The sequence below is a fragment of the Phoenix dactylifera genome, unplaced genomic scaffold (genome assembly GCF_009389715.1).
Source record: "Phoenix dactylifera cultivar Barhee BC4 unplaced genomic scaffold, palm_55x_up_171113_PBpolish2nd_filt_p 000813F, whole genome shotgun sequence".
NCBI lineage: Eukaryota > Viridiplantae > Streptophyta > Magnoliopsida > Arecales > Arecaceae > Phoenix > Phoenix dactylifera.
Window position 1 is genome coordinate 30142 of NW_024068180.1, and position 144179 is coordinate 174320.

The 144179-nt window shown below is 45.6% G+C and overlaps 2 protein-coding genes and 1 long non-coding RNA gene across 5 annotated transcripts; 2 read left to right on the forward strand and 1 right to left on the reverse strand.

Annotated features, from left to right (window-relative positions):
* The first annotated feature begins 14824 nt into the window (after positions 1 to 14824).
* LOC103723285 (GPI ethanolamine phosphate transferase 3-like) lies at positions 14825 to 47388 on the forward strand. Of its 2 annotated transcripts, XM_039120490.1 has the most exons (12): positions 14829 to 15318; positions 15785 to 15819; positions 15983 to 16104; positions 16625 to 16714; positions 16878 to 16997; positions 17154 to 17237; positions 44057 to 44134; positions 44362 to 44487; positions 44574 to 44663; positions 45703 to 45738; positions 45850 to 45905; positions 47196 to 47388. In XM_039120490.1, exons 1-12 carry the CDS (start codon positions 15074 to 15076, stop codon positions 47371 to 47373), a joined length of 1260 nt encoding a protein of 419 aa, XP_038976418.1. In that variant the 5' UTR covers positions 14829 to 15073; the 3' UTR covers positions 47374 to 47388. The 2 variants fall into 2 exon arrangements, with proteins under 2 accessions (XP_038976419.1, XP_038976418.1); XM_039120491.1 differs by lacking the exon at positions 16878 to 16997 and having other exon boundaries at positions 14825 to 15318.
* LOC120107278 lies at positions 33377 to 33711 on the reverse strand. 2 transcript variants are annotated; one of them, XR_005509156.1, is made up of 3 exons: positions 33670 to 33711; positions 33506 to 33581; positions 33377 to 33413 (listed from the first exon to the last, which is right to left on the reverse strand). It is a non-coding gene; the product is annotated as an uncharacterized LOC120107278 (long non-coding RNA). The 2 variants fall into 2 exon arrangements; XR_005509155.1 differs by lacking the exon at positions 33377 to 33413 and having other exon boundaries at positions 33490 to 33581.
* A 22406-nt stretch (positions 47389 to 69794) lies between the features above and the next one.
* Positions 69795 to 72995, forward strand: LOC120107277 (GPI ethanolamine phosphate transferase 3-like). The gene is made up of 6 exons (XM_039120489.1): positions 69795 to 69835; positions 70366 to 70407; positions 70716 to 70881; positions 71491 to 71574; positions 72112 to 72247; positions 72322 to 72995. The coding sequence occupies exons 1-5, from the start codon at positions 69795 to 69797 to the stop codon at positions 72205 to 72207; spliced, it is 429 nt and encodes a 142-aa protein (XP_038976417.1). The 3' UTR covers positions 72208 to 72247; positions 72322 to 72995.
* Positions 72996 to 144179: the final 71184 nt, after the last annotated feature.

The window sequence follows — 144179 nt, forward strand, 5'->3', positions numbered from 1 at the left end:
GACTTACTGGACTTTTTAGCTCACTTTTATTTTTTTTGCCTTCTTTTTCATATGTCAACATTTAGTGCGGATGGGATCTTGGGCCGTGAGCGGGAGGACTAGAAACAACATCTTTTCCTTTGTAAATTCATATGGAACTTGTTTGAAAAATAATGTTGGACCTTGAATTATGAATAATTATTATTCTTTGAAAGCTTAGTATTTAAGTTTACAAGTAACTTTTTCTTAGGCCTTGCTTGCCTTACGAGTCACACCTTGTAGGCGTGCGGCCCGTCTATGATGTGCCGCTCATACTAGTGGGCACGAGTTGTGATAGCTATCTCTTCACGTTCTACATAAACATGAACAATCTCCCTTCTATCCAATCAAGCTTTATCATCTTTTTAAGTTGACCGCCTTCATATACAAATCCTCATTCTCTGATCGTTATTCAGAATAGATACCCTAAAGAAAATGCCTTTAACTTTAGCCTCGCGCTACTTCTCCACGATATTCTGTAACTTGTCATAACACATGCTTCCTATGTCACCGATGTCATAAAAGGCCATACTTCCTCCAACATAGAAAACATGTCCACCCTTGTTGACAAACTTGCTGCCGTAATGCACAACTATAGTGACATTGTCCATTCTACATGATATATGAAATACTAATTATTTAGTCCCACTTAGAATAAATACATTACATTAAATAGGTTGGGTTACATTAAATAAATTGTAACAAACCAAATTATTTAATCCCACTTGGAGCAACAAGTGCATAGATTTGCCTAAAAAAAAGATTTTGGGACCACATTCTATTAAATAACAAAGCTTTGGAACCACATAGATACGGCAACAAGAAAATTGCCACCTGTTGCTGGTGGTCCAAACCGAAAACGATTGGCACAGCGGTGTGAACGGGATTCCGTCTGAGCTGCCTTGGTTGATGTTGATTGTGCTCCACCTTCCACCAGGAAACCTGCAAGCAAGCCTCGCACCACCACTGGGGTAGTGGGGGCCCTCCGACGATCAAGTCAGAGGAGATTGGAGGAGAAGGAGAGATAATTGCAGGTAGTAGGAGAATGCTCTGGAAGTTCTTGCTTACCTCCCCCCTTCTCCCCCCGCAGCATATATACCAGGCTGGGGGGTCCTTCGGGGGGGTTGGTCATCGTGTGGCACGATGGAGTTGCCACTGACATGGCCGTTACAGGGCGTCGTGGGGCAGCGCTGGGTACGACCGTGACAGGGTGTAGTGGAGCTCCGCCTTGTACGGCTGTTACAGGAGATCGTGGAGCAGCACCGGATACGACCGTTGCAGGGACAGAGGGTCGTGGCGTTCTTCAGGGGAACAGCCTGTCGTTGTCGAGAGGTTGCCGACTCGGGATCGGATTGCTGGATCAAGGGGCAGCCGACTCGGGGTCGGGCTGCGAAGCCGAAGATATCCGACTCGGGGTCGGATTGCTGGATCAAGGGGCAGTCGACTCGGGGTCGGGCTGCGAAGCCGAAGATATCCGACTCGGGGTCGGGTTACTGGATCAAGGGGCAGCCGACTCGGGGTCGGGCTGCGAAGCCGAAGATATCCGACTCGGGGTCGGGTTACTGGATCAAGGGGCAGCTGTAGTCTTCTTGGGCGCGCGTGTCGGTCACGTGGGGCATGGTGGCTGAGTTCCCCCGTAATAGTAGCCCCCCACTTCCGAGCCTGGAACCAGGAGGGGAACGGGTGAAGGAAGTGATGCTTCGAGATTGCCGCCATCCCTCGGAGAGGCGCGCGCGCTTCGAGCTCCCCGTCTTCTTTATGGCGTATGGCGGTTGTTGCTGACCTGGCAGTCTGAGGATTTCGGCGGACATCCTTCCTTAATGGCGTCGATTCGCCTTTGGGGCGCGAGCGACCCTTCGGCAGCCAGGCGTCCTCTGGCGTTACCGGGGCGTCACCCACCTTTCCGCCTATTTAACCGGGGGTCCTCCTCCGTCCGCCTTTCTCCTTACAGACATCTTCGAGTTTCTCCTTTGCGCTGCCGTCATCGCCGTCGGACTGTTCGCTTGCTCCTCCTTTGACGCTCTCGGAGCTGTTCTTCCTTCTCTTCCGGTGAGTTGCTCCATTCTTTAATTTAGGGCTCTCCATACTCTCCTTTTGTATTAGTGTACTCCAGTCGTTCCGGTCTTTTCCCCCTTTTCGACCCTGTCCTGACCGTAGATTCACTGGCCATTAGGGATGGGCGAAGTGAGAGCAGACCGCATTAAGTCGGAGTTGGCCGCCGAAGACCTAGATAGGTTCGTGGCTCGATACCACCTTCCCGAGGCCTGCAATGTTACACTCCCGGGGCCTGAGGAGAGGATGTCCCATCCTCCTCCAGGGAAGGTTGCCATCAATGAGGGCATTCTTCAGGCCGGGTTCCGCTTTCCCCCCTCGGACTTAGTCGTTCAGGTGCTTCGGGGTTTAAGAGTGGCGCCGACGCAGCTGGTGCCGAACTCATGGCGCGCCCTGACAGCCTTTCAGGTTCTTTGCCGCATGCACGAGGTTCCCGCCACCCTGAATGTCTTTTGGGAATGCTACGGCCTGAGTGGCCACCCCCAGGATAAAGGGTGGTGGTGCTTTGCGGCGCGGCGAGGGTGCGGCCTCGTCAAGGAGGCTCCCACCTCCATTCACGGCTGGAAGGAGCGCTTCTTTTTCGTTGACGCAGATCCCTCTTGGGGAATCAGGGCAACCTGGGAGACGCCGATGAAGTCCCCGATTGGCCTATCGAGGTTGTCGAGGGAGGAATCCGACGGCGTCGCCGTCTTGAAGGAGTTGGTTGCCGAGGGTCGGCTCCCCCCGGTGTGTCGCCTTATTTTCGAGGATACCTTAGTGAACGTCGGTCTGAGCTCGATCCCCACTGACCGTGAGCCCGCCACCATTTCTTTTTTAGCTCTTTTCTTCTCTTTCGTTTCGTTCTTTCCTTCAGTTTCTCAACCTCCGACCACCTCGTCCTTTTTGCAGAGATCGACGACGTCATGCGGTCGGACAAGGCAACGGCTGTTGGTAGGACGTCCCTACTGGAAGCAGTCCGGAGGAAGAAACGAGCTCCTCCGAGCGGGGCTCCACCGGCGAAGAAGTCCCGCCGGCAGGCGACTCCGACGCCGACAGACGGGTCCGGACCCATCGATCAGGGGGACGCCGCGGGCGCGGACCGGGAGTTGACGTTGTATCAGCCCTCCGATGCCGAGACTACCGTTTCTCCGGAGGCATCACCCGGGCGCGCCCAAGATGGACGGGTCGGACGTGATCGGTCCCCAGCCCAGCCTTCGACTCGGTCGGCTCCGGATGATACGAGGAGGGACGCGCCGAGGCCCCGGCCGAGCAGGACCCTGTCAATTCCAGGGGCGGCCCCCGCCCCGAGCGTGGCCAGCATGACTCTTCCCCAGGCGATGGGTAAGGGTAAGGCTGCGGAACCACCGTCCGACTCCGGGGAGAAGTCGGGGTCGGCCTTCACTTTCGCCGGCGCCCGAAACCTCATCGAGACGGTACTGCTGGAGAAGGACCGCAGGCAGGTCCGGGAGATGAGGGTCCCTGACGTTGGGGCTGCCAGCTGCGTCTGTCTCATGTCGGTGAGTGTTCTTTCGGTCGCTTTCATCATTTATAGGCTCTGTTGATCCCCGCCTGACGCCCTCATTTTTCCTATCTCTTAGCTCGCCCAGTACATGATCCGCCTGGAGGAGTGCTACGAGGAACAGGCGAGGCTTCTGGCGAGGGCCGAGAGGCAACTGAAGGCAACAGAAGAGGGAGGTCAGGCTGCGGTGGGGAGGACGACCAGGGACCTCGAGACGAGGCTCCAGGTAGCCGAAGAGCGGGCACTCGGCTTCGCCACCCTCGAGAAGCAACTGTTGGAGGCTCGGGAGCAACTCAAAGTTGCCTTAGGTCTCGAGGGCGAGATCAAGAAGGCGGAGGAGCGGGCCGAGAAGCAGTCCCGGAAGGCTGCCGACTACCGGGAGAGGTGGGAGAAGGCCCAGCGGTCAGCCGACAACGCCCGCAACCGGACTCGGTCTCTTGAAGCCAAGCTGGGCGAATTGGAGTCGGCTTTGGAGAAGTCCCGCGCGAGCGACCAGGAGCTTCATTCGCGCCTGGAGGAGGCTGAGGCTGCTCGCATCGCTGCCGAGGCGAAGCACAAGGAGGCCCAGGCTGATCTGTTGAGGGTCTCCTCCGAGGCGGATGACCGGATTGTGGCGAAGGTCTTGGAGGCAAAAGCTCAGATTATGGAGCGAGCAGAGGCGACGCTGGCCGAGAAGAGTGCGGAGATCGGGCGTCAGGCGGTACAGGCTTATCGTCAGTCCGCCGAGTTCACCCGTGATATGTCGGAGGCGGTACAGGCCTATCGTCAATCCGACGAGTTCGTCCGTGATATGTCGGACGCGGGGTCCGACTCCTTTGTCTTAGGCTTCGAGGAAGGCCTGGCAAGGGTGTCGGCTAAGTACCCCGAAATTGACCTGAGTGGGATCTCCCTTCTCGACTCCCCTCCGGCGCCATTGCCTGCTGCTTCTCCAACCGTCTCCCTACCCCCTACGGACGTGCCCGACGTTCTCGACCCGGGGGTTCCTCCAAGCTGACCTTCTGTATTTTGTTCTTTGCTTTGTGTGTTGGCGTTTTGCCAAGTTGTATGGGTCTCAGCCCCGAAACAATGAAAGTTAATGCAAATAGAGTTTCTTCATTTCACTTTCGTCCTTCTTTTTAACTCTTGGTAGCGTCTCGCTGACTCCCGACTCTTGAAATTCTTCCGGCGCTAGGCCAGGCATCCGAGGGTTAGGCCTCAGGAAATTCTTCCGGCGCTAAGCCAGGCATCCGAGGGTTAGGCCTCAGAAAATTCTTCCGGCGCTAAGCCAGGCATCCGAGGGTTAGGCCTCAGGAAATTCTTCCGGCGCTAAGCCAGGCATCCGAGGGTTAGGCCTCAGGAAATTCTTCCGGCGCTAAGCCAGGCATCCGAGGGTTAGGCCTCAGAAAATTCTTCCGGCGCTAAGCCAGGCATCCGAGGGTTAGGCCTCAGGAAATTCTTCCGGCGCTAAGCCAGGCATCCGAGGGTTAGGCCTCAGGAAATTCTTCCGGCGCTAAGCCAGGCATCCGAGGGTTAGGCCTCAGGAAATTCTTCCGGCGCTAAGCCAGGCATCCAAGGGTTAGGCCTCAGGAAATTCTTCCGGCGCTAAGCCAGGCATCCGAGGGTTAGGCCTCAGGAAATTCTTCCGGCGCTAAGCCAGGCATCCGAGGGTTAGGCCTCAGGAAATTCTTCCGGCGCTAAGCCAGGCATCCGAGGGTTAGGCATCAGGAAATTCTTCCGGCGCTAAGCCAGGCATCCGAGGGTTAGGCCTCAGGAAATTCCGCTCGTTGGTCGGCCGAGGCTGGCGCAAGCCGAGGCGACCGGTCGTGGCTTCAGGCTAGTCTGCTCCCGGGATGATCATCGGGTTAGCCTGGCATCCAAGGGCCGAGCCTCGGAAAATTCCGCTCGTTGGTCGGCCAAGGCTGGCGCAAGCCGAGGCGACCGGTCGGGGCTTCAGGCTAGTCTGCTCCCGGGATGATCATCGGGTTAGCCTGGCATCCAAGGGCCGAGCCTCGGGAAATTCTGCTCGTTGGTCGGCCAAGGCTGGCGCAAGCCGAGGCGACCGGTCGGGGCTTCAGGCTAGTCTGCTCCCGGGATGATCATCGGGTTAGCCTGGCATCCAAGGGCCGAGCCTCGGGAAATTCCGCTCGTTGGTCGGCCAAGGCTGGCGCAAGCCGAGGTGACCGGTCGGGGCTTCAGGCTAGTCTGCTCCCGGGATGATCATCGGATTAGCCTGGCATCCAAGGGCCGAGCCTCGAGAAATTCCGCTCGTTGGTCGGCCAAGGCTGGCGCAAGCCGAGGCGACCGGTCGGGGCTTCAGGCTAGTCTGCTCCCGGGATGATCATCGGGTTAGCCTGGCATCCAAGGGCCGAGCCTCGGGAAATTCCGCTCGTTGGTCGGCCAAGGCTGGCGCAAGCCGAGGCGACCGGTCGGGGCTTCAGGCTAGTCTGCTCCCGGGATGATCATCGGGTTAGCCTGGCATCCAAGGGCCGAGCCTCGGGAAATTCCGCTCGTTGGTCGGCCAAGGCTGGCGCAAGCCGAGGCGACCGGTCGGGGCTTCAGGCTAGTCTGCTCCCGGGATGATCATCGGGTTAGCCTGGCATCCAAGGGCCGAGCCTCGGGAAATTCCGCTCGCTGGTCGTGCGCCTGTCGCTCGCCGCCCGACGGGATTTTTCCATGGCCAGCTGCGATTGTATTTCTCCTCCTCTCCAAGCGTCGCCTGGGGAACACCAGATGGGCATTAAGTGCTAATTAAGGGGTTACCTGGGAAATCGGATCGCCAGTTGTTGCTCGCGAGGAGTGTCAGTTAAGCGGCCGCGATACGCGCGTTCTTCGAGGCGGATGCGGCTTGGGGCGCGAGCGGAGATACGTGGACCTAGGGGTACAGGCCACCCGGAGTGTCCTGCACAAAAAATGCGATTAAGGAGAATGACGCTTAGGAAATCACGGGAAGATACGCCTTGAGAGCCGGATCGGCTCCGGATTCAATGCGCCCGCATTTATTGGAGCCACCCGTATCGGAACGACCGGGGGGCCGCAGTTTGGCTATAAATATAGGTGCAGGTGCGATGGAGCCTGCCAAGCCGGAGCTGTTCAGGTTGCCATGGATCGTGGGCCTCCTCTCCGGCGCATGGTTGAGAGACCCCTGCCGAAGGAACGGGAGGCGCGCCCTTCGCGACTTCCGCCAACTAGCCGTTTCATCTGGGATCAACAAGGAGGTTCTCCCCGGCGGAACTCCGCTCTAGGCGTTTCATCCGGGATCACGTCTCCCCTCCTTGAAGTTCGGCCTCCCGATTGAGCTCCGCACCAGGTGCTTGATCCGGGACCGCGCCTCCATATGCTCTTCCCCCTTGTATTCCTTCTCTCCCCTAACACTGGGGAGGACCGGAATATCCCTTGAAGGTGGCGTTCCCCTGGAGGCAGCGGGAGCTTCGTCTGCGGCGGCTCCTCGTCCTCTTCGTGGGGCGGGGATGGCGCCTCCGGTTGGAGGCAGTGTGAACTTCTCCTTCGTCCACTTCTTCTTCATCCGCGCCGGCTCTTCGTCTCTTTCGTGAGACGCCGATGGCGCCTCCGGTTGGAAGCACCCACTTCCGACGGGATTGCAACCGCTTCAGATGGAGGTTTCGGGATCCCAGATCTTCAGTTCCTCGGAGTCTCCACCTCTTCTTTACTTTCTTTACACCCTAATTTCCCTCTGGGAATTCCTTGTAATCACACGAGCACGCCGTTGTAACCAGAAATTATTGAAATGCAAAGTGTTATACATTTTTGAACTGTCTTTCTGGCATCGTCGTTCTACTGGTAATACATCCGCAGGTTAGCGAAATTCCAGCTCCTTAGAATTTCTCGACCATCTAGGGCCTCCAACTGGTAGGAGCCAGGTCGGTTTACCCAGCGAACCTTATATGGGCCTTCCCAATTTGGCGCTAGCTTCCCACCTTCCGCAGGTCGAGATGCTTTAGCTCGCCTTAGCACCAGATTTCCGATTCTGAAAAGCTTCGGTCGGACCTTGGAGTTGTAATATCGGGCCACCCTCCGCTGATACATCGCCATCCGAACCTGCGCCATTTCCCTCGCTTCTTCCAAGAGATCCAGGTTCCCTCGGAGTTGTTCCGAATTGGCCTCGGGTCGGTGCGCGGCCACCCGAGGTGAGGGGAGTCCGAGCTCCACGGGGACAACGGCTTCCGTGCCATAGGTTAGGCTGAAAGGCGTCTCCCCGGTAGGGGTCCGATGCGTGGTCCGATACGCCCAAAGGACATTCTCGAGTTCTTCGACCCAAGCTTGCCCCGTCCGACCGATTCGCGCTTTGATTCCTTGGAGGATTGTCCGATTTGTGACCTCGGCCTCGCCGTTGGTTTGGGGATGCGACACAGATGTGAACCGATGCTCGATCCCGAACTCCTCGCAGAAGTCACAGAAATGCTTGTTGTCGAACTGTCGCCCATTATCCGAGATGAGGACCCGAGGTACCCCAAATCGGACAATGATGTTCTTCTTCACGAACTTTCGGACTTGCACCTCCGTGATAGTGGCCAGCGGCTCTGCCTCTACCCACTTGGTGAAGTAGTCGATTGCAACAATCAAAAATTTCCGCTGAGTTGAAGCGACGGGGAATGGTCCGAGGATATCCATTTCCCACTGGGCGAAGGGCCAGGGTGCAGTGATTGGTGCCAAGGGGACAGAAGGGACTCTCTGGACGTTGGCGTGGCGCTGGCAGGCGTCGCATTTCCGTACATGATCCTTTGAGTCCTCCAACAAGGTAGGCCAATAATAGCCTTGCCTCATGATCTTGTGCGCCAAGGACCTAGCCCCCAAGTGGGATCCGCAAACGCCTTCGTGGACTTCGCCGAGGACGTAGGCCGCTTCCGAGGGGCGGAGGCACTTTAAGAGGGGGGCGGTGAACGAGGTCCGATATAGCCTCCCTTCGTTGAGTACGTAGTGGGCGGACTTCATAACAAGTCGCCGAGCTTGATCTTCGTCTTCAGGGAGGATCCCTTCGGCGAGGTAGGCGACAAGCGGGTCCATCCAAGACGGCTCCGGGTCAATCGCCATCACCGCTCCAGCCTCGCCGATGCTCGGGGCATCCAGGGTCTCCAGGTAGATCGCCCTTGACAAGTTGTGCGCGTCTGCGCTCACTAAGCGGGACAGCCTGTCGGCCCTGGCATTTTCACTTCTTGGGACCTGCTGGATGTCGACATTGCCGAGGTCAGGAATGAGTGCTTGCACCTTCCGGACGTAATTCTGCATGGTCGGGTTCCGGGCTTCGAACTCCCCACGGACCTGCCCGACCACCAGCTGGGAGTCGGTGAAGACCTTCAGGCGCCGGATGCCGAGCTCCTTGGTGAGTTTGAGTCCCGTGACTAGGGCCTCATACTCCGCCTCGTTGTTGGTCATTGGAAATCCGAACCTCAAGGCATACTCGGCTATCACTCCATCAGGGCTGGTGAGGACCAGCCCGGCCCCTCCACCTTCGGGGTTCGACGACCCATCGGTGTGAAGCGTCCAAATCGGGAGGTCGAGGCTAGGTGTTTCCGGCGACCTAGGTTCCGCCTCCTGCACCGTGCACTCAGCGAGAAAATTCGCGAGCGCCTGGGCCTTGATAGCGGGTCGGGGCTGGTAGCGGATGTCGAACTCACCAAGTTCTACTGCCCACTTCACCAGCCGTCCTGCATTCTCAGGATTGCTGAGGATCTGCCGCAGCGGTTGATCGGTCAAGAGGGTGACAGAATGGGCTTGGAAATAGGGGCGAAGCCTCCTGGTCGCGGTCAGCAGCGCGAAGGCGATCTTTTCAGCCTTCGTATACCGCGTCTCGGCATCCCGTAAGACCCGGCTGATGTAGTACACAGGCTTCTGGAACTTTGCCTCTTCCCGAACCAGTACCGCACTGACTGCGGTTGGGGAGACCGCCAGATAAAGGTAGAGCATCTCCCCTTCTTGCGGCTTGGACAGCAGGGGAGGAGACGCCAAGTATTCCTTGAGCTGGTCGAATGCTGCTTGACATTCGGCCGTCCAGAGGAAGTCTTTCGGGTGTTTCAACACCTTGAAGAAAGGTTGGCAGCGTTCGGCCGACTTTGCCACAAATCGTCCGAGCGCGGCGACCCTCCCAGCGAGCTCCTGAACCTCCTTCACTTTGGTCGGAGGGGACATATCTTGGATGGCCTTGATTTTGTCAGGGTTGGCTTCGATCCCCCGCTGGTTGACAATGAAACCGAGGAACCTCCCGGCCGAAGCGCCAAAGGCGCACTTCGCTGGGTTCAGCTTCATGCGAAACTTCCGCAGGGTGGCAAAAGTCTCCTCCAGATCCGCGATGTGCTGGTCTGCATGGCGGCTCTTCACCAGCATATCGTCCACGTACACCTCCATGTTCCGGTCGATTTGCTCTTTGAAGATTTTGTTGACGAGGCGCTGGTAAGTGGCGCCAGCATTCTTCAGACCGAAGGGCATTACCTTGTAACAGTACAGCCCCCGGTCTGTTATAAAGGCAGTTTTCTCCTCGTCCTGTGGAGCCATCATTATCTGGTTGTAGCGGAAGAAGGCGTCCATGAAAGACAGCAGCTGATATCCGAAAGTCGCGTCGACCAGTTGGTCTATCCGTGGAAGCGGAAAGCTATCCTTGGGGCATGCCTTGTTCAGGTCGGTGTAGTCGACGCACATCCTCCACTTTCCGCTCGCCTTCCGGACAAGTACGACATTTGCCAGCCATTCGGAGTAGCTGACCTCCCTTATGAATCCTGCCTCCAAGAGCTTGTCTACCTCCTGGTCGACCACTCGGATCCGATCCGGGGCACAGTGTCTCTTCTTCTGCTTTACTGGTCGGTGGGTTGGGTCGACGTTGAGGGCATGAGAAATGACCTCCGGGTCGATCCCAGGTACATCGGCCGCCGACCAGGCAAATACATCGGCGTTGGCTCGGAGGAATTCCACCAACCGAGCCCGAGCTCCCGGGTCGAGATTGGTGCCGACCCGGACCGTCCGGTCCGGGCGACCTTCCTCGAGGGGAACTTCGATCACACCTTCGGCCGGCTCCCCGTGCCGCAAGGCCACCTTGTCTCTGGCGTCGAAGGACTCGACGCTTAAGGCTTCTACGGGCTTCTTCCCTTTGAGAGTTGCTAGGAAACATTGCCTTGCGGTCGGTTGGTCACCTCGGACCTCTCCAATCCCGGCCGCCGTGGGGAACCGCATGAGCAAGTGGTACGTTGAGACCACCGCGCGAAGGGCGTTCAGTCCGGGTCGTCCGAGGATAGCGTTGTAGGCCGAGGGAACACGGACGACCAAGAACCCGAGCCGCACCGTGGCTTCTGCGGGTGCAACGCCCGCAGTCACAGGCAGCTCAACGACACCTTCGGCCGAGACAGCGTCTCCAGTGAATCCTATGAGGGGGGTGGATGTTTTGTGCAACAATTGTCTGGACAAGCTCATCTTTTGGAAGGCCTCGTAAAACAAAATATCAGCTGAGCTTCCACTATCCACAAGAACACGCCTTACATCATAGTTTGCCATAGTGAGGGAGATCACCATGGCGTCGTCGTGGGGGGTCTGAACCCCCTTTACATCTTCATCACAAAAAGTGATTACATTACCGACCCTCTGCCTCTTTGCGACGGCTGCCCTTGATGCTTCAGTCGAGCCCCCCGCGTTCCTCTCGGGCCGGGGGCAGCCCCCAGTGATAGTATGGATCACGCCCGCGACGGGTCGATTCTGCTCCCGAGGCTCCGGAGGGGCCGGGTCGGCCGGACGCGAGTCTGCGGGGGGACGTCGGTCGTTCACATATCGACCGAGACGCCCTCGGCGGATGAGAGCCTCGATTTCGTCCCGAAGCTGGAAGCAGTCTTCGGTGTCGTGGCCGTGGTCCCGGTGGTACTCACAGTACGCCCGAGAGGGCCTCCTCCCAGGGATCTTCTTCATCTGTCTCGGGACCGGGAGGTCCTCCCGCCCCTTGATTTCCATGAGGATCTGGGCCCGGGGAGTCAGGAGAGGAGTGTACCGGTTGAAACGTCAGGGCGGAGAACGAGGGCGTAGGGCACCGTGGTTCCTCGCCGGCGACGGGCTTCTGCGCCGACGTTGAGGCGTCGGGCTCCTCCCCTGGCGTGCCTCTTTTCGCCTTTTCTTCCCGAGCTTTGGAGGGATCTCGGCGGCCTCCTTGCTCCGGTGGGCGGCCGCCTCCTCGGCGTCCGCATACTGGTTCGCCCGGGACAACAGCTCCGGGAAGCTCCGCGGCAGGCGTTTGTCCAGGGAGAAGGTGAGTCTGCCCTTTCGGAAGCCACGCTTCAGGGCTGAAAGAGCCACCTCCTGGCTCAGGTTCCGGACTTCCAACGTAGCCTTGTTGAAGCGGGTAAGATAATCCCGCAAGCTTTCTCCCTCGTTTTGCCGGACATCAAAGAGGGAGTCGGAGACCAGTCGCCGCCGGCTACTGACGGCGAAATGGGTGATGAAGAGGCGGGTAAATTGATCGAAGGACTGGATCGAGTTAGCCTCCAAGCCGGCGAACCACGCCCTTGCCGGGCCACGGAGGGTCGCCGGGAAAGCCTTGCAGAGGAGAGGACCTGATGCTCCGTGGAGGAGCATAAGGGTCCTGAAACTCTCGACGTGATCCCGCGGGTCCGCCGCCCCGTCATAGGGCTCGATCGCCGGCATTTTAAACCCCGGCGGATTCGGGGTCCGCAGGATCCTCGAGGCAAGCGCCGGTTGGGAGGAGATCTCCAAGTCGGCGAAGGGATCTTTAGAGTGGCCCTTCAGGACCTGGAGTTGTCGGTGGAGATCGTCCACCCGCCGGTCCAGGGAGCGCGACCGATGGGTGGGAGACAAGGAGCACCGAGAGGGGGACCGACTGGAGCGCGGGTTCCTTGAGGACTGGGGGGTCTGGGAACGCGCCCGGGCCCGCCTCTCGTACCCCGCGCAGCTCCGATGGGACGGTCCCGGCAGAATGGACCGTGCTCGAGAATCTTCCTCGCGCCGGCGCTCCTCCCCATGGGAGAGGAAGGAGCGCGGGTTAAGGAGGACAGGTGAGCGCTCAGGGAGAAGCGGCTCTTGGGCCCGCTGCGGCGCCCGAGACATCACACCCTGCAGGTTCTGCACCGCCTCCGCGAGGGTGCGAACCTGCTGGGCTAACTGGTCGAACTGAGCGGCTTCGACCATCTGAATGGGGGGTGGAACGGTGGAGTGTTGCTGAGAATGTGTTGGAGACGCAGCGGCCTCCCGGCCGGAGGCGCGAGAGGCCCCGCGACCGGAGGCATTGGAAGCTCCACGACCACCTCGCCGTGCCATTACGATCGCTCGGAGGTTCGGGCCCTTCCTCTAGCGCCAACTGTTGCTGGTGGTCCAAACCGAGAACGATTGGCACAGCGGTGTGAACGGGATTCCGTCTGAGCTGCCTTGGTTGATGTTGATTGTGCTCCACCTTCCACCGGAAAACCTGCAAGCAAGCCTCGCACCACCACTGGGGTAGTGGGGGCCCTCCGACGATCAAGTCAGAGGAGATTGGAGGAGAAGGAGAGATAATTGCAGGTAGTAGGAGAATGCTCTGGAAGTTCTTGCTTACCTTCCCCCTTCTCCCCCCCGCAGCATATATACCAGGCTGGGGGGTCCTTCGGGGGGGTTGGTCATCGTGTGGCACGATGGAGTTGCCACTGACATGGCCGTTACAGGGCGTCGTGGGGCAGCGCTGGGTACGGCTGTGACAGGGTGTAGTGGAGCTCCGCCTTGTACGGCTGTTACAGGAGATCGTGGAGCAGCGCCGGATACGACCGTTGCAGGGACAGAGGGTCGTGGCGTGCTTCAGGGGAACAGCCTGTCGTTGTCGAGAGGTTGCCGACTCGGGATCGGATTGCTGGATCAAGGGGCAGCCGACTCGGGGTCGGGCTGCGAAGCCGAAGATATCCGACTCGGGGTCGGATTGCTGGATCAAGGGGCAGCCGACTCGGGGTCGGGCTGCGAAGCCGAAGATATCCGACTCGGGGTCGGGTTACTGGATCAAGGGGCAGCCGACTCGGGGTCGGGCTGCGAAGCCGAAGATATCCGACTCGGGGTCGGGTTACTGGATCAAGGGGCAGCTGTAGTCTTCTTGGGCGCGCGTGTCGGTCACGTGGGGCATGGTGGCTGAGTTCCCCCGTAACACCACCAATCATTGATATTGCTCACAATCACCAGCAAAGTTTGAAGATAATCCAATATTTTCTTATTTTTCCAAGGGCGTGAAGGATATAGGATGAAAGGATAACCGAAACCTAACTGATACAAGATTAAAGGATAATAGGAAATCCTAAAGTAAGCCGATGATATTATCTTTATCACCAATGTAGAGAGGAATCTTGCCAATCATTGCCACTCATCGCTGAAAGAAAAAACCACCACTCGCTCTTGCGGCCATCGCCGGTTTCTAGTTGTTGATCGGAAAGGAGACGGGATTTGGATGGGATTGGGAAATAAAAACTCTACCCAAAAAGTGGCAAAAATGAGGGAGAAAATCTTGTATACATCAGCCACTTTTGTCACATCAGCAATGGATAACATGTGCTATCATGTGACTATCTTCCTCACGGCCATCTAATAGAAGTTAAGCTAGGGTATCAATTATAAAGTTTTGAAAGTTCAATGGCCTAATTGCACAAACTTGAAGATAAAATAAAAAACCGTACAACTTAGAATTTTTGGCATGATTAATCCAATAAAATTATAGTATAATATAAATTTAATCAGCATTGAGACTATTAATATCCAATATATGATACATTTGATACTAGAATAATGCTTGTCATAATAGATAGAATCAAGCCACATCTTATAACAGACAACTCATATAATCTTAAATTTATCCTTTTTTTGGCAGTAGAATCAATTGAGTTATACGATGGATTTCGATTGCCACAAAAATAATTTGAGACTCCTTTCTATTTGTAGCAGAGCTCTTTGCTTCATTAGATGCAGATTACAATTGTAAATTTGGTAAAAGTTTGTTGCAAAAGATTTCTTCCAATTAACTAGCAAGGTATTTGCGTCTATGCACGATGCTTCATAATTTATCCTCCTCCTTTGTATTTTTTATGTGAGTGCCACGTACAGAAGAATATGTATTTTTTTATTTTTTGTTGAAATAGATAGTTTATATAGATTTAGTACAGATACATCTAAAAAAAAGTCGAAATATAATGTATTTCAGAGTGTACTAGGCAGCTCCCTCTTTTCAAGCCAAAGAATGTCAATGGAGTAATTGGCCACGTATGAGATTTTTCAGTCTGTAGCCCTATAGATATACATAGCTCAAAAGACTATCTCACTGTATGACCCGGATGTCTCGAATAAGGGTGGCACTGACCCATGCCGCCAAATAATCCGCTGAACCCATCTGGATCTTCCTCGAGCAGTACCGCAGTGGCATGCAGCACTCGCAAGCGTTGCCTAGCCCGGCCCAGTGTACCCTTTGTTCCCGTTTCAACGGCAAGCTAACGCAAAGCGATCGAGCGATCCGATCGTCCTCGCGATTCCGTGTCTACCTTCTTCGTCTCTCCGTTTGTGTTTGTGTCGGTGGTTCCCATGGGATCGAAGTGGGCTCTGATCCGGCCCTTCTTCCTCATCCTCCTCTTCCACTCCGTGGCCATCTATCTCTTCACCCGCGGCTTCCTCCTCACCCGCACCGAGCTCTCCGCGTACAGCCGCTGCTCCGACCTCTCCCACTCCCCTTGCTCTGCACTTCACAACTCCTCCTCCCACGACGACCGCCGCTGCTGGACGAAGCCCGCCGTCGATCGCCTCGTCATCATCATCCTCGACGCCCTCAGGTGAACCTGCCCCTTCCTTCCCTCCCTCCCTCCTTTCGTCTCCAAAAAAAAGCTGCCCTAGCCCCTTCTTAGATTCCGCAATCTCGATTCAGACTTCCGACTGTTAAAGGCTTGGAATACATAGGGGACGGATGAATTCCCACCGCCGTTTTCCAAAAATTACTTGGCCTCTGGTTGGATTTTTACTCAAATCCAATTATGTGGGAATAAGCGCCTCCTTTACTTGCTTTCTTGTTTATTTTTTTGGGTTTCTTTTGTATCAAGAAGACCTAGAAGACGGATACGATAAGAATTCATGTGGAGTTATGCTCCGTTTTCTAAGAAAAGTTTGGCCCTGGATTGGATTCAAATCCCAAACCCCAAATTGATGGGCAAAGGCATCGTCTTCATTTTTTTTCCTTTTCATGTTTATTTTCATGGGGGGCTTTTCTCCAAGTTCTCAGACAAGTTGGTTATCGTGTTGCAGGTTTGATTTTCTTGCGCCCAGTTCATTCTTTGCAGGTCAGCATTCCCTCCATCTACTACATTTATTCTTTTTTTTCTTTTTGTGATGGGAGAGACCAAAACTCAGCAGCATCATGCATGTGAATAAAATTAGGTGATAGGTTGATCATTACTAGAACATTTGTATAGGATTGGAGATGATGCAGGCTTTTTGTTCCAGAGGCAAAGCCGTGGATGGACAAGTTACGGGTGCTGCAGAAGCTTGCCTCTGGAGAAGGATCATCTGCTAGGATTTTTAAGGCCATCGCAGACCCACCAACAACTAGCCTGCAGCGGTTGAAGGTCAACCTTTTTCCCTCTAAGATGTGGTTTATTATGATTTTCTTTCTTTCTTTCTTTCTTTTAAATCGAGTTGATTTCAAACATTGAATGGCTGGTAAACCGTATCACTATCGTCATTTTATTCATGAATAATCTAGCTCTTTTTCCCTTCCTCCCCACTAGATAAATCTTTAAGGGTCATCATCTTAGTAATCTCGGGGATACCAAACACCTTCTTTTTCATTGTAGATGATGATCATTTGAAGATTTTAAAAACAATATACATTATATTTTTAGATATGCATGATTCAACGTGTTCCAATTCTTCTGCTTTCTTATCTAGGTACAGAGATGGATGTATGTTGATATGAAGAATCATTACATATGTTCAAGTCCGTGTTTTAGTTATGATTCAGTTTTCATGCTTCTTTCATGTTTCGAGTTTGTTGTCTTGAAGAACCATTACATATGTTCAAGTATTCATTTAACATGTAATCAACTAATGCCTATAAATAACCTCAATTTTGTTGCAATTCTCTAGGGTCTAACAACGGGTGGACTTCCTACATTTATTGATGTTGGTAATAGTTTTGGAGCTCCAGCAATTGTTGAAGATAATTTAATATGTCAGGTTTGTTCTAATAATATGTCGCTATAGTTCATGTCTTTGGATTGGACAGAAAGGAATCGAGGCAGTATAATTTAATGTTCAATATAGAGTTGATTTTCCTGCTCATCTATTATTTCTTTCAATCTTATGGATGCTTCTCTTTATGTTGCTTATTTAAAAACAGTTGAATAAAAATGGAAAGAGAGTGCTGATGATGGGGGACGATACGTGGTTGCAATTATTTCCTGGTCAATTTAACAAGTCATATCCTTACCCTTCTTTTGATGTTAAAGATCTTGATACAGTATGTTTTCTTCAAATATAGGTTCTTTATTGCTTTAAATTATTATCTTTAAAAAAGAAGAATTTAACATGCATGCATGTATGTTTATTTACTTATTCATATTTACTAGTGACTTTATCTTTTCTGCATATGTTATGTGTGAATTCCATGTGGCAGGTAGATAATGGTGTCATGGAACATTTGCTGCCATCACTATATAAAGATGACTGGGATGTTCTTATTGCACATTTTCTTGGTGTGGTAAGTCTGGGTATCTCTTTTCAAGTTAGTTTTTTTCCAAGTACACAATACTGCTCACATTTCTATAAGCATGTCAGCAGCTATGCTTCTATTACCCATATTACACACACATATACACTCTTCTAGTTTTTGCACTATGGTATACTTGAATAAGTTCAATGAGTTTTGATGTGGTATATGTTCGTCATCCTGACCTCGACAATTGGCCGAAGCGATGATCTCGATATTAACCAAGCCGTTAGTCTTAGCAACAAATCGAGCCACCGGCCACGATAGTCAACTAAAATGTTAACTTCAGTATTGGCTGTGGTGTCGACTTGAACCATCAAGCCAATTAGAGCGAGTTGGGCGACCAGCGGAAATAAGCCAAATGTCTCTAATTCAAGTGCATTTAAAGCAATTAATTGCCATTAAAGGCACAATCACAGTCCTACCAATTGAGGGGCGGTTACAGCTCATCCCAAGCGGATCGACCATTATCGCATGATCAATGCGGTTAAGATTTGCCACGTGCACAATGTGGGGACCATTACTGAGTAGTTAAGGCTCACTTCCGCCTTACTCGGTAACGGATATCAACCATGGTATGCCGGCCGGTACGGGACGTACCGTACCGTATCAGTTTGGTATCAGTACTGGTATGGGTCACGTACCGAGTGTACGCTCAAAAAATTTCATACCGTACCATACTGACACTGTGCTAGTATGGCACTGGTATGGGGTCCGATACCGAGATGGCGAATCTTATTATCAACCTCTTTCTATATAAGGGGCTATAGGGAGCCCTCTAGATATGCTTTCTTAAGCTCTCGCACTCTCTCACACTTTGCAACTCTCAAATTTCTTCCGTTCCTTCTGATTTTGGCTGACTTAAACATCGGAGGGTCCTCCGCCGAACAAACTTTGGCTCGTGGACTTTCGTTTTTGTTTTTAGGTCGGATAGTTCATGCTAGACGACCTTTTCCATCCATGTTTAAGTTCAGTTGTTAACACCCTCCCTAGCCTAATTGTTCAGCTCGAAGCCCCAACAATTGACCTCACTGCTTCACTTCGGATTTTGTCCGACTTGGCGGTTCGGTTCAGATCTTAGTGGCAATAGAATTGGCGCTAAAAGGTGAGCCTTTGATCCTATTAGAGAAATTTGAGGAAGTTTGCCATGACAAAGTCACGGAGAGCTCAAGAAGCACCAATTACTAGTCAGCAGGAGGCGTAGTCAGATGCCTCTCATTGAAGCCTGCAGAGAGCATAGCTTCCCCAAAGCTCTTAGCTAGGAGTTGTCAATTTCGAGTGGTTCAATTTGCTTGTCCAGCAAGTCTAAGCACTTACTGCGGCCATTGACAACTTGTAGCAAGCGACAACTAACCTGTAGTAGGCCAATGAGCCGAGCCGTCATGAAGCCCCAGCATAGCCAAGTCATCATTCCCATCCCCAAAGTCTTGAAAGGGTGCGACAAAGTCACCACTCTTGTTCGTGGAGCTCGGGACGAGATAGGAGATGCCGATCTCTAAGCCTGCATTCCAAGGACTCCACTCCAGGCCGCTCCTCCCCTCATCTATCAAAAAGGGTCTTCTGGAGGGGGGCTGACCTCGACCAAAAGATCGAGGAAATGAACAACCATAATGAAGCTTTAAGGGGCAAAACCCTGAACTTGATTATCTAGAGTTCACCACCGAGCCCCCCTTCTCAAAGAAGATAATGGAGGAGCCTCTTCCATCTCAGTTCAAAATGCCCTAGTTGGAAACCTACAATGGCACCTCGGACCCTCTAGACCATCTAGAGATCTTCAAGGCTCTTTTGATGTTTTAGAGGGCCACTGACATAGTATTATGCCGAGCTTTCCCTGCAACGCTTTAGAGAGTAGCTTGACTTTGGTATACTGGTCTCCAACAGGGCTCAATTCATTCTTTTGAGAAGCTTGGCTGGCTGTTTGCAACCCACTTTATAGTAGTCGGAATCAGAGGAGGGGCTTGGAGAGCCTTCTTGCTGTGAAGCAGAGGCAAGGGGGATCCCTTAGAGATTATGTCAATCGTTTCAACATGGCGACCATGGAAATCTGTGACTTGAATCACTCTATTGTGATGATTGCACCGAAGAGCGGATTGAGACCTTCTTGGTTTCTCTTTTCTTTAGACTTTGTCGTGCTTCTTGCTTGAGTCGAGAGTATGTTAATGTTGAGAAGGCGATGGTAGCTCAGCGAGAGTTAGCAGGGGTAAGCATGGCAAGAAGAAAAATGAAAGAAGCCAAGAAGAAAAAGAAGAGCCGAAGAGGAGGCCTAGGAGAAATGAAGGAAGCTCTCGCTGCTCGAGGAGCCCACCATGGAAGTATGAGAGGTACACTCCTCTCAACACTTCAAGGGTTCAAATTCTTATGGAAATCAAGAACCGGGGTTACCTAAAGGGGCCTCAGAGGATGAAGGCGCTAATGGGCAAGAGAGATCGACATAAGTATTGTAAGTTCCATTGATACATGGGCACGACACTGAAAAGGGCTTGCAACTGAGGAACGAGGTTGAGACCCTTATCTGATGAGGAACCTCGATCTAACGACCAATGAGACCGAGCCGAAGCTGGTTGTTATCAACACACCCCTGAGCAACTGAACGATAATCTCCTGATAATACCATCTTTGGAGGACTAGCACCTGGAGGGACGAGCTCATCAGCTTGAAGGACTTACACCTAGGAAGCCCTAGCAGAAGATTTTTTTCCTGAAGAGACAGAGGACCAAGGAGGTTATCTCCTTCTTGGATGATGATTTAAAGCAAGGTACGCGGAACCGACCGAACTGACGTATCGGTAAAGACCAGTACCGGTTCGGAACCGGTACCGAACCGATTCTTAAAAAAAAACACGCGGACGCGTTATGCTGCAGAGTGGCACTGCCGCATTAAAAGCGGCCACGCGGGGCAGTGTGTGGGCTCGTTGCCCCGCATGGCGAGTCCGCGTGGCAAATCGCGCGCGCACGATTCCCCGCACGTGGACCGCGATACCCACTGCGTGGAACGCGCGCGGGCATGAGTCGGGGGATGCGTTTTCCCACTCGCGCCCACATCCTTGTGCGCAGGCGCGCTCCCGCGGCCTCTCTGTTTTTTTTTCTTTTCTTTTTTCCTCTTTTTTCCGAGCTCCTCTCTTCTTCCCTCTCTCCTCTCTTCTCCTTGCTTTCCCCCTTCTCCTGCGAGCAAAGGAGCTCTTCTTCCCCGCGAGGTACTCGGAAGTAAGAAAGAGGCCCGGTAGCGCGAGAGGTCTTCTTTCTCTCTCCTCCTCTCTTCTCCTCTCTTACCCCTTCTTTCCTGCGAGTACCGGTGCAAACCGGTGCAGTTCGCACCGGTACAAGCCCGAACTGGTGCGGTTCGACCGGTACCGGGCTTGTACCGGTGCGAACCGGTGCGGTTCGCACCAGTACGGGCAAGAAATCGTTCGGTTCCGACCTCTTTGGTGGAGGCCGGTACCGGTACTGGTACAGGCTGAGCAGACCATGATTTGGAGGAAGTACTACCCCCCACCCTCCATGGTGATGCAGTTGTAATCTTCCTCACAATTGCTAATTATGATGTTAGAAGAACTCTTGTAGATAATGGAAGCTCGACAGACATTTTATGATGCTTTCCGTAGAATGAGCTTACAGATCCGCTAAGAACTGATTCTTCTCTGATTTGATTCTCGGAAGATTCTGTTCCCGTGGAAGGCACCATTACCTTCATGGTTACTATTGGCCAGGAGCCTTGGTAGACGACCATAATGTTGAATTTCTTGGTGGTAAAGTTTCTCCTGGCATACAATGCCATCTTGGGTCGGCTCGGGTTGAATACAATGCGAGCTGTGGTATCGACCTATCATCTTGTAGTGTAGTTTTCTACCAAGCATGGAGTTGGAGAAGTTCGGGGTGATCATGCAATAGCTCGATAGTGTTATGTGGCCGCACTCTGAGGAAAGAAGCTGATCGAGATGCTCCTCGTTAAAGGCTTGGATACACGGAACAAGCTAAAGTAGCAACAAGGAGAGCCAGTTAAGGAGCTCATCCCCTTCCTTTTTGGCGACGAAGGGATAGGTTGAATTGTTCATGTCAGCTCCCAACTAGATGCAGCAACCTGAGCTCAGCTCATCATCTTTCTTTGTGCCAACGTAGGCATCTTTGCTTGGTTAGCCTCAGATATGCCAGGTATAGATTCTAGTGTTATTGTGCATAGGTTGAATATGGAATCGGTATACCGACCTATGCGGTAGAAAAAGAGAAGTCTCAAAGCGGCAATAGGCGATGGACGAGGAGGTGGACAAACTCCTAAATGTCGGCTTCATCTATGAAGTCAACTATCCTGATTGATGTTAGAAGTATGCCCTAAAAGCCAATTTGGTTGACACATTATTTTGTTCTGGGATATAAATTTGTACTTGACCTAACAATGAATTTATTAGGATGGACATTCTTTTCATTCATGTTCTTATGTGTCCATGAATCGTCCAAGGAATTAATAAGATGATGACGCATATTCTCAATAGTTGAGAATTTGAGGCATGTGTCATTGGTGATTAATTTCTGAATTGCTCCTGATCGATGGATCCATCACGAGGGATGGTGATCGATCTGTTGAGATTAGTGCACAGATTACTTAGTCAGATGGATGAGTCTTAAGTCCATAGTGTGGGGACACTGGAGTAATTGTGCAAGTGCTTGTCAGAGAACAAGGGTATTGAGTGTGACCAAAACAAGTAGTCACTTGGATATCTATTCACTCGTCAGTGATTTACTTCATGCTGCAGTTGTATGACTGGTCCTTTGACCTGCGATGCCTCGGCTATTCATAGTAAGGTTGCTGTAGTTTGACGAGCACATAAACATGGGCCCTATCCATTTGGATTCTTGTAGTGCAGATTGGCTGCAGTAGATTCATTGTAGGAGTAGGGGTGCATCTAGATGGAATCTATCGACCTTGATAGATTATGAGAGATCCTATGTGATTTATGAGACTGAGTTCGTAAATCCTTGGCCAAGGTAGTTTTTGGAAAAAGAGTTTTTCAATCTCGAACTGGAGTCGAATAAATTTTACATATAACAGATGATGGGGTTTGACAAGTTATCCATGATCTCCATCCTGTTGGAATCCACGATAGAGGAACTGTATCATACGTTAGCTACACCTAGAGGTTCATCATTTCATTCTGCTGGGTTGCCACTATATGCTGCTGGGTTGCCACTACATGCTGCTGGGTATCACTGGTGGATGATGAGACTCAAAGGCATTCACTTGGTGATCAGTGAATCCGAATGAGAAGAGTTGGAATCAAGGTCCGCCGTACCGGGTTCGGTAGGCATATCGGTTGCCTACCGAACCGGTGCGGTTTCGGTTCGTACCGAAATCGGGCGGTACGAACTGGAAAGCTCTTCCCCAACGGAGCCGGGGAAGAAGAAGAGAACCAGAGAGATCGCGGGGAATAGAGGGAGGGAGATCACCTTCGGCCACCATCGGAGAGCTGCCGAGGGGCGTCGGAGCCCGGCAGGGGGCGGCGGAGCCCGGCGGAGGAACCCGCACGGGCGCGGCGGAGGCCGAGGCCACGGCCGCGTCCACTGTTTTGAAAGAAACAGGGGATGCGACTGCGGTTTTAAATTTGGGGATTTTAAGTGAAGTCGGCAAATCGGTTGCCTCGACCTCCGCAGCGCCCCTGCGGGTTCCTCCGGCCCCCGCCGGGCTCCGCCGCCCCCTGCCGGCCTCCGACGCCCCTCCACGACTCTCCGATGGCGGTCGAAGGTGGTCTCCCTCCCTCTCTTCCCCGCGCTCTCTTTTTCTCTTCGTCTTCTTCGTCTCCGGCACGAAACCGGCCTATACCGGTTTCCACGGCTCCGGCGTACTGATTTGTACCGGCCCGTACCGGCCGGTACGGGCCGGTTCGGCATACCATGGTTAGAATTGTTCCAACCCGTTGAAAGGAGTTTCAATGATATTGTGATAGGGATCACAATATATCTCATTACCAGACAGAATAGAATCTATGGGGTCACACACAATAGAGGATCTGATTGATTTAATGGTTGGATTGTGATTTGAAATCACAATAGTTTGTAATTGTCAATTTGATTGATAATTAGTTTAACCCACTAAGAGTTAGTGAGTTGAAGAAGGAATTAATTGCAATTGGATTGCAATTTGATTGAATCAATTGGACTTAATTAATTGGGCTCGATCTTATATGATAAGGTTCAAGAGTCCTACTTAAAGTAGGACTCCTAGAGTTCTAATTGGATTAGCACTTCAAATTATTAGAGTCCTACTTAGGGTAGGATTCCTAAAATCCTAATTGGATTAGGACTAAAATTATATGAGTCCTAATTAATTATTGCTCTAATAGATGAAGATGACTCCTAATTGGATTAGGATTAAAGAGTTCAATTAAGTCATGATCCAATTGGATCCTAATTAGATTAGGACTAATATGTATAAGGATTGGATTCACCTAATCCTCCTTAGAGGAGGATTTCAACATCCAATCAAAGGAGGCCCCACGCCCACTTGATTTGATCAAGTGGGGCGTGCTCCCGGGATCCACGTCCCGGATGGCCGGGACGCACGTCCCGGGTGTTCGGGACGCGAGACTCGGTTGGGGCGTGGCTCCTAATTTTAAGGAGGCGGCCACGCCTAGGGCATCTAGATGAAAAGAAATAAAAAGGGGGCCGACCCCCTTTGGGATTAAAACTCTTCTTTTCATGATGGCGGCCGCCTTCCCTCTCCTCTTCTTCTTCCATCCGCAAGGCACAAAGAGGGGCAGCAAGCATGGAGTCTTCTTCCTTCTCTTGGTCAGCTACATGGAAGAAAATAAAGAGAGAAAGGTGTTCCTCTCTTCCCTCCTTCATCCATGGTAAAGGAAAGGCAAGAAAGTGTTTCTTCCTTCTCCTTCTTCCTCCTCTTGGAAGCAATCAAGAGTTGATTGCTTAGAGAAGTTCCAACCATCAAAAGGGATCTCTGCAAGGGAGCTAACACCCCGGTGAGTTCGTAACCTCGATCAATCTAGATCTTCGTGTGGATACCCGTAGAGGTTGGACACTTGTGCGGCTTCAAGCGAACCTGATTTCCACGATCATCAAATAGCGGTGAAGATCTATCCGCTCAAAGGTAAAGATTTGATCTTTATATTTTTTAATTGTAGATCTGAAATTAATCAAGTAATTAATTTTAATCTTTTTCTTCAGATTTCATGATCTTCTGAGTTAGAGAACTCAGAATTTTTTTGAAATCTACGTTCCTCGGGATGTTCATGAGATGAACGACCCCGCTCGCGTCTTTCCGTTGCGATCGTCGCAACGCGTGCGGAGGTAACCCGACAATTGACTGGTCGACATTGTCTTGGTGAAGAAGGCTAATAAGAAATGGAGTGTTTGCATCGACCATACCGACCTCAACAAAGCCTGCTTTGATGATTGGCTAACTTGTAAATATGATTTTAGGACATCGGATGCTGAGCTTCATAGATGCATTCTCGGATTATGATGGACCCTGCGGATGAGAAGACCTTTTTTATCATTGACGATGGTCTTTGTTGCTACAGGGTCATGCCGTTGGTCTAAAGAACACCGGTGTAGCAAATTAGATATTGGTCAATCGTATATTCCAAAGAGTAGATCGGCCGTAACATGGAAGTCTATGTTAATGACATTTTATTAAAGAGTAAAGAAGTCGAGCAGCATGTGATTTATTTGGAGGAGGCATTCGCGATCCTAAGAAAGTACCGCATGAAGTTCACTCCGAGCAAGTGCGCGTTTGGGATCACCTTGGAAAAGTTTCTGGGGTTCATGGTAACACAGCGCGGGATCGAGGCCAACCCTGAGGAGATCCAAGCTATGCTGGAGATGTCACTACCGAGAACAATAAAGGAGGTGCCATGCTTTATGGGTTGCATTGCGACGCCGAACAGGTTTCTTTCAAGATTGGTGGAGAGATGCCTTCCCTTCTTCAAGATCCTAAAGCAAATAAAGGACTTTCAGTAGATAGAAGAGTGCCAAACCATCTTCAATCAACTCAAGAAGTACCTTGCATCACCACCTTTCCTTACCAAACTGAGCTTGGGAGAGATGCTGTACCTTTACCTTGCTATTTCTCCTTGAGCCTTGAGTTCGATCCTAGTCCTGAGGAGTTCAGAAGCTGATCTACTACACAAGCAAAGTTCTCTGAGATGCTGAGACGAGGTCACTAAGGTGGAAAAAGATGGTCTATGCTCTCCTCGTCTCAGCTTGGAGATTGCGACCTTATTTCCAAGCTCACTACTATATTAACCAACCAATAGATGATGCAAATATTGCAGAAGCTGGACACATCGGGGCTGTTGATCAAATGGGCAGTCAAGCTCGAGGAGTTCGACGTCCATTTTTGACCTTGGCTCGCCATCAAGGCTCAAGTGTTAGCAGATTTTTTTGTGGAATACCTATTAAAGCTCAAGTGTTAGCATATTTTCTTATGGAATGTACCATCTCCGATGATGTAGAGGCCAGAGACAGATGAGAAATACAAACTGGAGAATTTCTGGATTTTTCATGTCGACTGGTCCTTTAGTTCGGGCGGAATCGGAACCTGGTTGATACTCAGTAGCCTAGAAGGAGTCATCTCAGAGTATGCCTTTCGGCTCGATTTCAAAGGCTCCAACAACAAAGCTGAGTACGAGGCCCTCATTATTGGTCTCAAGCTCGCCAAGGAGGAGTATGCCACCTTAAGGCCTTTAGTGACTCTTAGCTCGTTGTTGGCTAGGTCTGAGGAGAATATGAGGCGTGAGGTCCCGCAATGGCCAAATATCTACAAAAGGTGAAAGATGTCTCCTTGGCCTTCAGTAGATTTGAGGTCCAATAGATCCCAAGGTCGGAGAAAACTAGAGCCGATGTTCTCTCTAGTTTAGCAACTTCGGAATGCATCGACCTAAAGAAGACCGCCTACTTTGACGTGCTAGAGAAGCCTAGCATTGATGAAAAGCCAAGTTCGGTGCTACAAGCTAACTATGAACCGAGCTGGATGGATCCACTTGTTGAGTACCTCAAGGCAACCTGAGTACAAAAAAGAAGCTTAAAGACTGAGGTACCAAGTAGTGAATTGTATCTCAGTGGATAGAGGGCTCTATAAGAGGTCATTTAGTCTACCTCTTCTTAGATGCCTCCGACCCTCCAATGCAGAATATGCTCTTCGGGAAGTTTATGAAGGCATCTGTGGTAACCACCTAGGAGGCATAATGCTAGCTTACAAAGTTATGAGGTAACGTTATTACTGGCTGACCTTGCAGAATGTAGTTGAGTTTGTGAAGAAATGCGACAAATGCCAAAGGCACGCCACCATCCAACATCAGCCAATGGTGTAGTTAACACTATTCAGCGCCCCTTGGCCATTTGCCCAGTGGGGAATGGATATTCTCAGATCTTTTCCTCCATCAGCTGAGTAGACAAAATTTTTAATCATAGCCATTGACTATTTCACGAAGTAGGTCAAGGTCGAGCTCTTAGCTCGGATAATAGAAAGAAATGCTTGGGATTTCATCTAGAAATCAAACATTTGTAGGTTTGGCGTTCCTCAGACGATCATCACCGATGATGGTCGGGCGCCCCTTGAAGACTACCGACCTTCAAAAAAAGGGACAATCCAAAAATGTTTGGGACCCCTGACCTACGAGCCTATAAGGCTAGGGAGTTAAAACCTGTAGAGCCGAACTCTGGGAATTCCCATGGAGACACTCCAAGATCGATTGGCACCTCCATTCAATAGGCCTACGAGGCTATGGAGAATCTGATGAAAGAACTAGTTCATTCTGCGGAGGCAACTTGGAAATAACTAGGACCTCTATCCTACTGACTTATGAGTCAATGAAATGACCTAGCAAGGAGCTAGGCTCAAATGGGAAGGAACATGCTCGCTCTGATCACTTGAGCATAAGCTATCTAAAAACCCAACCAATTAAAGATCGGAGGACATCCAAATTGACCTCTTCAGGTCCGAAACACTGAGGTAACACTCAACGAGTGGGGAAAAAAAGCCTAGCAGACTAGAGACGCTCATGAATACCTCGACTAGTCTCTACCAACGCAACTGATTTTGCTACGATCTTGCGATCAAAGATGTATTGACCAACCTACAAGCTATGTGTATTGTCCGAAGTAAAACACTCGGCAGAGAATAAAAGGAAAAGACCAGCTATTAGAGCTCGAGGGAGCAGCGTCGTCATTGTTGTTGCCTACTGCTGGTCGGAGGCTGCTGAGATTGGTTTCCAGGAGAAGTTTTTCCACTTAAGCTTGGTAGTCCTGGAAACCTTGCATGAAAGAATCTGCAGCTCCTTCGGCGATCTTATGCTTGAACTCTGCCTAGGTGAGGTAAGTCTCTATGGCTCAAGCGGCTTTTTCTTCAGCTTGAGCTGCATTTTCCTCACCTTCAGTTGCTTGCTGCTCAGTCGTCCGAATCCTCTTCTTGGCCATGGTTAAATAGAGTTCTGCTGTATCAACCATGGACTCCGCCGCTGTAGCCCATGCCTTCACCGCCTCTAGCTTCTCCGCCGCCATCTTCAGTTTCTCCTTTGGCTCCTGCTGGCCGGCCTTCAGTGTCGCCTCGGTTTCGGCCAACCTATGCTCAGCATCTTTAAGTTTCTCCTCCTCCGATATGAGGCTCCTTAACGCCTTAGTGCATCATGCAAAAGTAAATGGTGTCAGCATGCTCTAAGAGAAGAAAATAGTTAGTTTGAGCAAAAGACATGGAATTTGAATTAATGATATGTTAGTTCGGTACTCATCCAGATGACCGACTTGTAGGTGTCCTCAAAGGGCTCATCGACTGGGACTTTCTGAATGATTTTTTATCCTCGGGAAGCACACCATGGCTCGAGTTAATTCCTTGGCCACCCGGGTGTTGTTCAAGCTCGAGTTGGTAGTCTTGATCAACCACCTTGGGAATGTATATCTTCGGCTCGGGTGCGGGGGAAGCTGGAATAGATGACGTGGGCTGAGGAGAGGTGGTGATGGGCGGCAACGACTGAGAAGTGGTGTCTGGCGGAGGCAGGACCGGATTGGCGAAGTAATTTCCTCCAGCCTGGAGGAGGCAGGAGCACATTGGCGAAATAATTTCCATTTTAGGTTGGATCTTAGCCCGAGGAGCATCTTTTGAGCTTGGCCTTCTGATAGGGCCGAGGTGACTCTGGTCGGAGGCTTTGGAGGAGCCAAAGTCGGAATTGTTTGAGCCTCTTTGTTGGGGGCTTGCCTTTAGTGGCCGCCCTCTTCCAGACAACCTTCCTTAATAGCACAAGGCCTTCATTCCTGCAATACTGAGAAGAAAGTGATCAAAAACTATCACCATTAATGCATGAAATCGAGAGAAGGCAGATTTTCACCTTGGGGGTTAGCCGAGCTCAGGTCAATGTTAATCAGAGTCTGCTCGGCCAGTAGCTCCTGCACGGGGGGAACCTTGGATCCGAGCAGAAGATTGAGCGACTTCTGGTCTTCCTCTAACAGCTTTGGAGCTCGATTCAATGGCCTTTGATGTTGTTAGAAGTATGCCCTAGAAGTCAATGTGGCTGACGCATATTTGTAATCTGGAGCATGAATTTGTAATTTGACTCTTATTAATAAATAAGATTGGGCAATTTATTTTTCATTCATGTTTGTATGTGTCCATGAATCGTCCAAGAAATTAATAGACGATGACACATATTCTCAAGAAGTTGAGAATTTGAGGCATGTGTCATTAGGGATTAATTTCTAAATGCTCCTGATCGATGGATCCATCACGAGGGATGGTGATCGATCCGCTGAGATTAGTGCACATCACTTAGTCAGATGGACGAGTATCGAGTCCACGGTGTAGAGACACTGGAGTGATTATGCAAATACTTGTTAAAGAACAAGGTACTGAGCGTGACCAAAAAAAGTAGTCACATGGATGTCTATCCACTTGTCAGTGACTACTTATGCTGCAGTTGTATGATTGGTCCTTTGACCTGCGATGCTTCAGCTATTCACTGTGAGGTTGCTGTAGTTTGACGAGCATGTGAACTTGGGCCCTAGCCATTCGGGTCCTCATGGTGCGGATTGGCTGCAGTAGGTTCATTTTGGAATAGGGTTGCATTTAGATGGGATCTATCAATCTTGATAGATTAGGAGTGATCCTATGTGATTTATGAGACTGAGTTCGATAAATTTCTGATCAGGTATTTTGGAAAAAGAGTTTTCCATAACTCAAACTGGAAGTCGAATAAATTATACATATGACGGACGAAAGGGTTTGACGAGTTATCCATAATCTCCGTCCTATCGGGATCCATGATAGAGGGACTATATCATACGCTTATTGCCTCTAGATGTTCAGATATTCCATTCTGCTGGGTTGCCACCACATACTGCTAGGTGTCATTAATGGATTGTGATACTCGAAGGCATTTATTTGGTGATCAGTGAATCCTAAGAGTAGAACTGAAATTGTTTCAGTCCACTGAAAGGAGTTTCAGTGATATTGAGATGGAGATCTCAATATGTCTCACTACCAGTCAAAATAGAACCTACGGGGTCACACACAGAGGATTTAATTAGTCAGACTATCATAATTGTGATTTGGAATAGATTAGGAGTGATCCTATGTGATTTATGAGACTGAGTTCGATAAATTTCTGATCAGGTATTTTGAAAAAAGAGTTTTCCATAACTCGAACTGGAAGTCGAATAAATTATACACATGACGGACGAAAGGGTTTGACGAGTTATCCATAATCTCCATCTTGTCGGGATCCATGATAGAGGGACTGTATCATAAGCTAATTGCATCTAGAGGTACAGATATTTCATTCTGCTGGGTTGCCACCACATACTGCTAGGTGTCACTAGTGGATTGTGAGACTCGAAGATATTCATTTGGTGATCAGTGAACCCTAAGAGTAGAACTGAAATTGTTTCAGTCCACTGAAAAGAGTTTCAGTGATATTGAGATCGAGATCTCAATATGTCTCACTACCAGTCAGAATAGAACCTACGGGGTCCCACACATAGAGGATTTAATTAGTCAGACTATCATAATTTGAGCAAAAGACATGGAATTTGAATTAATGATATGTTAGTTCGGTACTCATCCAGATGATCGACTTGTGGGTGTCCTCAAAGGGCTCATCGACTGGGACTTTCTGAATAATTTTTTATCCTCGGAAGCACACCATGGCTCGAGTTAATTCCTTGGCCACCCGGGTGTTGTTCAAGCTCGAGTTGGTATTCTTGATCAACCACCTTGGGAATGTATATCTTCGGCTCGGGTGCAGGGGAAGCTGGAATAGGTGACGTGGGCTGAGGAGAGGTGGTGATGGGCGGCAACGACTGAGAAGTGGTGTCTGGCGGAGGCAGGACCGGATTGGCGAAGTAATTTTCTCTAGCCTGGAGGAGGCAGGAGCACATTGGCGAAATAATTTTCTTTTTAGGCTGGATCTCAGCCCGGGGAGCATCTTTTGAGCTTGGCCCTCTGATAGGGCCGAGGTGACTCTGGTCGGAGGCTTTGGAGGAGCCAAAGTTGGAATTGTTTGAGCCTCTTTGCTGGGTGCTTGCCTCCAGTGGCCGCCCTCTTCCAGACAACCTTCCTTAATAGCACAAGGCCTTCATTCATGCAATACTGAGAAGAAAGTGATCAAAAACTATCACCATTAATGCATGAAATCGAGAGAAGGCAAATTTTCACCTTGGGGGTTAGCCGAGCTCAGGTCGATGTTAATCAGAGTCTGCTCGGCCAATAGCTCCTGCACGGGGGGCACCTTGGATCCGAGCAGAAGATTGAGCGACTTCTGGTCTTCCTCTAATAGCTTTGGAGCTCGGTTCAATGGCCTTCGATGTTGTTAGAAGTATGCCCTATAAGTCAATGTGGCTGACGCATATTTGTAATCTGGGGCATGAATTTGTAATTTGACTCTTATTAATAAATAAGATTGGGCAATTTATTTTTCATTCATGTTTATATGTGTCCATGAATCGTCCAAGAAATTAATATAGACGATGACACATATTCTTAAGGAGTTGAAAATTTGAGGCATGTGTCATTAGGGATTAATTTCTAAATGCTCCTGATCGATGGATCCATCACGAGGGATGGTGATCGATCCGCTGAGATTAGTGCACACATCACTTATTCAGATGGACGAGTCTCGAGTCCACGGTGTAGAGACTCTGGAGTAATTATGCAAGTACTTGTTAGAGAACAAGGTACTGAGCATGACCAAAGAATGTAGTGACATGGATGTCTATCCACTTGTCAGTGACTACTTATGCTGCAGTTGTATGACTGGTCCTTTGACCTGCGATGCTTCAGCTATTCACTGTGAGGTTGCTGTAGTTTGACGAGCATGTGAACTTGGGCCCTAGCCATTCGGGTCCTCGTGGTGCGGATTGGCTGCAGTAGTTTAATTTTGGAATAGAGTTGCATCTAGATGGGATCTATCAATCTTGATAGTTTAGGAGTGATCCTATGTGATTTATGAGATTGAGTTTGATAAATTTCTGATCAGGTATTTTGAAAAAAGAGTTTTTCATTACTCGAACTGGAAGTCGAATAAATTATACATATGACGGACGAAAGGGTTTGACGAGTTATCCATAATCTCCGTCCTGTCGGGATCCATGATAGAGGGACTGTATCATACGCTAATTGCACCTAGAGGTTCAGATATTCCATTCTGCTGGGTTGCCATCACATACTGCTAGGTGTCACTAGTGGATTGTGAGACTCGAAGGCATTCATTTGGTGATCAGTGAACCCTAAGAGTAGAACTGAAATTGTTTCAGTCCACTGAAAGGAGTTTCAGTGATATTGAGATGGAGATCTCAATATGTCTCACTACTAGTCAGAATAGAACCTACGGCAAGGTCCGCCATACCGGTCCGGCTCGGCGTACCGGTGGCCGGCCGGACCGGTACGGTACCGGCCGGGCTCCACGAGCCAGACTTTTTTTTTTTAATGTTGTCTGTTGGATCTTAAATTAAGTGAAAATTAATGTTTTTTTATTACTTTTTTCATGATTTTTGATATTTTCATATTTAAATTTAGGGTTGAAATTTGAAACATATATGATGCATGATTGCATGTTATGTTTTCCTCCCGTTCCAAATGATAAAATCATACACATAAAATATCTTCAAATTAAGATACAATCATTTACATACATTTAAAGTACTCTAGGATATCCAAAATCGGGACGAGTGCCGATGGCTCTCGTAGATATCTGGATCATAAGTATAATCAGGAGGAGGCAAATCAACCCAATCAGAAGGAACGCGCGCCAGGTTATAAGAACTGTCGGATCTCTCGCTCACGCTCTGGCTCTGAGAGGTGTCCTCTGATTATGTAGGGGCCCATCCAAATATGGCGGAAGCAAAATCCAATGCACCATATCCGTATTCGTCAGGCTGAGGCTGTGGATAATAGAATCCGTATCCGTATGTTGTCGGATCTGCAGTCGTATCCTGTCTTCCTGAACGACCTCGAGGAGCCCGTCTTCTATATCCAATAATATCCTCACGATCTCTATCAGGTGGTCGACCGTGGTCCGTATCCTGTGTAGCACCCATAAATTGGGACTCACCGGTGAAATAAAGACTACCCTCCGGCTGTGTCTCATGAGTACCATACTGTCCTCCGCTCCCTCTATGGCTAGAAGATCCATCACCACCAGAACCTTCATCGCTGCTAGTCCAAGTCTCTTCCTCGACACTCTCCATTGGGATTCTTTGTTTTCCTTTCCTGGCCCTCTCTGTCTGGCTCCCCTGTGCCTGCAGCTGATCAGCTCTGGGAGTGCGTGGAATATTGCGCTCAGCCCATTGCTCTGGATCGACCCCAGCTTCGGTGGCTATGAAGGTAGCTGGTCGTGGAGGCGATCCTGGCTCGTCAAGCTCGGGCTCCTGCTGCTGGCCTACAAGCCAGCCGAGTAGTGGATCATCGTCATCAGCGGTGAAGGACCCGTAAATCGGATCTGTATACTTGAGCTCCACTTCCTCCTGGATGCACTTTAGCCTCAACCGCAAATTGTAATGCACATAAACAAGGTCGTTGAGGCGCTTTTGCGTCAAACTGTTTCTTTGTTTGCTGTGGATAAGGGCGAAGGTGGACCAATTGCGCTCACATCCACTAGAGGAGACGTTTGGGAGAGGATCCGGATAGCTATCCGCTTTAGATTTCTCGCGGATCCGCCAAAATGCACCCACCATTCAGCTGCAAAAATATTTATGAAAATTACATATATGATAGTTCCATAATAGTAACTAAGTAACACCAGGTGAATGTTTTGCTGATGTGTCACGTACCTGGATTCATATTGTGTTTGCTGACGACAGCCGCTCGTTGGCCAAAACTGTAGCTGCCCTCTCTAAATAATTTGCTCTGTGAAAAATAAGCATAAGAAAACTATGTTAATAATTGAAGATGCTGATATACTTACACATGCTAGTAATTACTAAATCATAATTACCTCTTCAAGACATAGGGCCGCTTTTTCTGGATCTGCCTCCATCTTGTAAATCACATTACGCAAAGCATCCAGAAGTGTTTCATCCATACCAATTCCATCTATGCTGTACTGAAACCGGGGGTTTAGGTAGTATGCTGCACATATACGAGACTATCTTAGCATAATTATATAATTATATCCATCACTATAATTGTCACTATAATTATATCTTAGTTTACCTGCTAGATGTAATTCCGTACCCATTTGCGCTCCCCACCGTTGCTCAATGATGTTGATGTATGACCGGCCATGTGCTGGATCTGCCTCCATAATCTGATCCTTTGTCTTGACCATCATGTGATACAAAAACCCCATCTGGGGGTAGATCTCGCTATCTACGGCCCGCAGCACTTCATATAATGGTTTGATAGCCTTGACTATTGTAGTAGCCCACTGCCAGAATGGCTGTCTCGTCACCAAGTCTTCTATCTTGCTCCCTTCAGTGCCGGCATAAGAATATCTACTATCATACCACTCGGGACTGGCAAACATCTGACGTAGGGCTCCTCTCTTCTCGAGTATGCTATCAAGTGCGATGAAGTTGGTAGCAAACCGTGTGACTCCTGGTCTCAGAATCTCTCCCCCTGCATACTTTCTCATCAATGAAAGAACCCAGTTATGGTTATAAATATACCTCGTAATGCGTTGGGCTGTCTCCACCGTTTGTTGCACCCTACGGATCTTTCCAATGTCCATCAACATAAGATCGATACAATGTGCAGCACATGGGGTCCAGAAAATATGTGGCCGCCGCTCCATCAAGACCTGCCCGACAGCCTTATATTGCGGCCCATTATCAGTGACGACCTGCACGACATTCTCCTCTCCTACCAGATCAATCACATCCTCCATAAGTTTCAGCATGTACGAGGTGTTGTGCACATAAGCCGAAGCATCAATCGACTTGTGGAAGAAGGTCTTAGCATCACAGTATGTCAGGAAGTTGATGATGCTCCGCCTGGTCGGACCGGTCCAACCATCGCACATGATGGTTAGTCCATATATGGGCCACTTGCTCTTGTAGGAGTCAATCCAATTCTCCAGCTCCTCCTTATTGTTGTCAAGAAGCTCACCGTATATATCCTTCGGGCCTGGAGGAGCTACACCGGGACCGGCAGCTTGTATGGCGGCAATGGCAGACCTGTAGTATGTATTGTCTGCCACATTCGCTGGGATGTGGCTGAAGTGAAACCAGGATCCAATAGCTCGCCACATAGTTTTCTTCTTATCCTTCATCCACATTGTGTCTACCCTCTGCTGCCTTGAATCTCTACTGGGGAGAGCATGCGGATCTACATCATGAATTGTCGCTCCTTCTGGAACTCCTCTAGATGACTTCTTTCGGCTACCAAAACCACCCAGCATAGATGCAATCCGGCCACGTTCTTTGCCGACGCCCTCCCTTACTGAAGTTGTCCTCAAGAACTCTAGATCTTGTCTAGTGCTTCGAGAACCGCCGCCCGACTTGTATGCAGAGGGCCCAAATCGAGCCCTATGCCTGGCCACCTCCTCCTGCTGCCACTGATCATCCAGGCTTGCATGCATGGCCGCCTGAATATTTGCCTCCTCCTCATCTAGATCCTCGACCTCCTCTGGCTCCCTAGAGTGATAAGAAGGTGGCTCTGCCGCTTGGCGATCGACCTCCGCCCTCTTCTTGGAAGCCATCTCCTTCGCTTCTTTGGCCTCAGCAAGATTCTGCCTCATCTGCACACGAATCTCGTTAGGACAATTTCGGCACGTAGCAACCTCACCGGAATTTCCGGCTAAGTGTTGCTTCAACCTGGTTACCCCTCCTCCCTTGAAAACCTTGTCGCAAAACTTGCATTGAAACTGGTGTCGTTGCCCCTCACTTCCAAGTCTTCGCCCATAAGACCAGCCAATATCACGCTTTGCAGGGTTCGTTTTTCTTGATGGCTCCATTTCTATCATAAAAGGACAACTTATCAAAAAATTAAGCTAATAAAGTAAATTTTTGCATTATCTTATTATTTAAGTAATTTATAAACTATTTTTTTTAAGTAAATTATTAACAAAATTAATGAAATAATATAGGATAAAAAAACCGCACCTTAAATAGTCTCCGCTGGATTTTTTGGGCAGGACCTCCTCCTCGCTATCTCTCAAATCTTTCCGTCTCCGCACCTTAAATAGAACCTCTCAACCTCAAATTGTTTGGGAAAGAAGTGAGTCTCGTTCGGTTTTTATAACCGAACGAGAGGCTTAAGATCGTGCTGTTAATCCCAGATTAACAGAAAATCCCAGCTTAAGATCGTTGATTCGGTACGGAAAGAAGTGGCCGGCCGGCCACTTTCTTGTTTTTTAATGGGAAGGAGTGGCCGGAGGCCACTCCCTTTCCCATTAAAAAAGAAAAAAAGCTGTGGCCTGTCGGCCACAGCAATTTTTTTTTTTTTGAAAGAAGTGGCCCGTTGGCCACTTCCTTCTTAAAACCACGCGCGGCGCGTGGTTTTTGAAACCACGCGGTGGTTTTAGGAACCACAGCGCCTCGCTGTGGTTCCCAAAAAAACAAAAAAAAACTTTTTTTTTTGAAAGAAGTGGCCCGTGGGCCACTTCTCCCTTAAAACCACGCGCGGCGCGTGGTTTTTGAAACCACAGCGCGAAGCGCTGTGGTTTCTTAAAAAAAAAAAACACCCGTACCGGTGCGAACCGGCCGGTTCGCACCGGTACGAGGCCCGTACCGGCCGGTACGGGGTCCGTACCGGGGTCTGTCTCCGGTACCGGTCAAGCACCGGACCGGTTTGTACCGGCCCGTACCGGCCGGGACGGACTGGTACGGCTTTCCTTGACCTACGGGGTCACACACATAGAGGATTTAATTAGTCAGACTATCATAATTGTGATTTGGAATAGATTAGGAGTGGTCCTATATGATTTATGAGACTGAGTTCGATAAATTCCTGATCAGGTATTTTGGAAAAAGAGTTTTTCAAAACTCGAACTGGAAATCGAATAAATTATACATATGACGGACGAAAGGGTTTGACGAGTTATCCATAATCTCCGTCCTGTCGGGATCCATGATAGAGGGACTGTATCATACGCTAATTGCACCTAGAGGTTCAGATATTCCATTCTGCTGGGTTGCCACCACATACTGCTAGGTGTCACTAGTGGATTGTGAGACTCGAAGGCATTCATTTGGTGATCAGTGAACCCTAAGAGTAGAACTGAAATTGTTTCAGTCCACTGAAAGGAGTTTCAGTGATATTGAGATGGAGATCTCAATATGTCTCACTACTAGTCAGAATAGAACCTACGGGGTCACACATATAGAGGATTTAATTAGTTAGACTATCATAATTTGAGCAAAAGACATGGAATTTGAATTAATGATATGTTAGTTCGGTACTCATATAGATGACCGACTTGTAGGTGTCCTCAAAGGGCTCATCGACTGGGACTTTCTGAATGATTTTTTATCCTCGGGAAGCACACCATGGCTCGAGTTAATTCCTTGGCCACCTGGGTGTTGTTCAAGCTCAAGTTGGTAGTCTTGATCAACCACCTTGGGAATGTATATCTTCGGCTCGGGTGCAGGGGAAGCTGGAATAGGTGACATGGGCTGAGGAGAGGTGGTGATGGGCGGCAACGACTGAGAAGTGGTGTCTGGCGGAGGCAGGACCGGATTGGTGAAGTAATTTCCTCCAGCCTGGAGGAGGCAGGAGCACATTGGCGAAATAATTTTCTTTTTAGGCTGGATCTCAGCCCGGGGAGCATCTTTTGAGCTTGGCCCTCTGATAGGGCTGAGGTGACTCTAGTCGGAGGCTTTGGAGGAGCCAAAGTCGGAATTGTTTGAGCCTCTTTACTGGGGGCTTGCCTCCAATGGCCGCTCTTTTCCAGACAACCTTCCTTTATAGCACAAGGCCTTCATTCCTGCAATACTGAGAAGAAAGTGATCAATAACTATCACCATTAATGCATGAAATCGAGAGAAGGCAGATTTTCACTTTGGGGGTTAGCCGAGCTCAGGTCGATGTTAATCAGAGTCTGCTCGGCCAGTAGCTCCTGCACAGGGGGCACCTTGGATCCGAGCAGAAGATTGAGCGACTTCTGGTCTTCCTCTAACAGCTTTGAAGCTCGGTTCAATGGCCTTCGACTTTGTTAGAAGTATGCTCTAGAAGTCAATGTGGCTGACGCATATTTATAATCTGGGGCATGAATTTGTAATTTGACTCTTATTAATAAATAAGATTGGGCAATTTATTTTTCATTCATGTTTGTATGTGTCCATGAATCGTCCAAGAAATTAATAGACGATGACACATATTCTCAAGGAGTTGAGAATTTAAGTCATGTGTCATTAGGGATTAATTTCTTAATGTTCCTGATCGATGGATCCATCACGAGGGATGGTGATCGATCCGCTGAGATTAGTGCACACATCACTTAGTCAGATGGACGAGTCTCGAGTCCACGGTGTAAAGATACTGGAGTGATTATGCAAGTACTTGTTAGAGAACAAGGTACTGAGAGTGACCAAAGAAAGTAGTGACATGGATGTCTATCCACTTGTCAGTGACTACTTATGCTGCAGTTGTATGACTGGTCCTTTGACCAGTGATGCTTCAGCTATTCACTGTGAGTTTGCTGTAGTTTGATGAGCATGTGAACTTGGGCCCTAGCCATTCGGGTCCTCGTGGTGCGGATTGGCTGTAGTAGGTTCATTTTGGAATAGGGTTGCATCTAGATGGGATCTATCAATCTTGATAGATTAGAAGTGATCCTATGTGATTTATGAGACTGAATTCGATAAATTTCTGATCAGATATTTTGGAAAAAGAGTTTTTCATAACTTGAACTGGAAGTCGAATAAATTATACATATGACAGACGAAAGGGTTTGACGAGTTATCCATAATCTCCATCCTATCGGGATCAATGATAGAGGGACTGTATCATATGCTAATTGCACCTAGAGGTTCAGATATTCCATTCTGCTGGGTTGCCACCACATACTGCTATGTGTCACTAGTGGATTGTGAGACTCGAAGGCATTCATTTGGTGATCAGTGAACCCTAAGAGTAGAACTGAAATTGTTTCAGTCCACTGAAAGGAGTTTCAGTGATATTGAGATGGAGATCTCAATATGTCTCACTACCAGTCAGAATAGAACCTACGGGATCACACACATAGAGAATTTAATTAGTCAGACTATCATAATTGTGATTTGGAATCACAATAGAGGTCAATCATCAATATGATTGGTGATTGAATTAACCCACTAAGTGTTAGTGAGTTAATGGAAGAAAAATTAAGTGGAATTGATTGCAATTGGATTGCAATTGGGCTGTTTAAATGAGCCAAATTAAATTGGATTCAACCCAAATTGATTTGGGTTCATGATTGGGTCAGTTGGATTAAACCAGGATTTGTGCGGATTTTAAAGTCCACATGTCGTTGTAGGATGAATGTGACTTAAGTCGTGTTCACATTATGCGAACTTTAAAGTCCACATGGCATCGTTGGATGCATGCTCTAATTCTCATAATGTGATTAGGAGTTAGCCTAGGTCCTATAATGTGATTAGGAATTGGGCTTGTAATTGGAATTGATCAAGGCCTAATTGGATTAGGACTTGATCATGGCGCCATAGGGATTAAACCTAATTAGATTAGGCTCTAATCAATTGATTAAGTGGATACATGTCATGCATTTATTTGATGGCGCCATGAGCACAAGGATTGGACACTTGGCAATAATCCAAGGGTGGGTTATTATCCCATACTTCTAATAAGATTAGGAGAAGCTCTAAACCCAATCTATAAAAGGGTAGCAAAGGAGGCATCATAAAGTAATTCTCTCCTCTTCTCTCCATGCCTTCCTTTCTCTTTTCTTCTCCCTTCCCACGGCAGCAAGAGGCTTCTCCTCTTCCTCCCACGACAGCAAGGGTTAATCCTCTTCCTTCTCCAAAGTGTTGAAAGAAAGAAGAAAAAGCAAGGGAAGAGAAGAGATCAACTCGCCAAGGAAGAAGGGTTCTTCCTTCACGCCTCAAGCCCTCCCTTCTTCCTTCCTTCTCCATGGCAGCAAGGGGACCTCGTCTTCCTCTTCATCCACCGGAGCAAGGCAAGGAAGATCCACGCTTAAAGCTTCATCCCTCATCTTCCTCCATTGCGAGCAAGGTTGAAGAAGAAAGGGTTCTTCTTTAAAGAGGTATGTTGCTGATTTTTCTTCCAATATCATGATAGTCATGTGAGGTCTTTGCAAGGAGCTAGCACTTCGGTAAGACCCTATCTCAGATGATTAGATACTTGTGTGGATATCTGTAGAGGTCGGACACATGTGCGGCTTAACCAGGAACCTAGAAAGATCATCAGGCTGCGGTGTTCTACACCTGCAGAATTTTTGAAGATGAGATCTTCAAATTTATAACCTCTGATTTTTGTTCAGTTTTATAAATCTTAATCAACCCTCCTCAGATCGTAATCTCCCCTCCCTAATGAGTTCAAAGATCTTCTGGATTTGGATCCAGAAATTTTTTTGAATTTTACGATCCAAGACACGTTCATCCGATGAACGACGTCCCATGCGAATTCCGCTGCGAATGTCACATCGCACGGGGTGTATCTCAGCAGATGTAAACCCCAGAAGGTGTTGAAGGCCCAACCTTGCTCAGAGGTAATAAAAAAAAACTTTCTTTCCACCTGTGAATGGAGAAAGACGTACCTCGAATCAACTGGCGGCCTTTTCAAGGTGAAAATTATCATTAGTTTCTTTTCTGAGGATGCTTTTGCAAATTAAAGCATCTTTAGAAAAGTTTGATAGTGGGCCAAACTTCGAGAAGACGACAAATGGAAAGAAATCCCACTATAATCTGCCAGGAGTTGGGGACCAAGTGGGTTGGGACTAATGAATAGCAAATTAGGAGATGGTTGATGAAAGGGTGAAGAGGAAGCCTCAACCTGACTTTGAGACTCTTTTCGTATAAACCGAGCTGTCAGTGGAAGTGTTGGTTACCTGGCTATCAGGGCCAGACAATTCCAAAGAAAATTCAGGAGGAATATAGCATAAAACCCTAATTTAGTCTAGGTCCTCCTAGACCAAGACTAGTTCCTTATCCTCGGGTCTAAAGAAAACTTCAAACCCTCCCTTTGAGCTATCGGAAGGCGAACGAGGAGGAGCCTAAAGAGAGGGAGGATCGGTCGACTAGCTCATGAAGAGATCAATCATTTTTGAGCGTATCTAATCTAAGAAGATCGAAAAAAGAAGGAAAAAAGAAGAAGACAAGGAAGCAGAACAAGGAGAAAGAACAAGAAGAGGAATAGGAAGAAGGAATGCCTACTCTAATAGACTAGGAGGAATTGAAGGGAGAAATCCCCGAGTTGTTGGCCAGATCGGCAAGATGACGATCATCGGAAGCAGAGTGCATGGAAATCTTCTCGTAGCGCTTGTTGGAGAAGATTAAGGTGCAGACGCAACGGGGAAGAGCTCTCAACCGCCTCAGACTCAAATGAGAGGAGAAGGGGTAAACCCTTTATATAAAGGGATGGACGACCTAGATCAAAGCGACTATTCAACTACCTGAATTGATCGCAGCCACATGTTAGCTTGGTATTCACCATCTAATGGTTATCCAATTGCCACTTCAAATCCTCTTGAAGAGTCTAATTGTCATCTAGGGAATCCCGCCAAAATGATGATGCTTTGAGGATGTCAATAGATGCTGCCAAACATTTAGTGCTACCTCCCAAACCTTCCGAGAAGTTCCAGAAATGACAAGGGTGTAATCTTGGCTAAGCTTAATGAGTTAGCTCGGTGAAGTTGGCGCAACTACTTCCTTCATCCGAGTTGAGAAATAGCTTGGACTCAGATGTGGGGGGCAATTGATATGGCATGTATTCATTAACTTGACCTTGGCAATTGATCAAAGCGATGATCTCGACATCAACCAAGCTGCTAGTCTTAGCAGCCAACCGAGCTAGCAGCCACGATGGTCAACCAAATTATTAACTTTGGTATTGGCTGAGGTGTTGACTTGAACTAGCAAGCCAGTTAGAGTGGGCTGACCGACCAACGGTAATAAGCCACGTGTCTCCAATTCAAGTATATTTAAAGCAATTAACAACCATTAAAGGAACAATCACAATCCCGTAATTGAGGGGCGGTTACATCTTATCTCGAGCAAATAAGCCATTACTGTATGATCAATGAGATTAAGATTCCCCATGTGCACAACATGGGGACTGTTACCAAGTAGTTAAGACCCACTTCTGCCTTACTCAGTAACAGACATCAACCTCTTTCTATATAAGGGGTTATATGGGGACCTCTAGGTATGTTTTCGTAAGCTCTCGCACTCTCTCACAATCTGCAACTCTCTCAAAATTTTTCTATTCCTCCAGAATCCGGCTGACTTAAACATTGGAGGGTCCCCTGCCGGACAAACTCTGGCAAGTGGACTTCCCTTTCTAGTTTTAGGTTGGATAGTTCATGCTAGGCGAGCTTTTTCATCCAAGTTCAAGTTCAATCATTGTCCTAGCCTCTAATTGTTCAGCTCGGAGCTCTATCTACCGACCTCACTGCTTCATTTTGGATTTTGTCTGACCTCAGCGGTTCAGTTTGGATTCTTGGTAGGTTTCTGAATTAAATGCAATTAGTGACACTATATGCATGTACCATAATGTAGCATTTTGTCGTCAAACTTTATTTTTCTGGTTTCTTTGCCTGTTTTATGATGAGAAAATTGTTTTTGGTCAGAGAATCTCCAACTCTGTGCATTTAGATCCTAGGTTTTCATCTTGTGTGTTCATCCAATTGAAATCCCATGTTTTTTGACTTCAAGTCTCCTTTCTGCCTCCAAGCATGGACAAAAGAGGGGTGTTGCAAATATCGAAAACATGAAATTTTGACACTTTGACTTCAGCAGAATGAAATTCTGAATATCTTAAAATTCTGAAATTTTGACACTTTGACTCAGATGTGGGGGGCAATTGATATGGCATGTATTCATCAACTTGACTTTGGCAATTGACCGAAGTGATGATCTCGACATCAACGAAGCTGCTAGTCTTAGCAGCCAACCGAGCTAGCAGCCACGACAGTCAACCAAATTATTATCTTCGGTATTGGCTGAGGTGCTGACTTGAACCAGCAAGCCAATTAGAGTGGGCTGACCGACCAACGGCAATAAGCCACGTGTCTCCAATTCAAGTATATTTAAAGCAATTAATAACCATTAAAGGAACAATCACAATCCCGCAATTGAGGGGTGGTTACATCTTATCCCGAGCAAATAAGCCATTACTGTACGATCAATGAGATTAAGATTCCCCATGTGCACAACATGGGACTATTATCAAGTAGTTAAGGCCCACTTCTGCCTTACTCGGTAACAGACATCAACCTCTTTCTATATAAGGGGTTATATGGGGACCTCTAGGTACGCTTTCGTAAGCTCTCGCACTCTCCCATAGTCTGCAACTCTCTCAAATTTCTTCTATTCCTCCAGAATCCGGCTGACTTAAACATTGGAGGGTCCCCCGCTGGACAAACTCTGGCAAGTGGACTTCCCTTTCTAGTTTTAGGTTGGATAGTTCATGCTAGGTGAGCTTTTTCATCCAAGTTCAAGTTCAATCATTGTCCTAGCCTCTAATTGTTCAGCTTGGAGCTCTATCTACCGACCTCACTGCTTCACTAAGGATTTTGTCTGACCTCAGCGGTTCAATTTGGATTCTTGGTAGGTTTCTAAATTAAGTGCAATTAGTGACACTATATGCATGTACCATAATGTAGCCTTTTGTTGTCAAACTTTATTTTGCTGGTTTCTTTGCCTGTTTTATGATGAGAAAATTGTTTCTTGGTCCGAGAAGCTACCAACTCCGTGCATTTAGATCCTAGGTTTTCATCTTGTGTGTTCATCCAATTGAAATCCCATGTTTTTTTGACTTCAAGTCTCCTTTTTGCCTCCAAGCATGGACGGAAGAGGGGTGTTGCAAATATCGGAAACATGAAATTTTGACACTTTGACTTCAGCAGAATGAAATTCTGAATATCTCAAAAAAAAAGAGGGGCTAGTGTCAATCTGCTATCCCAGTTTCTAAAGATTTTTTTTATTAAAAAAATAAATTCTCTGAAGTTCTCTTGACAACATAGTTCAATGCATCTAAAATAAAATGACATGCATTCTGGCAAGATTTCTAATAATTTTGTTTTATGCTTGTCCAAAACCATAAGAAATCATTCTTTTTTAAAGACATTGCACTCATTTATAGTTCATAAATATTACATCTTATTGCTCTCAGTAATTAAACAATTCCCTGTCAGTTGCTTTTCATACAATCTTTGTTTATATTTTCAATAATGTTGCAATTCTTGTGCCTCCAACTGGTGTTAGGATCATGCAGGGCACATATTTGGTGTTGATTCTACTCCAATGATACAAAAGTTGGAACAATATAATAGTATCTTGGAGGTAAATTTTCTTGAAATTCAACTATTTAAATATTAATTGCAGTAAAAGCACTCTTGCCTAGCTTCTTTTTCTTGCTTTGACTTAGAAGCAAATTATGTTGCCACTAGGGAAGAATAGTATTTCTCGAATGTACTTAGATTATGGAAGTTATTCTAGTGTGTAACTATCCTTATGCACTTCATAACGCTTTGGTCTCAGCTTTTGAATATTTAACTGCCATTTTGCAGAAAGTTGTTGATGTGCTGAAGAGCCAGTCTGGACCTGGTGGTCCTCATGAGAACACTTTTCTTGTTGTGATGGGGGATCATGGCCAAACCTTAAATGGTGATCATGGTGGAGGCACTCCTGAGGAGGTTTATCCATCTTTTCATTTTTTTCAAAAATATTAATTCATGCTCATATTTTACCTTCTTGCTGATTATTACCATATCCTGTGCAGGTCGAAACATCGCTATTTGCGATGAGTTTGAGAAGCCCTCCAGCTTCTATTTTGTCCATTCTTGATTTGAATTCCTGCAAACTTGATTTGGTATTTTTATGACCTGTGTGAAGTGTATTCATGTAACTGATTGAACTGTTTTATATTCAGATTGCATACCTTGTTGTAAATGGAATCTTCAGACCAAATTCTTAAGCAATGCCTATTTGAACTCATATTTTTCAGATCATTTGGCTATGCTGATTTTTACCAGTGCCCCTTGGTGTATAAAAAAAATAATATTGCACTTTGGCATGAGAAAGAAATTTATACAAAATATAGATAGATAAATGCATAATTGCATACTTGTAGATAAGCGGATAACACATAGCTACTCAGCAGTTCTTGTGACTCTGATTTGCTAAAAAAATAGTTTTCTATATCATGCAATGGAAAATAACCTATCTTATCACATGGTCTTTATATAGTTTTAAAATATTATTAAAATTTTGATGGGCATTGCCTGTACGTATTAATTTTTTGAAGATTAAAACAATATATCCACATTGCTTATAGTGGTAAAATAGAAACATTTGCATTTAAATAATAAAAGTGCATCTTGCTTCTCTAAATTCTCATGAAAAGCAGAGGAAAAATAAATAAATAAAGAGCTACAAATGATTTTCAATTTTGCCTGCGGATTGGTTTGTTCCTCCAACATAGGTGGCATTTTAAATGCCCACCTAAACACTTCCATGGGAATTATCAGCTAATGGGATATATAGCCTGTTTTACTGTTGTAATTTTTGTTACCAACTGGCCCTGTATTGTTCGTATCACTATCATATCATCTTTGAATTCTTGGACATCTGATGTTTACCTGCACCCACAAATTTTGGACCTAGTCAAACAACTGATGTGTGTTCATTGAACTAATTGAAGCAATCACTTAAATAATGAAACAAAACAACCTTTAATAATCGAAGTGCAGCTATTGACTCTTCTGCACTTTATCTAATTTTATTCCTCTTGCTGCTCAAATTTTTTCCTTGTTTTATTATATCTGAGAAAAATATTATGCGGTCGGCATCAGTAAGCTTTGACATAAACTACTTATATGTTTTTGTTTGTTAATGTTTCAAATTCTTAGGATGGAGAAAAGATATGCATTGGCACCATCCAACAGGTCAGATGCAATCATATGTTCTCTAGACTGTTGATTTATCAATACCATCTATCCTCTTCTAACTCATTTTAGTTCATGGTTTATTTTTTTGTTGTCATTTGTTTGTTGCAGCTTGATTTTGCAGCAACCATGGCAGCACTTCTTGGTATTCCTACTCCTTTTGGAAGGTGCATAATAAATATGGGAATTTATGCCAGAGCTATAATACTATATCAAAATTTTTGTTTACCTGGAAATTTATCTATAGATGTATAATATTTTGTTAAATATTGAATAGTCTTACCTCCAGTGAGGTGCTCTTATATGAGCACTTATTTCCTAGGCTTTAGGGCTTTATAATGCTAAATTTTTCTTATTTCTCATGCTTATGTTTGTGCTTGTGGGAACTGTTTACTTTATAACAAGTCTTTACCTCCCAAATTTGCAATTGCATTTTCTTGGTGCCATTGACCTATCCATTTTGTTGATTTCCTCTTTTGTTGACAATAAGCAATCTGTTACTTGACATACAAATACAAAGACTGAAATGCTGTGTGCTGAACCACGCGACTGCTGGGCATGAACTGGCATGGCTTGGTAGTATGCCGTATTATGCCATGCCGTGTTGGTTATGCTCCAAAGCTTATAGCAAACCATGAACAGGGGTAAATGTGGGTCCCTGTCAGTTTGTGTCAATGGACACTGGCACAGATGAATACACATAATATATAGGTACTTATCACCTATATCATGCCCCTACTTGTTTGGTGCAATCCATGATGTATGGTATATACTGGTACTTACTGCACCTAAATATTTAATAATACTTACACCTATAAGGTAGTCGACCAACAGTGTATATTGGCATTTCCTTCCAAGGAACTATCGACAACTGGACCTATACTGCTGTCAGAGTTTGCAACATAAATATATGACTTTCACGTAAGTTATATCTTCTGGATGCAATATGTATGTTCCCTATGTGGACTGATAATATAAATTGACAACCTACTCGAAGTCTTCTTTATTTGGACCATAATAGCTCACCATGAAAAGAATTCATACCATGTATGTACTCATATACCAAATCATCTAGTAGGAACCTTCTGATTTTTAATGTACTTGAATGATGTAATGTTTTCATCTTCACCAAATGCCTACAAATTTATTTGCAAAGAATATCCCACAAACCACAAATAAGAGTCTGTAAAATGAGAAACCTCTAATTTCTCATAAAAAATAGAGAATTTCTTCCATCCTCCCTGTTTGTATTATAAGCGTGTGAATCCTTCAAACAGACAAACATAGACACGTGCACATATTCACACACACACCCACACAACAAACTCCTTGACATGTCTTCACAAATTATGTTCTATATGTTGGTTATTTTTTTTGTAACCTGCTCCAAAATTTCCGTAGTAAACATATATGAATTTTGCTGTCTCATTGAAACATTTTTGTTATTCTGTTTCTAGCATCGGGCATGTAAATCCTGAATTATATGCTTTAAGTGCTTCTACATGGGATGGGCAAAAGATGGGTACTAATAATTGCAAATCTTGGTCAAATTTGGAAGCTTGGATGCAAAATTATGCCAACACTCTCTGCATAAATTGCTGGCAGGTAATGTTTATGCCCACTTGTTTATGCTAGGATAACATCATTCTCAGTGTAAATGGGAGGAACAGGGCTACGTAATTGAATGAAAATATTTATGATTTGATCTTTTATTCTTTTCTACTTAGGAAAATATATTTCAATAGCAAGAAAGTAAGCCTCCCAGTGGCCTTTCATGTGGTCGATTGTACAGTGCATATCAATTTCCTGCTTGGGAAAGATGTTCAAATAAGTATATTATGTACTTCATTGTCTCTCCATCATTGTCACCTATAGGGAGTGTTTTGATCTTTCAATATCTACTCCAGTACGTAACAAAGCCCTAGCTGTGGACAAGGCAAAATTCTAGCAACATTAAGAGGAGTGCTATGTAACAGTTCTCTCAAGGCTTTTTGGTTGAAGGAATTTCTTGTAAGATATCATTTCTATGCAAGGATCAAGGGATCCATTAAACATAGAAAGCATGTCAGAATTACTTGATAATTTTTCAGAAGTTGGGGTTTGGGTGCGTTAGACAACTGATTGGTGGAAAAGTAGCCACCAAGGTGTACCTGACCTTTATTTTATTTTTATTTATTGCTATGCTTTTTGTTACATTCTGAAACTGAGGAACCAGAGCGGAGAGAGAGAGAGGGAGCGAGCGGAGAGAGAGAGAGAAGCTGCTTCAAGGATCGTGCGGTGAAGGGGCATTCTGTCGAGCACTGGGTGGGCGGACCGATGGGAGATCCCGGGCTTGGCAAGCCGATGGGTGTCGATCGGCTCCAGCGGCCGGCTCCGATGCAAGGGATTGCAGTGTCGGCTCCGGCGTGGTCTGCGGTGGCTCAGGGGAGACCAGTGCAGCCGGAAATATCCTATTTCCGGCCTAGTGTGGAGTTGGTGGACCTGGAACGACGGTTCCCTCGGGTGGTAGTGGTTCCATCGGAGCGACTGGAGCAGGCCCGGACGGAGTGGGAGGGAAGGGCCGTCATCGTGAGGAGTCTGGGGCGATGCGTCCAGGCGGAGCTGGTTGCGCGAGATCTTCAAACCCGGAGCAAGTTAAAGGCTCCGATCGAAGCTTTCTCCATGGCAAACGGGCTCATGACCCTCCGGTTCGGATCGGAGGATGATCGGGAGGTTGCGATGGGGACTGGCCCGTGGTTGGTGGCGGGCCAGCTTATGGCAATGGAGAAGTGGTTGCCCGATTTCAACTCGGGCACCCACATTGTCAGCCGGACGGTGGTCTGGGTCCGGCTGCCGGAGCTACCTGTGGAATACTGGGACAAGACAACTATTATGTCGATACTGGCGGAGGCAGGGCGACCACTGGATCTCGACGCCTCTACTAGTGAACGCCGGCGCATCGGCTATGTCACGCCCCGGACCCGGATCCGTGACACGGCCGTGCTATTGCCGACTATCGCCTACAGTAGCACGCAGCCTCATACAGGGGTAACAGGTAGCCAAAAGGATTCAAACTTATATATATATTAAAAGTTTTGCAGTACAACCTTCAAGTTTGAAACCAAAAATACAGAACTTCTATGCTATTCAAATGTACAAAAGTATATAAGCTTCTCCAAAAATACGAAGCTCTGTAACAAAATAAAAAACATATCTGGTGGCGATCACTGATGAGGATCTGAAAGAAAACGAAGCATAAACAGATGTGAGCTACACGGCTCAGTAAGTAATCCTGCATAATCCTACCGGATCAACCAGTAGGCTAAACATGTAAATCAGGGTTTGAGAAGCTGACATGCATGTTTATCTAATAATCATCATGGTATAATATGTATGCAATTTAAACAAGGTAGTAGTGCAAATCACAAAATTTTCATAATATATGCATATAAAACCGTGCCCCCGGCATGCCGTGGTCCATTCTCTCGGATGCTACTGCGAAGTCAGACTCGACCACTGGCGGGGCAGGCTCAGTTACTATTCAGCCACTGGCGGGGCAGGCTCAGTTACTATTCAGCCACTGGCGGGGCAGGCTCAGTTACTATTCAGCCACTGGCGGGGCAGGCTCAGTTACTATTCAGCCAATGGCAGCTCAGTCATTCTCAGTAGCATCTTTGAGCCCATTATAGTGCCTCTGGGCTAGCTAAGACTTTATAAACTTACATGCATGATTAAAATATCAGTATCATCATGTTGCATACATAGCCATAGCTTCTGGGATCATGCAAGTTACTTATGCATTGTAACATATCATGCATGAAACATATATACTTAAAATAAATGCTTAGAAAAACATTAATAACATGACATGATCCACAACAGGATTAGGACAGGTTACTTACATTCTTCACTAATCATGCATACAATTCAAATTATATGAAAAACACTGGTTCATCTTATAAAACGTAATACAAGATCTACGATAGGATTAAGACAGATTACTTACCTCAATTCGCTTTCCAAATTTCTCAAGTCCAGGTGACAAATCCTTAATCACCTAAAACAACACCATAGGGATCACATTATTCCCCATTTATTTATTATAAAATTTCTTAGTTCATCATACTATGAACTTACTTGCTTGGATCCCATCCAAGGATCTAGCCCAAGTCCAATTTACCCAATTTAGAGCCTTTGGGGCTTGATTTTTAGACTTAGCCTAGTCTAATTGGGCTTGGGTTAGCCAAATTTGGCTAACCCATTTCATTTTTTTTTTCTTTTCTTTTTTCTTTTTTTTTTCCTTCTTTTCTTCTCCTTTCTTTCTCTTTTCTTTTTCTTCTTTTCTTCTCCTTCCCAAAGCTTCTCCCGACTCCTCTCTTCCTTCCGCCGCGAAGAGAGGAGGGTGAGCTCGAAAGGGGTTGAGCCACGGACAGCCGGCTCCCGCGACCGGCTCTCGCGGCCGTCACCCACGACCGAAGCCCGCGACGCCCTCAACCGCGCTCGCGGCCGACGCTCGACGCCCGCATCCCCGGCCGGCCTGCGGCCGAGGCTCGTGCCGGCGACGCTCGCAGCCGAAGCCGGTGGCCGCCGCACGTGACAATAAACCGATGAGTCCCTGTTCCCTCTCTCTTTTTTTTTTTGTGTGTGTGTGGGAGCCGCGCCGCCACCTCTTCGCCGGCGGAGAGGCGGGGGGGGGGGGCTCGGAGGAGGCTGGTGGCCTCGGGGCCGCGCCGGTCGCCGGTACGGCCAGACCCGGCGATCCCTTGGCTGCCCCTCTGCCCGAGGGCGGCCCTAGCCGGGGTCGGTCATCCGCAGGCCGAGTCCGGTTGGGCTCGGCCCGGGTGGCGTTGGGCTCGGGTTCGGGCCGTTCTCAGGCCGGCCCGCGGCCTGTAGGTCCGGCCTGCAGTCCTCCTCCTGTCTCTCTCTCCCGTGCCGGTCTCCTCACTGTGCCGGTCTCCTCCCCTCTGTTTCATCAGTGAACAGAGGGGAGAATACCCCACAGAGGGGTACCTTCACCCTGTCCTTGCCCAGAGATCTATTTACAGAGCCTTACCTTTTGTGGTCGGTTGAAGCTGTGGGGGATCACCTCGGTTCACAGTCCCTCCTTCCTCCCCTGGGGCTGCAGGGTCCCTTCCGCCTCCAACTCCAAGGCTTGGCTCTCTTGGTTCAGTAGATCCAGAGGGTTAGAGGTTTAGGGAGGGTACATTCCATTCGGGGTTAGCAAGTCTTAGGGGTTTTAGATATAGGGCTTATGACTTGACCCCACAGGAGAGGTGGCGTTCTCTCCTTTCTCACTGCTCCGGGAGCCACCAGCTGCCCCTCCTCCTCAGGCCAGCTCACAGCTCCGTTGCCCGAGGGGGAGGAGGTGGCGGGCTCCTATTTTGCATGCCGGTGGGGGTTTCTCCGTTAGCCATCTGGTGGTCTTGTCTTTTCAGCCCTCTGGCGGGAGATTATGGCCATCTTGGGCCAGCTAACCCCTCCCTGGCCCAATACTATTCAACTGGGCCCTACAGTATTGGGCCCGGTCTGTATTGGGCCCGGACATTACATCCTTCCCCCCTTAAATAAATTTCGTCCTCGAAATTAAGCATACCTTGGTTCTTGAAGAGCTGAGGGTAGCATTGTCGCATCTCTTCCTCCAATTCCCAGGTAGCTTCCCTTTCAGTGTGGTTGGTCCACTGGACTTTAACATAGGGAATGGTGCGCCTTCGGAGGATTTGCTCTTTTCTGTCTATGATGCGCAGGGGAGCCTCCTCATAGGTTAAATCTTCATTTAATTGCAGAGGCTCATGTGGCACCACATGGCTGGGATCCGGAACATACCTCCGTAACAAGGAGATGTGGAAGACGTTGTGTACGCCTGATAGCTCCGGGGGTAGGGCCAATTTGTAGGCAACCTTGCCTATCCTGGCAAGAATCTCGAATGGGCCGATGTAGCGAGGACTTAGCTTGCCGTGTCTTCCGAATCGGGTAATGCCCTTCGATGGAGAAATTTTCAGGAAGACAAAGTTCCCCTCCAAAATTTCCAAAGCCCTTCTTCCTCTGTCAGCCCATCTTTTCTGTCTATCCTGAGCAGCCTGAAGCCTTTGCTTAATCAGTAGTACCTTGTCCCTGGTGTGCTGGACCAATTCGGGGCCTAGCATTTTCCGCTCCCCGACATCATCCCAGTGTAAGGGGGATCGGCATTTTCTCCCATAGAGAGCTTCGTATGGGGCCATCTGGATACTGGAATGGTAACTATTGTTATAAGCAAATTCCACCAGTGGTATATGACTATCCCAATTTCCACCTAGGTCCACAGTGCAAGCCCTCAACATGTCTTCCAGAGTTTGGATTGTCCGCTCTGACTGGCCGTCAGTCTGGGGGTGGTATGCTGTACTGAGCCTCAGTCCGGTACCCATGGCCTTCTGAAAGCTTCCCCAGAATCTGGACACGAATCGGGGGTCACGATCAGAAATGATACTCACTGGTACTCCGTGCAGGCGTACAATCTCGTCGATGTATAATTGGGCCAGCTTGTCTAAGGGAGTACCAATTCTGAATGGTAGAAAGTGGGCCGATTTTGTGAGACGGTCAACTATCACCCATACCGCATCATTCTTCCTTACTGTTCTAGGAAGTCCTGTAACAAAATCCATCGTGATGTGCTCCCACTTCCATTCAGAAATTTCTATTGGTTCTAGCAACCCTGCCGGCCTCTGGTGCTCTGCTTTTACCAGCTGACAGGTCAAACATCGGGCCACAAACTCAGCTATCTCTCTCTTCATCCCCTTCCACCAGTAATGTTCCCGAAGGTCCCGGTACATCTTAGTACTGCCTGGGTGAATAGAGAAACGGGATTGGTGGGCCTCTTCCATGATTTCCCTTCTTAGGTCAACATTTGCCGGTACACACAGTCGGTGGCCAAACCTTAGAGTGCCATCGGGGTGCATTTGGAGCTCGGGTCGCAACCCTTTCTCCACTTCATCCTTGAGCTGGCAGATGTGCTCATCAGACTGCTGGGCAATCTTTATTCTGTCGATCAAGGTTGGTTGTATACTCAAGGCGGCCAGCAAACTTTTCGTAGTTCGGGTAACTACCTCAACCTGCAGTTTATCGAGATCCTTCTGAATCTGTGGTTGAGTGGTGAGTAATGCGGCGGAGCTCATTACTGACTTTCTGCTTAGGGCATCAGCCACCACGTTGGCCTTTCCTGGGTGGTACTTAATACTCAGGTCATAATCCTTCAGGAGTTCCAACCACCTTCTTTGCCTCATATTCAATTCCTTCTGGGTGAATATATACTTTAGGCTCTTGTGGTCGGTGTACACTTCACAGTGTTCGCCATATAAATAATGTCTCCAAAGTTTCAAAGCGAACACTACTGCGGCCAACTCTAGGTCATGTGTCGGGTAGTTCTGTTCATAGGGTTTCAGCTGTCTCGAGGCATAGGCTACCACCTTGCCATCTTGCATCAGCACACAGCCTAGCCCGTTCTTGGAAGCATCACTGTAGATGGTAAATTCTCCAGTTAAGGACGGCAATGTTAAAATTGGGGCAGAAACTAACCTTTGTTTAAGCTCCTGGAAGCTCCTCTCACACTTGCCGTCCCAGATAAACTTGGCCCGTTTCTTAGTCAACTGGGTCAAGGGGGTAGCTATTTTGGAGAACCCTTCCACAAATCGCCGGTAATACCCGGCTAATCCCAAAAAGCTTCTTATTTCCTTGGCGTTGGTAGGACGAGGCCAATCCACCACCGCTTCTATCTTCTTGGGGTCCACTGACACTCCTTCCTTGGAGATTATATGGCCGAGAAACGCCACACTGTCCAGCCAGAACTCACATTTGTTCAGCTTGGCATACAGCCTTTTCTCTCGAAGGATTTAAAGCACCACCCTCAAATGGTCCTCATGTTCCTTCCGGCTCTTTGAGTATATCAAAATGTCATCGATGAAAACTATCACGAACTGATCCAAATATAGTTTAAAGACTCTGTTCATTAAGTCCATAAATGCAGCCGGGGCATTGGTCAATCCAAAAGGCATAACCAGAAATTCATAATGCCCATACCTGGTTCGAAATGCAGTTTTTGGCACATCCTCAGATTTGATCTTTAGCTGATGGTAACCCGACCTCAAATCTATCTTGGAGAAGACTTGGGCGCCTTGCAGCTGATCAAACAGGTCATCGATCCGGGGTAGGGGATATTTGTTCTTTATGGTTATCTTGTTCAATTCCCGGTAATCGATGCATAGCCGCATACTCCCGTCTTTCTTTTTCACAAACAGGACAGGAGCTCCCCATGGCGACGCACTGGGCTGAATGAACTTTTTATCTAGGAGTTCTTGTAGTTGTACCTTCAATTCCCTTAACTCAGCAGGGGCCATCCGATAAGGAGCCTTGGAGACTGGCCCCTCTCCTGGTGCGAGGTCGATAGTGAATTCGATCTCTCGATCTGGGGGTAATCCTGGTAGTTCCTCCGGGAAGACATCCGAATATTCTCTGACTACTGGAATATCTTCCAGTTTGGTCTCTTTCTGGGTATCCACTACACAGGCCAGATAGGCCATACACCCTTTTCTCAAAGCCTTTCCAGCTTTCAAGGCAGAAATAAAGTGTAGTGTAGGAGCATCTTGAAGGGGTATATCGCCCTGAAAGAAAAATTCTTGTTCCCCAGGTATCCGAAATACCACCCTCTTGTGGTAACAATCAATGTGGGCGTGATACTGTGACATCCAGTCCATGCCCAAGATAATATCAAAGTCTTGCATGTCAAGCTGTAAAAGATTTGTCTCTAATTCTTTTTCCCCTATCTGAATTATGCAATCTCTATATTTAATGTCAACAATTACGGTTTTCTGAAGGGGTGTAGCAACATGCCATGGTTCCACTAATTTCTCAGATGTGCTATGTAGTTGTCTGGAAAAGCTAACTGACACGAAAGAATGCGTAGAACCAGAATCAAATAGAATGAGGGCAGGAACCGAGTTGACCAGAAGTGTACCTGTCACCACCTGATCGCTAGCACTGGCATCCTGTCGAGTCAGTGCGAAAACTCGAGGGTTACCCCTCGATCTCTGGTCCTCTGGTGCAGTTTGTCTAGGCTCGTCCTTCCTTCGGCTAGGGCAGTTGCGGGCGATGTGTCCTGTCTGCCCGCAAGAATAACAAGCTCCAGTCTTCTTCATGCAGGTACCCTTGTGGTTTCCGCCACAGGTGGGGCAGCCTCTGCTCTGTCTCTTCTTGGGCACAGATCCCTTGCTGCCTCCAGACCCACTACTCTGAGCTCCCGACGATCGGGTCCTCTTCATGTCTTCTCTCTCCCTCCCGGACCGTATCAGGTCAGCCTCAACCTTCAAGGCTCGGTCCAGTACATCCTTGTAGCTTGAGAACAGATGGGAGGATATTCGGGATCGAATCCCGTACCTCAATCCCTGTTCAAACCGGTTTACCTTACTTCTCTCCTCCTCCATGAACTGGGGGCAAAATCGTCCCAGCTCGTTGAATTTATTGGCATACTCCAGAACAGACATCCGGTCGGTCTGGGTCAGCGCCAAGAATTCATTCTGCTTAGACTGGTTGACTGAATTCGGAAAATATTGGTTGTAAAACAACCTCTTGAAGTCCCTCCATGTAAGTCCGTCGACGGCATAGGCTGTCTCCATGGCCGTCCACCAGAACTCGGCGTTTCCTGTCAGCATAGAGGTCGCCATCTGGACCTTCACCTCATCGGGGAAAAGAAGAGCTCGGAACATCTTCTCTATTTCCCGGATCCATGCTTCTGCTGCCATAGGGTCAGGCCCACCCTCAAAGGTCGGAGGGTTTAGTCGGCGAAACCTCTCATAGCAGGTGCCTGCCGGTGGCATAGCGGCCAGCTGCATCATCTGCTGCTGTTGCAGCACTTGTGCCATAAGCTGGTACACTCCGGCTAGGCCTGCCTGACCTGCTGCAGATCGTGGAGTATCTGGGGGAACCGACTGCTCACTAGGCTCCGGGGAGGGTGGTCTCCGGTCGTCGTCCATATCTTCCTAATGATCGCCTAGCAGTCAAAAATTTTTAAAGTGAGGTTATGATAAACTAGCATATTATAACATTTTCTATGACGGTGGCATTCTTAACTACCCCTTTCCTTAGGCATTTTATGGTTATCCTATTGTTTAACCTGGCTCTGATACCACTAGATGTCACGCCCCGGACCCGGATCCGTGACACGGCCGTGCTATTGCCGACTATCGCCTACAGTAGCACGCAGCCTCATACAGGGGTAACAGGTAGCCAAAAGGATTCAAACTTATATATATATTAAAAGTTTTGCAGTACAACCTTCAAGTTTGAAACCAAAAATACAGAACTTCTATGCTATTCAAATATACAAAAGTATATAAGCTTCTCCAAAAATACGAAGCTCTGTAACAAAATAAAAAACATATCTGGTGGCGATCACTGATGAGGATCTGAAAGAAAACGAAGCATAAACAGATGTGAGCTACACGGCTCAGTAAGTAATCCTGCATAATCCTACCGGATCAACCAGTAGGCTAAACATGTAAATCAGGGTTTGAGAAGCTGACATGCATGTTTATCTAATAATCATCATGGTATAATATGTATGCAATTTAAACAAGGTAGTAGTGCAAATCACAAAATTTTCATAATATATGCATATAAAACCGTGCCCCCGGCATGCCGTGGTCCATTCTCTCGGATGCTACTGCGAAGTCAGACTCGACCACTGGCGGGGCCAGCTCAGTTACTATTCAGCCACTGGCGGGGCAGGCTCAGTTACTATTCAGCCACTGGCGGGGCACGCTCAGTTACTATTCAGCCACTGGCGGGGCAGGCCCAATTCCAACTCAGCCACTGGCGGGGTAGGCTCAGTTACTATTCAGCCACTGGCGGGGCAGCTCAGTTACTATTCAGCCACTGGCGGGGCAGCTCAGTTACTATTCAGCCAATGGCAGCTCAGTCATTCTCAGTAGCATCTTTGAGCCCATTATAGTGCCTCTGGGCTAGCTAAGACTTTATAAACTTACATGCATGATTAAAATATCAGTATCATCATGTTGCATACATAGCCATAGCTTCTGGGATCATGCAAGTTACTTATGCATTGTAACATATCATGCATGAAACATATATACTTAAAATAAATGCTTAGGAAAACATTAATAACATGACATGATCCACAACAGGATTAGGACAGGTTACTTACATTCTTCACTAATCATGCATACAATTCAAATTATATGAAAAACACTGGTTCATCTTATAAAACGTAATACAAGATCTACGATAGGATTAAGACAGATTACTTACCTCAATTCGCTTTCCAAATTTTTCAAGTCCAGGTGACAAATCCTTAATCACCTAAAACAACACCATAGGGATCACATTATTCTCCATTTATTTATTATAAAATTTCTTAGTTCATCATACTATGAACTTACTTGCTTGGATCCCATCCAAGGATCTAGCCCAAGTCCAATTTACCCAATTTAGAGCCTTTGGGGCTTGATTTTTAGACTTAGCCTAGTCTAATTGGGCTTGGGTTAGCCAAATTTGGCTAACCCATTTCATTTTTTTTTTCTTTTCTTTTTTCTTTTTTTTTTCCTTCTTTTCTTCTCCTTTCTTTCTCTTTTCTTTTTCTTCTTTTCTTCTCCTTCCCAAAGCTTCTCCCGACTCCTCTCTTCCTTCCGCCGCGAAGAGAGGAGGGTGAGCTCGAAAGGGGTTGAGCCACGGACGGCCGGCTCCCGCGACCGGCTCTCGCGGCCGTCACCCACGACCGAAGCCCGCGACGCCCTCAACCGCGCTCGCGGCCGACGCTCGACGCCCGCATCCCCGGCCGGCCTGCGGCCGAGGCTCGTGCCGGCGACGCTCGCAGCCGAAGCCGGTGGCCGCCGCACGTGACAATAAACCGATGAGTCCCTGTTCCCTCTCTCTTTTTTTTTTTGTGTGTGTGTGGGAGCCGCGCCGCCACCTCTTCGCCGGCGAAGAGGCGGGGGGGGGGGGGGCTCGGAGGAGGCTGGTGGCCTCGGGGCCGCGCCGGTCGCCGGTACGGCCAGACCCGGCGATCCCTTGGCTGCCCCTCTGCCCGAGGGCGGCCCTAGCCGGGGTCGGTCATCCGCAGGCCGAGTCCGGTTGGGCTCGGCCCGGGTGGCGTTGGGCTCGGGTTCGGGCCGTTCTCAGGCCGGCCCGCGGCCTGTAGGTCCGGCCTGCAGTCCTCCTCCTGTCTCTCTCTCCCGTGCCGGTCTCCTCACTGTGCCGGTCTCCTCCCCTCTGTTTCATCAGTGAACAGAGGGGAGAATACCCCACAGAGGGGTACCTCCACCCTGTCCTTGCCCAGAGATCTATTTACAGAGCCTTACCTTTTGTGGTCGGTTGAAGCTGTGGGGGATCACCTCGGTTCACAGTCCCTCCTTCCTCCCCTGGGGCTGCAGGGTCCCTTCCGCCTCCAGCTCCAAGGCTTGGCTCTCTTGGTTCAGTAGATCCAGAGGGTTAGAGGTTTAGGGAGGGTACATTCCATTCGGGGTTAGCAAGTCTTAGGGGTTTTAAATATAGGGCTTATGACTTGACCCCACAGGAGAGGTGGCGTTCTCTCCTTCCTCACTGCTCCGGGAGCCACCAGCTGCCCCTCCTCCTCAGGCCAGCTCACAGCTCCGTTGCCCGAGGGGGAGGAGGTGGCGGGCTCCTATTTTGCATGCCGGTGGGGGTTTCTCCGTTAGCCATCTGGTGGTCTTGTCTTTTCAGCCCTCTGGCGGGAGATTATGGCCATCTTGGGCCAGCTAACCCCTCCCTGGCCCAATACTATTCAACTGGGCCCTACAGTATTGGGCCCGGACATTACAGGCTATGCCCGGGCGAAGGTGGAGATCAATGCCTTCCTCCCCTTGGTACCTGGTGCTTTTGTCTTCGGAGGGAAGCAGAAGTTCTGGCAGGGGCTATGCTTTCGGTGCGCTCGCATGGGGCATCAAGACGGCGATTGCCAGCTTCACCGGGAGAAGGGCCAGGCGGCTACAACGATGACTGACCAGGGAGACAAGCGTACGGAGGGGGGCTCTTTCGTGGAGCCAGCAGTTGGGGCGCGGGGCGAAGGCCCCTGGATGCTCGCGTCCCGGGCTCGGTGGCAGAGGGGTGGAGCTTTCAAAGGGGGTGCGGGGAGGAAGACGGTGTCTGAGCCTGCTTCCGAGTCAACCCAAGAGGCGAGTTAGAAGGAAGCGGAGCCAATCCTAGGTGCCGCCGATCCGAGATCGCCTGCGTCTTCTCCGGACACTGGGGGTTGGCAGAAGCCCAAGAAGATTGCCCGGCGTATCTCGCCAGCGAAGAAGGGAGGGGAGGGCAGCTCCGGGCTACATGCGGAGACGAAGACGAGTCAGTCGGGCGGGTTGGCCCCGAGTCAGAATCGGCCAGTGGGCCCCCAAGGCCGGGGTGTCAAAGCGAGGCCCAAGTCCACCGAGGGCCCCAACCCGGGCCAGCGGCCCAGGCCCAGCCAGTGTTGCGCCAGATGTTGCTGGGCCGTCTATTGGGAGCCCGGCCCAGGCCCAAGAGCGATCGGTGGACCCGACCCAGGCGACTGAGCTTGGTGGACCCGGCCCGCTGAAACGAGCTAGGAGTCCAACGAGGCACCGGAAGGGGGAGCCGCTGGTTGCTCGCCCGCCTGTAGGGAGGGTCCCGGCGATACACGGTGACTGGCGCTGCTTCCGGAGTCGGAGCCTGTTGCCGGCCATCATGGAGGGTGCACGTACCCAGGGAGCAGGCGGACGAGGCGGAGCGGGTGATGGAGAACGCCAGCGAGTTTCGGTGGGGATGGATCACCTGCGATGGGTCGACCGTCTCAGGCTCATCGACGGCCGCGGCGAATTGGCTTGGCGGTGCTCCGGAGGTATCTGCGGTTGCCTATGGTCCAGGTACGGCAGAGGGGGGTAGCGAGAAGTTGGTTGATAGCCGGAATCCTGGGTGTCAACCGTCGTCCGGGGCGCAGGGGAAACAGGAAGCTATCCACGATTCTATGGACTGGGAGGCGCAATCGGAACGGTTGGGGGCTCTGACATGGGGTGGACCGGCACGCTCTGAGGGGTCTTCGGTGTTCAGTGGACCGGCACGCCCTCAGGCTCCTGTTGTGGCACGGGATGCTGGGCATAGTGGGGAGAATGGTGCTCTTGTGAGCTCTAATGGGTCGGCACATGATAAGGTAGTGATTCAAATGAAGGAGATCATGGCACCATAGGGGAATGGGAAGGAAGTGAATCCAACTGTTGAAGGCGGGTCACAAGAGACTATGACCCGGTCGGCAGCCCCTCCACCTTCTCAATGAAAGTTCTACTTTGGAATTGCCGGGGGACGGGAAAACCGTCCTTTAGGCCGGCTTTTCGAAGGCTAGTTAGCCTTCATGACCCTGATATTTGTATTCTACTTGAGACGAGTTGTCGGGTGCCGGTCTGGAGCGAGCTAGGCGAGGTATTCCGATATCGTGGGGGACATATGCGGTAGAGTCGCAGGGTATGTCCGGAGGCATTATGGTCATGTGGAGGTTGGGGTCGTGCATCATCGATGTGTTCACAAGTGTAGCCAGCAGGTGGCTTTAGTGATTACAGAGAATTGTGGGGCTCCATGGGTGCTATTAGCTGTCTATGCGAGCACAGAGTACAGGGAGAGGAGGGTGTTATGGGAGGAAGCCACCTCACTTCTTCAATTGGGGCATCCGGTATTGATTGCGGGGGATTTCAAACTGTATCGATGGTCCGGAGGAGAAGCATGGTGAATTGCCCTTCACCAACAAAATTGAGGTTAGGGAATTTCAGGATTTCCTTCTGTCCAATAGGCTTGCTGACCTTGGCTTCACCGGTCCGAGGTTTACCTGGTGCAACAACCAATTGGGGCGGGCACGTGTCTGGGAGCGGATCGATCGTGTCTTCGCCTCGACTGGGTGGATTCGGCGGTTTCCAGATTATTGGGTACGACATTTGCCCAGGATTGCCTCAGACCATAGCCCTGTTCTGGTGAGTACCTCGCACTCCTTTCAGTCTGATAGTCCATTTCGTTTGAGAAGGTTTGGTTGTCCTACCCGCGGTCGTGGGATGTGGTGAGAGAAGCATGGCGCTCGCCAGTTCGGGGGAATGTGATGTACAGGGTGACACGAAAGTTGGAGTTGACCGGATGCCGACTGATCAGGTGGAACAAAGAGGAGGTGGGGGATCTTGTCAGGAAAGTAGAGGAAGTCGAAGCATCCATCACCAGACTACAGGCCCTAGAGGATAGTGAGGGGGGATTAGCAGAGGGTGACTAGGGTGAGCTCAGAGGGCTTCTGGCTATGCATCATTCTCTTCTGAGTCAGCAGGAGGTGTTCTGGAGGCAGAAGTCGAGAGTTCAGTGGATCAGAGAGGGTGATCGGAACACGAAGTTTTTCCACCAATCGACCATCATTAGGAGACAGCAGTACATAATCCGCAGGATACGGAGGGGTAGTGGACAAGTGTTAGAGGACATGGATGTTGTGAGGGTTTTGGAGCAGTTCTTCCGTGCCAGATGGACCGAGTCGGGGAGCACGAGTGGTAGTTCATGGGGGCCGGCCCCTGAGGAGCAGGTATCTAGGGATGAGAATGAGGCCTTGATTAGACCTGTGTCGAATATAGAGATTCGGGAAGCTCTCGGTCCTTGGGTGAGGATAAAGCTCCGGGGCCAGATGGCTTTTTTCTACTTTTTTTCGGAAGGTATTGGCACATTGTCAGACAGGAGGTGCTTGCGGCGGTTCAGCAGTTCTTTGCATCTGCGTCGATGCCTGAGGAGTGGAGGCGAACCTTCATCACATGATCCCGAAGAGACTAGACCCAGTGGAGCCGAGCCATTACCGACCGTCAGTCTATGCACTACATTGTATAAGGTGGTGGCGAAGGTATTGGTTCAGAGAGAGAGAGACGGTCTATTTCTGATAATGTCCTCATTGCTCACGAATTCATGACAAAACTGCAAGGGGCACCTCGGTGTAGGAGTCTGATGGGGGTCAAACTAGATAGTGGAGCGGGCTTACGACAACATGAGATGGGATTTTGTGGAGATAGTCCTTGGAGTTGCTTGGGCTTTCACCCTCAGTGGATCAAGTGGATTCAGGGTTGTATTTTGTTCCCATCCTTTGCCCTCATAATTAATGGTTCCTTGTCGAGCTTTTTCGAGTCTTCGGTGGGTCTGAGGCAGGGTTGTCCCCTTTTTCCACTATTGTTCATCATTTGTTCAGACTCTATGTCGCGGGCACTTCGACTGGGCAACTTTGACTCAGGAGGTAGAGGCCTACAGACCAGCGACAGGAGCGACCTATATTTCACATCTGCTCTTTGCGGATGATTGTTTACTTCTGGCACGTGCGAGAGATCAGCACAGTCCATCAGGAGGATCCTAGAGTGCCTACTATGGTGCGTCAGGTCAGCTGGTTAATCTGACGAAGTTGACCATTTGCTTTAGCCCGAAGGTTGACCAGAGGGCGAAGGCCTCCATTCTGAGCAGTCTGGGGATTGGTGAGCAGGAGGGTATGCTTAGATACCTCGAGGTTCCGATTACGGGGAGGCGACTGTGGAGGGGAGAGTGCACATCTATGGAGGCGAGCATTAGGCGTAGGTTGGAGAGTTGGCAGACTAGCGCCTTGTCGATGATGGGCAGGGTCACCCTTGTGAGGTCAGTGTTGAGTTCTATCCCAGTTTACTTAAATGACTAACACACTGGTACCTATTGCTGTACTTCGTGATTTGGAGAGGATGTTCAGGAGTTTTATCTGGGGGAGGTGTCGGGACAGAGGGGGCGTCCACCCTTCTGGCCTGGGAGGCTGTGTGTCAGCGATTAGTCAGGGGGGCCTGGGATCCATTCTCTACTACAGCGCAATGAGTTATTGGCCACCAGGTTGGCAGTCAAGTATAGTTCTGGAGACCGTGGAGCCTCTGGGTCTCCATTACTGCGGGCGAAGTATGGGGACCCAGTCACCTCGGATGTATTTCGTGTGGGTCGAGCTTCGTCATTTATCTGGAGGGAGATTTGTGCTCGTGCCCCGGGGGTGCTCTGGCGATTAGATGGGAGGTTGGGGGACGGGCGGACTAGCAGCACTTGGAGGATAGGTGGCTGGCGGAGGATACATTGCGGGGCTGGCCCACCCCGGATTGACCATGGATGGTTAGAGGGTCGCACAGTCAGTGACTTGTTTGCTCGAGGGGGAGCGGAGATGGCATGTGGATCTTGTCAGGAGAGTCTTTGGTGAGCAGCTTCGGACGAGTCCTTTCTATGCTGATCCCAGTGGAGGAGGTGGAGGATAGGAGGGTATGGAGACTGACTGGTTAGACGATAGTAGTGGTTCAGATATACTGAGGATGAGTGGGGGATCGGCGGCTCGGCAGTTGGAGGGAGGTTGGATCTGGAGGCTACGGGTTCATCCTTGCGTCACACTTTTTCTGTGGAAGGTAGCCTGGGGCTGCTACCCACGAGGAGCGTCTGGGTGCGGCGGGGGGGTGAGGGTTTCCTCAGCATGCGGAGCTTGTCGGAGGTGGAGACCATATACCATGTGCTTGATTGAGTGTCCACGGGCCAGTGCGGGTATGGAGGAGTACAGGGGTTCAGTTTTGATCCAGGGGGCAAGAGTGTCGTCCATTGGGGATTCCTGCTCTTTTTGGAGGAGTCGACATCTGGTCCCGGACTGGAGGAGAGAGGCTCTTGGGCGGCCTACCTAGCCTACCACGTGTGGTTGAACAAGAACGCCCGAGTTTTGATAGCAGTACGCTCCCGAGAGTGGTGGCAGTCAGAGCTTTATTGCATGCTTCAGAGTTCACCAGTGCTGCTGAGATTTCACCTCTGGCCTGGCCAGGGACATCTGGGGCCCTTCTGCTCTTGTAGCGCCGGTTTGTGTGCGTATCTTGGGTGCCCCACCCCTGACTTCCTGAAAGTGAATTTTGATGGCAGTGTGGCGGACGATGGGAGATGTGGAGTGCAGCTTTTGTCATCAGAGATCATGAGTCCAGACTAGTGGCGGCAGGAGGTCAGCGGATTTTCGATGCCTCGGTGGTGTGTGCTGAGCTCAGAGCGGCCTGGGAGGGCATTCCTTTGCCCATCGGACTTGGGTGCAGATCGGCTTATTTCGAGGGGACTTGGCTACGATGATCGACTGGATCCGGGGTTGGGGGCGTGCGGGGAGGGTAGACCATGCTCCTCGTATTCACAGACTGCTGCAGGTGTGTGTTGCCCATCAGGCCACAATACTACAGAGAAGCGAATGGAGCAGCTGATTGGGTTGCCTCCTATGTAGCCCACCACTCTGGTGGTTTTGTGTGGTTGGGGGGTGACAGATTGCCGGTTTCTTTTTCTGCCTTGTTGTTTTCTGATTTTCTTGGTCATGTCCAGACCGTAGGGTGTGAACTGCCGTTGTATCAAAAAAAAAAAAAACTGATTTTGGAGTCTTTTATGAAACCTAGGATGATTGGGATTCTGGCATCTACAAAGAAAAGAAGCTCCCATTTTTGGAATTGCGCAAGTAACTCTTTTCTATGCTGTTATGATCTCTTGCGACATGCCACATTCTATATTTCTCATGTCAATCTAATTAACTCATGAAACGCTTGCAATTTTTTGTTAAATGGCACAGCTAAATGCACAATTTTCTTTAGTTGCTATTATTATTAGTTTGGTGATGTTTCTATGGCCATTAGGATTCAATTAAAGTTGCTTTAATACTAAATTACTTATCTGGTGGTATGTCATGCATTTGTATCTCCATTGGGGCTGTGGTAGTTGCTCATCTGTGGTACATCAATGAATAATATTCAGCAATGCGCATTAAATCTAAAACATATATATTATGTACAGTATATCATGAACTGACGTCAGCATTTCTATCCTCATTGAAGGATCATCTTGATTTCATTCAACAAGATTATTCGATTTAGCTTGAGCTACTCTAAATTGTTGACATTTTTATCGTATCATCCTTATTTTGCATGGTTGTTTGCATATTATTATGGTCTTTTTATCTTGCAGGTGAAAGATCATTGATCTCTATGCTGCAACATCAGTTATTGGATTACCTTCAGAAGACTTGCACATGTAGCAGAATTATATGCACAACAGACAAGTGTCAATACAAAAGTCCACTTGCTTATTGAAAATGGCATCTCTAATGAAACTCAAGATAGTTCAGCATCCGTTCTTCAGTTGCAAATCGATGCATATTCTATTTTTTAAGAATGTTGCCAAGCTTGCTCGCTCAGATGGACTGAATTTGACTTAATTTGATGGCATTGGTATCTGCTTTATGCTAGTATCCTTTCATACATCTTTTTGCTATTGGAAGGGTAATATTGTATGTGGGTATTTTATGCTGTATCAGGCATTTTGCTATCCTTTTAGTCTCTTTATGTTTTCTTTTGGTTGTATTACGTGCAGCCAGTTTCTATCGACAGTTACATATGTAGTTCTCAATTGCTTTTGATACTCTGATGTCGCTTTCGTCATTCTAATTTGTTCATTCATTTCTATATTTCTTTCTTTTTGCATTATGAAAATTAGTATGGAAGGAGAGTGGCAAACTTTTTTTGGCTACAATGGTATTCTCAACTTACGATATTCAGTCAGGAATGGGAAGTTTTCAAAAGACGTGAGTATTAGTAGTAGTAGTGAGACTCAAATATTTCATGTGTTCAGTTTCTATAATGTTATTGCTGAATTGTACATTGTGGATATGCGAGTTTCATGATGTGTGCATTTCTGGGTTTGATTATACTGTCAATTTGCAGGAGTTTGTCTTTCTTCTTATAAATATTATTATTAGATTTGGCATTGGATTTGGGATGTCAAGCAGACTGTCGGTTCAACGTCTTTGATGCACAGTATTTGAATATACTCGGTATCTATGAGGGTCACCCTTTTGGATGATGCTGTTGGGATATTACCAGTGATTATGTTATCTTATTGGCTATTTTCTATATAAGTGCACTTTAGGGATATCTGTTGGGGATACTTGAATATCTTCTTATAATGGGTCCATTTTTAGCTATATGCTCATCTCAGTCATTGGGTGTCAGAAAGCAAATTAATCGCTATGTCCACGGTGATTCAAGATATTGGAAGGAATTTGACACCCCGAATGTTTATGCTGTTGGATTAGGGCTCCTAGTTCATCATTGCTTTCTCGGATTCTTGGCCTGAAAGTAGGGATTTAAATCCAATTGCAAGTTTACCATTTCAACTGTTTCTATGCTTTCTTCATGGAGCCCACCATCTTGATTCTACTTGGAAGGCAAGGTCCATTTGTTGGTTTGATTTGCATATTGGAGGGTATTTGTTTGGAAGTTTTATGTTTATTGCTTATAATAGTTCTTTTCAGCACTTGAATTCTTAAATAACTGTTTATATTGGGATGGTTTTTGTATGACGTGTTATTGTAAGGGCAGGAGGAACAACAGATAAAATCAAAGTGGGATTTGGGAGGTTTGCATTAGTCCTGTTCATGTAACAATGGACTCCTAGCAGTCTGTCTATTTTTTTTACTGGTCATTGGTAAGGTACTTTCCATTTGGATGATTTTGGGTATATCATACATTTCTGATAAAATTAAATCAGATCTGTCTTACTTTTGTGATTGTAAGCTTTTATTGATGTTCAGCCATTCAATTTATTTTCTTCAGCATTTGCTTTCAATGCTTAGTTAAGTTGTTTAAAGGACTGAAATATTATTTAATTTATTTGCGGTCTTTTTAGTGCATCATAGATGATTTATGCCTGAAATTGTTGTGCTCTCTTCTCTCTTCCAGTGTTTAGGCACATGCTGAGATGTACACAGTAACTCATAATCAGAGTTATTGGTGTCTTACATGATTGTTGAAAGAATGACTTTTTCCTGAAGACATTACTACTCATTGTTGTTGTTGTGCAACAAATGCGCTGCAAAGTTGATGGCGCCTTTGCATTGTATACATGACTGATAAATCTATGTTAAATGGTGTTATGTTCATCTTTGAAGACTGACACCTGAGTTCATGCTCCACGTATTGCATTGTTTTCTGTTTAATACATATGGAATGGGTTTTCTACAAGTGGGCTAATGCATTCAATAGATATGCAACCATTGACACATGCATCAGTTAAAAGTCAGAATACTCTCATTTTTCAAACATTTGCTAGAAGCCTAGAATGAAATGCGAGGAATTGCTTTGGTCATCCTGCATGGATTAATACCTACGTGCATAATGTATAACTACTGTATGCATGTGTATATTCTAGTATGATATGTTGTCCATGTGCTGAGAATTGAGCCTACATATGAAAATATAGAGGGGCAATTTTTCAAGAAGAGATATGTTGCATCATGAACATGTCCTTATGTGTTGATGACTGATGGTGATCGACCATTAGGTTTGGTGGGGTCAAATACAGAAGAAGAAAGAGATAGAGAGAAGAAGAAGAAGAAGAAGAAGAAGAAGAAGAAGAAAAGGGAAAAGAAGAAGAGGAGGAGAAGAAGGCAGAGGGAGTGGGCAACTCAATGTTCTTTGTATTCTTAATGATGCAATCTTTGTGTTCTCAATTCAATAGCAATGGATTTATATGGACAACTCAAAACCCTAATAAAAGTCCGTACAAAAATAAAATTCCCACGTTAAAATAAAACTTATGACCCCCCCAAAAATAAAATTTCCTAATTTTCAAATAAAATAAAATTTTCTAAATTCTATATTTGCGCCAAACATAAGTGCGCCCAGATTTTTTATTAGTGGATGGTCCATACTCTCCTAGTTGGAAAGAACTTGGCTCTAGAGAGTCTAATTGTAAGTACCACTTTAGAAGCTTAGAACCTAAGGTGTGAACTCATCTTTGTTATCCAAAAAGCATTAGATGAAGGGTGACCTTTCCATTGGATAAGATAACAATGGAAACCATCATTAAAAGAAGTAACAATCTCATTTTAGTCTCATTTGGTTGCTGAGAAAAATGTGGCGCCTTAGGAATTGAAGTATCTGCAAGATCACTAGATGGCAAAGTAGGATGCTTAAAGGTGCCTCAGTATGATAATAATTCCTCCATAATGAAAATAGGACTAATATTCATACGATCAGGTAAATCAAGTAAATATTCATTAAGTCCAAGTTTTCTAATGATGGGGAATGAGTTAATTGCTCGGGCATGCAATTTCTTGAAGGAATATTTTGGCAAGCATTTTGGATATATGTGAACCATGACAATATTCTGGGTTATAGTGTGATACGATCAAGTATAGGGACAATGAAAGTATGCAGATGTAGACTTAAAATTGCAATAATATGAATCCTAAACAACTACAATACACATAAGCAAGACTAGTAACTTTAATGCAAATGATATGCCAAAGTACAGAAATTAGACTAGATGCAGCAAATAAGAAGGCTAGATGCAAATAAAGGTTAGGTGCAAACAAACTAGAATCTAGTTTTTTTTTTTTTTTTTGAAGAACAAGAATAAGGTTAAACTTGGAACTAAAGCAACTTACCAATGAGCCAATCAAATAATATATCAATCAAGCTTCCAATGGAAAAATCTTATCTCAAAAAGAACACATTAAACCACTATTTCACCTTCTAACACAAAAAGAAACTCATTGCAGAGGTAGAATCTGCAGAAATAGATACCAAAAATGAATCAATGCATTGAAATGTTATGGATGAAGATGTTTGAGAAATTTTGCAGATGCTGATGTGTGCTTAAATGTGAGCAGGTGCTGTAAGAGCGCTGCCGCTGATGTGGCAAGGAGGATGCTGATGCGTGGCAATGTTGACTGGATACTATTTGGTGTTGTGAATGGCAAACTGAGCTGAAGTTGCTGACGTGACAGTATATGACTGGAGGGGATAAAAAAATGGAAAGGTAGTGATCTTGGATTAGATTTGGATCTACAGGGCTTCCTTGCGAGGCCTCAAATCTGAAGCCCTAGTGTTGGGCCATGTGTGAGGCCAATCTAGTGATGATGAGGGTGAGAACGATTTGTGGAGGTTTGAGAGTTGGAGACATGGTCGGCGAACCATCCCGAACATCCCAATTCGGGGTGTTTTGAGCCGTACCGGCGCGGACCGGATGGTTTCGGCAACCAAACCGAACACCGTCGTCGGAGGGGTTGAAGGAACGGAAAAAGAGGAAAAGAGAGAGAGAGTGGAGGAGGGAGAGAGAGAGGAAAGAAGAGAGGTCGGCCTAGGGCGATCGACGGAGGCCGGGGAGCCTGCGCGCAAAGGAGGTGGAGGCCGGGGAGATGCAGAGGCGGGGCTCTCGCCTTCGGTCCTCAGGGGCCCTTTTTATTTTTGAATTAAGTTGAAGTCGGCAAACTCATTATCGACTTCACTTAATTTTTCTTAAATAATATTTTTTATTTTTGTGATATTTAAGTATAGTCGGCAAACGATTTGCCGACTTCACTTAAAAAATTCCAAATTTATTAGCGGCCGACCTTGTTTCTAATAAAACAGGAACCCGACTGTGGCCTCCACCTCCTGCCTGAGCGCCGGCCTCCTCTCTTCCTCCCTCTCCTCTCTCTCTCTGTTTCATAGTTGGAGAGTGCGTGTGTTGGAGATTGGAGTGTTGGCAATTGATCGAGGATGGATGGAGTGCAAGAGGGTCCAATGAGGGTTTTGTGGGGTTCTGTGAGGCGGTGGAAGGAGTTGGGAAAGGGCATCGACAGTGAGCGAGGGCTCGAATGGCAGAGAGGAGAGATGGTGAGAGATCGGAGAGGGAGAGCGGCAAGAGGCAGAAGGAAGGTTGGGGTGGCGATCAGGGACTGGACGGTAATGGGGAAGGGGGCATGACCTCTTGATGGCCCTTGGAGGTCGAGGGTGTAGATAAAGGTTGACAATGCTCGAGAGTGGAGACGATATGGAAGAGGATGGTGTTTAGTAGATATTTTTCGGAGATCTGCTGTGGATGAGCTCGTGATGGTGGTGAGGGTGAGGCGAGTCTGATGGAGAAGAATAGGATGAGGATGGTGGCGATTAGAAAATAGGGGATTGTTTTGTGTTTTTTTATTTTTTTTTTCTTGGTGTTGGTGTGGTGGGGCGTGGATGGTGGTGGTGGTGGCAGCAGATCTGGGGAGGGTGGTGCATTGAGTTGCTAGGGCTGTGGTGATGGTGCAGCGAAGGGGCTATGGTAGTGAGGGTGGATCGAAGTTAGCTTCGATACCAATTGATGGACAACAAAAGAAGAAAAGAGATAGAGAGAAGAAGAAGATGAGGAGAAGAGAAGGCAGAGGGAGAGGGCAACTCAGTCTTCCTTGTATTCTCAATAATGTAATCTGTGTTTTCAATTAACATAGCAATGTGTTTACATAGACACCTCAAAACCCTAATAAGAGTCCACAAAAAAATAAAATTCGAAGTCCAAATAAATTCTAGAATCCAAATAAAATAAAAAAATTTATTTTTTATATAGATAAAATTCTCTATTTCTATATTTGCACGTAACACAAGTGCGCCTAGATTCCTTATTGGTGGATGGTCGTTTGTCACTACTTTCGAATGATAAATGACGTTCATTCACATAAACACTGTAGTATGCACATATATAAGACGTGTCTAATTTATGTGTCTGTGGTTCATTCTTATTTACATGCATATTCTTTCGTGCTATATGCATGCATGAAATGGCTGTTCTTTTTACATGTATAAGAATGTTTGTAATGTGAATTAAATTTTGCAGGTGTACTTTTGATGGCCTTCGGTATAGCGCAGCATTTATTGGGTGAGCTAGGAACTTTTTTTTTTCAAATTTTTTCTTGAACATATACCATGGTAATGTGCCACCATCATGGTTTGAATGCTGGACCTCCCTAAGGGCAAACCCTCATGAGAGGGGGATCATCCAGCTGAGCTAACTGCTGTTAGCTATATTTTTATTTATTTGATGTTAAACTGTCAAACTGTTAGTTCTGTTCTTATTTTTTTCAAGTGTATGATGTCTTTATTCATCTAACCAGTGTACACCTTTGTCTGGATGCGAAGTTGTCCATCGACTTCGATAATCAGTTTCATTACTGTCTTCTTATTCAGGTTTGATCATTTCAATATCATTCGCCAAGGTATTCTACTGGCAATTGATACTTTCGGTGTCTCTCACATTGTTCCCATTCTTAGCCTTCCATTTCTTGTCACGCTCCATCCTCAGAACTCTGAGGAAAACAAGGCAAAGGGTATCATTTTTGTTAAATTAACTCAGGTAATGACCTATCGATCTTGAATATTATTTAATTTGCCTTCTTTCAAGATATTTGTCTATTTTCACCTCTCTTAGTCTCATTGCTTCGATAAACATTCTTGACGTCATATATGTGTAAAGAAATACCTGTTCTTCTTTACATTTTAACGGTTTGGATGAGAGAGAGAGAGAGCATCTGGACGATTGGCTGTCAGAAGTGTATACCATAGGCTGTTAATGAATGCGCAGATATTTTAATTTATCAGTTGATGGCATACAGTAATGACCTTCTGTTATGACCACATATCTGCTTGAGCTCTGAGCCATGCTTTGTAAAGTACAATTACTTAGATTTCTTCACATTATTTCTTGCTCTTGTTGTCATCATCTCCTATCAATTGGAAGATCCTGACAGCCAAAAGAATTTTGTATCTTTCTGCCTCACTCATAATGGATGATCAGGTGCTTTTTTTTCAAAATAAATGGAATTAATTCAATTTCAGTTCAAATTGTCAATAAAAAGTACACTGTATAAGTAGTAAAATAACTCTCCCTCAATTGCTCATTCTTGTAAATTATATGAGTTGATATGATGTTTTGTTTCCATGTTTTTTAATTCTGTCATTTCAGGTATTCTTAATTTATGGGCTTATAACATCAGTGACAACTATGTTCGCGATTATATGTGTTACAATTCACAGACGACATTTGATGGTAAGTTTGTTTTCCAAGTTCCCATCTTTCTCTGCATTACTAGGTTTTATGGATCACCACAGCAAGATTTTAGGATCCATAATTTGATAGATGTGCTTTGGGACACCAATTTCATAGTTGGAAATTTCATAGAGTTGCATGGGAAGTTCAGACATTCAAAGATTTTTGGAAAAATATTAATAGGTACATTATGAGGTTAACAACACTAATGCAACAAATGATCAGGTGATTAACACAGGTTGAATTGCAACTTCTAAGAATTACTAGTTTGGCTTTCCACTAAGAGGAATAGATTGAAGGGAACTCATTTATACCTGCAATTCATGTGACCAATGTCCAACCTGATCGTTTAATCAGTCTCACCTTCAAGTGGAGGGAACCAAATGGTTTTGAATGTTTTAAGTCAGATCAGATCCAATCAGACAATTTTCAGATTAAGTCAGGTTGCCTGCTTGCAACCTAATTTTTCAGGCGCTGTTGATTTTTTGTATCTTGTAGTCGCACTTACATATCTTGTATTTCATTTTTATCTTACAGGTATGGGGATTATTTGCGCCAAAATATGTTTTCGAAGCGATGGGCCTTCTTCTAACAGATGTCGTAATTTGCTTGGCATCTCTCTACTATTATTGACAAGGCAGTAACCTGTGTCAAGAAAGCTGCCAAAAGTCAGGTGCAGCATTTTTCTTGTTGATACTCTTTTCAGAAAATTTTGGCTGGTGATCATTTTAAACAAATTCTTTTCAGGAGCTATTCATTCAAATTCTGGTGATAGTGGTTGTCGCTGATAGCGAAATGCATTTACTGAAAATTTAAGGTTATCATGGTTGATCGGAAAAATCAAATCCAGCTGACATCCATAGACTTGGAATGAATGCAGGCATCTTCTTTGACAAGTTTCTAAATGGATCATTATTTTCTGATAAATACAAAGTGCATATTCACCATGAAGTCTCCAGAAAGTTGAATTACTGTTTTGAGTCTATTCCAAGCTTTGTTGAAGCGTCTTACATTTTGTTGATTTGTTCTTGAATATTTGTTTTCAAATTGTCATACGAAGCATTAGATGGTTGGGTGGATTGCTCCTTCTCAAACAGCGGACCTGAGCTCAAGTGTTGTCATTAGCACCGAGGCTTTCTTAAATTTTCCATCGAGGAAACAATTTTTTTGGAGTTCTTTTACAGCAATCGATGGTAAGCTTGTCGTTGCCATGGAAATCTCTTTCTCATCACCCTCACTTGTCATTATGTTCAACTCTGTAACAAAGATACGGCTAGACAAAATCATTTGAATCTAGGCCAAAACTTCATCAGGATCCTCATTTTCCTTTTTTTTCCCTTTTTTGACTTTTGTCTATACTCTGCATATACATGTTTCAGGCTATGCCTCCGTCAGTATAGAAAGATGATCGAAACTGCCTGTACATCCTTCCAAATGGATTGGTCTGTTTTGGCTGCTCTAAGCTTGCAAAATTTCTGGTGGAATAACATCCAGTGTATGATAATTTCTGGTAGAATAAGGTTGCATAATTAGCAGTTAGAATAATGACTAAATATAAAGGAGAGAAAAGTTGAGGAGACATATATAAGATTTATCATATTTTTTTCTCCGCTTAAATCTCTTCTCCTTATATTTTTTTTCACTTCATTTGGATGTGTAATCCAAGATTCCCTTATTTGAGTACTTTGTTTTCATTTACTAAGCTATGTAATTGATGAGTGAACCCTAAAGCTTTCAGTCTCTATAAAAATAAATGGGTTGGGTATAGGTTTATTACTTTTGTGCAATTGCAAATGAGTTGGATATAAATTAAAGGGTCTTTGACTCAAATCTAACCTATCTAGCTTGATTCCACCCTTAGCTTTTGAAGCATCTCAAGATCTATACTCTTAAGAGAATTCCAGACTTGATGTTTCTATTCATAGTTCTACTTGCATTACGAGTTCTTCAATTGGGAGTTTCTTCCATCTCTTGCTGCACTTGCCAAGTATGTGCGGTGCGGGTTTATTTTTTTCTCTCTTTTAGGCTAAACTTTTTTCAATTGGGCCGGTCAAATCATCAGGCCACTAAAAGGGCCGGGTATTACAGGCATAATAAATTTGTCTTGCCAAAAGACATTTGTACACAGTCCAATAATCATTTGATAGTTTGTACTTTGTAGAGCTTGACTGGAGATAGAAGCAAAACCAAAGTCCAAATTAATTAGAGGAATTCCGGTGCCTCGCCTTGCTTTTTTCTGGTGATAAAAATACTGGTATCCCTTTGCTAGTATCGTCCTCGTCAGAGAGGAGAGGGGTTTTGAGGTTGCACCACGGGGGCCATAAGATCATAGCTACAGGCAGCATCATGTACTTAATCAGAAGATTTGTTACTAAGGCTGCAAATGGGTTGGGTTGACCTGTGCCTTGATCCGACCCGATCCGCTTAGATGCGACCCAACCCATTTTGGAGTACCATGGGGCCGGGCCGGGTCTGGTTCTAAATTGGATCTATTCTATTTTCCGAGCTGGGTCTGGTTTATTGAATTCAGACCCGACCCGATCTGACCCAATTGAAATTGGATACTTTTGAGTTTTCAATCCTACGACCCGACTTGACACGATCCGATTCTGTAAAATTGTTTGGGGCTGCGAGCTGCAGCCCGCGCGGTATAAACACAAGTTCTAAAGCATGGATGGGTTGATTCGGATCGGATCCGAATCGGATCTGAATTTTTGGGTCGGGTTTGGGTTATATATGGACCAATCGACCCAATGACTCGTTGGGTAAAAATTATAGCGGTGGATTCGACTCGACTCGACTCGATTTTCTATCGGGTCGGGTCTAGATCCAAAATTAGAACCCGACAAAAAATCTGGTTGGGTCAGGGTCACTATGATCTATCCGGCTCATTTGCACCCCTACTTGTCATCAAGATCTTTTCAAGACCAGTTTTTTAAAGATCATATTAAGTAGGGTAGAGTGAACGAGCTGGTTAGTAACCAAAAATTGGCAAGCGAGATTAGGGGTTTGAATGATAAGAGCGCGAAGTTTTTGCAGAAAGAAGAAATTGGGCATATTGTTTGATCATGCTCAACCTAAAATTACATGCCGAGTGACGAGGCAACCCGCTGCATACATCACGGAGGACTGAGCCTCATGAGCATGCAAGACGATAACCTGTCAAAGAAATAAACATAATCAAACTAATAATAATCCAATCAAACATGTAGGGTAGCATTTCGAACACTGATTTTTTTCAAATTTAATTGACTGTACATTCCCACTATATGCACAGTTAAATATCTAGGTAAAAGTACAATTTAATTGACATAACCACTGCACAAAATTTTTATGAGGTCTAAATAGTTCTACAAAACTACCATCAAGGAGGATTTCAAATAGATTATAAACGTTGGATAGGCCCAATAAAGTCTTGGACCTCGCTCTAAGCTCACCATTCAACCTCTACCCATCCCTCTATGCTTGAAAATTGAGTCCAAAGCAACACACAAATCCATTATGTTATCATTTCATATTATTTTCAAATATACAAGATGGCTGAAACAGTTTCTAACCCTATAGAAAAAGTGAAAATTCAACGGAATTTGCCACGTAGAAAGAGCGTTGTTAAAAGAAAACCTGCCAATTTTGCCGACGCAGCTAATTAGCGTTATTTTGTTATTGGCTTCTGATTACGTTTTAAACGTCGGAAGTTAGACTGGATTTTTCCGATTATGATGCTTAAAAGCATCGTCAGAAGCCAATAACAAGACGACGTTAATTATAAGCGTCATTGGGTTCGATATATTTTTCAAATTTCTAGCCCGACCATCTCCTTTCTCTCCCTCCAACCATCTCCACTGCTCTTTGTTGGTTTTCTCTCTGCTCTCCGCAACCTTCTCCTCCTTTACCAGTTTCCTCCTCCTTACCAGTTTCTCCTCCACTAACTCACTCCTCATACTCACTTGCTGCATACCTCCAACCTCCTCCTCGAACCCCTCCCACGGCCTTACCTCTTTTGCAGTAGGCAGCCCGGCCTCGACCATCGCTCCTCTAAGAAGCCTGTTGCCCAGATAGACAACCAAGAGGGGGGGGGGGTGAATTGGGTTTTAAATTAACTTAGCTAATTAAAACTTTGTGGATGATTAACGAAATACTATAGCCAGTTATTTAATTAAAGCTAAGTGCTGTGAGTAATGTGTGGGGAAGAAGATGAGAGACAATGCACTACAACACAAGTTTTATAGTGGTTCGGAGCTAACCCTTGCTCCTACGTCCACTCTCCAAGTCTCACTTGGGAATTTCACTATAACCCCCTTGGATTACAGCCGGTTGTTTTGCAAGCTCACAACCGAACTTGTTGTTTTACGAGCTCACAACGAACTCGGTCGGTTTTCCCAGGCTCACCGACTAGAACCAACCCCGATTGTTTTTCCGGGCTCACAATCAACCCTTACACTCGTTGGTTTTAAACCGGCTCACCAACCAACCTTAATCCCCTTGATTCAATCCCCGATTGAATCAAGTAAATACACGAGATAGAGAAAACAGAAATAGCTTCTCAAAAAGCAGATTTAACATATATCGTAAAGGAGTTAGAAGCCTCAACGCTTTTAAGATGGTGAAGAGGTGTGGCTTCTGGAACTCCGGTCTCCTCTTGAAAGAGTGATCGACTTGAAGCAGGAGGAGAAAGCTTTGAATGCTGGGAAGATGTTGGTGGAGCAGTAATGCAGATCTTCCCTTTTTTCTCGTTGAAGAGCACTTAGAGAGCTTGAAGACTTGAATGCTAGGAGTGGAATGTGTGTTCTCTACCTTGCTACAGTCTTCTGTGGCTATTTAAGCCAATCCCACGGAAACTAGCCGTTACTCTGCTTTTTCTGGCCGTTCTGCACACTCTGCGCAGCTGACAATGTGACCGTTAGTGGGTTGGAGTCGACTCGCGCGATCAGGAGTCGACTCGGCTGTAGCAGGAGTCGACTCGAGCTTTTCCGGAGTCGACTCGGCAACTGTTCCCAGTTTGAATTAAAGTTGCCGTCTTGACTGGGAGTCGACTCGTCTTGACCCGGAGTCGACTCGCCAACTTCTGGCGCTGACCTGGCAATTTTGGAGTCGGCTCATCCTCTGTAGTCCGTGGATCAAATTTGAATTTTGTCCACTCGAGTCGACTCGACTGTCCTGGGAGTCGACTCGAATCTCAGAGCCCGAACTCCCGATTCTCTGTCTTTTGGCTTATCCAGTCTTGGAGTCGACTCGAACTTCCTTGGAGTCGACTCGGCTCTCAGTTTCCGAAAGTTGGTCTTCTGCCTTTTGACGTGAAGCTTGTCTTGGAGTCGACTCGAGCTGTCTGGGAGTCGACTCGAATCTCAGAGGCAGTAACATGGTCTTCTGTCTGTCGATGGTCGCACAGTCTCGGAGTCGACTCGCGTACTGCGGGAGTCGACTCGAATCTCAGAGTCCATAAAACGCTCTCTGACTTTTTCTTTGTGTACCGCTGGGAGTCGACTCGCGTTCCACTGGAGTCGACTCGAATCTCAGAGTCCATAAACGCTCTCTGACTTTTTCTGTGTGTACCGCTGGGAGTCGACTCGCATTCCACTGGAGTCGACTCGAATCTCAGACCTGAAAAACTGCTCTTCTGTCCTTCTGTCTGTTTTCAGTCGGAGTCGACTCGTACTGATCAGGAGTCGACTCGAGCTCGTGCCAGTGACCTTGATACGCTTGGAGTCGACTCGTGAAACTCGGGAGTCGACTCGTATCTCAGACATTGGTTCATGCAGACTTCTTAACTTATCCAAAATGCTATGAACCAAGTCTAGAGACACTTGGACAGGATTTTCACTGAAACACTCAATTGAATTCATTAGTAATCACAAGATATACTCAATGCTTTGAGCTCATCAAAATCAAACGGGGTTTTAATCGATCTCCCAATCTCCCCTTTTGATGATGACAAAACTTTGAGTATATGTAAAATGAGTTGCTCAGTAAATAATGAAATAAACTCCATAAATGAATTCAAATATCTTGATAATTTAATTTATCCAAGTTTGAAAGGAGTGAAACATTAAATTTCGGAGTTAAAGTTCTCCCTTTCATTTGGAATTGTATAAGCCTTCATATTCTGCAATCAATTGTTTGGCTTATATGACATTAATGATTTAGCTTGATTAAAATTCAGATTCTCCCCCTCAACATATGCATTCAACTATGTTTTTGATTTTCTGAATTTCCTTTTAATGCTTTGAAATTTTTGAACTAAATTTTTGTTTTTAGAGGGAAAATCTGTCAATTTGTTCTTGAGTAGGATTCAGCTAATCTCCGAATATCCCTTGAATAGATTCTGGAGATTACTCCATTAGGAGCCCCAAAAGAGAGATAATGAGCCTCGAGGTACCGAATCCACTTAGAACAAATTTATGTGTGTTTTAAGAGTTTATCGTTTTATTTATTTCCATTGATTTTTTTACATATTTTTTTAATATTTCTCCCCTTTTACATATTTTATACTTACACATTTCTCTCCTTTTTGTCATCATACCAAAAAGGAGGTAATCACACACATCAATGGCACAAATGGCACAGTCAATCATCAAATGGCACAGAAATGAAGATAAGATGTCTACTCATTGTATTGATATGAAGGTGAATACATTTGAGCATACAATAGGTAAAGCAAGAACAATACAAAAGAAGACAAACACAACTCAAAATCATCTATGACCTCCTCGAGGATGTGGCTCCCCCTCTCGAGGATACATCTCCTCCTCTGGAGGATGTAGCTCCCCCTCTCGAGGATACATCTCCTCCTCTGGAGGATGTAGCTCCTCCTCTCGAGGATGTGACTCCTCCTCTCAATCGGCTCTGCTCCATGAGGAGGGCGACTGCCTCTGTAACATGGCCCAGCTGCGTGATAATAGACGTGGTGGCTCTGCTATGTGTAGTGGAGAGCTCAGTCACCGACGTCTGAAGCCCAGTTACCGAGGTCTGAAGTGCGTCCAGCTTGTCGATGAGCACATTCGACAAGCGCTCGGCCCCCTCGGTGGTGGTGTGCATGTCACGGCGGATGTCATCCCGCATCCTCCTCGTGGTGCTCGTGACCTCGCTCATGCTGTGGAACTGGGCCTGCACCAGGGTCCTAATGTTGTAGATCTCCTGCCGCACCTCAGCCGTCATGTCTGTCACGGCTGTCAAGGATGGGACCAATGCTGAGGATGGAGTGGGTGCAGGAGTGGGAGCTGGCACGGAACCTCGGAGCTCCCGGAGCAGCTCGTCCCTCAAATCTCGGACGATCTCCTGCCGCAGCTCCCGGAGCTGCTCTGGATCAATACGGACCTCCATAGATGGTGGAGCTGAGGAGGAAGGTCCGGCAGAGGTGGTAGGAGCAGGAGGAGTGGATGGAAGGTCTGGATGGTCTGGGAACTCTGGGTAGTCAGAATCTGGCTCAGGACTGGGTGATGGTCTGGTGGTCTGAGCGGTGAGAGTGGACTTCCTAACCCAGATCCCTTTTCTCTTCCGAAATCCCATCCTGTGCATGGTCCCCGTACCCAAGCGATCAGTCCATCGCAAGGCACGAGAGGGTTCCGTCTCAGGAATGGAAATTTCGTACTGCCTAAAGAGAAGAGTGAATAACATTCCGTATGGGAGGGAGAGCCTAGGTCTATCCAGGGGCTCACACATATACCTATAAATGAGCTTGGGGAAGTTGACCGGGGTGTCCTGAAGAATGTAAGACATAATAGCTAGGTCCTCTCATTCACAAATCAAATCTCCCTGTCTTAGGAAGATGGACCTGGACAAAATGCTCAAAGGATTCTCACTTCAATAGGAAGTGAGCTAGCAGATACCTCATCTAGGGGAGACTGAGGTGGATGCCCTAAGACGATCGTAAGGGCCTCAAATCTATCCTCAGGATGTGCAGGAGCCACCCCTACTAATGGAAGGTGGAGGATATGGGCAATGAGGTCCTCTGTGACACGCAATGGGACACCTAATACCGTGCCCTCAATACCTCCATCTCCCCGATGGACGGTACTGTAGAACTCTTGAACTAGGCCAGGATAGGTGGGAAGGTCCAAGGTGAGGAAGTACTCTAGACCCTGGGCTCTAAGCCTATCGCCTATGGTGAATCCTTCCCGGGAGAGATAGTCGAAAGTGACATACCTCCCGGAGGTGACGGCCTTCCCGGCCAACGGCCTAACATGAACCACCCTAGGCGGGGAACGATCCGGAGGAGGTTGCCTCGCGGGATCGTGCCGCGCCTTGGAGCGCCGCTCGGGACCGGCCACGGGACGGGACCTCTTTCTAACAACTCCCTTGCGAGGCATCTTGACCTAAACGAGATGAAAACCTAGAGAACGAAGAAGGATCGATAGAGGAAGCTCGGGACTGACCTGAAAAGACCTAGGAACGGACGGAAACTCAATGTCCGGCGAAGAATCGACGGGAAAAGGGCTTGGAGACGATCGAGGATGACCTAGGAGTCGGCTCTAGGGCTTTGTGAACAGTGGCGGCTTGAGAAAAAGTGTTTGCGAAACGACAAACCTAGGGTTAAAAGTCGGATCCCGACTGCGAGTCGACTCCCCTGAGTCGCGAGTCGACTCGACCTCGAGTCGACTCCAGAAAATGCGCGAGTCGACTCTCCTTATGCGCCTGTAGACTTCGAGTCGACTCCCGACAATGTGCGAGTCGACTCCCCCTCAGCTGTCAACTTTGCGAGTCGACTCCCTCAAATGCGCGAGTCGACTCTCCCTTAGGAGCCGGCTCTGAAACTTACTCGAGTCGTCTCTAACCTTGGCACGCACTTAAAAATCATGCTATAACCGGGCCAAATGAGGGAAAATCACCTAGTTGGGATCTGATTTGATGATCATTGAATAGAAACTCTATTTTAACCTCATTTTAACCATCAAAATCAATTAATCTAGTGGAAACTCCCACTAGGATGGGTCAATCACTCCTAATCCCCTCCTAAGTACACTGAACCTCTCTTCACTTAGGGGTTTTGTGAAAATATCTGCTAATTGATTATCAGTACAAACAAATTGGAGAGTCACATCACCATTCAATACATGATCTCTTATGAAGTGATGTCTTATCTCAATGTGTTTAGTTCTTGAGTGTTGAATTGGATTTTTAGTTAGGTTTATGGCACTTGTATTATCACAATTAATGGAGATTTTATCTTGTTTAATGCCATAATCTTCTAATTGTTGTTTAATCCACAAGATTTGAGCACAACAACTCCCGGCTGCAACATATTCAGCTTCTGCAGTGGATAATGCAACCGAGTTTTGTTTCTTGCTAAACCATGAGATTAGGTTTTCTCCTAGAAATTGACAAGACCCGCTGGTAGTTTTTCTATCAAGCTTACATCCAGCGAAGTCTGAATCTGTGTACCCTATTAAGTTTAGGCTAGATTCTTTAGAGTACCACAGCCCTATGTTCTTAGTTCCTATTAAGTATTTAAAGATTCTCTTAACTGCAGCTAGGTGTGATTCTTTAGGATTAGCCTGATATCTAACACACATGCACACACTAAACATAATATCAGGCCTACTTGCAGTAAGATACAGTAAAGAACCTATCATACCTCTATAAAGTTTTTGATCTACAGATTTACCTGATTCATCTTGGTCTAACTTACATGATGAGCTCATGGGGGTGCTGATTGACTTGTTTCCCTCCATATCGAACTTCTTGAGCATCTCCTTGATATATTTGGCTTGATTGATGAAGATGCCTCCTTCAGATTGTTTGATTTGAAGCCCGAGGAAGTAGTTCAGCTCTCCCATCATGCTCATCTCAAACTCACTCTGCATCAAATCAGCAAATTCCTCGCAGAGGCGATTGTTAGTAGCACCGAAAATGATATCATCAACATAAATCTGTACTAATAACATATCCTTATTTTTCTTTTTCAGAAATAATGTTGTATCTACATTTCCCCTAGAGAATTCATGTTCTAATAGAAATTTACTAAGTCTCTCATACCATGCTCTAGGTGCTTGTTTTAGACCATAAAGTGCTTTGTTCAGTTTTTACACATGATTGGGGTATTGATGATTTTCAAAACCAGGAGGTTGTTCCACATATACCTCCTCATTAATAAACCCATTTAGAAAAGCACTTTTTACATCCATTTGATATAGCTTGAAGTTCTTAGAGCATGCATATGCTAATAATAGTTTAATAGCCTCAAGTCTAGCTACGGGAGCAAAGGTTTCATCAAAGTCTATACCTTCTTCTTGATTATAACCCTTTGCTACTAGTCTAGCCTTATTCCTTATAACAATTCCATTTTCATCTAGCTTATTTTTATATATCCATTTTGTACCTATAATTGGATATTCAGAAGGTCTCTCTACTAGATCCCACACTTTGTTTCTAGTAAATTGGTTTAGTTCTTCTTGCATTGCATTTATCCAATTTACATCATTTTCGGCTTCTTCTATATGTTTGGGCTCAAAGTGTGAAACAAAAGCTAGATGGTTATTCAAATTTCTAAGGGATGCTCTAGTCCTAACGGGTTGGGATGGATCATCTAGAATTAGTTCCTTAGGATGCCCATGAGCATACCTCCAAGCTTTAGTTAGCCCATGATCCACTATAGGCTCTTGGTTTGATGATTCTCCTTCAATCAACTTTTGATTATCATCTTGTAATCCCATCTCATCTATCTTTTCTTCAAGTATTTCAATATCATCATCAAAATTAACCTTCTTACTAGATGAGATGTCACTAGAGTCATCAAAAACAACATGTATAGATTCTTCTATAACTAGGGTTCTTTTATTAAAGATTCTATAGGCTTTACTAGTTGTAGAATAACCTAGGAATATTCCTTCATCAGATTTTGGATCAAATTTCCCTAGATTATCTTTCCCATTATTATGTACAAAACACCTACATCCGAAAACATGAAAATAGTTAACCTTTGGTTTTCTGTTTTTCCACAGTTCATATGGTGTTTTCTTTATGATGGGTCTTAATAGAACTCTATTTAATACATGGCAAGAAGTATTAATGGCTTCTCCCCAAAAGTACTTAGGGAGGTTACTTTCACATAACATCGTTCTAGCCATTTCCTCTAGGGTTCTATTTTTCCTTTCCACAACTCCATTTTGTTGTGGTGTCCTTGGTGCTGAGAAATTATGGGTTATCCCCTTTTTACTACAAAATTCATCAAATAATTGATTTTCGAATTCGGTACCATGGTCACTTCTAATAGCTATAACTGAGGACTCTCTAGCATTTGTTACTTCCTTATGGAACTTCTTAAACATAGAAAATGCTTGATCCTTATGCGCTAGAAACATGACCCATGTGTACCTAGAGTAATCATCTACTATAACTAGACCATATTTATTTCCACCTAGGCTTGTTGTTCTAGTTGGACCAAATAGGTCCATGTGTAGTAATTCTAGAGGCCTAGAAGTAGAGATACATTTTATGGATTTAAAAGAGTTTCTAGATTGTTTGCCAAATTGACATGCTTCACATATTTTGTTCTTTTCAAATTTTAATTTTGGCAAACCTATCACGGAGTCTCTTTTAACTAGTTTAGTTATTGTGTCCATGCTTGCATGACCTAACTTACGGTGCCATAACCAACTAGCATCATTTTCTTTAGTTTCATTAACAACTAAACATTGGTTATGTTTTGTAAGGTCTTCTAGATCTACCACATATACATTTCCACGTCTCATCCCTTTAAAAACTAAACTATTATCATTAGGATTTGTTATAATACATAGTGATGGTTTAAACATAACATCATATCCTTTATCACATAATTGACTAATGCTTAACAAGTTATGCTTAAGACCATCAACATATCTAACATTATCTATAAAGGTAGAAGGGGTGATTTGAACTTTACCAATACCAATGATGTGACCTGGTTGTTGTCTCCAAAAGTCACAGCACCTCCCTTCTTAGCTTCAAGGGTGAAAAATTGATCTTTATCACCCGTCATGTGCCTTGAACAGCCACTATCCAAATACCAGCAGTTTTTGTTGACCTTGGCTGCAAGACACTCCTACACAAGCAAATCATGTCATCTTAGGTACCCAAGTTTTCTTGGGTCCTTCATAGTTAGTCAAGTTGGTTCCTTTTGGAACCCATACCCTTTTATTTTTTCTTTTAGTTTTACTTTTCCTAAAATTACATGCATTTGCTTTATGTCCTACTATTCCACAACAAAAGCAAGTTATTTTCTTAATTTTAGTTTCCCCAGCTTTAACAAAGAAGTTACTAAGAAGTTTTTGCTTATTCCTTGGTTTATACCCTAAACCCGCTTTATTAAATACGGCTCGTTGATTATTAAGTATCATGTTTAACTTTTCAGAACTATATGTGAATTTTTCAACTAAGGGTTTGTATTTGTTTAGTTCTTTAGTTAATGTCTGATTTTCGGTTTTTAGATCATTTAGCTCTTTAGTTAGATCCTTGTTTAAGACTTGTTTATGGTTTTTGAGATCTGAAAATTTCTTTGTTAGTTTCTCAATATCTTTCGTTAAGGTGTTAGTCTTCTTAATTAGGAGTTGTTGCTTGTCTTAAGTTCTAGATTTTCTTTGGTGAGATTATCTTTATCCTTAATTAATGAATCATGCTTATGAATATAACTTTGGTTAGTTACTTTTAGTTCTCTGTTTTTAACATTTATATTCTTATACTCAATCATTAATTCATTGAACGCATCATAAAGTTCATCAAATGTAAAATCAAAATGCGTATCGAAAATTACCTCATTTTCGTTGGCCATGAAACAGAAATTGGCCTTCTCTTCTTGTTCTTCATCCGATGATGAAGATGATGCGTCGGAGTCCGATAGGGTGGTGACAAGTGCCTTCTTCTTCTTGTACTTACTCCCCTTCTTCAATAAGGGGCACTCTGCTCTTATGTGTCCCGGCTTCTTGCACTCGTAACACCCAATCCCCTCATTTTCCCTTTCCTTACCTTTGTCTCTGCGGTAGGAATTTGAGGGACCTCTCCTTTGATGATACGTCTTCTTGTGGTTGATAAACTTCTTGAACTTGCGCACAAGAAGTGCCTCACCACCATCTTCCTCATCTTCTTCCTCTTCACTGCTGCTGCTGCAAGACAGGTCCTTGTTAGAAGAAGTAGATTTTAAAGCTATTACCTTTTTCTTATGGGAGGACTCTTCCTCGTTGTGTTGTTTCATGGTAAGCTCATGCGTCATCAGGGATCCAAGGAGCTCTTCAAGTTGAAGCTTGTTCAAGTCTTTAGCTTCTTGGATTGCCGTCACCTTGGCTTCCCACAACCTTGGTAGACACCGAAGGATTTTCCTGACAAGTTCACTGTTAGTATAGTTCTTGCCAAGGCTTTTTAGGCCATTGACAATATCAGTAAACCTAGTGAACATGCTTGTGATTGTTTCATTTGAATCCATTTTAAATAGTTCATATTTATGAACCAAGATGTTTATTTTGGATTCCTTGACTTGATTCGTGCCCTCATGGGTCACTTCAAGTCTGTCCCAAATTTCTTTTGCAGAATTACAAGTTGAAACTCTATTGAATTCATTACGGTCTAAGGCACAATAAAACACATTCATTGCTTTAGAGTTTAGTTGTGCCTTCCTCATGTCATGTTCATCCCAATCCGTTTCTAGTTTGGGTACCTTAACACCCTCTACATATGTGGATGGGATGTATGGGCCATTCACTACAATGGTCCACATCTCATAGTCTTGGGCTTGGATGAATATTCTCATCCTAGCCTTCCAGTATGAGTAGTCGGATCCATTGAAGAAAGGAGGTCTTTGGGTGGACTGACCCTCAATGTGAGAAGATCCAAATGGGGTTGTCATTTTGATCTTTTAACTCTTGAGTGGAAGAGTTTTTGGCTCTGATACCACTTGTTGCCCAGATAGACAACCCAAGAGGGGGGGTGAATTGGGTTTTTAAATTAACTTAGCTAATTAAAACTTTGTGGATGATTAACGAAATACTATAGCCAGTTATTTAATTAAAGCTAAGTGCTGTGAGTAATGTGTGGGGAAGAAGATGAGAGACAATGCACTACAAACACAAAGTTTTATAGTGGTTCGGAGCTAACCCTTGCTCCTACGTCCACTCCCCAAGTCTCACTTAGGAATTTCACTATAACCCCCTTGGATTACAGCCGGTTGTTTTGCAAGCTCACAACCGAACTTGTTGTTTTACGAGCTCACAACGAACTCGGTCGGTTTTCCCAGGCTCACCGACTAGAACCAACCCCGATTGTTTTCCCGGGCTCACAATCAAACCCTTACACTCGTTGGTTTTAAACCGGCTCACCAACCAACCTTAATCCCCTTGATTCAATCCCCCGATTGAATCAAGTAAATACACGAGATAGAAGAAAATAGAAAATAGCTTCTCAAAAAGCAGATTTAAAATAATATAATCGTAAAGGAGTTAGAAGCCCTCAAACGCTTTTAAGATGGTGAAGAGGTGTGGCTTCTGGAACTCCGGTCTCCTCTTGAAAGAGTGATCGACTTGAAAGCAGGAGGAGGAAGCTTTGAATGCTGGGAAGATGTTGGTGGAGCAGTAAATGCAGATCTTCCCTTTTTCTCGTTGAAGAGCACTTAGAGAGCTTGAAGACTTGAATGCTAGGAGTGGAATGTGTGTTCTCTACCTTGCTACAGTCTTCTGTGGCTATTTAAGCCAACCCCCACGGAAACTAGCTGTTACTCTGCTTTTTCTGGCCGTTCTGCACACTCTGCGCAGCCTGACAATGTGACCGTTGGTGGGTTGGAGTCGACTCGCGCGATCAGGAGTCGACTCAGCTGTAGCAGGAGTCGACTCGAGCTTTTCCGGAGTCGACTCGGCAACTGTTCCCAGTTTGAATTAAAGTTGCCGTCTTGACTGGGAGTCGATTCGTCTTGACCCGGAGTCGACTCGCCAACTTCTGGCGCTGACCTGGCAATTTTGGAGTCGGCTCATCCTCTGTAGTCCGTGGATCCAAATTTGAATTTTGTCCACTCGAGTCGACTCGACTGTCCTGGGAGTCGACTCGAATCTCAGAGCCCGAACTCCCGATTCTCTGTCTTTTGGCTCATCCAGTCTTGGAGTCGACTCGAACTTCCTTGGAGTCGACTCGGCTCTCAGTTTCCGAAAGTTGGTCTTCTGCCTTTTGACGTGAAGCTTGTCTTGGAGTCGACTCGAGCTGTCTGGGAGTCGACTCGAATCTCAGAGGCAGTAACATGGTCTTCTGTCTGTCGATGGTCGCACAGTCTCGGAGTCGACTCGCGTACTGCGGGAGTCGACTCGAATCTCAGAGTCCATAAAATGCTCTCTGACTTTTTCTTTGTGTACCGCTGGGAGTCGACTCGCGTTCCACTGGAGTCGACTCGAATCTCAGAGTCCATAAAATGCTCTCTGACTTTTTCTGTGTGTACCGCTGGGAGTCGACTCGCATTCCACTGAAGTCGACTCGAATCTCAGACCTGAAAAACTGCTCTTCTGTCCTTATGTCTGTTTTCAGTCGGAGTCGACTCGTACTGATCAGGAGTTGACTCGAGCTCGTGCCAGTGACCTTGATATGCTTGGAGTCGACTCGTGAAACTCGGGAGTCGACTCGTATCTCAGACATTGGTTCATGCAGACTTCTTAACTTATCCAAAATGCTATGAACCAAGTCTAGAGACACTTGGACAGGATTTTCACCGAAACACTCAATTGAATTCATTAGTAATCACAAGATATACTCAAATGCTTTGAGCTCATCAAAATCAAACGGGGTTTTAATCGATCACTCCACAAAGCCTCTCCCTTCCGATGCCACTGCTAGAAGCCATCGACGGATCCTTAGTGATAACCTTCTTGGTACGCCCCTTCCTCCAATGAATTACGATTTCATCTTCATATTGATCCGTAGAAATTAGGATTTCAAAATTTATTTAGATGGATGTCATGACTAGGTGATACTTATAACAAGATCTGCTGCTATTGTTGCATAGACTATGTTGCTTGAGACAAATTCCCGCATCTGCGTTTCACTTCTTAAGTAAAAACATGTGCTCTTTTATGCAGAAGAGAACGGGGATCATGTGACTCCCAAGTAAAATTGCCTTCCCCTATGCTTATTGGCTCTGGAGTGTAGGGTTCTAGCATGCTATAATGGACAGCGGAAGCTAGGAATTTTAAAAATTTCTTGATAAAGTTCCTTAATATAAAACTTTTATAAGCCAAGATCACTTTAATGGAAGCAATCAAATAATATAATAGAAATGCAGAAATAGAAGAATACCTCTAACGCTAATCCAATGTGTAGAATTTTCACTAGGTGCCCAAGTGTTCACCCTCCAACGTTGATCCACACGAAAACTTGATTCAAGTCTTAAGCTCCAAAGACTTTGATCCTTAATGCAGAATTCTTCTAAAGAACTCTAATGGCTTGCTTTCCTTCCTTTCTATTTTTTTTAACTTTCTAAAATCACTTCTAATCTTTTTGTCCTAAAGAAGACCACCTTGTCTTGGCTTAGGACACACTAGAAGCAATGCTAGAAAGAAAGAAACTAATGTAAGAAAGAAAGAAAAGAGGAGTGGGGTGGAGTTGGAATGATGAAACCCATGGAGTGCTAGCCTATTTATAATAGGTGTAGGGATGCATCTCCAAGGGATGCTGATAAGTGCTAAATAATGCATAAATTAATATCTTATTCATAGCACTTATCATTATTTTAATTCACATATTTTATAAATTTAACCAAAAAAAGTGTTACCTTCATAATTGCATTTTAATAAATTATTAAAAATAATTCAAGTTTGCCTGATTTTATTGATCGATTCTAATGTGTGCAGGTCAAGTCGAACTAATTGGGATAATGTCTGAACTAATGTGTGCAGGTCGCGTTTGCAGATGAACCCGTGTCCACGTCACCTTTTTTTAGTGCTTAGAGATCAAGCTTCCATGTCCTCCCCTGCTCCGTGTCCTAGCCAGAACCAAGTCGTTCACCATATCCAATTTCCTCCCAGCATCCCATCTTTCATGATTCCTCCCGAGCTTCCCAGCCACATGAACCTCTTCCCAGCCAAATAGTCTCGAATGGATATGTTCCCAGTCGAGTGGACATGTTCCCAGCCAACCGCAAATCAAAGCCTCTCTATTCCCTTCTTTTGGAACAAATCCCAGCATTCCATCATCCGCGATTCATCTTCACCTCATGTCAAAGCTCCTTCCAATCTCTTGCGTTCCACGATATTCACCCAGCACAAAGTCGAGATCAACTTCTAAAACAAATCCCCCTGTTTCACGCGTCTTCATCTCAACCAAATCCAACATTCCCAAACCTCCCGGCCATCAAATCTTATCTCCCAGATTAGATCACCTCCCAAGGATTGCATCTCAAACCTTATCCCATCACCTACAGATTCTCAAATCTCCCAACGTCCCAGCTATTCCGCTCCACGAGTTCATGCGTGCAACCCGAGTCGGCCACGTCCTGCATCTTCCCCTGTTCCAGACTCCACGGAAAGTAGCTCCCAGCATTGCATCCGAATCCAGCATCCTCATCCTCTTCCCATCGGCATCTTCAACCGTGAACAGCATCCCCTGCTCCCAGCTCACCTTATCTTCATCCTCTTGCGATTCATCATCCCTTGTTTCCAGCCAACCATATACATCATCCCCGTGTCCAGCTGCTCAACTCCAAGTATCTCCCTGCATCCACGTCCGCCCGTTCGCATGAGATCCTCCCAACGTCCACGGTCTTCCATTGCTTCGGAATAGCCGGGATCTTCTCAACCATCTCCGCGTGCATCCCATCATCCCTTCATCTCGGGTCAAGCCAACAAATGCATCCTTACCCCATGGCCAGCCGTTCCCAAGCTTCCAAGCAAGCTTCATCTAAACTGCCAGCCGAATCCAAGCTTATCCCCTGTTTCCAGTGTTCATTCCCAACCAAGCCCAAAGCATCCGCGGATCAGCAGCAACGGCTCATCTCATTTCTTCTCAGCCTTCATCCCGTTAGTAATCGTCCTTATCCCATTCCCAGCCACGTGCGGATTAGACCCATGCATTGATCTAGCTTCCCAGCCTTAAAACAGAGCAACCCATCTTCCCTACAAACTAGAAGCCGTCCGCGATTCAAGGCCCTTCCGGATCAGCTCCCAGCCGTCCCAAATCCCGTTCAGAATCCAAACTCCCACGTCTCCATATTCATCCTCATCCTCCCGAATCATTTGATCGAGCTTCATCTCCCAGCTCAGCCTCTTTCAAACGCCCGGATCAGCTCATGCCTTATCCGCCCATTCAGAACAGCTACAAGCAAGAGAGAGAGAGAGATGGGCTGCCTATATAAGGGAGGACTTCTGATCAGAGTGAGCATTCCTCCTTCCCCACCGGGGGGGCATTCCCTCTTCCCCACCGGGGGCTGCTCCCAACTTCTCTTCGGCAAGCTCTTCTCAGGAGAAATCCCACAGAAATAAGAGGAGGGAGAGACGTTTGGGTATTGTGGGAAGACTTCCCTCGGAAAGAAAAGAATGAAATGGGGAGAATGAGGGGAGGGGAAACAGAGCTTTTTCTACCATTGCATCATCACACTTCGGTAGGATCGTGCGTCCATCACACTTCGGTAGGACAGTGCAATGATGGCTGGGAGGTTTGGGATGTTGGATTTGGTTGAGATGAAGACGCGTGAAACAGGGGATTTGTTTAGAAGTTGATCTCGACTTTGTGCTGGGTGAATGTCGTGGAACGCAAGAGATTTGGAAGGAGCTTTGACATGAGGTGAAGATGAATCGCGGATGATGGAATGCTGGGATTTGTTCCAAAGAAGGGATAAGAGAGGCTTTGATTTGCGGTTGGCTGGGAACATGTCCACTCGACTTGGAACATATCTATTCGAGACTATTTGGCTGGGAAGAGGTTCATGTGGCTGGGAAGCTCGGGAGGAATCATGAAAGGTGGGATGCTGGGAGGAAATTGGATATGGTGAACGACTTGGTTCTGGCTAGGACACGGAGCAGGGGAGGACATGGAAGCTTGATCTCTAAGCACTAAAAGAAGGTGACGTGGACACGGGTTCATCTGCAAACGCGACTTGCACACATTAGTTCAGACATTATCCCAATTTGTTTGACTTGACCTGCACACATTAGACTCGATCAATAAAATCAGGCAAAGTCAAATTATTTTTAATAATTTATTAAAATGCAATTATGAAGGTCATACTTTTTTTTTGGTTAAATTTATAAAATATGTGAATTAAAATAATGATAAGTGCTATGAATAAGATATTAATTTATGCATTATTAGCACTTATCAGATGCATCCCATCCACACATCCTCTCATGAAAGGGCATCATCTAAAGGGCTATATCAAATAAGAGGAGGCGTAGATCAAGTGAGGAGGTGTATCAAATGATATGTCCTTTCATGTGGTGCCATATTTTGACCAAGTCAACATCACATGCCAATCACATGTCCATCACGCCTCACCTCTTGATCTTTCATGATGATGATCCAAGGGCTCCAATGCAAGGTGCCATTTACTTCACCCATTATGTCTTCATCCAATGGTGGGATTAAGATCCAATGGTCATTATAATAGCCATCCTCTAACCTAATCCAATTGGGTTAAACCAACTCTCCATTATGTCTTCATCCAACGGTAGATCAAGATCTAACGGTCTAGATTGAATGATTTATTAAATCTAATCCAATTAGACTCAAATCAAGCCAATTAGATGCCAATCTTGGCTAACCCATATTAGAACATGATCTAATCAAATTAGATCAATTAAGAATCAGATTCGAATTCAATTCGAATCAGGAGCTAAGGGTTTGCAACACCTGCTAGGATGTCTATCTTGCAAACATGATCTAATCCAATTAGACCCTTGATAAGTTTTCTTGTGTGTGACCCATTGAGTTCCATACTTAGCCAGCAATAGGTGTGAGTGCGAGTTGACCCAACATGATTAGAACTCTTCTAATCGATTTAAGTCCAAACTGCGCGAACTCGAACTTAACAATTAGAATCCTTTCTAATTGGTGATCGAATTAAACTCTTTAATTCGATCAAACCTATAATACAAGATTGATGCCTAGAAACGTGTCATGTCTACCCAGAAAATATGAAATTTGGTGGAAATACCAAAAATATCCTTCAGTGGCAAGTTACCGTGCAATTCAATCCGTTAATCAAACTGCATCCCGAATATGTATATGAGTATGAATATATATCAAACTCAATTTCATATTCATATATTTCTCAATCTTCTAATGATAATTCGAATAATGAAACATTAGAAATTCTTTCTAATTTTCATTGTGCTTTGATCAAAGGCTCCCTAAATTATCATATGATTAGAATAAATAGGATGCGATCTTCTCTTACTAGAAGTGATTAATTCCTTGTTGACCTACTCATAACCTTCGTACACAATCCACCATATCAGAAGACCTCGTACACAACTATTGTCATGATGAGTGGAAACCAAAATATAGATTTATGTGCACAAATACTATGGTGATCTCAGGTCAAAGGATCAGTTGCAACAACTTCCACTAAAAGAATCATCTTTTGACATGTAAGTAAGATTTTATAAGATTTCTCTTTTTAGGTCAATACAGTGAACTCATTCCTCTAATGAGCACCCACATCTTTGTATTAGTGTCTCACACAATGATGTGAGATCAATCACTCTCTACATCAAGCATACATAGAATGTGCCAGTTTTTCGGTAATATTGATCCCCGACTCATTGTACCAACGACTGAAAATATTTAAGATTAGGGTTTTAGGATTTAGGCTCACTAGTATGATCTCATCATACCTCAAAACTATTGCCCTAATCTAAGGAATTTAATCACAAATATAATCAACAGCATATGATAAAACACAATGCCTTTATTCATATTTAAATGTCATGTACATGATTTGGAAAATCAAAAGAAAATCCTTCACAATTCATATTGCGATAGGCTTGTAGGGCATCTATTCTTTCAATCTTCCACTTGCACTAAGCCAATCGCCCTTATATTCATCCCCATACAATCGAGGTGGCGATCGACATTGCCTGTTGTGGTAGGCTTTAGTTGAACGGATCTGCTAGGTTGTTCTTTTGTGTCTACTCGTTCAATCACTATGTCTTGTCTCTCGACGATCTCTCGAACGAGGTGGAAACGTCTTAGAATGTGCTTGGATTTGTGATGAGATCTTGGTTCCTTCGCTTGAGCACAGCTCCAGTGTTATCACAATAAACTGAAAACTGGTCCAGCAATCTCAGGAACTACTCCTAACTCAGAGATGAACTTCTTCATCCAGACAGCTTTCTTAGCGGCTTCACTTACAGCAATGTATTCTGCCTCAGTAGTTGAGTCAGCTACAGTTTGCTGCTTGGAATTCTTCCAGCTCACTGCACCACCATTTTAGGGTTAAAGACATATCCTGAATGGACTTGCTATCATTGGATCTGACTGAAAACTAGAATCTGAAAATTCTTCTAGTTTCAACTCAGATCCTTCATAAACTAGAAAATATCTTTTGTCCTTCTCAAGTACTTAAGAATATTGTTAACAGTTATCCAATGATCCTCTCCTGTATCAGCCTAGAATCTGCTTGTTATGCCTAAGGCATAAGTAACATCAGGTCTGGTACATAGCATAGCATACATTATTGATTCTACTGCCGGAAGCATAGGGAATAGAATTCATTCTATTCCTCTCTTCAGATATCTTAGGAGACATCTTCTTAGAGAGACGTATGCCATTACTCATAGGCAAGTAACCTCTTTTACTTCCTTCCATGCTGAATCTTTTCAGAATATGATCTATGTACCTAGACTGGGACAAGCCTAGCATCCTTTTTAGATCTATCCCTATAGATCTTATATACCAAGTATATAGGATGCTTCTCCCAAGTCTTTCATGAAAAAAATTTTGATAGCCAAGTCTTGACCGATTGTAACATTGGAATATCATTTCCAATGATTAGTATATCATCTACATACAATATTAAGAAGGACAATGGCACTCCCACTAGTCTTCTTGTACACACATGGTTCATCCACATTTTTGAATAAAACCAAACTCTTTGATTGTTGTATCAAAATGGATGTTCCAACTCCTTGATGCTTGCTTTAATACATAAATGGATCTCTTAAGCTTGCATACTTGATTTGCTCTCCCACTTGAGACAAATCCTTCTGGCTGTGTCATGTATCCTCAAGATAACTATTAAGGAAGGAAGTTTTGACATCCATCTGCCAAATTCATAATCATAGTATGCAGCTATTGCAAGCAAAATCCGAATAGATTTAAGCATGGCAACTGGTGAAAAAGTTCATCATAGTCAATTCCTTGCTTTTGCCTGAAACCTTTTGCCACCAATCTAGCCTTGTAGGTTCTACTTGGACATCTGCTCCAATCTTCTTCTTATAGACCCATTTGCAACCTATAGGGTTTACACCTTCTGGTGCATCAACCGAAGTCCATACTTGGTTGGTATATATAGAGTCTATTTCGGATTCATAGCTTCTAACCATTTGTTAGAGTCATTACTCATGATACCTTCCCGAATAGGTCAGAGGATCATCATTTTCAACGATGTGGCTTCATCATTCTCAATGATAAACCCATACCTCTTAGGTGCATTTCGCACTCTATCTGACCTTTGGAGAGAGTGTGTTGTGGTTGTACTTCATCAATGGGTACATCTGGTTGAGGAATATCTTGTGTTTCCATTTGTAGGTCTTGAACTTCTTCAAGTTCAATTCTCCTATCCTTGCCTTTTTCTAAGATAAACTCTTCTCTAAGAAAGTGACATATCTACCTACAAAGACCTTTTGTTCGGTTAGATGATAGAAGATGTATCCTATACTATCTTTAGGATAACCTACAAAAATACATTTATCTGATCTAGCACTTAGCTTATGTCCAAAATTTCTTTTGACATAAGCTTTACAGCCCCATATCTTAAGATACTTAAGATTAAGCTTCTTTCCTCTCCATATCTCATATGGAGTACTAGATACAGATTTTGATGGTACCCTATTTAATACAAGTGCAGCAGTTTCTAGGGCAAAATCCCAAAAGAAAATAGGAAGATCTGTAAAGCATATCATGGATCGTACCATATCTAATAGAGTATGATTCCTCCGTTCGGCTACACCATTTAATTGTGGCGTATACGGAGGTGTCCATTCAGAGAGAATGCCCTTTTCTTTAAGATGATTTAAAAACTCACTAGAAAGATAGTCACCTCCTCGATCAGATCGAAAGATTTTAATACACTTTTCAGTTTGTTTTTCAACCATACTTTAATACTCTTTAAATTTATCAATGGCTTCGGATTTATGTTTCATAAGATATACATATCCGAACCTTGATAAATCATCAGTAAATGCCATTGGAATCTTCGCAGAAGGATAGGCTTAAGGTGAGTGGTTACCGGTAGGGGAGCGTTAATGAAATAAGAGTATCCACCTCTAGCAGGAGTTGTCATAGGACCACATACATCTGTATGCACAAGTCCTAATAACTCTCTTGCCCTTTCTCCATGTCCAATGAATGGAGACTTAGTCATTTTACCCATAAGACAAGATTCACAAGTTCCTAATGATTCATAATCATAAGGATCAAAGAACTCTTCTTTGTACAACTTGTTGATTCTTGATTCGCTTATGTGACCAAGTCGGCAATGCCAAAAAAGGGTGTTATTTACTTCTTCTCTCTTTCTTTTATTGCTTTTATCAATATAAAAGACATTGTCATTAAGTAATAGAACAAGAAGGCTATTTTGCATAATGCCATTGCAATAGACTTTATTAGAAAAAGAAATTGAGCAACCATTGCTCTTTACATTAATTTCATATCCTTTCTTTAACAACAAAGGAATGAAAATTACATTTCTAATAATTTTGGGCATATAATAACAATCTTCTAATTCCAGGAGCTCTTCCGAAGGCAACTCCAAATGGTAGGTTCCAACAGCTTCAACCTGAATGGACTCTCCTCCAGCGCCATACAGCTCGAAGTCACCTTTCTTCAAAATTCTAATTTTCTGTAGTCCATTCAAAGATTTGCAAATGTGAGAACCACAGCCGGTATCCAATACCTATGAATTTGAATTTGAAGAACTTAATGATAAGTTGGCATGTAACATAAATATACCTTTCGATGCAACTCTTGCATCGGTCTTCATACTTGCAAGAAAACTCTTGCAATTTCTCTTCCAGTGGCCTTCCTTGCCGCAGTGGAAACAGATACTGGGTTTGGAGTTTTTCTTTTCTTTCTTCTTCTTGATCTTGCTACTATTAGGGTTCAACCTTTTCTTAAAATCCTTATTGCCTGATTTCTTCCTTGAGCTCCTATCAACAAGAAGGATCGGACCCTTTTCATTTTGATATGGGTTTCAGCTGTCTTTAACATATTTAATGGCTCAGGCAGTGAGATATTCAGCTTGTTCATGTGAAAATTCACAACAAACTGAGAGAATGATTCAGGTAGTGATTGCAGGATCAAATTCTGACTGAGCTCACTGTCCATAGCAAAACCTAATTGACTTAATCTGGTGATCAAGTCTATAACCATAAGACAATGGTTTTGCATGGACGTTCCTTCATTCATTCTAGCACGGAAACAATTGCTTAGATATCTCATATCTAGCAGTTCTACTCTGGCTCTCCATACAACTCCTTTAAATTAAGAAGTATGGATTGAATGTCCATGTTCTCATGTTGTCTCTGTAGCTCATTGCTCATGGAGGCAAGAATGATACATTTGACAGGTTAAACTGTCATTCTTCCACATCTATATATGGCTACCTCCTCTTCTGTAGCATCATCCCCTAGATCTCCAAGATCAGGGGTTTCAAGAATATAGAAAATTTTTTCCTGAGTGAAGTACAATCTTAAGATTCCTCAACCAGTCTATATAGTTTGGACCGGTTAACTTGTTGGCATCCAAGATGCCTTTTAGTCATAGTGAAGATGCCATTTAATTCAGAATTAATTCTACATAAGCAAAGAACAAAACTATCATAAACAAACCAATCATGATGACATATATATAATTAGACAAGGACTTTATCTAATTGTTACTCCTACTATTTTATCGAATATCATAGCCCTCTCCTATGATAAACGAGAAAATCTAATTTTTCTTAGTAGGGTTGAGATCCTAATTCATCATAAAAGTCTCGTGGTTGCCACAACAAACCTTTATGAGTTCAAAGGTTGGAAACTCTTTCCAATTGCATCTCAAGCAATTCTCAACTTTATCCTATCCTCTTAAAACACTTATAGCCTTGTGGTTGCACAACAAACTATAATGTTTAGTTAAGTCAAACCCTTCATTTCCATATAGTCATATTCAAATAATATTGCCCTTATGGTTGCACAACAAAACAACATATTAAAATATGCCATAAGCATCTCTATACACCAAGACAGTATAACATCAGTCCCCATTGCAAGTCTTGTGGTTGCACAACAAACTAGCATGGATCTTGACATAATAATGTCGAGGCATGAAGGAAGGATTGATAGTCAACTTTAAAGACCACGCAATAGCACGTATCTGGTAGGATAGTGATTACGGGTATCGATCCACAGGGATTGGGGTACAATTATTTTTCTTTTAAAAAAAATAAAATATTTAAAAAGAAAGAGTTGGTGAAGAAAATTAAACTAAGAAATTTAATAAAAGAAAATGCAATTAAAAAGATATCAGTTTGGGAAAAACCTAGGGCAAGGAATTCACCACTAACATCGAGACAAGGGTTATTTATATTTCAATTTATTCTTGGATAAACATGCAAATTGGCTACAAGCCTAATAAGCATTTAAATAAAAATTACAAAAGTAATTTAGGCATAATCCATCTTAGTTAGCATGAAATGTCTACCCTAATCTAAGGTGGCAGCACATCGCATCTTCCTTTAGCATGGACTATCTTATATTTACTTTAGTGATCATGAAGAGCAATTGTATAAACATCATATTTAAAATCACAGAATTCAAATATGGAATTAAAGAAATATTCATTAAGATCAAAGAAGTTTATACAATTCCAAGAACATAAATCAAAAATATAAAACCCTTGGCCCTTTGTTAGGGCTACATCCGGCCCTGGAGAAGAGATCAGCCTTTCATGGAGTGGTGGACGGCAGCAGCAGCACAGCAGCGGGCTCCCATCCCTTCCTTCTCTTTCTCCTTTGAAATATTCCCAAAATAGCCAAACCTCTCTCCCTCCTCTGCTTTTTTTTAATTTCTTGTGGGAACTCCCTGAGAAGAGCCAAGCTCTTCTTCTCCCGGTGGAGAACTTGGCCTTTGAGGAGAGATGGGTTTCAAGGGGTCCGTCTCCTCCCCTTTTATAGCCTTCACCGGCCTTCTTCTCTCCCCTATTTTGAGTGCAGATAAGGATGAAGACGCGGTGGGATAAGGCAGATGAATCTGCTCCTTGATCCTTGGACGCGGTGGGATAAGGATGCAAGGCTGGTTCGGATGGAGCTGATAGGTTGGGAACGTGGGAAATATGTGGATTGGCTCACGGAAAGCTGGAGACGGAGATGTTGTGAAGATACGATGGGAAGAGGATGAGGATGCTGTTTTGTTGCTGGGAGGTTTAGGATGAAGTTGTTCTGAAACAGGGGAGCTAGGACGCAATCAATCCGAACGGATATGAAATTGTTGGAGTTTGAAGCTTATCCGGGTCGGAATGCAGGGGATTGGAAGGAGCTCTTGGACGTTGGGATGAATCGTGGATAAGGGGAATTCCAAGCCGGAAGAGGAGGATTGAGATGAAGGTGGATCACGGAAAGAATGGGCCTTTGATACTTCTGTTTCGAAACAGAGGAAACTTGTTTGGATGCCGTGAAATCCGGAATGGATGTGCATGGCTGAGAGGAGATCTGTGGAGAATCAATGTGGAGCTGTTAGCTTCCAGACGCGGAGAGAAATGGGATTTGAAGATGTTGGATTTGGTGAAGATAAGGATGAACTGGAAGATGTTGGAATCTCGGCTGAAATCAATCCCAAAACAGAGGAAGGCGTGGGTGGATCTCGGATGAGATGGGTTGCTGGGATCTAGCGGAAGAAATGCTGAGAATGGGGAGGATCTAAGAGATGGGTCGAACGAGGACGTGGAAGTTGAAACAGGGGATTCCATTTGTAGATGTGATCCGGAGAAGAGGATGAAGTGGACGTTGGATACTCGGGATTCGGTGGGAGGTGGAGATTTGAATGGATGAAAATACGATGGCTGGGAACAGGGTGAAGACGTTGAAGATAAACACGGCCGCGAGGGTGAGTTTGGATGTGAGCGTGGGGAGGATGAGAATGGGTTGGTTGAAGACGCTTTGGAGATGAAGATACGGGATAAACTCGGAACAAGATGAGAGCTGGGGCGTTATTATTTCCTTTTCTTCTCTGGAACACGGAAGGGAGGAATGATTCGAGAACTAGAGTTTGAATAAGATGTGAGGAGTGGATGGAGCTTTGGGATCCGTGCAACTACGATGGTATGCTTTGAGATCTGAGAGACAAATAATTGAAAGGATTTTATTAAAATAGGAGAATTGGATCATATGGAAAAAGAGTTGGAACGAGTGGAAAGAAATTTAGGTGAACTTGTGAAGAGTCGGAAATTAATGGGAAGCACTAGGTTCTGGAGAAGAATTCTTGGAGTCGACTCTGGAGATGTAAAATTGTGAAATGATGCAGTGTTAGTTTAGGCTTTACCTAATTAAGCTTGACTTGACCTGCATACATTAAGCTCAATCAGTAAATAAATAAGTAAAACTCGAATTACCTTTAATTAATTTATTAAAATGCAATGATGAAGGTAACACATATTTTATGGTTAAATTTACGAAATATGCAAATTAAAATAATGGTAAGTGCTATGAATAAAAGGTTAATTTATGCATTATTTAGTACTTATCACACCCCCCAACCTGAATTTTGCTAGTCCTCGAGCAAAATAAAAATTAACTCATTTTCGCAGGAATCGCGATTGCATTTACCGTATACAATAAGGCTTTAAACCCCTAGGTGGCCCTAGTGGACGAGTTTTGTCTCGTGATGGTTTTCGGTTCAGATACCCACAAACTGCTGTCGAAAGAATTTATTTTATTATTTTATAAAATCTAATTTCAAATGCATTAAGGCCAAGAATTTCAAAAGCACACAAAGTTTTAATTACTAAGTCAGCCCAAATCCAAGGTCAGTATGCAACTTAAGTTGAAGTCATTAAGTTTCTGTTAGAGAGTTGTAAGGCTAATTTATACTTGGGTGCCCGGTGATATTTGGACCATACACAAGCTAAGGCTTTAGATTCTCCAGAATACTGCTAAAACTAGTAGTTTCCAAGAATTGGTCAGATAAGACCTAATCACTGATTCAAAATCATCCTACCTTGCAGGATTTCGAGAGTTGTGGATGTTTACTTTAATACCTCATGGGCTTTATCTGTAATATTCCAGTTTACTCGAATTTTTACAACGACGGCTTTCACACTATCCTCTTTTTCAAGGTCAATATTATTTTCTCTTTTTCTCCTTTTTTTTATATTTTTTTTATTATTATTTTATTTTATATTTATTACGCACTTTTACTCTTGTAATGATTCCTCCATGTAACGAGCATTCAGTCAACACTCCCACACCAGATGGGCATAAGGTGTTAGGCATCAAGACTCCCCTACGGACCTATGCTCGGATTTATCATTGCAAGCCCGCTGACCTTTGACAATAGGTAGCCCTTTTCGATGTACCTGACTAAATTCGCTTCTTTTTTTTTTTTTAATAGCAAATTAGATAGGTATGATTCATCAGGACTCAAGGTGCTACCAGACTTAACAACATCATGTTTAAACCTAACCCTTAGAAGTGCAGGCCATACGTGTTGTGAAATTTCAAAGTAAAATTATCTTACAACTCGCTAAAAGAATTTTTAATGAAAGAACTCAAATTGACTTATTCCTGACTAATCATTGGGCTTTTTAGATTTTATATACTTTGTGTGATTATCATTTCAGCACTAAGGCATAGAAATTAGGTTTTTTTTTTAAAATTCACTTTTTTTTTGAAATTCACTTAAAAATGTGAAAATGCGAAAAATTCCTTTAAAAATTCGAATCCTATACCCCCCAACCTAGATCAGACATTGTCCTCAATGTTTTTTTTTTGAATATTATGTTATTATTTTTATTGTTTAATATATTTTTTATTTTAGATGAAAATATGATGCATATGGAGGATAGAAGCATTTTACCGTAGTTGCATCAGTAATATGAGGGATCCTGTTAAAAAAATGCGACAAGAAAATATGCGAAAATAACCTACGAGAATTGGGTTGCCTCCCAACAAGCGCTAAGTTTAACGTCTTCAGCCAGACGCAGTGCATCCTTATCAAATCATACCGGGTTCATGCGGGTTCTCCAAGGAAGAAAATTTATGGAAGATTGATTGTTAAGCAGGAAGTTGACTGCTTCTATGGCCTTGTCGATATCAAAGTCAAAATGGGCCAAGTATGTTTTCAGAGGGTTATCTGCCAAAATATAGGGAAGGGTTTTCTTCTACAAGATCGTCCATTTTGTCTATTAGGAAGCACTCAACTTTCTTTGCAGGTTGATCAGAGGCACAAAATATATTTAACTTGACCTTCATATTCCCAAAGGATATATTCATCACCCCAGTTCTACAATTTATACTCGCATTGGCTGTAGCTAAAAGGGGCGCCCAAGGATCACGGGGATTTGTTTCTTAGGATTAGGCTCATGTTCCATATCAAGGACGATAAAATCTACTGAAAAATAGAATTTATCTACCTTGACAAGAACATCTTCAATTATTCCTCGTGGTATTTTTACAGATCGATCAGCCAACTGAAGGGATACCGAGGTTGGTTTTAACTCACCTAACCCAAGTTTCTCATAAACTGAGTAAGGTAAAAGATTGACACTTGCCCCTAGATCTAAGAGTGCTCGATCAATGAAATTATTTCCTAAGACACAGGAGATGGTGGGAGCACCAGGATCTTTAAATTTCGGAGGGGTGTTGTGTTGGAGAATAAAACTCACTTGCTCAGTTAGGAAGACCTTTTTAGGCACATGTGTCCTAGATTTTCGCTTTTGAGTAGAAAGGTCTTTGAGAAATTTGGCATAGGAGGGAACTTGTCTAATAGCATCAAGAAGCGGGAGATTGATTTTGACTTATTTGAAAACCTCCATCATCTCCTCTAGTGAAGTTCCTTTTTTGCCAAAGAAAGAGGGTGAATTGAGAGCATCAGAAATGGGACCTTTGGAATGTGAGTTGTGGCAGATGGTGGACTAGCTGAAGAAGAAGAAGGTTTTGGATTTTCATGTGATACATTCCTCTCTTCTTCTTTACCTTCCTTATGTTACCCTCCTCAATCGTATTGTCTACTACACGTCCACTCCTTAGGGTAGTCAAAGCATTGGCTTGTTCATGATGAATTGTATTTGGTTGATTTTCTTGAGCCATGTATTGTCCCCTAGGATTACTCACTGGTTGGCTTGGAAGCTTTCCTTCCTCTCGCTTATTCAGTGCATTAGCTAGTTGCCTCATTTGGGATTCTAGCTTGGCGATAGATTGCATGTGAGAGTGCACCAATTGTGTAATGGTTTCCAAACCTTGAAGGGAGGTCAACACTTTCTCCTCAAAGGCTATGTTTCTTTGGGGTGCTGGAGAAGTGTGTTGAAATTGAGTCAAAGGATGGTAGGGATGAACATTCTGGAATGGTTGAAAGTTTTGGGAATAAGGTTGGGAAGTATTGGAAGTCTGCTGCTTCCAAGAGAAATTTGGATGGTTGCGCCACCCCGGATTATAAGTGTTAGAATATGGATCATTACTCGGTCGGGATTGCGTTTGGGCAGCATTTACTTGCTCTTGCACAAATTCAGGAAATTGTGCTGCCGAAGGGCATTCATGAATAGGATGAGACGGGCTAGAACAAAGAGCACCGACTTGTGCTTGGGAAAAATTTGGAAGCTGTTCTCTAGACATTAGCTGGTCCAACTTGCGGGACAGTGCATCTACTTTGTCAGATAGACCTATGGACTGGCTAACTTCATATATGGTCCCTTTTCTTTGAGAACTCGGGGGTGCTTGACAAGCGGAGGAGGCATGGTGGAGAGAATTTTTCATTAAGGTTTTCAAAACATCTGCCATGCCTCATGCTCACTCTTAAGCATGAAAGTACCCCCGCATGCGGCATCGATCATCTGACGATTTCGTTCAGTCAATCCGTCATTGAAACATTGCACTAATTGCCATTTGGGTATTTGATGATGCGGGCATTTTCGGAGTAAGTCTCTAAATTTTTTCCAAGTTTCATGAAATTCTTTCCCGTCAGATTGGGAGAAGCTCGTGATAGCACGCCGAAATTGGTTTGTTCTTCCTATGAAAAATATTTTTTAGAAATTCATATTGCATTTGAGCCCATGAAAGAATGGAATTGGCTTCTAATGAATGAAGCCACTGCTTAGCTCTATCTTTAAGAGAAAAAGGGAATAGCCTAAGTTTCAGAGCATCATCAGTGAAGTTCTGAATTTTGACAGTGGTACAAATCTCAAGGAACTCATCTAAATGTTTGTATGGGTCTTCATTATTGAGTCCATAAAAAGAGGAAAGCATTTGGATGACACTAGACTTAATTTCAAAATGTGCAGCAGCGGTGGTATCAGGTAGTCGAATACAAGATGGAGAGGTATAAATGGAAGGAGTGAAGTACTCCTTTAGGAGTTTGGGTTGTTCTTCAGCCATCTCTATAAGTGGAGCAGATCCTATGGTTCTATAGGTGCGGATTTCAGCTCGAAGGGCCCTAATAGAACGCTCTATTTCAGAGTCAAAAGGTACTAATTCAGGAGATTTGGAACGACACCCTAGCATACACTAAGACTCCTCGGATCAGTACAGTCAAGCATGCACTAAAAAGAAAAACACAATTCCTTATGTTCACCCTAAAATTACTAGACAGCTCCTAACTAGTTTGAAGAGTGCACCTAAGCCTCCAATCCGGTCTAATGACTGAGCTGACCAGGTAAGCTCCCAGGTAAGTGGGGGGTCACGATGCGTTGCAAAGGTTCCACTTAAAAACCACTTGCCTCGAACAGATGAACTGTCTCCCTTAAAGGGACAAAGCTTGCCTCGACATCAACTGAGCCACAGAGCGAAATTGGTGCAACTTTCGGTGATCTTCGTCCTATTGAGCTCGAATGTCCCTAGGGGCCAACGTCTAATTGATTTTAATTAACGTGATGGCTATGTGAGAATTGATTCACCTAACTTGGGCAAGAATCTGGTGATGAAATCCAGTTCTTATCTTGTTGGGGTGATCGCCTTTACTATGTGCGGATTAATTGGTGTATGTGTATCAAGCATGCATTCACACTTTTACTGAAATTAAAATCAAACAATCACCACAAAATTTTAAGCAAACTGGGAATCAATTTAAATAAGAAAGGTTTAGAGATTACCAAAGGGAATTTCCCCAGCAATTTTTAAAGCAAACCTTTACCGTATTCTTTTTTCAATAGTTCCTTTTTTGATCGCCCCAGATTTTCTCTTCGATTCCTGATCAAATCATACTAAAAGAAAAACCCAAAAATTAGTAAGAGAAAAAAGAGATAAGGAAAGTAACAAAAATAGAAAATATTTTTATTTTATTTTAAATATATATATATTTTTTTTGAAAGTTTTTTTTTTTATGAAAAGGAAAACAACTATGCTAGCAATCTCCGGCAACGGCGCCAAAAATTGATAGTCAACTTTAAAGACCACGCAATAGCACGTATCTGGTAGGATAGTGATTACGGGTATCGATCCACAGGGATTGGGGTACAGTTGTTTTTCTTTTAAAAAAATAAAATAAAGGAAGAGTTGGTGAAGAAAATTAAACTAAGAAATTTAATAAAAGAAAATGCAATTAAAAAGATATCAGTTTGGGGGAAACCTAGGGCAAGGAATTCACCACTAACATCGAGACAAGGGTTATTTATATTTCAATTTATTCTTGGATAAACATGCAAATTGGCTACAAGCCTAATAAGCATTTAAATAAAAATTCACAAAAGTAATTTAGGCATAATCCATCTTTAGTTAGCATGAAATGTCTACCCTAATCTAAGGTGGCAGCACATCGCATCTTCCTTTAGCATGGACTATCTTATATTTACTTTAGTGATCATGAAGAGCAATTGTATAAACATCATATTTAAAATCACAGAATTCAAATATGGAATTAAAGAAATATTCATTAAGATCAAAGAAGTTTATACAATTCCAAGAACATAAATCAAAAATATAAAACCCTTGGCCCTTTGTTAGGGCTACATCCGGCCCTGGAGAAGAGATCAGCCTTTCATGGAGTGGTGGACGGCAGCAGCAGCACAACAGCGGGCTCCCATCCCTTCCTTCTCTTTCTCCTTTGAAATATTCCCAAAATAGCCAAACCTCTCTCCCTCCTCTGCTTTTTTTTTAATTTCTTGTGGGAACTCCCTGAGAAGAGCCAAGCTCTTCTTCTCCCGGTGGAGAACTTGGCCTCTGAGGAGAGATGGGTTTCAAGGGGTCCGTCTCCTCCCCTTTTATAGCCTTCACCGGCCTTCTCCTCTCCCCTGTTTTGAGTGCAGATAAGGATGAAGACGCGGTGGGATAAGGCAGATGAATCTGCTCCTTGATCCTTGGACGCGGTGGGATAAGGATGCAAGGCTGGTTCGGATGGAGCTGATAGGTTGGGAACGTGGGATATATGTGGATTGGCTCACGGAAAGCTGGAGACGGAGACGTTGTGAAGATACGATGGGAAGAGGATGAGGATGCTGTTTTGTTGCTGGGAGGTTTAGGATGAAGTTGTTCTGAAACAGGGGAGCTGGGACGCAATCAATCCGAACGGGATATGAAATTGTTGGAGTTTGAAGCTTATCCGGGTCGGAATGCAGGGGATTTGGAAGGAGCTCTTGGACGTTGGGATGAATCGTGGATAAGGGGAATTCCAAGCCGGAAGAGGAGGATTGAGATGAAGGTGGATCACGGAAAGAATGGGCCTTTGATACTTCTGTTTCGAAACAGAGGAAACTTGTTTGGATGCCGTGAAATCCGGAATGGATGTGCATGGCTGAGAGGAGATCTGTGGAGAATCAATGTGGAGCTGTTAGCTTCCAGACGCGGAGAGAAATGGGATTTGAAGATGCTGGATTTGGTGAAGATAAGGATGAACCGGAAGATGTTGGAATCTCGGCTGAAATCAATCCCAAAACAGAGGAAGGCGTGGGTGGATCTCGGATGAGATGGGTTGCTGGGATCTAGCGGAAGAAATGCTGAGAATGGGGAGGATCTAAGAGATGGGTCGAACGAGGACGTGGAAGTTGAAACAGGGGATTCCATTTGTAGATGTGATCCGGAGAAGAGGATGAAGTGGACGTTGGATACTCGGGATTCGGTGGGAGGTGGAGATTTGAATGGGATGAAAATACGATGGCTGGGAACAGGGTGAAGACGTTGAAGATAAACACGGCCGCGAGGGGGAGTTTGGATGTGAGCGTGGGGAGGATGAGAATGGGTTGGTTGAAGACGCTTTGGAGATGAAGACACGGGATAAACTCGGAACAAGATGAGAGCTGGGGCGTTATTATTTCCTTTTCTTCTCTGGAACACGGAAGGGAGGAATGATTCGAGAACTAGGAGTTTGAATAAGATCTGAGGAGTGGATGGAGCTTTGGGATCCATGCAACTACGATGGTATGCTTTGAGATCTGAGAGACAAATAATTGAAAGGATTTTATTAAAATAGGAGAATTGGATCATATGGAAAAAGAGTTGGAACGAGTGGAAAGAAATTTAGGTGAACTTGTGAAGAGTCGGGAATTAATGGGAAGCACTAGGTTCTGGAGAAGAATTCTTGGAGTCGACTTTGGAGGATGTAAAATTGTGAAATGATGCAGTGTTAGTTTAGGCTTTACCTAATTAAGCTTGACTTGACCTGCATACATTAAGCTCAATCAGTAAATAAATAAGTAAAACTCGAATTACCTTTAATAATTTATTAAAATACAATGATGAAGGTAACACATATTTTATGGTTAAATTTACGAAATATGCAAATTAAAATAATGATAAGTGCTATGAATAAAAGGTTAATTTATGCATTATTTAGTACTTATCAAGGATATCAGTAGTGTTTTATCAACATTAAGCTTATCCATAATAGGCAATCAAACAATTGGCCAGATAAGCAGGTGAGAGGCTCCTCTTACTCAGAGAGTAAAGTCCTAATTAAGTAACCACCTTTAGTGCTTTTTTTAGACACCAATTAGATTAATTGTTCTAGAATAGGTCAGCTCAAAGTTTTTCAACACTATGACTTAATATAATTTTATTGAGGGCTTACTGGTCTCATGCACATTCTATAATTATAATATATTGAACATATGTCTTTGTATATGCTACAACAAATTATATATTTATCTCATAGCATATATAAATCATAACCAACTATCATGCATCATAGCTATCTCATAGCATGTATAAATTATTACCAATTAACTAAATCAATTAACATATCTTCATATGAAAATTCATATCATGAAATTTATAACATAATACTATCTCATAGCATATATACATCATGGCTATCTCATAGCATGTACAAATTATTACCAATTGATTGGATCAATTAATATGCTTCAACATATCTTCTTATAAAAATTCATATCATGACATTTTATTATATATCATATCATATATGAATCATATAATTCAGCATTCTTCTAAACATATGACATTACTATCTCATAGTAATTTAACAATCATACATCATGCATAATCACCTGATTGAACCAATTAAGGGTGGCTCTGATACCACTGTAGGGTTCTAGCATGCTATAATGGGCAGCGGAAGCTAGAAATTTTAAAAATTTCTTGATATAGTTCCTTAACATAAAATCCTTGTAAGCCAAGATCACCTTAATGGAAGCAATCAAATAATATAATATAAATGCAGAATAGAAGAATACCTCTAATGCTAATCCAATGTACAGAATTTTCACTAGGTGCCCAAGTGTTCACCCTTCAACGTTGATCCACACGAAAACTTGATTCAAGTCTTAAGCTCCAAAGACTTTGATCCTTAATGCAGAATTTTTCTAAAGAACTCTAATGACTTGCTTTCCTTCCTTTCTATTTTTCTTTAACTTTCTAAAATCACTTCTAATCCTTTTGTCCTAAAGAAGACCATCTTGTTTTGGCTTAGGACACACTAGAAGCAATGCTAGAAAGAAAGAAACTAATATAAGAAAGAAAGAAGAGAGGAGTGGGGTGGAGTTGGAATGATGAAACCCATGGAGTGCTAGCCTATTTATAATAGGTGTAGGGATGCATCACCCATGGAGTGCTAGCCTATTTATAATAGGTGTAGGGATGCATCTCCAAGGGATGCATCCCATCCACACATCCTCTCATGAAAGGGCATAATCTAAAGGGCCATATCAAATAAGAGGAGGTGCAGATCAAGTGAGGAGGTGTATCAAATGATATGTCCTTTCATGTGGTGCCATATTTTGACCAAGTCAACATCATATGCCAATCACATGTCCATCACGCCTCACCTCTTGATCTTTCATGATGATGATCCAAGGGCTCCAATACAAGGTGCCATTCACTTGACCCATTATGTCTTCATCCAATGGTGGGATTAAGATCCAATGATCAATTATGATAGCCATCCTCTAACCCAATCCAATTGGGTTAAACCAACTCTCCATTATGTCTTCATCCAACGGTAGATCAAGATCTAACGGTCTAGATTGAATGATTTATTAAATCTAATCCAATTAGACTCAAACCAAGCCAATTAGGTGCCAACTCTTGGCTAACCCATATTAGAACATGATCTAATCAAATTAGATCAATTAAGAATCGGATTCGAATCTAATTCGAATCAGGAGCTAAGGGTTTGCAACACCTGCTAGGATGTCTATCTTGCAAACATGATCTAATCCAATTAGACCTTTGATAAGTTTTCTTGTGTGTGACCCATTGGGTTCCATACTTAGCCAGCAATAGGTGTGAGTGCGAGTTGACCCAACTTGATTAGAACTCTTCTAATCAATTTAAGTCCAAACTACGCGAACCCGAACTTAACAATTAGAATCCTTTCTAATTGGTGATCGAATTAAATTCTTTAATTCGATCAAACCTATAATACAAGATTGACGTCTAGCAACGTGTCATGTCTACCCAGAAAATATGAAATTTGGTGGAAATACCAAAAATATCCTTCAGTGGCAAGTTACCGTGCAATTCAATCCTTTAATCAAACTGCATTCCGAATATGTATATGAGTATGAATATATGTCAAACTCAATTTCATATTCATATATTTCTCAATCTTCTAATGATAATTCGAATAATAAAATATTAGAAACTTTTTCTAATTTTCATTGTGCTTTGATCAAAGGCTTCCTGAATTATCATATGATTAGAATAAATAGGATGCGATCTTCTCTTACTAGAAGTGATTAATTCCTTGTTGACCTACTCATACCCTTCGTACACAATCCACCATATCCAGAAAATCTCGTACACAACTTATTGTCATGAATGAGTGGAAACCAAAATATGGATTTATGTGCACAAGATACTATGGTGATCTCAAGTCAAAGGATCAGTTGCACAACTTCCACTAAGAGAATCATCTTTTGACATGTAAGTAAGATTTTATAAGATTTCTCTTTGTAGGTCAATTCAGTGAACTCATTTCTCTAATGAGCACCTACATCTTTGTATTAGTGTCTCACACAAGTGATTGTGAGATCAATCACCCTCTACATCGAGCATACATAAGATGTGCCAATTTTTTCGGTAATATTGATCCCCGACTCAATGTACCAACGACTGGAAATATTTAAGATTAGGATTTTAGGATTTTAGGTCTCACTAGTATGATCTCATCATAGCCTCAAAACTATTGCCCTAATCTAAGGATTTATCACAAATATAATTAACAACATATGATAAAACACAATGCCTTTATTCATATTTAAATGTCATGTACATGATTTGGAAAATCAATAGAAAAACCTTCACAATTCATATTGCAATAGGCTTGTAGGGCATCTATTCTTTCATGGAGGAGGGTTGGGACAGCCATGTTTTTGGACTATTGGATGTGATTGTAGTCTACCGCAAGCTTCCCTAGATTATTTCCAAGTGGTTGGTTTGAAGATGTGCGCATTGGCCATGCCATTGTACCACTTTGTTGCGTAACTTGTGGGTTAAATAAGGCCGTATCTATTTTCTTATCATGCTCTAAGCAAGGCTGGCATTCTGTTACTTGATATTAATAGGTTGTTTGGTGATTAATTAAAGACTTTAGTTGTTCTACGAGTTATTAATTTCAACTAATAGAATGCCAGATCAAGGCCCCTCACCCTATTCATTCAGAACCCCTAAATTAGCTTATTTCTTTCCATTTTCATGTTAAATTAGCTTGAATAAGGTGGATGAGAACATTTACACACACTAACTATTGTGGTTCAAATCTGGCCCGAGGATGACCACGCCGGAGGAGTCGAGAGAGCTGCCAGTGAGTGGAAGAAGAGGACGAGCGCCACCTCCCGTGCGGCGGCGGACCTGCACAAAGCCTCACCGGTGGGGTTCCGGTGAGGGCCCTCCGACGCTCAAGTTAGAGTGGAGTTTAGTAGGCTCAGCCCAAAGTTTACTGTTGCTGGAAATTGGACCCGGGGGTGACTGCGGGCTGAGGAGGAGGAGCACTGGCTGGGGATGCGGCGGCGGACGACTTTCTCTGGGAGACTTGCAAGAAGCCGATGGCCGGAGATTTCGGCGCCGACCCTCCGATGCTTAAGTCAGAGAATTTTTTTGTGGAGAAAGAGAGAGATTGCGTGTGTCAAAAGTCCTCCTCTTGAGAAGGAGTCCCCTTTTTATAAGAGGAGTGCAAGGGTTACCTGTGACTGGAAGTGACTGTGAGAATTAATGAGTTATCATCTCGATTGGACGTGATCGTGCGAATTAATGAGTTGCCATGGATGGCCCGAGATTTTGGACAGGCTGGCGGTTCGTTGAGATTGTGCGCATTTAATTGTTGACAGTCGTTGAGGCGGAGATCGTGGGATTGGATCCCGGATGAGGAGGAGAGGGACTTGATTTTTGGTGGAGCGGAGAGGTCTACTTCGTCCTTTGACTGGGTCTCCCTTGGGCTTGAGGTCGATCGGGCTCAGCTTAACCGAGATTAAGGCCGCAAGGCAGCGAGCTCTAAGGCCGGGTGCACTGAGGTCGGTCGCACTGAGGTCGGGCGTCTCGAGGTTGGGCGCCTCGAGGTCGGGCGCCTGGAGGTTGGGCGCCTCGAGGTCGGCGCCTTGAGGTTGGGCGCCTTGAGGGTTGTTGCCATTGCTCTCGTCTTCACGTGCCGACGATGTATCCACGTGTTTTGAGCAATCCATTTTTCTCCCAACACTAACATTTTGGCACATGAACATCACTTGAACAACATTGTTATCTATATGCAATGACATAGTTTAGGTGTCTTGCCTTATGATGATTTATTACGCTTAATGTTGTTCTATGCAATGTAAGAAATGACTAAATGCATGCCCAAAATGTGTACTCGAATGGAATGTATGAGTTCAAATTTGTATTTTAATAAAATGTGTTCCATGAAAAAAGACTTGTTTTGTTCTCTAATAGAATGTATTCAAATTTGTAATATTAAATGTTTAATTTTGTTTTTCTTTTCTAGATAAGTTGCAATTCAATCAATATTCTAATAGAATAGACAAAAGTTAGATAAATAAGTTGAGATCCAGCAAAGAATATTTGGATGGAGTTCAAATTTTATTAAATTTGCTAGGGAGAAAGCTAATATAAATAGGAAGATTTTATGTCCATGTCGAAAATGTATTAATTATTCTTCTTCTGCTTTAAAAATTATTGAAGAATATTTAGTATGGAATGGTTTTTTAAAGGGTTATATTGAATGGGTATTTCATGGAGAGTCCATATTGCCATTTTCATGTAACCAACCCTCCCATATAGAACACACTACTAGTTTTGGATTTAGTAACATGAAAAAATATCTTGTTGGAGAAGGGGATTACTCAGAGATGTTCTTGGACATGGTATTAGAAATTTGACAGATTTTAGTAGAGGACAAGATGTAACTGCAATACGTGATGAGTGTACATTGACCGAGATATCAACTTTGTTCGGAAGGAGTCGAGAGAGATAGTTGTATGTATTGATAATCGATTTGTGCAACGATTTGTAGTTTCATTTGTTCAAACATTAATATGTGACCTTTTTTTTAAATATAGGATAGGGCTACATCCTTATTGTGTGTCGGGGAGTTATCATCATCTGGTGAGACCAGTTACGTTGACGCTCAAGTGTTTGCTAAATTGATTGGATCGGAACATTATAGTCGAGTAAGGGGTTATGGCATTGGAGTTACCCCTACTCAATTGTTTGCAGTGAGCAAATATATTCAGAATGCGAAATGATGAGAGCACAAAAGTGCGACCTACATGTCACTAAAATTAATGTTATTGCTAACCGATAATAATAAATTTATTAGATTAATATTATATTTATGTTTGACACAGATTATCATAAATTAGAGATAAAATGCACATTGAGTACAAATTTGACTTCAGAAGGATCCCATCCCAGATCCGACCCGGTTGAAGATCGATTCGGGTCCGAGTCGGGTTCGGGTCCAATTTTTCTGTGCTTTTGGGAAAGAATTTTGGGCAAATCTAATTTGGCCATATCATAACTACGAGGTGCTGGGTGACACATGACTTGAAAGACTTGCACTTGACCTCCAGTCAGAACAGATGATCCGTGACGAACTCAGTCCGTCCGTCTACAAGCCAAATTACATATCACACTATTTTTTTTAGATGACTGATTGGACGGAACTTGGTGTCTCCCAGCTTCCATCTCAGAACATCTTCCATCTTCGTCGATCTCACAGCATCCCGCAATCACAGCGCCTCAGCCAACATCTTCCTTTCATCCTGTGGCTGAAGAAGGAGTTCACTGTTTTTCTTCCTCCCAGCGCCTCACAGCCGCTCCAGCCATCCACAGATCACGCCATCATCCACTCCTTTCGAATGCAAGCGAGCCAGCCATGATGTAAGCCGTGATCCAAGCTCTTCCGAAGACGAGACGTTCGTCCGTTCCAGCCGATCCGCACCGCATCTCATCCACGATCAGCCGAGCCGTGCGTTCTGCCCAACAACCAGCCGTGATCGGCTCCTCCCCATCGATCCCATGGCGTCCTCCCAGTCTTTCGTTTCTTCTTCAGCCAGCGAATCCCATTGCAGTGTCCCTTCCGCCGTGATTCTCCCCTAAATTCCAGCGATCACGCGTCCTCCCTTCCTGTCCGCCCTCTCCTTCCTCGCGTCTGCCATCATTCACGCTCCAAGGATCGTGCGTCCGTTCCCCATGGATTCATCGCCGGAGGATGGGGGTGATCTATATATAAAGAGAAGAGGAGCTCAGTTGGGGGGAAAGGGAGAGAGGAAAGAACAGAGCCATGCTTTGTTCTTGAAGGAAAAGAATAAAAAAAAAGAAGAAGAAGGGTTTTTCCACCGAGAGAGAGAAAGAAAAAAAAAGAGAAATGCTTTGTTTTCTCTTTTGAAAACAGAGCATGTTTTATTTTTATTTTTTTTAGTTTTTAGTTTTATTAAAAGTTTTATTTTGAGAGCATGTATTTTGAGATTTTTAGTTTTATTTTAATAGAGAGTTTTCTTTCATGCAATCGATGTTCCGGTCTTCAATATTCCTAGCACGGTTTTCATCCATTTTATGCCAGAGCTTTCTTTTCCATTAAATATATAAATGCTTTTTGAATTTAAGTACTTGTCTTTCCATTAATTTCAAGTAGAAATTATTCTCCGGTAGACCAGAAAATCCGTTAACATCCCCCACGTAATGTTTTTCTTCTATTATTCAAAAATCGATTTTGAATCTGAGTGAACGTTTTTATTTTTAAGCATCTCCAATCGACTCCCTGTGGATCGACCTCTTACAACCACTATTCTTCAAGTAGGAAAGGTAAGAGTAAAATTAAATTAAATTTTGTTTGTCGGTTCTAACAACGATCTGTTTAGCGTATTTTTAGGTAAACAGGAATCGGTACAACAAAATTTTGTGGCGCCGTTGCCGGAGAGGCAAATCGAGAAGCAAGAACGATCACAAAGATCAAATCAAATTTTGGATGCCCGGAGTGAACGCACTCCGGTAGTAAGTTTTTATTTTTATTTTTATTAATTTTCCTTATTTTGATAATTTCTAGTTAATAATTTCGTAGTTATTAAATTCTAAAATTTGAAATTCAAAATTTAAAAATTAAAAAAAAAAATTTAAATTCAAAATTTGAATTCTGAGATTCGAAATTTGAAATTTAAATTAAGAAATTAAATAAAAAAATAAATCAAAAAAAATTAAAAAAAATTATTATTATTGCTAGTAATTGATAGGGTGCGATCCTCCGAGGTTATCATACCTCTATTGGGGCTCCTCACGGAGTAATCTCCAGAGCTTATTCAACGGGCATTCGGAGATTGACTGACGCATAAGGATTGTGTTTAGTTTTCATTTATGTTATTGTTATATAAAAAATAAAAAAAATAAAAATAATAAAAATAATAAAAAAATAAAAAAATAAAAAATAGTAAATAAAAAAAATAATTTTGTTTGCTCATTTAATCAGTACAACCTAATGACATTGCATAAATTTTAAAAAAATCATTGAATATTTGCTGCATTTAGTATTAAGCATTTGCTAAAATAATTTAAAGGTAAAACCCATTAAAAAGATAAGGTCGGAAAGTTATTACCTGTCCTTAGCCCAAAAATCACCATCTTGCATACTTATCCTAAGCCAAATTAAATTAAAATCAATTAGACGTTGGCCTTAGGATTTTCGAGCTCAATTAGGCTCTTGGAAAGAAGCGGCTGAAAGCCACTCTAGTGAGGATTTAGTAATTGGTGATGTCTAGGAAACAACAGTGAGAACTGTTATGGGTATTGTGGTATCGGTGTATCCCTTCTGGCACCACCACACACCCCGGGACTTTCCTGGTCACTAGTTACTGGATCGCTTAACTGGTCTCAAGCTTAATCTGAAAGGGAGATTAGGAGCTGTCTAATCTAGAGAGAATTTTAGAAATTTTTTAACCTGATAAATCTCTATGCAACTAGATTTAAAAAGCTACTAAACCTCACTTAATTCTAAGACTAATAGGGTCAAATTGTTGTGTGGTGTTGATTGTGGTCATCTGTGTCTAGCCCTTCTCTTCTCTTAGGATTTCGTTCATTTTAGGAGTCGAGTCTAATTAAGTTGTGATAATGTATGCATGGTAGAAGGTCATTAAGGGATAAGTTAACCCCATTTGATCCTGAGATTGATAGAACTTTTCATCACAACCTGCGAACCATAAACCAACCGTCAATCTCTACAATGGGTGAACATATTAGAACTTTGAATGAGTTATTCGCAGCCGCATCCGCTAGTCCCCCTACTTACATAGTATTACCAACTAATAATGCAGCCCAATTCAAGATTCGGGCTGCAACAATAAACATGTTACCCAAGTTTCATGGGTTCGAAAGTGAACAACCCTACATTCATCTAAACAAATTTTTGACAATCTGTTAAACGTTTAGAAATCAAAACTTAGATGAAGAGGGTATTAAATTAAGGTTGTTTCCCATGACTTTAGAGGATCGTGCTGCTGCATGGTTGTATTCCCTTGCTTCAAATTCCATCACATCATGGGAACAACTATCTAGGAAGTTCATGGCTAAGTTCTATCCCATGGTGAAGACTGAAAGAATTAAGGATGCCATCAGAACTTTTAGAGAAAAATCTGAGGGAGAATTTTTCCAACTTTGGGAAAGATTCCATGATCTTTTGGTCAAGTGCCTGCACCATGGGCTTGACAAGTCTGATCTAGTACATTTCTTTTACAAAGGATTACCTCCAGCACATAGGAACATGCTTGAATCCATGCATAAGGGTAGGTTCATGAACCAAACCCCTGATCAAGCCTATGAGTTTCTTGTGGACTTAGCTGAAAATGCTCAAAATTGGAGTAGCTACAGTCAGAAGGTAGATAGAGATGATTATGGATCTAGAGAACCAAGTACATACGGAATAAAAACAGACCCAGAACTCAAAAATGTCATGTCCAATCTAGTAAATGGGGTGAATAATCTAAGTAAAAAGTTGGATGCTTTTACAGTTTCCGCTAACTCAAACTCACAAAAAGAGTCAAATTCCATCATGAAAGTGGAACATGAGCCACAAGGCTTATGCATCTTGTGTAACAGTTCTGAGCATCTAGTGGAGTGTTGTCCTAGTTTACCCAACATTAAGGCTGAGCAGGCAAATGCTCTAAATTCATATAATACCTTTAAGAAATCCACTCCCAATTCATTCGGTCCAGTTTATCACCCTGATAATAGGTTTCACCCGAACTTCTCATACAAGCAAAATGAACCTATTCAGCATCAAGGTGGTCCACTAGGTTTTCAGAGGAACTTTTCCAGAATAGGTCCATCACAAATGAACCAACCTTTGGTTCCATCTGTACCTCCTTACAATACCCCTGCCCCACAACAATCTTCAACTCTAGAAACCATGATGGCTAATATGATGAAGCAGCAACAAGACTTCATCCAACAGCAACAACAGACCAACATGGCTCAAACACAAACTAACCAATTTCATGCGCAAGCGATTGCAAAACTTGAGGTTAGTCTGAGCCAAATAGCTAACTCTCTAGGGGATAGGAAGAGAGGTGAATTGCCAAGTCAGCCAGTACCTAACCCTAGTAGGCAACAGAATCAAGGACCAAGAGGCCAGTTTCAGATTGATTCGAATGAAAACTCAACCCATGAAGTTCAGGCAATTACCACTTTACAGTCTGGCAAGCAAATGGACAACAAGGTCCAACTTCCTGTACAAGAAAAAGAAGAAAAGCATGAACCGAACCCAACTCAGAAAAAAGCATAAGAACAGGGAACACAAGGAATAGAGGAGAAACCAATAAAGACATACACACCCAAGGCTCCCTTTCCTGGTAGACTATAAGATTCAAAGAAAAAATCTCAGTATGATGAAATCATGGAAGTCTTTAAAACTGTTCAAATAAATATACATTTTCTCGATGCCATACGATAAATTCCCTCCTATACAAAATTCTTGAAAGACCTCACCACGGTCAAAAGAAAAACCAGCATTCCTAGGCAAGCTGTTATGGCTGCATAAGCCTCATCTCTTATTCAACAACAGATTGCCCCAAAATTCAAAGACCCTGGTTGCCCCACCATTGAAATAAAAATAGGAGAGACGATCATCCAGAGAGCTCTATTAGATTTAGGAGCCAGTGTGAATCTACTTTTCTACTATGTGTACCAAAAGTTAGGTTTGGGAGAATTAAAGCCCACAAATATTACCCTTTCCTTAGCAGATAGAATGGTGAAGTATCCCAAGGGGATTGTAGAGGATGTAATAGTGAAGGTAAACGAGTTTTACTATCCTGTGGACTTCGTTAACCTTGAGACCGAACCTGTAATACATCCAGACAGTCACACACCTATAATTTTAGGTAGACCTTTCTTAGCCACAGCAAATGCTGTGATAAATTGTCGAAATGGCATGCTGAAGTTATCTTTTGGCAACATGAAAGTCGAGCTTAATGTCTTCAACATAAGTAAACAACCACCAGGCGATGAAGAAATCAATGAAGTTGACATGATTGAAAGTCTGGTTCAGGAGACTTTCTTTCAAACTTATAGTAAGGATCCTTTCGAGGCTTACCTTGCCCATTCCGAGGAAGGGGTCGAGCATGCGCTTCCTAATTCTATTCAGCCGACTGTTCTTCCTCGGACTCTTCCAAAACCATTCTTAGATAATGGTTGAAAAAAAAAAATAAATCCACATTCTGTCTGGCTGAAGACATAAAACTTAGCGCTCTTAGGAGGCAACCCAACATGTAAATATTTTTGTGCTAAAAAAAAATGCAGGTTTGTCCCTATTGTCACTTTACCCACCCATGTCAGGTAACTTCTCTTCTATCCTATTACTGCTTTAAATTTTCTTTAACATTGAGGACAATGTTAGATTTAGGTATGGGGGTGAGAATATTTTTGATTTTTTATGCCCAAAAAAAAATAAAATTTAAATTTAAAAAAAGGAGTTCAAATTTTTAACTCAAAGTCTAATCTTTTTGGCGGTACAAACTAGGAATTGCTTTGACAATAGCTTTGAGTTAAGGAATATGATAGCAGTTCTAGCTTGAGTTTTCGTCCCACCTATCTTCTGCTAACATGTTATAAGATGATTTAGCACCAACACGTAAGCACATGAATAGTGGGGTATGTATACTTACAACTAATATGAATACTTTTAATCTTCGGGATAATTTAAAGTTATATGTGTGATGAACATCCTAAAAAAAAGAAGAAAGATAAAATAAAATAAAAATAATGAGTTTATTTTAAGTCTTCTCACTGAGTAACCGGGCCTTTTGCCTGGCAAGCAGCGAGTGTTCGCGTAAAAAGGTGAGGATGATTGAGATTAAACTCTGAGTGACTAATTTGGCCTTGAAGCCTAGTTAACTTGAGTTATTAAGCCTGTTAGGGTGTCTCTACACCTAGTGCCCTGAGCCATTTGGATCGGGAGTCATTGGCCTAACACTCGCTACATAGGTCAGCTAGAAAGCTTAATAAGGCTAGATATTGCACAAGTCATTCTTCTTAGCATTCAGTCTGAAAATAAATAAATAAATAAATAAATAAATAAATAAATAAATAAATATATATATATAAATCTAGGGTGTTCATTACCATTTAACTCTAGAAAGTCTTGAAAATTAGAGTGATCATGTTGGAAGTAAGTGAAAGCCACTCATTTATATGATACTATCTTGCACCTCACTACATTTTTGACTTGTTAGCAGATAGATGGGGTGTAATGAAACTTGAGTTAGAGTCTGCTTAAATATGATAGCAATAAGTCTTTATTGTCCTTGCAATTCTAAGTTCATACAATAATACTTGCTCAAATTTTGAGTTAAACATTAGAAATTTCTGACTAATGAAGTTTGTGGGTAACTTCACTGCAAACCCTCACGAGACAATACTCGTCTACTAGGATAACCTAGGGGTTTAAAGGCTTGTTGCACATGCTAAGTGTAATCGTGACTCCCTACGAAAATGGGTACATATCTTAGTTTGTGTATTTAGCTTAAAAAAAAAAAAAGAAAAAAATCATAAGTTAGACTACATCTTTTTGTGCCCTCATTTTATCGTTTGCTTGTTAATTGCTAGAGACTAGCAATAAGCTAGTTGGGGGTGTAATGAGAGCACAAAAGTGCGACCTACATGTCACTAAAATTAATGTTATTGCTAACCGATAATAATAAATTCACTAGATTAATATTATATTTAGGTTTGACACAGATTATCATAAATTAGAGATAAAATGTACATTGAGTACAAATTTGATTTCAGAAGGATCCCTTCCCAGATCCGACCCGGTTGAAGATCGATTCGGGTCCGAGTCGGGTTCGGGTCCAATTTTTCTGTGCTTTTGGGAAAGAATTTTGGGCAAATCTAATTTGGCCATATCATAACTATGAGGTGCTGGGTGACACATGACTTGAAAGACTTGCACTTGACCTCCAGTCAGAACAGATGATCCATGACGAACTCAGTCCGTCCGTCTACAAGCGAAATTACATATCACACTATTTTTTTTAGATGACTGATTGGACGGAACTTGGTGTCTCCCAGCTCCCATCTCAGAACATCTTCCATCTTTGTCGATCTCACAGCATCCCGCAATCATAACGCCTCAGCCAGCATCTTCCTTTCATCCCGTGGCTGAAGAAGGAGTTCACTGTTCTTCTTCCTCCCAGCGCCTCACAGCCGCTCCAGCCATCCACAGATCACGCCATCATCCACTCCTCCCGAATGCAAGCGAGCCAGCCGTGATCAAAGCTCTTCCGAAGACGAGACGTCCGCCTGTTCCAGCCGATCCGCACCGCATCTCATCCATGATCAACCGAGCTGTGCGTTCTGCCCAACAACCAGCCGTGATCGGCTCCTCCCCGTCGATCCCACGGCGTCCTCCTAGCCTTTCGTTTCTTCTTCAGCCAGCGAATCCCATTGCAGCGTCCCTTCCACCGTGATTCTCCCCCAAATTCCAGCGATCACGCATCCTCCCTTCCTGTCCGCCCTCTCCTTCCTCGCGTCTGCCATCATTCACGCTCCAAGGATCGTGCGTCCGTTCCCCATGGATTCATCGCCGGAGGATGGGGGTGATCTATATATAAAGAGGAGAGGAGCTCGGTTGGGGGGAAAGGGAGAGAGGAAAGAACAGAGCCATGCTCTGTTCTTGAAGGAAAAGAATAAAAAAAAAAGAAGAAGAAGGGTTTTTCCACCGAGAGAGAGAGAAAGAAAAAAAAAGAGAAATGCTTTGTTTTCTCTTTTGAAAACAGAGCATGTTTTATTTTTTTATTTTTTTATTTTTAGTTTTTAGTTTTATTAAGAGTTTTATTTTGAGAGCATGTATTTTGAGATTTTTATTTTTATTTTAATAGAGAGTTTTATTTATGCTAAAGTTGTAATTTCTGTTGTTTTTAATTTCCGTTCTTCAAATTCTGTAATCTTTCTTCTTTTTTATGCAATACATTAAAATTTCTTTATGCAATCAATGTTCCGGTCTTCAATATTCCTAGCATGGTTTTCATCTATTTTATGCCAGAGCTTTCTTTTCCATTAAATATATAAATGCTTTTTGAATTTAAGTACTTGTCTTTCCGTTAATTTCAAGTAGAAATTATTCTCTGGTAGACCAGAGAATCCGTTAACATCCCCCACGTAATGTTTTTCTTCTATTATTCAAAAATCGATTTTGAATCCGAATGAACGTTTTTATTTTTAAGCAACTCCAATCGCCTCCCTGTGGATCGACCTCTTACAACCACTATTCTTCAAGTAGGAAAGGTAAGAGTAAAATTAAATTAAATTTTGTTTGTCGGTTCTAACAACGATCTGTTTAGCATATTTTTAGGTAAACAGGAATCGGCACAACACCAAACATAGTAGTAAGGGTTCGTAGTCTAAAAGCAGAGATAGAAGAGATAAGGCAGAGCCATCAGACAGAGATACAATCTTTGAGAGCTCAGCTTGGCCAGATTGCATTCTTGTTGCATAGGTTTGCCCCTCCTTAGATAAATAACTACATCTATTTGAATATTTTACATAATTATCATATATTTTTGTATAAGCTCAATGATACTTTGTAATTTTCGTATTCTTAACTTCTAAAGTTTCTATCTTTTCTTGTAGGTTCTTGATCCTTTCAGTAGTTGTAGAGCTAATGATGATGATGCCATGGACCTCTGATAGCGCTTAGACTATTGTTTTAAGAGTTTTATGTATATATTTTTTATGTTTTCTAAAGCACATTGAGTTGTAAATTGACTTTCAATCATGTTTAACAATGTAAATATTATCATATTTGACAATATAAATATTTGCTATTTCTATATATATTACATATGTTATTATATGACTTCAGTTATGTGTTTGGTGTATATGACTTCTGTTGCCCAGATAGACAACCCAAGAGGGGGGGTGAATTGGGTTTTAAAATAATTATTGCAATTAAAAGGTTTGTGAATAGCTAATTAATACTTTTTGCAAGTGGATTAATTAGATGCTATGTGCAGTGAATGAAATGAAAGTAAGAGACAACAAAGCAATCACAAACACAAGAAAATTTATAGTGGTTCGGAGCTAACCCTTGCTCCTACGTCCACTCCCCAAGCCTCACTTGGGAATTCACTATAACCCCTCGGATTACAGCCGGTTGTTTTACAAGCTCATAACCTAACTTGTTGTTTTACGAGATCACAACGAACTCGGTCGGTTTTCCCTGGCTCACCGACTTGAACCACCCGATTGTTTTCCCGGGATCACAATCAAACCCTTACACCGTTGGTTTCAACCTAGGCTCACCAACAAACCTTTACACCCTTGATTCAATCTCCTGATTGAATCAATAAGGAACAAATGGTTTGAACAAAAGCAAGCAGAAAAATAAAGCTTCTTAACAAGCAGATATTCAGCGATATAAATAAGAGAGAAGTTAAGAGCCCTCAAACAAATTTATGAAGATGTAGAGGAGGGCTTCTCGAACTCGGGGTCTCCTCTTGAGTGTCTCGAAGACTTGATGACTGAAGGAGACTTCTTTAATGCTGGGAAGAGTTGGTTGGATGGAGTTTAATGCCCCTCTTCCTTCTTTTCCTTTGAAATCCTTTGGTAGGTAAAGATTTTTTGTTTTCTTTGAATGGAATGTCACTTCTTTACCTTGCTACAGTTCTCTGTGGCTATTTAAGCCATTCCCCACGGAAACTAGTCGTTAGACACAATCTCCTAGCCGTTCTGCACATTCTGCACATCCTGACAATATTTTCGTTGGGATCGGAGTCGACTCGCGCGATCTGGAGTCGACTCGGCTGCTGTAGGAGTCGACTCGTGCTTTTCTGGAGACGGCTCGGCAACTGTTCTGGATTTGAATTAAAGTGCTGTCTCGACTGGGAGTCGACTCGACTTAACCCGGAGTCGACTCCCCAAAGTCTGGAGCTGACCTGGCACTTTTGGAGACGACTCGACGTAAGGAATCCAGGGATGCATTTTTCAAGTTTGCTCACTCGAGTCGACTCGAAAATTCTGGGAGTCGACTCGGCGCTCAGAGTCCGAACTCCCGATCTTCTGTCTTTTGGCTCGTGTCGTCTTGGAGTCGACTCGAACTGTTTCGGAGTCGACTCGGCTCTCAGTATCCGAAAAACAGTCTTCTGTCTTTTTGGGGTTGCGCTGCCTTGGAGTCGACTCGGACTTTGCGGAAGTCGACTCGGCTCTCAGTGTCCGAAATTTGCTCTCTGACTTTTGCCTTGTATCACACTGGGAGTCGACTCTCGCTTCCTTTGGAGTCGACCTGCCAACCATCGGAGTCGACTCGAGTTCTTCGGAAGTCGACTCGGTTCTCAGGGTCCAAAATAACTTCTCTATCTTTCTGTCTGTAACTTCCTGGAGTCGACTCGTACTACCCTGGAATCGACTCGGCAAGCATCGGGGTCGACTCGCGCTCTTCAGGAGTCGACTCGTTGACAGATTTTGAGATGGATCTTTCTGTCCGTCTGTCTGTTCTCAGTCGGAGTCGACTCGTAATGTACAGGAGTCGACTCGAGCCTGTGCCAGTGCTTCTGATACGCTTGGAGTCGACTCGTAATCTTTCGGAGTCGACTCGAGTCTCAGACTTTGGTTCAAATTGAGTTCTTTACTTATCCAAAATGTATTGAACCAAATCTAGAGACACTTAACCATAAATTTACAAGTATTTGACTGAAACACTAGATTGAATTCATTAGTACAACATAAGATATACTCAAATGCTTTGAGCTCATCAAAATCAAATAGGGTTATAATCAATCACTCCACAATCTCCCCCTTTTTGATGATGACAAAACATTGAGTATATATAAAGTGAATTGCTCAACCAAAAAGGAAATTTATAGTAAAATTTCAAAATGAATTCAAGTGTCTAGTTATTTAATTTATCCAAAACTGAAAGGTGTGAAATAGTAAATTTTGAAGTTAAAGCTCCCCCTTTCATTTGGAATTATATAAGCCTTCATGTCATGCAATCAATTGTTTGGCTTATATATATTTAATGAGTTTGCTTTCTTAAAATTTCAGATTCTCCCCCTCAACACATGCATTCAACTTTGTTTTGATTCTCTGAATTTTCTTTTAGTGTATTGAAGCTTTTGAACTTAAATTTTTGGTTTTTAGAGGAAAAATGTGCCAATTTGTTCTTGAGTATGATTCAACTAATCTCCGAATATCCCTTGAATAGATTCTGGAGATTACTCCGTTAGGAGCCCCAACAGAGAGATAATGAGCCTCGAGGTATCGAATCCACTAAGAACAAATTATTGTGTGTTTTAAAAGTTTTCTTTTTATTGATTCCCTTTACATGTCTTATTCAATATATTTTCTCCCCCTTTTTGTCATCATAGCAAAAAAGAAGAAAGCACATCACACAAGCAATTAGAGATCAAATGTGCACAATACTGAAGAAAAATGTCTACTTATTGTATTGATGGAAGTTTAAGTACACTTGTAGATACAATCAAAAAGTAGTAAGTACATATCAAAAAAAGAAAAAAAAAGGAAGCTAGGATTTCTTTGAGGAGGATGTGGCTCCCTTGCTCAGTCTGGATTGTTCCATAAGTAGACTAACCCCATCTGTGATGTTCCCTAGCTGCGTGATGATCGCCGAGGTGGCCCTACTATGGATCGAGGTGAGCACAGTCAGATTCTCCTGGAGAGTATCCAACTTGGAGATCAATACATTTGCCAGACGCTCGGCCCCCTGACTCTGGCTGCCTAAGTCCTGTCGGATGTCATCTCGCATCTTTTTTGTGTTGCTTGTGACATCGCTCATATTTGAGAATTGGGCTTGTATAAGGCTTCTGACATTGTAAATCTCTTCCCTCAGATGAGCCGTCATCTCGGTCACGGCTGCCAATGAAGGAACCTGTTACGGGGGAACTTAGCCACCATGCCCCACGTGACCGACACGCGCGCCCGGAAAGACTACGGCTGCCCCTTGATCCAGCAATCCGACCTCGGGTCGGATATCTTCGGCTCCGCAGCCCGACCCCGAGTCGGCTGCCCCTTGATCCAGCAATCCGACCTCGGGTCGGATATCTTCGGCTCCGCAGCCCGACCCCGAGTCGGCTGCCCCTTGATCCAGCAATCCGACCTCGGGTCGGATATCTTCGGCTCCGCAGCCCGACCCCGAGTCGGCTGCCCCTTGATCCAGCAATCCGACCCCGAGTCGGCAATCTCTGACAACAGCAGACTATTCCTCTGAGGCACGCCGCGGCCCCCTGCTCTACTACTCCCTGCAACGGCCGTATCCGACGCTGTTTCACGATCCCCTGTAACAGCCGTACAAAGCGGAACTCCACTACGCCCTGCCATAGTCGTACCCAGCGCTGCCCCACGACGCCCTGTAACGGCCATGTCAGTGGCAACCCCATCGCGCCACACGATGACCAATCCCCAAAAGAACCCCCCAGCCTGGTATATATGCGGCTGGGGGGGAAGGGAGAGGGTAAGCAAGATTTTCCAGAGTATCATCTTACCTGCTACCTCTCCTTCTCCTTCGATCTTCCCTAACTTGATCGTCGGAGGGCCCCCACTACCCCGGTGGTGGTGCGAGGCTTGCTTGCAGGTTTTCCGGCGGAAGGTGGAGCGCAACCGAAGCAATTCCAAGGGAACCCCGTTCACACCGCTGTGCCAATCGTTCTCGGTTTGAACCCCCGGCAACAGTTGGCGCTAGAAGGAGGGCCCGGATCTCAGAGCGATCGTAATGGCACGGCGAGGTGGTCGTGGAGCTTCCAATGCTTCCGGTCGCGGGGCCTCTCACGCCTCTGGCCGGAAGGCCGCTACATCTCCAACACACTCTCAGCAACACTCCACCTCCCCACCGCCCGTTCAGACGGTCGAAGCCGCCCAGTTCGACCAACTAACCCAGCAGGTTCGCACCCTCGCGGAGGCGGTGCAGAATCTGCAGGGTGCGATTTCCCGGGCGCCGCAGCGGGCTCAGAAGCCGCCGCGGCCTGAGCATTCGCCTGTCCTCCTCAACCCGCGCTCCTTCCTCTCCCATGGGGATGAGCGCCGGCGCGAGGAGGATTCTCGAGCACGCTCCATTCTGCCGGGACCTTCCCACCGAAGCCGCGCGGGGTCCGAGAGGCGGGCCCGGGCGCGTTCCCAGACCCTCCAATCCTCGAGGAACCCGCGCTCCAGTCGGTCCCCCTTTCGCCGCTCCTTGTCTCCCACCCACCGGTCGCGCTCCCTGGACCGGCGGGTGGACGATCTCCACCGACAACTCCAGGTCCTGAAGGGTCATTCCAAAGATCCCTTCACCGACTTAGAGATCTCCTCCTAGCCGGCGCTTGCCTCGAGGATCCTGCGGACCCCGAATCCGCCGGGGTTCAAAATGCCGGCGATCGAGCCCTATGACGGGGCGGCGGACCCGCGGGATCACGTCGAGAGTTTCAGGACCCTTATGCTCCTCCACGGAGCATCAGATCCCCTTCTTTGCAAGGCTTTCCCGGCAACCCTCCGTGGCCCGGCGAGGGCATGGTTCGCCGGGCTGGAGGCCGACTCAATCCGGTCCTTCGACCAGTTCACTCGCCTCTTCGTCACTCATTTCGCCGTCAGTAGCCGGCGGCGACTGGTCTCCGACTCCCTCTTTGATGTCCGGCAAAACGAGGGAGAAAGCCTGCGGGATTATCTTACCCGCTTCAACAGGGCTACGCTGGAGGTCCGGAGCCTGAGTCAGGAGGTAGCTCTTTCAGCCCTGAAGCGTGGCTTCCGGAAGGGCAGACTCACCTTCTCCCTGGACAAACGCCTGCCGCGGAGCTTCCCAGAGCTGTTGTCCCGGGCGAACTAGTATGCGGACGCCGAGGAGGCGGCCGCCCACCGGAGCAAGGAGGCCGCCGAGATCCCTCCAAAGCTTGGGAAGAAAAGGCGAAAAGAGGCACGCCAGAGGAGGAGCCCGACGCCCCAGCGCCGGCGCAGAAGCCCGTCGCCGGCAAAGAACCACGGCGCCCCACGCCCTCGTTCTCCGCCCCGACGTTTCAACCGGTACACCCCTCTCCTGACTCCCCGGGCCAAGATCCTTATGGAGATCAAGGGGCGGGAGGACCTCCCGGCCCCGAGACAGATGCGGAAGATCCCTGGGAAGAGGCCCTCCCGGGCGTACTGTGAGTACCACCGAGACCACGGCAACGACACGGAAGACTGCTTCCAGCTTCGGGACGAGATCGAGGCTCTCATCCGCCGGGGGCGTCTCGGTCGATATGTGAGCGACCGACGTCCCCCCGCAGACCCGCGTCCGGCCGACCCGGCTCCTCCGGGGCCTCGGGAGCAGAATCGACCCGTTGCGGGCGTATTCCACACTATCACTGAGGGCTGCCCCCGACCCGTAAGGAACGCAGGGGGCTCGACGGAGGCGTCGAGGGCGGCCGTCGCAAAGAGGCAGAGGGTCGGCACCGTAATCACTTTTTGTGATGAGGATGTAAAGGGGGTTCAGACCCCCCACGATGACGCCATGGTAATCTCCCTCACCATGGCAAACTATGATGTAAGGCGTGTTCTTGTGGATAGTGGAAAGCTCAGCTAATATCTTGTTTTACGAGGCCTTCCAAAAGCTGGGCTTGTCCAGACAATTGTTGCACAAAATGTCCACCCCCCTCGTAGGATTCACCGGTGACGCTGTCCCGGTGGAAGGTGTCGTTGAGCTGCCTGTGACTGCGGGCGTCGCACCCGCAGAAGCCACGGTGCGACTCGGGTTCTTGGTCGTCCGTGTTCCCTCGGCTTACAACGCTATCCTCGGACGACCCGGGCTGAACGCCTTTCGTGCGGTGGTCTCCACGTACCACTTGCTCATGCGGTTCCCCATGACGGTCGGGATCGGGGAGGTCCGAGGTGACCAACCGACCGCACGGCAATGTTTCTTAGCGACCCTCAAAGGGAAGAAGCCCGCAGAAGCCCTAAGCGTCGAGTCCCTTGATGCCAGAGACGAGGTGGCCTTGCGGCAGGGGGGGCCGGCCGAGGGTGTGGTCGAAGTTCCCCTCGAGGAAGGCCGCCAGGACCGGGCGGTCCGGGTCGGCGCCAATCTCGACCCGGGAGCTCGGGCCCGGTTGGTGGAATTCCTCCGAGCCAATGCCGATGTATTTGCCTGGTCGGCGGCCGATGTACCTGGGATCGACCCGGAGGTCATCTCTCACGCCCTCAACATCGACTCGACCCACCGGCCAGTGAAGCAGAAGAAGAGACACTGTGCCCCAGATCGGATCCGGGTGATCGACCAGGAGGTAGACAAACTTTTGGAGGCAGGATTCATAAGGGAGGTGAGTTACCCCGAGTGGCTGGCAAATATCGTACTTGTCCGGAAGGCGAGCGGAAAGTGGAGGATGTGCGTCGACTTATACCGACCTGAACAAGGCGTGCCCCAAGGATAGCTTTCCGCTTCCGCGGATAGACCAACTGGTCGACGCGACTTCCGGACATCAGCTGCTGTCTTTCATGGACGCCTTCTCCGGTTACAACCAGATAATGATGGCCCCACAGGACGAGGAGAAAACTGCCTTTATAACAGACCGGGGGCTGTACTGCTACAAGGTAATGCCCTTCAGTCTGAAGAATGCTGGCGCCACTTACCAGCGCCTCGTCAACAAAATCTTCAAAGAGCAAATCGGCCGGAATATGGAGGTGTACGTGGACGATATGCTGGTGAAGAGCCGCCAGGCAGACCAGCACATCGTGGATCTGGAGGAGACTTTCACCACCTTGCGGAAGTTTCGCATGAAGCTGAATCCAGCGAAGTGCGCCTTTGGCGCTTCGGCCGGGAGGTTCCTCGGTTTCATTGTCAACCAGCGGGGTATCGAAGCCAACCCGGACAAAATCAAGGCCATCCAAGGTATGTCCCCTCCGACCAAAGTGAAGGAGGTTCAGGAGCTCGCTGGAAGGGTCGCCGCGCTCGGACGATTTGTGGCAAAATCGGCCGAACGCTGCCAACCATTCTTCAAGGTGTTAAAACGCCCGAAAGACTTCCTCTGGACGGCCGAATGTCAAGCAGCATTCGACCAGCTCAAGGAATACCTGGCGTCTCCTCCCCTGCTGTCCAAGCCGCAAGAAGGGGAGATGCTCTACCTCTATCTGGCGGTCTCCCCAACCGCGGTCAGTGCGGTGCTGGTTCGGGAAGAGGCAAAGCTCCAGAAGCCCATGTACTACATCAGCCGGGTCCTACGGGATGCCGAGGCGCGGTATACAAAGGCTGAAAAGATCGCCTTCGCGCTGCTGACCGCGACCAGGAGGCTCCGCCCCTATTTTCAGGCCCATTCTGTCACCCTCTTAACTGATCAACCACTACGACAGATCCTCAGCAACCTCGAGAATGCGGGACGGCTGGTGAAGTGGGCAATAGAACTCGGTGAGTTCGACATCCGCTACCAGCCTCGGCCCGCCATCAAGGCCCAGGTGCTCGCGGACTTCCTCGCTGAGTGCACGGTGCAGGTGGCGGAACCTAGACCGCCGGAAACGCCCAGCCTCGACCTCCCGACCTGGACGCTTCACATTGATGGGTCGTCGAACCCCGAGGGTGGAGGGGCCGGGCTGGTCCTTACCAGTCCTGATGGAGTGATAGCCGAGTATGCCTTGAGGTTTGGATTTCCAGTGACCAACAACGAGGCGGAGTACGAGGCCCTAGTCGCGGGACTCAAACTCGCCGGGGAGCTCGGCATCCGGCGTTTGAAGGTCTTCACCGACTCCCAGCTGGTGGTCGGGCAGGTCCGTGGGGAGTTCGAGGCCCGAAGCCCGACCATGCAGAACTACGTCCGGAAGGTGCAAGCACTCATTTCCGACCTCGGCAGCGTCGACCTCCAGCAGGTCCCCAGAAGAGAAAATGCCAGGGCCGACAGGTTGTCCCGCTTGGTGGGCGCAGAGGCGCGCAACCTGTCGAGGGCAATCTACCTGGAGACCCTGGATGCCCCGAGCATCGGCGAGGCTGGGGCGGTGATGGCGATTGATCCGGAGCCGTCTTGGATGGACCCGCTCGTCGCCTACCTCGCCGAAGGGATCCTTCCTGAAGACGAAGATCAAGCTCGGCGACTTGTCAGGAAGTCCGCCCACTATGTACTCTATGAAGGGAGGCTGTATCGGACCTCGTTCACCGCCCCCCTCTTAAGGTGCCTCCGCCCCTTGGAGGCGGCCTACGTCCTCGGCGAAGTCCACGAGGGCGTCTGCGGATCGCACTCGGGGGCTAGGTCCTTGGCGCACAAGATCATGAGGCAAGGCTATTATTGGCCTACCTTGTTGGAGGACTCAAAGGATCACGTACGGAAATGCGACGCCTGCCAGCGCCACGCCAACGTCCAGAGAGTCCCTTCTGTCCCCTTGGCACCAATCACCGCACCCTGGCCCTTCTCACAGTGGGGAATGGATATCCTCGGACCGTTCCCCGTCGCTTCCGCCCAGCGGAAATTCTTGATTGTTGCAATCGACTACTTCACCAAGTGGGTGGAGGCGGAGCCGCTGGCCACTATCACGGAGGCGCAAGTCCGGAAGTTCGTAAAGAAAAACATCATTGTCCGATTTGGGGTACCCCGGGTCCTCATCTCGGATAATGGTCGACAGTTCGACAACAAGCATTTCCGTGACTTCTGCAAGGAGTTCGGGATCGAGCATCGGTTCACATCTGTGTCGCATCCCCAAACCAACGGTGAGGCCGAAGTGACAAATCGGACAATCCTCCAAGGAATTAAGGCGCGAATCGGTCGGACGAGGCAAGCTTAGGTCGAAGAACTTGAGAACGTCCTTTGGGCGTATCGGACCACGCATCGGACCCCTACCGGGAAGACGCCTTTCGGCCTAACCTATGGCACGGAAGCGGTCGTCCCCGTGGAGCTCGGACTCCCCTCGCCCCGGTGGCCGCGCACCGACCCGAGGCCAATTCGGAGCAGCTCCGAGGGAACCTGGACCTCTTGGAAGAAGCGAGAGAAATGGCGCAGGTCCGGATGGCGATGTATCAGCGGAGGGTGGCCCGATATTATAACTCCAAGGTCCGACCAAAACTTTTCAGAATTGGAGATCTGGTGCTAAGGCGGGCCAAAGCATCTCAGCCCGCGGAAGGTGGGAAGCTGGCACCAAATTGGGAAGGCCCGTATAGGGTTCGCTGGGTAAACCGACCTGGCTCCTACCAGTTGGAGGCACTAGATGGTCGAGAAATTCCAAGGAGCTGGAATTCCGCTAACCTGCGGGTATATTACCAGTAGAAAGACAAAGCCAGAAAGACAGCTCAAAAAATATATAGTTCTTTTCATTTCAATAATTCCTGGTTACAATGGCGTGTTCGTGTGATTACAAAGAATTCCCAGAGGGGGATTGGGGAGTAAAGAAACTAAGGAAGAGGTGGGGACTCCGTGGAGCTGAAGATCTGGGATCCCGAACCCTCCGCCCGAAGCAGCTGCAATCCCACTGGCCGTGGGTGCTTCCCCCCGGAGGCGCCATCGACGCCTCACGCAAAAGACGAAGAGCCGGCGCGGACGAAGAAGAAGTTCACACTGCTTCTAGAGGAACGCCACCTCCAAGGGATATTTCGGTCCTCCCCAAGAGAAGGGGAGGAAAGGAATATAAGGGAGAAGAGCGCGAGGAGGCGTGATCCCGGATGAAACGCCTAGAGCGGAGTTCCACCGGGGAGAATCCTCCCGTTGACCTAGATGAAACGGCTAGTTGGTGGAAGTCGCGAGGGGCGCGCCTCCCGTTCCTCCGGCTGGGATTTTCCAGCCACGCGCCGGAGAGGAGGTCCACAATCCATGGCAACCTGAACAGCTCCGGCTTGGCAGGCTCCACCGCACCTGCGCTTATATTTATAGCCAAACTGTGGCCCCCCGGTCGTTCCGATGCGGGTGGCTCCAATAAATGCGGGCACATCGAATCCGGAGCCGTTCCGGCTCTCGAGGTTTATCCCCCACGATCTCCTAGGCATCATTCTCCTAAATTGCATTCTTCGTGCAGGACACTCCGGACGGCGTGTATCCCGCGGCCCACGTATCTCCGCACGCGCCCAGGCCGCATCCGCCTCGAAGAACGCGCGTATCGCGGCCGCTTAACTGGCACTCCTCGCAAGCAGCAATTGGCCGGTCCGATTTCCCAGGTAACGCCTCAATTAGCATTTAATGGCCTTCTAGTGTTCCCCAAGCGACGCTTCGAGAGGGGGAGAAACACGATCGCAGCTGGCCACGGAGAAACCCCGTCGAGCGGCAAGTAACAGGCGCGTGGCCAACGAGCGAAATTCCCCGAGGCTCGGCCCTCGGATGCCAGGCTAAGCCGATGATCATCCCGGGAGCAGACTAGCCTGAAGCCCCGACCGGTCGCCTCGGCTTGCGCCAGCCTTGGCCGACCAACGAGCGGAATTCCCCGAGGCTCGGCCCTCGGATGCCAGGCTAACCCGATGATCATCCCGGGAGCAGACTAGCCTGAAGCCCCGACCGGTCGCCTCGGCTTGCGCCAGCCTTGGCCGACCAACGAGCGGAATTCCCCGAGGCTCGGCCCTCGGATGCCAGGCTAACCCGATGATCATCCCGGGAGCAGACTAGCCTGAAGCCCCGACCGGTCGCCTCGGCTTGCGCCAGCCTTGGCCGACCAACGAGCGGAATTCTCCGAGGCTCGGCCCTCGGATGCCAGGCTAACCCGATGATCATCCCGGGAGCAGACTAGCCTGAAGCCCCGACCGGTCGCCTCGGCTTGCGCCAGCCTTGGCCGACCAACGAGCGGAATTCTCCGAGGCTCGGCCCTCGGATGCCAGGCTAACCCGATGATCATCCCGGGAGCAGACTAGCCTGAAGCCCCGACCGGTCGCCTCGGCTTGCGCCAGCCTTGGCCGACCAACGAGCGGAATTCCCCGAGGCTCGGCCCTCGGATGCCAGGCTAACCCGATGATCATCCCGGGAGCAGACTAGCCTGAAGCCCCGACCGGTCGCCTCGGCTTGCGCCAGCCTTGGCCGACCAACGAGCGAAATTCCCCGAGGCTCGGCCCTCGGATGCCAGGCTAACCCGATGATCATCCCGGGAGCAGACTAGCCTGAAGCCCCGACCGGTCGCCTCGGCTTGCGCCAGCCTTGGCCGACCAGCGGAAGAATTTCCTGAGGCCTAACCCTCGGATGCCTGGCCTAGCGCCGGAAGAACTTCAAGAGTCAGGAGTCGGCGAGACGCTACCAAGAGTTAAGAAGAGGAAGGACAAAAGTGAAATGAGGAAACACTCTGTTTGCATTAACTTTCGTTGCATCAGGGCCGAGACCCATACAACATGGCAAAACGCCAACATACAAAGAAAAGAACAAAGAAAAGTACAGAGAGTCAGCTTGGAGGAACCCCTGAGTCGGGAACGGCGAGCACGTCCACGAAGGGTGGGGAGACGGTTGGAGAATCGGCAGGCAATGGCATCGGAGGGGAGTCGAGGAGGGAGACCCCACTCAGGTCAATTCCGGGGTATTTAGCGGACACCCTTGCCAGGCCTTCATCGAAGCCTAAGGCAAAGGAGTCGGACCCCGCGTCCGACATGTCACGGATGAACTCGGCGGACTGACGATAGGCTTGTACCGCCTGACGCCCGATTTCCGCGCTCTTCTCGGCCAGCGCAGCCTCCGCTCGCTCCGTAATCTGAGCTTTCGCTTCCATGACCTTCGCCACAATCCGGTCGTCCGCCTCGGAGGAGACCCTCAGCAGATCGGCCCGAGCCTCCATGTGCCTCGCCTCGGCAGCGACGCGAGCAGCCTCAGCCTCCTCCAGGCGCGAATGAAGCTCCTGGTTGCTCGCACGAGTCCCCTCCAAGGCCGACTCCAATTCGGCCAGCTTGGCTTCAAGAGATCGGGTTCGGTTGCGGGCGTTGTCGGCCGACTGCTGGGCCTTCTCCCACCTCTCCCGGAAGTCGGCAGCCTTCCGGGACTGCTTTTCGGCCCGCTCCTCCGCCTTCCTGATCTCGCTTTCGAGACCCGAGGCAACCTTGAGTTGCTTCTGAGCATCCAACAGTTGCCTCTCGAGGACGGCGAAGCCGAGTGCCCGCTCTTCGGCCACCTGGAGCCTCGTTTCGAGGTCCCTGGTCGTCCTCCCCGCCGCAGCCTGGCCTCCCTCCTCTACAGCTTTCAGTCGGCTCTCGGTCCTCGCCAGAAGCCTCGCCTGTTCCTCGTGGCTCTCCTCCAGGCGGATCATGTACTGGGCGAGCTAAGAGATAGGAAAAATGAGAGCGTCAGACGGGGATCAACAGAGCCTATAAACGACGAAAGCGACCAAAAGAACACTCACCGACAAGAGACAGACGCAGCTGGCAGCTCCGACTTCAGGGATGCTCATCTGCCGGACCTGCCTACGGTCCCTCTCCAGCAGCATCGTCTCGACGAGGTTTCGGGCGCCGGCGAAAGTGAAGGCCGACCCCGACTTCGCCCCGGAGCCGGACGGTGGTTCTGCAGCCTTACCCTTACCCATCGCTTGGGAGAGAGTCATGCCAACCGTGCGCGGGGCAGGGGCCGCGCCAGAGATCGACAGGGTCCCGCTCGGCCGGGGCCTCGGCGCGCCCCCCCTTCTCGTATCATCCGAAGCCGACCGAGTCGAAGATCGGGCTGGGGACCGACTGCGTCCGACCCGGCCGCCCCGGGCGCGCTCGGATGACACCTCCGGAAAAACGATAGTCTCATCACTGGAGGGCTGATACGACGTCAACTGTCGGTCCGAGCCCGCGGCGTCCCCCTGATCGATGGGCCCGGACCCGTCTGTCGGCGTCGGAGTCGCCTGCTGGCGGGGCTTCTTCGTCGGTGGGACCCCGCTCGGAGGAGTCCGTTTCTTCCTCCGGACCGCTTCCAGTAGGGATGCCCTACTAACAGCCATTGCCTTGTCCGACTGCATGACGTCGTCGATTTCTGCAAAAAGGACGAGATGGTTAGAAACTAAGAAACCGATGGAAAGAAGAAAGGAAAGAGGAGAAAAGAGCTAAAAAAGAAGAAGTGGTGGCGGGCTCACGGTCGGCGGGGACCGAGCTCAGACCGACGTTCACCAAGGCATCCTCGGAAATAAGGCTAGCCACCGGGGGGAGCCGGCCCTCGGCAACCAACCCCCTCAAGACGGCAACGCCATCGGACTCCTCCCTCGACAACCTCGATAGGCCGATCGGGGACTTCATCGGCGTCTCCCAGGTTGTCCCGATTCCCCAAGAGGGATCTACGTCGATGAAAAAGAAACGCTCCTTCCAGCCATGAATGGAGGAAGGAGCCTCCTTGACGAGGCCGCACCCTCGCCGCGCCGCAAAGCACCACCACCCTCTGTCCCGGGGGTGGCCGTTCAGGCCATAGCATTCCCAAAAGACGTTCAGGGAGGCGGGAACCTCGTGCATGCGGCAGAGAACCTGGAAGGCCGTCAGGGTACGCCATGAGTTCGGCACCAGTTGCGTCGGCGCCACTCTTAAACCTCGAAGCACCTGCACGACTAAGTCCGAGAGGGAAAGGCGGAACCCAGCCCGAAGGATGTCCTCATTGATGGCGACCTTCCCTGGAGGAGGATGGGACATCCTCTCCTCAGGCCCCGGGAGCGTAACGTTGCAGGTTTCGGGAAGGTGGTACCGGGCCACGAACCTATCTAGGTCTTCGGGGACCAGCTCCGACTGAATGCGGTCTGCTCTTACTTCGTCCATCCCTAACGGCCAGTGAATCTACGGTCAGGACGGGGTCAAGAGGGGAGAAGGGACCGGAACGACTGGGGTACACTAATACGAAAGGAGAAAGTACGGAGGGCCCTAAATTGTAGAGTGGGGCAACTCACCGGAAGGGAAGGAAGAACGGCTCCGAGAGCGCCAAAGGAGGAGCGAACGAACAGTCCGACGGCAACGGCAGCAGCACAAGGGAGAAACTCGAGGATGCCTGTGAAGAGAAAGGCGGACGGGGGAGGGCCCCCGGTTAAATAGGCGGAAAGGCGGGTGACGCCTCGGTGGCGCCAGAGGACGCCTGGCTGCCGAAGGTTCGTTCGCGCCCCAAAGGCGAATCGACGCCATTAAGGAAGGATGTCCGCCGAAATCCGCAGACCGCCAGATCAGCGACAACCGCCATACGCCGTAAAGAAGGCGGGGAGCTCGAAGCACGCGCGCCTTTTCGAGGGATGGCGGCAATCTCGAAGCATCACTCCCTTCACCCGTTCCCCTCCTGGTTCCAGGCTCGGAAGTGGGGGCTACTGTTACGGGGGAACTTAGCCACCATGCCCCGCGTGACCGGCACGCGCGCCCGGGAAGACTACGGCTGCCCCTTGATCCAGCAATCCGACCTCGGGTCGGATATCTTCGGCTCCGCAGCCCGACCCCGAGTCGGCTGCCCCTTGATCCAGCAATCCGACCTCGGGTCGGATATCTTCGGCTCCGCAGCCTGACCCCGAGTCGGCTGCCCCTTGATCCAGCAATCCGACCTCGGGTCGGATATCTTCGGCTCCGCAGCCCGACCCCGAGTCGGCTGCCCCTTGATCCAGCAATCCGACCCTGAGTCGGCAATCTCTGACAACAACAGACTGTTCCCCTGAGGCACGCCGCGGCCCCCTGCTCCACTACTCCCTGCAACGGCCGTATCCGACGCTGTTTCACGATCCCCTGTAACAGCCGTACAAAGCGGAACTCCACTACGCCCTGCCATAGCCGTACCCAGCGCTGCCCCATGACGCCCTATAACGGCCATGTCAGTGGCAACTCCATCGCGCCACACGATGACCAATCCCCAAAAGAACCCCCCAGCCTGGTATATATGCGGCTGGGGGGGAAGGGGGAGGGTAAGCAAGATTTTCCAGAGTATCATCTTACCTGCTACCTCTCCTTCTCCTTCGATCTTCCCTAACTTGATCGTCGGAGGGCCCCCACTACCCCGGTGGTGGTGCGAGGCTTGCTTGCAGGTTTCCCGGCGGATGGTGGAGCGCAACCGAAGCAATTCCAAGGGAACCCCGTTCACACCGCTGTGCCAATCGTTCTCGGTTTGAACCCCCAGCAACAGAACCAATGCAGTAGAGGGGGCAGTCGCTGGACCTCGGAGCTCCCTCAGTAGGTCGTCCCGAAGATCCCGCACGATCTTCTGCCGCAACTCCCGGAGCTGCTCAGGAGAGATCCGGACCTCTAGTGGCTGAGTGGGTGGTGCTGAAGAGGAGGGTCCGGCTGAAGTAGATGGTGCTGAAGTGGAGGGATGGGCGGGAAAATCGGAGTCAAGATCAGGGCTGGGGGAGTGTCTAGTGGTAGGGTCAAAAGGTGTGGAAGAGGATGGTTTTCGGACCCAGACTCCCTCAACCTTATGAAATCCCATCCTGTGAAGGGTTCCCTCACCCATGCAATCTGTGTATCGCAGTGCGCGAGAGGATTCCCCCTCAGGAATGGGGACCTCTGACTCCCTAAAGATCAGGGTATATAACATCCCATAGGGAAGAGTGAGCCTAGGTTTGTCTAGAGGCTCACATAGGTATTTATAGTTAAGCTTAGGAAAGTTGATTGGGGTATCTTAAAGAATGTAGTACATTAGGGCTAGGTCCCTCTCAGATACAAAGTCAAAGCGGCCGGTCTTAGGAAAGAGGGTCCTAGATATAATACTTAACAGGAGCCGCATTTCAACTGATAACTGACTAGCGGACACCTCATCAAGGCGGGACTGGGGTGGACTCCCTAGTATAGCCATAAGGGCCTCAGTCCTATCGGCTGGGTGAGAGGGAAACACCCCTACTTGGGAAAGATGAAGGATTTGTGCAATAAAATCCTCTGAAATAAATAAAGGGACACCCGCTACGGTTTCCTGTATCCCACCATGAACCCTGGCTACTGTCCCGTAAAACTCCCTAACTAGCCCCGGGTAAGTAGGGAGATCTAGGGAGCAAAACATCTCTAACCCTTGGGCCCTCAACCTATGCCCTATTGTGAAGCCTTCTCGGGAGAGATAGTCAAAGTTGACATATCTCCCGGTGGAGACCGCCTTCCCGGCGCACGAACGCGAGGGAACCGGCCTCGGCGGGGAAGGAACCGGAGGTTGTGGCCTCACGGGTTCATTCTGAGCCTTGGACCATCGCTCGGCGCCGCTTGCGGATTGGGGCCTCTTCCGGCTCGAGACAACTACTTTCCGAGGCATCCTAGACCTAAGAAGGGGAAAGGACACGAGGAATCGGTGGAAACTCGACGGAAAAGCCCTAATGGAGGTCAGAGACGAGGTCGGAGACGACTCTAGGGTTTGTGAACAGTGGAGGCGATGAATAGAAGTGTCGATTAAATGCTTCGATTAGGGTTAAAACATCGGATTTCCGACCGCGAGTCGACTCCTGTAAGTCGCGAGTCGACTCGACCTCGAGTCGACTCCAAAATATGCGCGAGTCGACTCCCCCTATGATGCCATCGATCTCGAGTCGACTCCTATCTATGTGCGAGTCGACTCCCCCTCATGAGCCGACTCTGAAACGTATCCGAGTCGACTCGAACTCTGGCACGCACCTAAAAATCATATTATTTTCGTGCCAAACAAGGGATAATCACTAAATTTATGATCTGATTTGATGATCATAGATGAGAAACTCTATATTTAACACAAGCTAATCATCAAAATCAATGAACTAGAAGAGAACATCACTAGGATGGATCAATCACTCCTAATCCTCTCCTAAGCACACAAAATCGCTCTTCACTCAAGGGTTTTGTGAAGATGTCAGCTAGTTGATCATCAGTGCAAATAAATTGAAGTGTAACATCACCATCCAGTACATGATCTCTTATGAAGTGATGTCTTATTTCAATGTGTTTGGTTCTTGAGTGCTAAATTGGATTCTTAGTTAAGTTAATAGCACTTGTATTGTCACAATTAATGGAAATTTTATCTTGTTTAATTCCATAATCTTCAAGTTGTTGTTTGATCCACATGATTTGAGCACAACAACTTCCGGCAGCAACATATTCGGCTTCAGCAGTAGATAATGCAACCGAGTTTTGTTTCTTGCTAAACCATGAGATTAAATTTTCTCCTAAGAATTGACATGACCTGCTGGTGCTTTTTCTATCAAGTTTACAACCAGCAAAATCTGAATCTGTGTATCCTATTAAGTTTAGGCTAGATTCTTTAGAATACCATAAACCTATATTTTTTGTTCCTATTAGGTATTTAAAGATTCTCTTGACTGCAATTAAATGAGATGCCTTAGGATTAGATTGATATCTAGCACACATGCATACACTAAACATGATATCAGGTCTACTTGCAGTGAGATATAATAAAGATCCTATCATACCTCTATACATCTTTTGATCTACTGATTTACCTGATTCATCTTGGTCTAGTTTGCATGATGAGCTCATGGGTGTGCTGATTGACTTGTTTTCCTCCATATCAAACTTCTTAAGCATCTCCTTGATGTATTTAGCTTGATTGATGAAGATCCCTTCTTCAGATTGTTTGATTTGAAGCCCGAGGAAATAGTTCAGCTCCCCCATCATGCTCATTTCAAACTCACTCTGCATCAAGTCAGCAAATTCTTCGCAGAGGCGATTGTTAGTAGCACCGAAAATAATATCATCAACTTAAATCTGCACTACTAACATTTCTTTATTTTTCTTCTTTAAAAACAGTGTTGTATCTACATTTCTCCTAGAGAACTCATGATCTAGTAGAAATTTGCTAAGTCTTTCATACCATGCTCTAGGTGCTTGTTTCAAACCATAAAGTACTTTGTTTAATTTATACACATGATTGGGGTATTGATGATTTTCAAAACCAGGAGGTTGTTCTACATACACATTCTCATTAATATACCCATTCAAAAATGCACTTTTTACATCCATTTGAAATAATTTGAAATCCTTAGAGCATGCAAATGCTAGTAACAATCTAATTGCCTCAAGTCTAGCTACAGGAGCAAAGGTTTCATCAAAGTCTATATCTTCTTCTTGTTTATAGCCCTTTGCTACTAGTCTAGCCTTGTTCCTAATTACAATTCCATTTTCATCAAGTTTATTTTTATATATCCATTTGGTACCTATGATTGAATATTCAGAGGGTCGTTCAACTAGGTTCCATACCTTGTTTCTAGTAAATTGGTTTAATTCTTCTTGCATTGCATTGATCCAATTTACATCTTTTTCAGCTTCTTCTATGTGTTTAGGTTCAAAATATGAGACAAATACTAGATGATTATTTAAGTTCCTAAGAGATGCTCTAGTCCTAACAGGTTGAGATGGGTCATCTAAAATTAATTTCTTAGGATGCCCATGAGCATACTTTCAAGCCTTAGTTAGCCCATAATCCACAATTGCCTCTTGGCTTGATGATGCATTTCCAATTAGTTTTTGTTCATCTTCTTGTAATGTCATCTCATCAATCTTTTCTTCAAGAATTTCAGCATCATCATCAAGATCAATTCTCTTGCTAGAAGAGATATCACTAGAATCATCAAAAACAACATGTATAGACTCTTCAATAACAAGGGTTCTTTTATTAAAAACTCTATAGGCTTTACTAGTTGTAGAATATCCCAAAAATATATCTTCATCAGATTTAGAATCAAATTTACCTAGGTTATCCTTCCCATTATTATGAACGAAACACCTACATCCAAAAACATGAAAATAGTTTACTTTGGGCTTTCTATTTTTCCAAAGTTCATAAGGTGTTTTCTTTATAATGGGTCTCAATAAAACTCTATTTAGTATATGACATGAGGTATTAATGGCTTCTCCCCAAAAGTACTTAGGGAGGTTACTTTCACATAGCATGGTTCTAGCCATTTTCTCTAGGGTTCTATTTTTCCTTTCTACAACTCCATTTTGTTGTGGTGTCCTAGGTGCAGAAAAATTATGAGTTATTCCCTTTTTACTACAAAATTCATCAAATAGATGATTTTCAAATTCCGTTCCGTGGTCACTTCTAATAGCTATGACTGAAGTATCTCTAGCATTTGTTATTTCCTTATGAAATTTCTTAAATACTGAAAATGCTTGATCTTTATGAGCTAAGAACATGACCCAAGTATATCTAGAAAAATCATCTACAATAACAAGACCATATTTATTTCCACCTAGACTTGTGGTTCTAGTTGGTCCGAATAGATCCATGTGTAGTAGTTCTAGAGGTCTAGAGGTAGAGACACAATTTATGGATTTAAAAGAGTTCCTTGATTGTTTGCCATATTGACAAGCTTCACATATTTTATTCTTCTCAAACTTTAGTTTTGGCAAACCTATCACGGAATCTCTTTTAACTAGTTTTGATATTGTATTCATACTAGCATGACCTAACTTACAGTGCCATAACCAACTTGCATCATTATCCTTAGTTTCATTAACAACTAAACAGGGGTTATGTTTGGCAAGATCCTCAAGGTCTACTACATACACATTGCCACGTCTTATTTCTTTAAAAACTAAACTATTGTCATTTGAGTTGGTTATGATGCATAAAGAAGGTTTGAACAAAACATCAAAACCTCTATCACACAATTGACTAATGCTAAGTAGATTATGCTTAAGACCATCAACATATCGAACATTATCAATAAAGGTTGAAGGGGTGATTTGTACTTTACCTATACCAATGATGTGACCTTGGTTATTGTCTCCAAATGTCACAGCACCTCCCTTCTTAGGCTCAAGGGTGAAGAATTGGTCTTTGTCACCCGTCATGTGTCTTGAGCAGCCACTATCCAAGTACCAACAATTTTTGTCGACCTTGGCTGCAAGACACTCCTACACAAGCAAATCATACAATTTTAGGTACCCAAGTTTTCTTGGATCCTTCATGGTTAGTAATGTTGGTTCCTTTTGGAACCCAAACCCTTTTAATTTTTCTTTTAGTTTTTTCTTTTCTATAATCACACACATTTGCTTTATGTCCTAATGTTCCACAGCAATAACAAGTTATTTTCTTAATTTTGCTTTCTCCTGCTTTTACAAAGAAATTACTAAGGAGCTTTTGCTTATTTTTAGGTTTATACCCTAAACCAGCTCTATTGAACACAGCTCGTTGACTATTAAGTATCATTTCCAATTTTTCAGAGCTATATGTAAATTTTTCTACAAAAGGCTTGTACTTTTCAAGTTCTAGTGCCAACTTTTATTTTTCTGTTTTTAGTCCATTTAGGTCTTTTGTGAGACTCTCTTTTATGATTTGTTTATTGTTTTTAAGTTCTAATATTTCTTTGGTCAGTCTTTCGTTATCTTTAATTAAGGCATTAGTCTTTTGAATTAACATTTGGTTGCTTGTCTTAAGTTCTGAATTTTCTTTAATGATAACATCTTTATCCTTAACTAATGTATCGTACTTACGGAGGTGAGTTTGGTTAGTTAGTTTTAATTCTTTGTTCTTAAGGTTTATTGTCTTATACTCGTCCATTAATTCATTGAACGCATCATATAATTCATCGAAGGTAAAGTCTAAATGTGTTTCGGATGTTACCTCATTGTCGTTAGCCATAAAACATAGGTTGGCCTTTTCTTCTTGTTCCTCATCCGATGATGATGATGATGTATCGGAGTCCGATAGGGTGGAGATGGGGACTTTCTTTTTCTTGTACTTGCTCCCCTTCTTCAGCAAAGGACAATCAGCTCTGAAATGCCCCGGCTTCTTACACTCATAACATCCGATCCCCTCATTTTCCCTTTCCTTACCTTTATCCTTGTGATAGGAACTTGAGGGGCCTCTCCTTTGATGAAAGGACTTCTTCCGGTTGATGAATCTACGAAATTTTCTTACAAGAAGAGCTTCATCATCATCTTCCTCATTGTCTTCCTCTTCACTGCTACTGCTGCAAGACAAATCTTTGTTAGTAGAAACAGATTTTAGGGCTATTACCTTTTTCTTGTGAGAGGACTCTTCTTCATTGTGTTGTTTCATTGTTAGCTCATGCGTCATGAGGGATCCAAGTAGCTCCTCGAGTGGCAGCTTGTTTAAGTCCTTGGCTTCTTGGATTGCCGTTACCTTGGCTTTCCATGACCTTGGTAGACAACGAAGAATCTTCCTGACAAGTTCACTGTTAGTATAATTTTTGCCAAGGCTTTTTAGGCCATTGACAATGTCAGTAAATCTAGTGAACATGCAAGTGATTGTTTCATTAGAATCCATCTTAAATAATTCATATTTATGAACTAATATATTTATTTTAGATTCTTTTACTTGATTTGTGCCCTCGTGGGTCACTTCCAGTCTATCCCAAATCTCTTTTGCAGAAATGCAAGTAGAGACTCTATTGAATTCATTTCTATCTAAAGCACAATAAAGCACATTCATTGCTTTGGCATTTAGTTGTGCCTTCCTTATGTCATTGTCATCCCAATCCTTTTCAAGTTTGGGTACAGTGACACCCTCTACATAAATGGATGGGATGTATGGTCCATTTAGTATGGTGGTCCACATCTCATAGTCTTGGGCTTGGATAAATATTCTCATCCTAGCCTTCCAATATGAGTAGTCGGATCCATTAAAGAATGGAGGTCTATGGGTGGACTGGCCCTCAATATGAGAAGATCCAAATGGGGTTGTCATTTTGATCTTTTACTCTTTGGGTAAAAGAGTTCCGGCTCTGATACTACTTGTTGCCCAGATAGACAACCCAAGAGGGGGGGTGAATTGGGTTTTAAAATAATTATTGCAATTAAAAGGTTTGTGAATAGCTAATTAATACTTTTTGCAAGTGGATTAATTAGATGCTATGTGCAGTGAATGAAATGAAAGTAAGAGACAACAAAGCAATCACAAACACAAGGAAATTTATAGTGGTTCGGAGCTAACCCTTGCTCCTACGTCCACTCCCCAAGCCTCACTTGGGAATTCACTATAACCCCTCGGATTACAGCCGGTTGTTTTACAAGCTCACAACCTAACTTGTTGTTTTACGAGATCACAACGAACTCGGTCGATTTTTCCAGGCTCACCGACTAGAACCACCCGATTGTTTTTCCGGGATCACAATCAAACCCTTACACCGTTGGTTTCAACCTAGGCTCACCAACAAACCTTTACACCCTTGATTCAATTCCCTGATTGAATCAAGTAAGGAACAAATGGTTTGAACAAAAGCAAGCAGAAAAATAAAGCTTCTTAACAAGCAGATATTCAGCGATATAAATAAGAGAGAAGTTAAGAGCCCTCAAACAAATTTATGAAGATGTAGAGGAGGGCTTCTCGAACTCGGGGTCTCCTCTTGAGTGTCTCGAAGACTTGATGACTGAAGGAGACTTCTTTAATGCTGGGAAGAGTTGGTTGGATGGAGTTTAATGCCCCTCTTCCTTCTTTTCCTTTAAAATCCTTTGGTAGGTGAAGATTTTTTGTTTTCTTTGAATGGAATGTCACTTCTCTACCTTGCTACAGTTCTCTGTGGCTATTTAAGCCATTCCCCACGGAAACTAGCCATTAGACACAATCTCCTAGCTGTTCTGCACATTCTGCACATCCTGACAATGTTTTCGTTGGGATCGGAGTCGACTCACGCGATCTGGAGTCGACTCGGCTGCTGCAGGAGTCGACTCGTGCTTTTCTGGAGATGGCTCGGCAACTGTTCCGGATTTGAATTAAAGTGCTGTCTCGACTGGGAGTCGACTCGACTTAACCCGGAGTCGACTCCCCAAAGTCTGGAGCTGACCTGGCACTTTTGGAGACGACTCGACGTAAGGAATCCAGGGATGCATTTTTCAAGTTTGCTCACTTGAGTCGACTCGGAAATTCTGGGAGTCGACTCGGCGCTCAGAGTCCGAACTCTCGATCTTCTGTCTTTTGACAAGTGCCGTCTTGGAGTCGACTCGAACTGTTTCGGAGTCGACTCGGCTCTCAGTATCCAAAAAACAGTCTTCTGTCTTTTTGGGGTTGCGCTGCCTTGGAGTCGACTCGGACTTTGTGGAAGTCGACTCGGCTCTCAGTATCCGAAATTTGCTCTCTGACTTTTGCCTTGTATCACACTGGGAGTCGACTCTCGCTTCCTTTGGAGTCGACCTGCCAACCATCGGAGTCGA

Bases quoted from the DNA above. Each gene is read 5' to 3' on its own strand.
- LOC103723285 (XM_039120490.1), top strand. From the start codon at position 15,074: ATGGGATCGAAGTGGGCTCTGATCCGGCCCTTCTTCCTCATCCTCCTC. The intron at 16,715-16,877 runs GTTTGTTCTAAT...ATTTAAAAACAG, and splicing joins AAGATAATTTAATATGTCAG to TTGAATAAAAATGGAAAGAG. The intron at 44,664-45,702 runs GTATTTTTATGA...TCAAATTCTTAG, and splicing joins ATTCCTGCAAACTTGATTTG to GATGGAGAAAAGATATGCAT.
- LOC120107277 (XM_039120489.1), top strand. From the start codon at position 69,795: ATGGTGCAGCGAAGGGGCTATGGTAGTGAGGGTGGATCGAA. The intron at 70,408-70,715 runs GTGAGCTAGGAA...CTTCTTATTCAG, and splicing joins TATAGCGCAGCATTTATTGG to GTTTGATCATTTCAATATCA. The intron at 71,575-72,111 runs GTAAGTTTGTTT...TTTATCTTACAG, and splicing joins TTCACAGACGACATTTGATG to GTATGGGGATTATTTGCGCC.